Genomic DNA, 142,299 nt, shown 5'->3' with positions numbered 1-142,299 from the left:
GGTTTATTTATTTCAGAGGTAGGGGCTCAAGTTTCTCTCTACCTTTTCCTACTGGAATATCCACTTCACCCAGCATCATTCATGGAGGATAAGTGCTTTCACCGGTGAAAGCACTTATCCTCCATGAATGATGTTGGAAAAGGTAGAGAGAAACTTGAGCCCCTACCTCACATCACCTCATGCACAAATATGCACTCCATGTCAATTGTAAAGTGTTAAAGATAAAATGAAACTTCTGGAAAATGAAATAGGGGTACATCTTCATGACCTTGGGATCACTAAACCATTGAAAGATGTGTGCAGTGAGTGTGAAAAGGCTCGTGCAAAAAAGTTTCTAGTAGCATTAGCTGTAAAAGCTAGGAACAACTCAAACACCCATCAGCATTGCAATGCATAAATGCCTTTTACAGTAATATTATATACAACCTTCCTTTCAATCATGCTACCATGAAAATTGCTGGAAATGAAGACTTGGAGGCCAGGCAGGTCTTACTTGCCCTTGTTCCCTTCTCCCAGGAGGGACAGAGCTCTCCCTGTGAGTCCGTGCTGAGTGAGGCTTCTGCCAGAGTGGGGGTAACTGGGGACAGGGCCTTAGCGGGGTTCTGAGACTCAGAGTGTCTTCATTTGCTCAATGATGGGAATGATTGCAAGTGAGTCTGCTCAAAAGGTGTGGGGGTAAGGTGGTAAGGGACATTTTGGCACTCTTTATTACTGTCCTTAGCACAGAAATTAGGGGCCCATGATGACATTCATTCAGAACTATTTTAACCTCCATTTGAGACACCAGAGGGCAGGTTTCTTAATATTCCTTTATAGAAATAAGAAAAGAAAGCAAATGGAATATGCAAGTAGAAAGGCACTTTATTTGTTTGTTTGTTTGTTTGTTTGTTTATACAAGCACTGGGTAAAGTCAGAAGCACGGGAGGGTGAGAGAATTCACCAGAGCCAGAGCGGGGAGCAGAGCAGGCAGAAGGACCGAAGTACACTGCTGAGGGGAGCAGCGGGCGGCAGGAAAGGTCTGCGTGCCATGTGGGACCCTGGCCGGTGTGGCCGGGGATCGAACCGGCGCTGCAGAGGCTGCAGGCAGCTTTGCAACCCAGCGCTCAACTGCTGTGTCACCAGGGGAGGCCCTAGAAAGGCACTTTTAACAAGGAAGTTTCCAGGTTGTAAAATTCCCTTCTCTTAACCTGTGGCGGCGCAAGGGCTTAAGTCTCAGCTTTATCAAGCTATCGCCAGCCACTTTGACATGAGTTCTGTCTCCAGCCAGGGAGCTACCCACATGGCACAGGAGACCTTTCTTGTCTTGCCCACTGCTCCCCTCAGCAGTGTGTTTCAGTTAATCTGCCTGTTCTGCTCCCCACTCTGTCTCTGGTGAATCCTCTCACCCCACTCTTCCCCTCCCCGCATCTCTGGCCTGCACCCCAGTTCTTATATGCATGAATAAATAAAATAGATCTTAATAATAATAATAATAAAAGATACAGGTATAACACCCACACAAACCTTTTCTCTAAAATAAGCAGAAATTCTGAACGGAACCAAGAACAGTGAACTGCTTATCATATTCTTTAATTTTAAATTCTTCCAGCTGATGGGAGAGTGAGTAAATGATGCGTCAGCTAACTTTATCAGTTTACTTGTTTGGTCATAAACTCAAAGTACACCAACAGCCAACATTTCTGCAGACCAACTGGAGTTTAATGGCCTTTCTAGGAGAAACAAAAAATAAACATCCAATATTTATGCCTGTTTTTATTAAATAAATTCATGAAATTGGCTAGTTTTCTCTCATCACTTACTTAAATAAGTCTTTGCACTTGAACTCCCACTAGGTCTTCTGATCAATAAAAATTTAACATCAGCGGACCTCCCCAGTGGCTCAGCGGTTGAGTGCTGGGTTGTGAAGCTGCCCGCAGCCTCTGCAGCGCTGGTTCGATCCCCAGCTGCTCTCCGGCCTCCGGAGGAGGGTCCCACAGAGCGCGCAGACCTCTCCTGCCGCCCGCTGCTCCCCTCAGCAGTGTACTTCGGTCCCTCTGCCTGCTCTGCTCCCCGCTCTGGCTCTGGTGAATTCTCTCACCCTCCCGCGCTTCTGACTGTACCCAGTGCTTGTATAAATAAATAAAATAAATCTTAAAAAAAAATTTAACATCAGGGCTGATTCATGCTCCTTACTCCCGCTTTCTCTTTCCATTTCTCTTTTTCCTCCTCGTGGCGCCCAGTTGTCTAGCACACCTCCTCCCACCCAGCCCTGACCTGTCACAATCCAGATCTCAGGGAAAGAGTCATTCATTCTGAGTAGAGGGTTGGTGACCCTCTACATTATATATAATGTTCAAAGCACAATAAGCATCGCTGCATATTTTTTCCAAGGTATTTGGTCAAGTCCTAATGAGTTAGTTGATGAACTTAAGAAGGGCAGTTACTGACCTGCCTTGCGCCTTGCTTTCTGCTTTGGTCAAACACATGCCTTGACAACACGGCTGAAGCGTGTGAGATAAAAGTCTCTGAGATAAGTGATAAAAGCGTTGATGCCCTCCAGAGCCTTAGTATCTCCCTTTCAGCTTGGGACTAAATCTCCTAGTAAAAACCACATCTGTATAAAATGTTGAATTGAAAGAGATTTAATACAAAGGAAAATTTTTAAAAAGGTGTATTTTTATTTATTTGTGCATACAAGAACTGGGGCATAGGCAGAGGTGCAGGGGTTGAGAGGATTCACCAGAGACAGAGTGGGGAACAGAACAGGCAGATCTACTGAAATATACTGTTGAGGGGAGCAGCGGGCAAGACAGGAGAGGTCTGCTGTGTCATGTAGGTGAGCTCCCTGGCCTAAAATCGAACTCATGCTGCAGTGTCTGGTGATAGATTGATAGTGCTGAGACTTAACCCCTGCGCCATAAGGGAGGTCCCGGAAACTCTTTTTTTTCTTTTGAATCTTTTTCTAAAAAAAGATTTATTTATCTATACATACAAAAATGGGGGTACAGGCCAGAGGTGCAGGTGGTGAGAGGATCCACCAGACAGTGGGGAACAGGACAGGCAGATCGACTGAAATACACTGCTGAGGGGAGCAGCGGGCGAGTCAGGAGAGGTCTGCTGCGCCATGTGGGTTGCTCCCTGACCAGTCGGGGAATCAAAATCAAGCTGCAGAGGCTGTGGACAGCTTCATGGTTTGTGTCTTAACCCCTTGAGCCATCAGGGAGGCCCCTCTTTTGAATCTTAAGTATAGTTTCTTTTTTTTGTGGTTTTGTTTATCTTTTTTATTATTTTATTTTTTAATTATTATTTTTATTTTTTGCATCATTGTTCATTTTTAAACAATATTAGCTTCCCCCCACCCCCTCAGGTGTAGTCCCCATAGAGTTTCCTTCCCCAATGCACCCGTGCACCATCACCTCAGTCCCCTGTGCTCCTCCCTCCCTCTCATCCCTCCCCGCCTCCTCCCCTGCAGGATGTCTCTGGTTTATAATTGTCTGCTTTTGCTTTGTTGTGCATTGTACTTTTTTACTTTTTTTACACTGATGTCTTATTTGGTTCCCCTATGTTCCTGCTATAAGCAAAACCATCTGATATTTTTCTTTTTCCTTCTGGCTTATTTCATTGAGCATAATTCTTTCCAGCTCCATCCACATTGCTGTGAATGACATGAATTTATCCTTTTTTGATTGCTGAATAATATTCCATTGTCTATATATACCACATCTTCTTTTTTTTTTTTTTTTAAAGATTTATTTATTTATTTATACAAGCAGTGGGTACAATCAGAAGTGCAGGAGGGCGAGAGAATTCACCAGAGCCAGAGCGGGGAGCAGAACAGGCAGAAGGACCGAAGCACACTGCTGAGGGGAGCAGCGGGCAGCAGGAGAGGTCTGCGTGCCATGTGGGACCCTCGCCAGTGGCCGGGGATCGAACTGGCGCTGCAGAGGCTGCTGGGAGCCTCGCAGCCCAGCACTCACCCGCTGCGCCACGGGGGAGGCCCAACCACATCTTCTTGATCCTACATTGCTGGTGGGAGTGCAAACTAGTTCAACCATTAGCTGTCTGGAGGTTCCTCAGTCTACTAAAAATGGAGCTACCATACCACCCGGCAATTCCACTCTTAGGGATCTACCTAGAGGACACAAAAACATTGATTCAAAAGAGCAGCTGTACCCCTATGTTTATTGCAGCACTATTTACAATAGGTAAAACCTGAAAACAACCCAAATGCCCCAAAATGGAAACTTTTTTTTAAGCCCAACACCACATTATTCCTGATGCTTCAGTTTCATAACCACTGTTTTTGAAGTGAATATTCAATCTTGCCTTTTAAGTCAGAACTCACAGTACCCACAGTGTGTGCTTGGGTAGCCCTGGGTAAGTGAATGTGTTGGAATGAAGCTGCATGATACATTGTGTTTTTCCTTTGCTTGCTCTCCTCATCCATTTAACATAGTTCTAATGGGTCTTAATATTCTGTGACAGATTTTTGGCAAGTTGTTTCCATTAAAAAGTACTGATTTAGGGCCTCCCTGGTGGCGCAAGGGGTTAAGCACCGCACTATGAAGCAATCTGCACCCTCTGCAGCATGACTTCAATCCCTGGCCCGCCAGGGAGCTACCCACATGGCGCAGCAGACCTCTCCTGTCTCGCCCACTGCTCCCCTCAGCAGTGTATTTCAGTCAGTGTGCCCGTTCTGTTCCCCACTCTGTCTCTGGTGAATTCTCTCACCCCCCGCCCTCCCCACATCTCTGGCCTGTACACCAGCTCTTGTGTGCATAAATAAATAAATCTTTTTTTTTAAAAAAAAAAAAGCACTGATTTAGTAGACGAATAACTAATAACTGGCTTGGTGACTTTGCCAGCTCCAGCTGCCTTCTTGTCCACTGTTCTGATGACATGCACAGTAACTTGCTTCGTTCAATGGACTCTGAGGACATGAGACAGAGGTCTCACTTGAACAAGAGTTTTAGCAGGCACCGCATCTTTTCCTCCGCGCTCCCTCACTCAGCCATGGAGCAGCAAGTCTCAGATGCTGCTGCGCCTTTGATTTGTGCCTGGGAATAAGAAACTACAAGTAGCAAATTGTAGCCCCTGACCCAGAGGCAGGCCATGTTATGTGGCCATGAAAGAAACAGTTGCTATTGTAAATCCCTGGGATTTAGCGTTTGTTTGCTATTGTAGCAAAACCAACTAAACCATCCCCTAGTGACATTTACCTACCTTGAAGATGGAGGAATAAAGGAACCTTCGGATTTTAAGAGTCAGTCCTTCTAATTTTTTCTCTAATATGAAGGTTCATGTGTTCATATAAAGGTCCCAGACCTGGGCCTCCCTGGTGGCACAAGGGGTAGAGCACAGCACTATGAAGCAATCCGCAACCTCTGCAAAACAGGTTCCATCTCCGGTAAGCCAGGGAGCAACCCACCTGGTGCAGCAGACCTCTCCTGACTCACCCGCTGCTCCCCTCAGCAGCGTATTTCAGTCAGTCTGCCTGTTCTGTTCCCCACTCTGTCTCTGGTGAATCCTCTCACCCCCCATCCTGCACCTCTGGCCTTTACCCCAGTTCTTGTATGCATAAATAAATAAAATATTTTCTTAAAAAAATAAAGGTCCCAGATCATGTTTGACATTTCCTCCAGCTTGATGAGGCACAACTAGGAGCTTTAGCCCCTCTCAGTGTTGAGGAAACCAATTGTTTCTGAACAAACTCTGGGCACCATGTATCTGAGATAACTGAAGAGTTTTTACTTTTACATTTTTCATATTGTGCTTTCAAAATGCTCTCTGACTAAGAGATAAGTTCTGTGAAAAACACAAAGGAAACAATTTCTATAGTTCCTGAAACTGATAATTATCACATTCTGAAAATACTATGTCATAGTTTGACTTGATGAAATCTTATTAAAGTATGGCTTGACAACTATAATTTGCTCTAGACAGGTTCCTTTTCAAATTAAAGGCTTAGATAATTATATAGTTGGATATCTAAATAAAATGAAAGGTTTTTGGTAAATTTTATGATTTCTGTGTCAAATGTTCTGTTGCTTAGCTTTATGTCTTAATGTCCACTTCCATTTTTATGTATGCATATCTTAATTAGTTTTTAGTTTTAGTAATGGAGAAAAAAATTCCATGCTCCATTATAAAATTACCTGTAAAAATGTTGTTTCTCACAAGAATGTGAAAACTTTGAATGATTTATGGAACACTGACAATCTAAATCTAATATATATTATGATAAACAAGGAAAACTGAGATTCAAAAACCCTCTAAAAGACAACCCCAAATCACAGAATCAACTTGACCAAAAAAAAAAAAAAAATTAACATATTGCTTTATTAAAGTAAGACTTGGATTGAGGCTTTCCATGAAAAAATACTAGTTTTGGCTATAAAAGTTTACCTCCATCCCTTCAACAACCACACTAAAATGGAAATCAAGGGGCATTTGGGGAAGATATAAACCCACAAGGATGAAGAATGAAGAGAGGAAGGAAACAGTAACAAATTTTTGAGGCTGGAAAGCAGTTGGAAGAATGTAGTCAAGTGAAGCTGAATCTTAAACGGATTAGTAGATGGATACTTTTGGAAATAAAAGTAAGGTGGGACTAAAGACAGAAATATTAGTGAAAGACAGTGAGAGAAGAAGCTTGAGGTCTAGCCTTCTTTCTTTTCATGCCTTTTGTCAAACTTCAGATATTTTGTCTTCCACACCAACAGGCATATCTGAAATTTGCATTAATAGTGGCTTCATATCTTCATGTTTTTGAGCATCCTATTTTAAAATCTTTGTTTTACCTTAAAGAAAGTCAACAGACCACACTTTGTAGGGGATTTTTCTTCTAGAGTTTCACATTATTACAGGTGATGTCCATGCTCAGACCTAAGCACACTGTCCTTTGTGCTCTTTTGAAGACTGTTTCTTTTTAATAAAAGTGTCAGACCAGCTTTGAGATCAAGGGGCCAGTCTGTTCTTTCAATGGTTTCTGTAAAAACAAGTTAAACAAAAACAGTTTATGATTCAGTTATTCAAACTGCAGTCATCTTTTGAGCCATAGAGACTTACTTTAACAGTAATGACCTTTTTCTTTTCCTTTTCCTTTTTAAAAAGATTTCTTATTTTTTCTTTTTTTTAAAGATTTATTTATTTATGCATACAAGAACTGGGGTACAGGCCAGAGGGGTGAGAGGATTCACCAGAGAAAGAATGGGGAGTAGAACAGGCAGACTGACTGAAATACACTGCTGAGGGGAGTAGTGGGTGAGACAAGAGAGGTCTGCTGTGCCATGTGGGTTGCTCCCTGGCAGGGGATGGAACTCGTGCTGCAGAGGCTGTGGATAGCTTCATAGTGCTGTACTTAACCCCTTGCACCACCATGGAGGCCCACGACCTTTTCTTGCATCAATGGTATTTTATTTCCATTATGTAACCAATTAATACTATTCTCTGAAAGTAAAAACAACTATTAAAACAGGTTTTTGAAGGGCTGTGGTAAAATGTACATAACATTGTTTACCATTAGAATCACTTTCAAGTGACATTAAAAACATTCATATTGTTATGCTTCTGCCCCACCCACCTCCACCACCAAAACAGCTCTTTTTTAAATATCTAAAGATAATTGATATGTTTCATATCCATATAAGAATTTGTATTAAGAAATAATACAAATAGTAAAAATTAACAAAAGAATTTATGAGTAGGGTCTCCCCGGTGGTGCAGCGGTTGAGCGCTGGGTTGCGAAGCTGCCTGCGGCCTTGGCGGCGCAGGTTCGATCCCCGGCTGCTCCCCGGCCACCAGAGGAGGGTCCCACATGGCGCGCAGACCTCTCCTGCCGCCCGCTGCTCCCCTCAGCAGTGTACTTCGGTCCTTCTGCCTGCTCTGCTCCCCGCTCTGGCTCTGGTGAATTCTCTCACCCTCCCGCGCTTCTGACTGTACCCAGTGCATGTATAAACAAAACAAACAAACAAACAAACAAACAAATAAATAAATAAATAACATGCCTCTATTAAAAAAAAAAAAAGAATTTATGAGTATCTGAAATATCTCAGTTTTGTCTATTTTCCTACTGCATTCATTTTCTATTGTTGAATAACAAATTACCCCAGAGTTTAGCAACACAACAAATACTGTAAATTTTTAAATCACGTTAAATCTTTGAAATCAAAATACCGGATGGTCTCACTCATAGCAGGAATCTAGAAAACTTAAATAAGGGACCAGGAAAATGAATAACTATAAGAAAGTGAAAATCAAAATCAACAAAAAACTATGAACCAGAGACAATTTTAGGGGGGCGGGGGCGGGAGGGGAGGGATTGGGGTCAGAATGGGGGGGCTGCAATTGTATGGGGAATATAAAAATAAAATTTATTATTTAAAAAAAAATAAATTATAAAAAATTAAAAAAAAAATCTTTGAAATCAAATGAGCGTATTATGCTGACATGACATCACAATCTGGACTAGCCTCATTTCAAGTTCTCAGTACCACAGTTCCTTAGGGACTAAAAAGGTGGAGATATATTGGGAGAAGCATATAGGAATTTCCACTTTTTCTATTTCTTTTTTTTTTTTTTTTTTAAAGATTTATTTATTTATTTATACAAGCACTGGGTACAGTCAGAAGCGCGGGAGGGTGAGAGAATTCACCAGAGCCAGAGCGGGGAGCAGAGCAGGCAGAAGGACCGAAGTACACTGCTGAGGGGAGCAGCGGGCGGCAGGAGAGGTCTGCGCGCCATGTGGGACCCTCCTCTGGTGGCCGGGGAGCAGGCGGGGATCGAACCGGCGCTGCAGAGGCCGCAGGCAGCTTCACAACCCAGAGCCCAACCGCTGCGCCACCAGGGAGGCCCCAATTTTTCTATTTCTTAAATTTGAATGCTGAATGTGCTTTCTCTGCATGGTTCAAGCTATATATAAAATATTATACACTTGAGTATGTATTTACTAAAAATTATTTAAAAAATTATTGCTGAAAATTCGAAGTGACATAATGCTGTATTTCACAGATTTATTTACCTCTTAGGGGTTTAGCAAATGAATCTTGGTTTTATAGGAAAGGGCGCCCTCTTCAGGAACCAGTTCTAATTTGTCAATGTTTTTTGAATAAAAAGTGTGGAGTTTAAAAAATGCCAGAAGCTCTTGGACTCACAAGACTAAGAGACATTTTGTAAGATCTTTCATGTCTATTCCTTTTTTAAAAAAGATTATTTATGCATAGAGGAACTTGGGTGTAGGCCAGAGGTGCAAGGGTGTGTGTGAGAGGATTCAGAGACAGAGTGGGGGGCAGAACAGGCAGATCTACTGAAATACAGTGCTAAGGAGAGCAGCAGGTGAGACAGGAGAGGTCTGCTGCGCCATGCGGTTCAGCTCCTTGGCTAGGGATAGAACTCGTGCTGCACTGGCTGGTGATAACTTGATAGCACTGTCTTTAACCCCTGTGCCACCAGGGAGGCCCATTATATCTATTCTTAATTGGTCCAAAGTATTTTATTTTTAGGAATTTCCAGGAAAACTTTTTTTTTAATTTTCATAGAATAAAATGACTTAGTTTGTTTAGTTTTTAAAAGTCTTCATTTCCTTCATATCTTAATTTCTATTTCTTACGAATATATGAAATACCCCAGATTCCTTTTTTGAAATATGTACAGCCTCAGAAATGTTTGCCATGAGATGCTTCACTTATTTGGAAATAGCACCAATAGGTGCCAAGCATTTGTGAATTTATTATTTTCCTTAGTTTTCAAAACTAAATTTCTGTGAAGAGTTTTATTGACCCTAAAATTGTTTTATAGAAAAGCATGTTAGTTGAGTAAAAAATGGGTTGCACTTCTTTAAAAAAAAAAAACTGTACAATTTGTATGGTATTTGGAAGAACAAAAGTGTATAGTAAAAGTTAGATTCCTAGAATTTTAAAACAGAAAGATTTTACAGATCATTTCATCTGTTGCCCTCCTCATTCCAGTAAACTGAGATCTGAACGTGACTGCTTGATTTGTCCCAAATTGTATAATTTTGGTAATTGAGACAACTCTTTTAATCAGGTTCAAGTAACTTAAGTAGAAGACTGGATTTTATCTTTATGGATAGACTCTTTTGTGGACACTGGTTTGCCCAGCTTTCTATCATTGTGTAGCTGGGAGGCAGTGTTGTGTAGTGAAAAAAAGCTTTCAAGTCAGAGAGGGAGACAGAGCTGGAAGCTGGCTTCCACCACTTGGTGGCAGATCTTGGGCAAATTTCTAAGAATCTAAATGGAAACAATAATATACACACTACAGTGTTGGTATGAGGTTTAAAAGAGAAGCATGCTGCTTGAAACACAATAAATCTTCAATTAACAGCAGCTGCCATTGTAATTGGCTGTATATTTTTATTAGCTTTGCATTTTGTAGATCATTTGCTGTGTACATTTTATTAGTGCTTTTTAATGGATGCATTTTCATTTGAAATCCAGTTCCTTAATTTCTGGTTACATGCTTTAATTCTCCACATTTTCCACAGTACCAGCAGAGTACTTGCACAATACTGAGTTTATTTGTGTCTCAGTTTTCTCATTTGTATTAGAGGGGAGAGACTGAACAAAATAATTTAAAAAGCCCTTTGAAAAAAACTTTCTATATCTTTTCCAGTTGGTTTCTTGACTCAAAAACTCTTGCTTTTCAAGTCTGAATGATCGACATTCTCTTCCTATAATAATGCACTGCTCTGTACAATGGAAAATATTGAATTGAAAATCATTGTCAATTTTAAATAACACGGATGGTGGTGTTGGGGGATAAATCACTGAGAAATGTTAGGAGAGCAGAACAGAGGGGAAAAAAATCAACTTGGATCTCTGCTTCATATTATATATTGATGTAAACTTCAAATGAGTCAAGGAGTAAAATATTTAATACCAATCTATAAAGAAAAGGTCTTTTGGACAATGGAATGCCAAATTTAATCCAGTTGTGGAGAGATAAATCTTGGATACTTAAGAACTGTAGCCTACAACTAGAGGCATATGATCAAATACATGAAGTCAAACTAGGATTGGTATAAATACAATGCTTTCATATAAATATTAAAACAAAACAACAGAATAAAGGAAACATCTAATAAAAGCTTTATTTTTTCAAATATTGCAAGATATGACTATGGAAACCAACAGGTAGAATTTGTTTAGTAGGCAATTAAAAGAAATCCAAAATGAGAGAGAGTGCAGGGTCTTATAGAAAAAGAGACCATGAACCAACAGAAAAAGGTCTATAAAATAAGGCAACAAAAAAGTAACTACTCTGGAGAATGAGAAAAGAAGTATTCTTAGAAGGACGACAGTTGAGGCTATAGATTGTATACTTAGGAGTTTGTTCCACTCTAAAGGATGATGTCTTTTCTGGCACTGATCCAAAGTCAGAATGGGAGCAAATATTGCAGATTGCATCAAGAAGCAGAAGTTTAAGTTTGTAGAGAAGTGATAAAGCATGGCAAAGGGAGAAGTGAATTCATATATTGGTAGATACATCAGTCACTTGGTGGAAAGTAATAGAAATGAGCCATTAACGCAAGTAGGTAATGAGTAGTTCACAGATCAAAAGGAAATTTAGAGAACCAGCCTTAAAAACACAGATGGAAACTAAGAGAGATCAGATAGCCAACAAATGTATGAACAACCAGCACAGTCTGCCTGAATGGCTACCACCATTTCCAAGGAGGCCCCACACCCCTACATCTAGACCCGCCTTGCCTGGCCTCTGCCATGATGATTGTACACTAAGCCATCCACTTGTCCCTCATGGTCAAGTGTTCAGGCATCGGCAGCCATGCCTAATTGGTTAACCCCTGGTCATGTGTCTGATCTCTACCTCCAGGAGGAAGTGAAAAATATCTGGCTTCTTTAACTTTCATACCATAGGGATTTCCCCCCAATTAGCAAGAGGGTTAGGACACTGATAGGAAAACATGCATTGACAAAACCTTATTATTCATGGCATTAAGAGAGTGGTTGAGTGTTAGAATGTTGGGTCTGGAATTGTAGGAAAATTTGTGGGAAAATGTGACAGTTGAAACATTTGGAGAGAGAGGAGAGATAATGAGACTTGAAACATTTATAAAAGTATTTTAAGAATGAGAATACTGGCAAGATAGGAGATTGTGAGAAAGAAGAGTTTGAAATTTCAAAGGTGGCTCTTCCAGTCAGATATTAGAGCAACAGAGGAGAGTGTGGAATGACAGCGATGGAAAGAGGCAGTGTCTGATCTTTTTTTTTTCTTTTAAGATTTATTTATTTGTGCCTACAAGAGCTGGGGTGTAGGCCAGAGGTGCTGGGGGAGGGGGGAGTGAGAGGATTCACCAGAGACTGAGTGGGGAGCAGAACATGTAGAGCTACTGAAATTGAGGGAGCAGCAGGCAAGACAGGGGAGGTCCGCAGCGCCATGTGGGTCACCTCCCAGGCAGGCTGGGAATCAAACTCTTGCTACAGTGGCTGATGATCGCCTGATAGTACTGTCATTAACCCCTGCACCACCCGGGAGGCCTCTGATGTCTTACACCAATTCCAGCTCATAGCAGAGACGGTGGCCCTTACTAAGTGAATGAATGTTTTTTCCTTCTGTAGCACTTTTGCACATTTTTAGCTTATAAAAAAGGTGGAGAATTATACCTAATATTTGCCCTGATAATGACGTCATCTGATTTATTTGCATGACTTTGAGTTATCACACAGCAGTCATCAAAGACCAAAAATGCTTGTCTCTTTAGCTTCTTTTTTTTTTTTAAAGATGTATTTATTTATACAAGAATTGGGGTACAGGCCAGATGCGCAGGAGGGTGAGAGGATTCACTGGAGACAGAGCGGGGAACAGAACAGGCAGACTGACGAAATACACTGCTGAGGGGAGCAGTGGGCACGACAGGAGAGGTCTGCCTCGCCGGTCAGGCAGGATCGAACCTGCGCTGCAGAGGCTTCACAGCATGGCACTCAACCACCTGCGCCACCAGGGGAGGCCCCTCTTTAGCTATATGTTTCTTTAATTAGGTGTTTCCATTGCGTTTTTTGAACAGACATAAGCTAAGCAATTTTAGGACATTTTCTGCTATTTGGTTCAAAGGGTAAATGTAGAGGGACTTAGATATTATTGCTGATTACTTGCCTGTTTGGTTTAGATTTTGTCCTTTCTCTGCTATGGTCTGTATTATGGGAACTACATTTCTTAGAGGTCCTTGTTGACTGGTTTCTTGTAAGTTTAGCTAAAGGGAGGCACTAAAGAAAACATGGGGCAAGGGGAGGAGAGAACCTGGAGTATTTCTCTCTGTCTGTCCTTCCCCTCTCTCTCTCTCTCTCTCTCTCTCTCTCTCTCTTTCCTCCCCCTTCCTTTTATTTTCTCTCTCCTAGACCCTAGACATCCCCTATGGAAAGCCCCGGCTTTGAGATTCTCATAACACCACCACCCCATCCTACTGACGTGATCCTGGGGATGGTTTCCTGTATTTCAACTCTCCGGGGGGGAATCATTGTCCCCATTTTGGCTTCTCAAGTCCTTCTATAAATTTATTGTATCAAATTCTCATTGTTTGAAAGACGTGTTTTTTTCTGTTTTCCTGACTCATCCAATACTCATTGTAAAACTAATTATTGTAGAATTCACTTGACCTTTAGCTGGATTCTAAAGTTCTGAGAGACAGACAGGACTTCTGGTCACCTGAGAACACTTCTATACAAGTGAGGAGTTATTCTTGAGCAGAATGTCCATATCCATCCATCTAATCCTTTCTTTTTTCTTCCAGACACTCAATTGAACTCCATTTCCCAGCCAAATGGATTTCTGGCAAAGGGAAGACAGAAAAAAAAATTATGCCTGGGATTTCTGGACCTGATACACAAAACCAGCCCTCTCTTCCTTTTGCTGCTGGCTGGACTTCAGCATTCAGAGAAGTCTTAGAAATAAATGTTGACGATGTCAGAGCCTCCATCTTTTTGTGTCCTCGACTACACGAAGCAGACCCTTCTCACACAAACCACTGTCATTGTCATTGGATTTGAGAGAAGTGGAAGATGAGGGTGAGATAAACCTCTAGCATGGATAGTCACTGAGATTGTTATAGTACATAATGCTAGTCTAATAATATGCAATCTGATAAAATTTATATTTGGGAGCATAGTGGTTAAGAATGGAGGTAGGAAGGCTTGGAATCCCCGCTCTGCCACTTGCCACTTGTTTGAGCTTGAGTCACTAACATTCTATAAGCCTCAGTTTCTTCTGCTATAAAATGGGAATAATAATAGTACCATTCTACGGTGATGTAGTAAGGCATTATTATATATAATATCTATAACATATGCATAATTCCACATGTAATTGCTATATTAGATGTAATTGGTGAGAACACAATAACTGTGAGCCATTTTTACTATTCGAAAATAGATCAGATATTAAAAATATCTTCCTTTGTTCTTTGTGTATCTCATATAATCTTAAGATACATCAATGTAGATTGAGTACAATACTATTTTTAGATAAATGGAATCACATGGCCATTGAGCTTTCTTCTAAGTGTTGTTATAGTTGCTAGAAAATAACATGATTGATTCCATCTTCCTGGGGAAATCACAGCTTTGCCTGACCTTCCTGGTTAGGGCTGATGACTCCCTCCTCTGTGCCCTCACTGCACATTTGACATTATAGGACTTTTAGTTCCTGCCCAGCTTGCTTCCCAGTATCACTATAGAGGAAACAAATGAATGAAAGTTTAATGAAAGGGCCATTTGCAGGCCAAGGAGAACCAGGAAGGGGGTAATGAAGCAGTCCCAGGCTATCTCAGAAGCAAGCCGCTGTTGTGTTGGCCTGGACCGGAAGGAGCAGTCACAGGAGTAGTCACTGGAATCTGGTTTGACCAGAGCCTTTGGGAGGAGGAGGGGAATTCAGCCACTTTCTTGTCTCAGCAGGGCAGTGAGGGACCGAGGATAATGCAGAGTTTCACCATTCTTTCCTCCTGCCTTTCATCTGCTGTGCCTCCCATCAGCTGAGGCTGATCAGTCACCAGTGGCAAGGGCACCCATAAATGCCAGCTTCCAAGGGCACCAAGCAAGGTGGAAAAAGATGGAGACAGATTCAGACTGAAGGAGACTATCCAGTACTCTTTAACTATGGGGCAGTGGGATTCTTATAAGTAAAGTCTTTTTCTTATAGCCTCTCAGCACTCAGCAAAGCATACTTAAGAGATGTTATTTTAGCACATGAATTTATAGCACATAAAGACAAATATATTTCCCTAACCTTAGTTTGCTTGGAGAATCGTGAAGCTCATGCTGGAAACGGGGACTGTAATTGAATGAGGACAATCAATGCACCACAAGCCCCTGACATCTGTCCTTGACATCCATTCTTCATCATGCATTGATAATTGCTCTTTTCCCCTGGGGACCGTAGACACTGTGTCCTCCAATGTAGGTCAGCCTTGTGGGCTGTAGGGCTGTTCCTGAAGCCCTTCCACCAATGACCAGCTGCCTCTTACTCCTTATTGTCTATTTCCTTGACTTCTCCCTTGTTAGATCTTCTGCTGCACCAAAATCTGCTTTTTTAACATTGAGACTGATATCCTTCCTTTTGCTACAGGTCCAGCACTATCAATTGTTCAGGTGTTAACCGATGGACGAAAACTGTACCTAGTAATGCGGGAAAGAGGGGAAAATAGAGGAGCAATGTTTATTTCAGATTATCTCAATTCCAGGCAGGACAGTTAACTCTCATTGGTTGCAACTGGGATGTACTGTAAAGTCTGTTACATGTTTTCCTTTCCTTTACAGGAAAAACAATGAAGTATTTCTTTGTTGGGGGTTCAGAAAAATATTCTATTGATAAGTAGTATATTATAAATTTGTTCTACTCCATTGTGGCTGTACATAGCATATATATTTACTGGCAAAGGAGAAAATTTTTTCAAAATTACATTCGTCCATATAAATCATACACATAGTTTTAGTATGCAGCTTCAGAGAAATGGGGTTTCCATGTATTTTAAATCAATTTATTTTGGGACAAGTCTTTTGTCCAAGGATCGAGGATGTCTCTAAAAGGAAAGTAGATGATAGGTGTATTGAAAATGTGTTTCCTGTCATTTTTCTGGGTTTTAGTTACTCTGTTTGCTCTGAAGACCATTGACAGGAAAATATTAGAATGAGAAATTTGGTTGGAATGCTACCACCTACTTCCAGTTATGTGCAGCCTTAGTATTCAAATAAATAAAATATTTAAAGCCTTAATTTTTAACAACTATCACTAATCATTAAACTCATACACATTTCCAACATTGAGTGTGTTACTAAAGGTCATGGATCAAGATTCTTTTTGGTCATGAATTACTCATGTGAACTTTTTTTTTTTTAAGATTTATTTATTTTACTCATGTGAACTTTGGCCAAGCTTTCCTATGACTTTAATGATAGGAAAGATTTTCTCAGTGAGTGAAGATACTTTTCCTGTAGCTCATGATGGTCATACTAGGAGCCTGAGGACATAAAATAGTACATCTGCATGATATATACACACTTATGATTTATATTTTATTCAAATTTACTATTTATTGGGTAGCTTTTTATTCAAGTCCCATACTTGGAACTCTAGGGATTTAGTGAAAACTGAGACATGATCTGTACCCAAAAAGATCTTCTCTTGTGGGAGAGAAAGTGTTCAACAACTATTTGGACCAAAATGTGAGAGCCATCAAGGTGTATTTGATTAAACACCATTTGAATGGAAGCGAGAATTTAGAATTCTGGAGGGAGAAAACTGATGAAGACAATTCAGAGTTTTTGCTAAAAAGATAGAGGGAAAGAGATTGGTAGAATTTGAAATAACAAGGGTCAGTGGAGGAAATTATGTGAGCAATGGCTTCCCATTGATTTGTCATATGGCTCCTTGAATTTCTCTACCAAGCATGGAATTCATAAATATGTAAGAACAGTGGGGGTTCCTTTCACGGCTGTGAGCCAGATAATTGTGTGCACCAGTGAATATGTTTGTATTCTTTCCTAGGTAAGATGGTCCAACTGTATTGGGAGACAAAACCTGGATAAATGATTCTACTCTGGAAAGAATGATAAAGAATTATTTTGTTTTAAGACTAACAACAACAACAACAACCCAAAATATGATAGAAAATAAGGCAGGCAAGAAAATCAAGATTGGCAAGTGATTCTAAACATCAAATTACTGTTGCTGGATTGTAAAATTTTATTTATTATATATACGATAGGAGATTAATGTCTAAAATATATAAAGAGCTCATACAATTCAATAACAACCCCTCTCCCCCAAAAAAATCTGTTTTAAAAATGGGCAGAAGATCAGAGCAGATATGCTTCTAAAGAAGATAGACAGATTATTCATCTAAGAATTAAACATGACTCTAGGAAGATTCACAATGTGCCCCCCCCCACTCAATTTTTACCCATCTTTGGGTTTGTCAGTCACTGTCATTATTTTGGGTAGGATAATGTTTGGGGATGACCCATATATTGCAAATTGTTTAGCAGCTTCCCTCTTTCCACTTCCTAAATGCCAGTGCCTCCCACCCCCAATTGTGAGAACCAAAAATGTCTCCACATATTGCCAAGTGTTCCTTGAGATAATAGAGGTCAGCCTGGTGCTGACTCAGCATTTGGTGGCCAATTAACCTCAGGGCAGGATCTTAGGTAAAGTTGGTTGAGATAGATGACTTGTTCCCAGGGTTTGCAATGTGCAAGATACTGGCAGCATATTTACTTAAGCCCTATGGAAATGACTTCCCTCTCCCTGGAGAGAGTAGCCAAAACTGCTCAGCTTTTATGGGCAGTGCTGCCCAGTCTGATGGAGTCAACTCTGTCTTGATTCTCCTCACTATGCATAATTACCTCATCAATACTGACAATGTAGTTCTCTCTCAATCCCTAGGGCTGTGAGCACCGGTATCCTTTTAAGAAATGCTTATGTCTTATGCATAAAAGTAGAAGATATTTTTATCTGAACACCTGGCATCAGAATTCCTTTTAGGAAAAGAGCTGACTTTATTGAAAAAAATATATCTGGTGAATGCTTGGAATTGAGGAAGACCTGTCTAGGTTACATTTGAGCAAAAAAAAAAAAAAAAAAAGGTCATTATGATTGCAAATGCTTTATGTGAAACCATGAAACAAAGGGATAATTCTGCTTTGCCTGGAGGAGATGGAGGAAATTAAAGAGGAAAGAGATACAAAAGGTGAGAATAATTAAGATGGAAAAAGTTTGTGTAATCTTTATCCTCTCCGGGACCCGCCAAAATATCACCATAAGATCTTTTTGATCTGTTAGGGACACGTTGGGCTGCAAGTAATAGAACATCAGACGGCTGGTGGCTTAAGTAAGTGGCAGTTTCTTTAACATCAGAGGTGTGTAGTTGTTGGCGTAGCTGCTGGTGCTCAGTGACATCATCTGGGACACAGGTACTTTCAATTATTGCACTTTATCACCCTTACCCTGCTGACTTTGTGTCACACAATGGGCTTAGCAGTTATGGGCTCATACAATATGTCCATGTAGGGTAAGGTAAAAGGTATCAAGCTTTTCTGCCCTCCTGCCATCAGGATAGATGAGGGAACCCTGCGGTCCTGAATGCATGCCTGGTGGCGGGTGCCTGGAGCGGGGTGTGGGCATAGGTAGATGGGATTCCCCTGGGCTGAGACTGGGCTTTTAAGGGCGGTGTCACGGGGACGCCAGCAGCAGCAGAAGCCGAAAGAGAAGCCGAGAGAGAAGCAGAGAACGCCAGAGAGTCCAGATAGAGTGAGGATTTGCTGGGGGCTGGGAGGACTGCCAGCCTCCCAGCCCCCCAGCACCCCTACCTGCCACGTACCAGCTGAATCCCAATAAAAGACCTACAAAAACCACTGAGGATTCTGACTCCTCCTTTACCCGGTCTGCTGGATCATAGAAAACCTGCACTGTGGCCTGTCCTGCCCTTACAGTCCACATTTAAAGAAACATGGGGAACGCTACCTATAAGGGCCATGTTTCTTCAAAGAAAGCCAAATCGTTTCCATAAACACCTCTAGCAAGGTTCTACTTTATCACATGGCCTTCCTGAACTCAAGAGGCACAAGGAATAATTAGCTATTACACTCTCTCTTTCTCTCTCTCTCTCTCTCCCCCCACCCCTCCCCACTAAAACAACTCAGTACGACCTTCTCAGTAGCTTGAGGGTAGACCCTGTTACAAAATCTGCCAGAGGATTATGGAGGCTAACCTGAGTCAGCTCCAGGCCCCACAGGTCTGCTACCTTTCTTTCTTTCTTTTTCTTTTCTTTTCTTTCTTTTTTTTTTTTTTTGCAATAATTGGTTTCTTTTTCGAAGTATTTTATTTATTTTTTATTGTGGTAATGTTGGTTTACAACACTGTATATGATTTGGGGATATAGGCTCATATGTCTTCAGATGAGATCTGCTATTTTTCACAACCAGGCAGGTTTTAGAAAGGGCCTTCCAATGAGATTATTTCCAGTTGAGGATAAAGCAACCCAATTGTATTTAGACACCAATCAATCAACTCACTAATCAGAAGGGCTATGATGCCAGGTTACAAACTCTCAGGTCACCTTGGAGTCATGACCCCCTTTTGGATGATCAGCTTTATGCTTTCTCTGCGTGTGGTCTTACATTTGCTAACCACAGTGTATTGCTTCTGTCACAGATGTTAGAATTCTGAATTTTCCCATGCTTAATTGATTAAGAGAGACTACTTTGTGCAATAGGAGAATTTGGTTTAGATTTATCATGCTGAGCATTTAATAAGACAAATTAGTAACGCCACCTTTTAAAAAGTAATTAGAAACTCAACCAGCTTAGCTACATTTATGCTGTTCAGCTAGTATGCAAATCTGTCTTGTGTTCCCAGATTTTTCAATCTTTTCCCCAGACCTTTAGCTGTAGAGCTAGGGTGTTCTTTCTCTGTGCTGGCAAAGTCCTTTCATCTTGGCGCATATGCTCAGAAACTGAATAAAGACATATATACAAAACATCCTCTCAAACAAACCTTTGTTGTACCACTCTATTTGAGGTTGAGAAGCCTGTTTGTCTGGCTGGAGGGTAGAGAGATCAATGCCAGTCTAGTCTCTTTTTGTTCTTTACCTGTCTCAGCCCAGGCAGCTCTGGAATTCTAGAAACAGCCATAAAAGAACGAAAAAAGGACACTTCCAGATTCCACTGAGAGATATGGTAAAAAAAAATAGGTCACTTGGGGGACCTCCCTGGTGGCACAGGAGGTTGAACACAGCGCTGTGAAGCTGTCTGCAGCCTCTGCAGTGCCGGTTCGATCCCTGCCAGCCTCAGAGCAACCCACATGGTGAGCAGACCTCTCCTGTCTCGCCCGGCTGCTCCCCTCAGCACTGTATTTTGTTAGTCTGCCTGTTCTGTTCCCCACTGTGAATCTTCTCACCCCACCTCCCCGCATATCTAGCCTGTACCCCTGCTCTTGTATTAAAAAAAAAAAAAAAAAAAAATGTGTGTGCAAAATCACACAATGTGCACACAAATAAAAAAAAAAATAGGTCACTAATTTTCATACGTTTCTTTTCCTGTTTCTTTCCTTTGCTGGTTCTCCCGGTGAGCCAGTCCAAAATCGTAGGGAGGAGCAAAAGCTCATCCCTTTAAGATTCACCTGGATGGGAAATGATGGAAGGGTGCAGCTAGTCCTTTTTTCTTTCAGAAGAATGTAAAGATGAAGAGGATAACTCAGGTCCGTAAAGTAGATACACATCGAAGGGAACATAAAGACACAGAATTTGAATTAGTGTCTAAATGCATGAACATCAGTGAAGAGTCTTGTTTTGTTGAAGCTCAGCCCGCCAGTCTTCCCGTCCTAAGAACTGCCTTTACACAGTACAACTCTTCTGAGCAAGAGCTTCTTCTCCATTGCCGGGGTCGCTGTGGGGGAGACCACAAGGACAGGGCGGTTCTTGTGAGCCCAGTAGATGGTATAGACAACACGCTTTAGACGGTTACAAATGCAGCTCACAAAGAACAACTGCCCTGGCTTGAAGCAACCTTGCTTCCATACTTGAATCCCCGATTGTGGTTTCTATGAGGCTTCCATTTACCCTGAACCCTTGTAAAGGCAGGAATGACACAGGGCATAGTGCAGGGTCTCTATGATCCCATGCAGACCCAGTAAAGGCGGAGTCGGAGTCCTGGAGCCCTCGGTGGCTTTTGCAGGCTTTCATTGGGATTTACCAGGCACACGGCAGGCCGGGGCACAAGGCAGGCCTCCCAGCCCCCAGCAAGTCTTCACTCTTTCTGGGCTCTCCGGCCTTCTCTGATGGCCTTGTTCTCTGCTCCTCTCGTTCGTTCTGCTTCTCCCTCTCTGCTTCCCTTGGATTCTGCTTCTACTGGCGTCCCCGTGATGCCACCATTAAAAGCCCAGTCTCAGCCCAGGGGAATCCCATCTACCTATGCCCACACCCTACTGCAGGTGCCTGCCATCAGGCATGCATTCAGGACCGCAGGGTTCCTTCATCTATCCTGATGGCGGGAGGGCAGAAAAACCTGATACTTTCTACCTTACCCTACAACCCTCCATGGGATTTGCTTTGAGAAAGGGTAGGAGAGAAGATTTTCTCAGGGTAGGTCTCTTTTCTGGCGTCAGCAATTGTTTGGTTTGTCCTTGCAGTTGTTGAGACTGTTCTTATTGACATATTTGTAGATGAATGAAACTTTTTCATGGTGGTCACTCATTGTTGTCTTTAGGAGCCTTGTACTCCAGTACAATTCTAGCTTTTTGTTATTGAGATTAATGTCATTTAAAATAGTTATTATGGGGGCTTCCCCGGTGGCACAGTGGTTGAGCGCTGGGTTGCGAAGCTGCCTGCAGCCTCTGCAGTGCCAGTTCGATCCCTGGCCGCTCCCGGGCCACCATAGGAGGATCCCACATGGCGCGCAGACCTCTCCTGCCGCCCGCTGCTCCCTCAGCAGTGTACTTCGGTCCTTCTGCCTGCTCTGCCTCTGGTGAATTCTCTCAACCCTCCCGCGCTTCTGACTGTACCCAGTGCTTGTAAAAATAAATAAATAAATCTTTAAAAAATAAATAAATAAAATAGTTATTATGGGGCCTCCCCAGTGGCCTAGGGGTAAGTCTCAGTGCTACCACCACTATAGCCAGAGTTTGATCCCTGGCCAGGGAGCTGACCCACAAGGTGCAACAGACCTCTCCTGTTTCCCTAGCTGCTCCCCTGAGCAGTGTATTTCAGTAGATCCACCTGTTCTGCTCTGTCTCTGGTGAATCCTTTCACCCCCACCCCCCAACACCTCTGACCTACCCCAGTTCTTCTACAAAGATCAAAAAAGTAGTTATTATGAGCATGTGCTTTCCAGTTTGGTCAGAGCTCCTTCTAGCTGCTCACCCAGCCTCCAGGTAGGATGATTACCAAGACTTTCCAAATCTCATTATATGGATGAGTGAATCCCCACCCTGGGTTGAGGCACTTCTATAGGGCCTAATGGCTGGGGGCAATCAAGTACCATTCAACCAACCAATGTAATTTCATCACTGAGCCAAGTACTGTGCTCACCAGCCTGGGGGGCAAACAGAGAGCTACTGTCATTGTGAGTACTCTGAGGAGAAAGAGGGGAGGGATTCATAGTTAATAAATGCTCACCATACACTTGGCACTGTGCTAGCCTTTACAGAATGAAGAAAAGAGACACAGGCATTAACGGCCACTCCCAGGGAGCATGCAAGCTAATTGAAGAATGAAATGCACACAGACATGCCACTTACATCCTTACATTCTTTTTTTTGAAAGATTTATTTATTTATGTATACAAGAGCTGGGGTACAGGCCAGAGGTGTGGAGGGTGAGAGGATTCACCAGAGACAGCGTGGGGACCAGAACAGGCAGACTGACGAAATACACTGCTGAGGGGAGCAGTGGGTGAGACAGGAGAGTCCTGCTGCGCCATGTGGGTTGTTCCCTGGCCGGCCGGGGATCGAACTCATGCTGCAGTGGCTGCGGAGATCTTCATAGGTTGTGTCTTAACCCCTTGCACTACCAGGGAGGCCCTCCTTACATTCTTTTTAAAGCAAACACACAAAACTCATTTAATCTTCACGCTGTTATTATTATTCCTATTATACAGTTACAGAAAGTGAGGATAAGAGTTAGAGTTCAGCTGTCAAGCTTGTCAAACTGTCTTGCTGTAGACTCTGGGCTGTTAACCCTATAGATTACAGATGTGCACATAAAAAGTAAGCAATGAAACATAGCTATAACCTTCTATAAACTAACCATAACTCTAATCAAGTGACCTTCACTTTCTGAATTCTTGTTATCCCAAATCAGGAATTGATTAGGTGTGCGTGGGCATGCCCAGATTGTATTTATGTAAATTAACACACTGTTCAGACTACTCAGAGCACTCACTTTCTACAACTCTTGTTACAACACTATTTGGGAAACACAAACTAGGGAACACAATCTTCTTAGGTAATATGGTGTCCCTTGCTATCTAAAGTTGCTATCTATATTCTCACCAGTCAATACTGGTGAATAATTTGGTGAGGAAGTTGTACTTGCATAAATGTGAAATAATTGGAGCAAATAACAAATGCAACAGGAGGTGGAAGTTGAGATAAAATTCTCAAGAGTAAATAGATGTTAACCCAAAGATGAAGGAAAAAGAAGGCCAGATGGCTGAGGCACACAGGCAAGGGGGAATGACAACTTGCCCTCAGAACCAGAAGACTGGAGAATGGCATATGGAGAGGGTCCAGAGATGAAACTACACAGGGAGCAGGGGCTACATTGTCAGGAAACTGATGTCCATTGTCCCTAATAGGACGTCACTGATGATTTTAAGCAGGCAATTTGCATGATCAGATATATGAATTTAGAAAAAATCACTATAGTTTTGGTATTTCAAAGGTTCAGTGCTAAATGACTTCTGCATGCTGGCTGGTAGGAAAAGTACCTATGCTGGCAAACTAATTGTGGATTTTTTTTTTTTTTCCAGGTAGACACACTGGTGTCGAAACCCTTAGAGCAGTTACTGGGAATGATTGGCCCCCACATGGGCGCATGCACAAGTATACAGATATGTGGTTAGCATGAAATAATTTGTTGATGCAGCCATTAGGACAAAATAGATCAGAAAGCTACATTTTGTTTGTAAATGGTGAGGCATTGCCTGCATTTATAAAGGGCTTTGAATTCTTCAAATCAACATGTCAGTTTACTTCTTCAAGGCCAACAGAAGAGTATTTTTTGCTGCACTGAATTTCTCTAACTTCTGTGTCTGACCTCTAGACTTTTTTCATGGTTTCATTTGATTAGGTTGGGTTCACTCAGGATAATCTCCCTTTAAATAATAAGCCAACTGATTAGGGACTCTAATAAAATATGCACAATAATTTCACTTACGTCATATAAGATAACCCAGGGCCTCCCTGGTGGTGCAAGGGCTTAAGCAATGCACTATGAAGCAATCTGTAGCCTCTGCAGCATGAGTTCAATCCTCAGCTGGCCAGAGAGAAACCCACATGGCGAGGCAGACCTCTCCTGTCTTGCCTGTTGCTTCCCTCAGCAGTGTATTTCAGTCAGTCTGCCTGTTCTGTTCCCCACTCTGTCTCAGGTCTCTGGTGAATTCTCTCCTCTGCCCCCTGCATCTCTGGCCTGTACCCCAGCTCTTGTATATATAAAAATAAATCTTTTTAAAAAATCTTAAAAAAAAAAATAAGATAACCCAGTGCCAGAGCTGACATCTTACATGTAGTGGTAATCTTGGAGTCCATCTTAAAATTCTGCCCACTGTCGGCTCCCTTACAAAGGGAAGCCAAACTTCACAGAAAGAATTTACCCTTGCATGCTGTTTACCTCTGCTAAATGCTGTCCTCCTGCCAGGCACCAGCATTTTGGGACCCAAATTCAGGATTCTGTGACTTCAATCTGAATGCGTGACTTAAATTTGCATTTCTTTTTAATAAGGGGAAAACACTCAGCTGGAAAAAACGAGAAAAAAGAAAGCAGTCAGTGATGAACTTATCCTTGGCTCTGAGCAAATGAGAAATTTTGAACAGAGAGGACCTATTTTTTGAGGTCTTTAGGGAAAAGTCTGACGAATACTGGAAAACTCGCCTTTCTATCAGATATCACAGTGGAGTAATGTCTAAAAGCGGTGACTTAAATTTGCATTTCTTTTTAATAAGGGGAAAACACTCAGCTGGAAAAAGTGAGAAAAAGAAAGCAGTCAATGCTGAATTGCAGAGGGCCTTGGATTAAGAACCTGCAGAGGGCCTCCCTGGTGGCGCAGGGGTTAAAGACAGCGTTATCAAGCTACAGCCAGCCACTGCAGCATGAGTTCCATCCCCGGTTGGCCAGGGAGCTAACCCACATGGCGCAGCAGACCTCTCCTGTCTTGCCTGTTGCTCCTCTCAGCAGTGTATTTCAGTAGACCTGCCTGTTCTGCTCCCCACTCTCTCTGGTTAATCCTCTCACACACCTCCACCCCCGTACCTGTAGCTTACACCCCAGTTCTTGTATACATAACTAAATAAATCTTTAAAAAAAAAAAAAGACCCTGCAGAACTCCCTCCAAAATATAAGCATATTTCCTTGAAGGAACTACAGTAATTCATCCTGGTCCCCAGTCAACAAAGATTATGCTAGAAAAGAAGTGCTATCTGATTTGTGCGGCATGTCATAAAAAATATTAGTATAATAATTAAATAACACCTCTACGTAGAGGAAAACATTTCAAGCAATGCAGGCTAGTGTTAGATGAACAGTAATCTTTTCTCACCAACTGTGGCCTCCACTGGAAAACACTGACAAAAGTTTCTATGTACATCTTTTCTGAATTAGATACAATTTCATTTTTAAAAACAGGAAAAGGGCTATAATAAAAGACTTCTAATACTGCTGGGTGTTTCCATGTAACAATCTATCTTAAGGGATTTTCTTTATCTGTTCAGGTGAATATGCCTCTTTCCTTTCAGCAGCTTTCCAGGCAGATTTCTTTGAGATGTTGCTAAGAGATGGAATGAGGAAGAGCAGTTGTTTTTGGTTTCAGATTCTCCCTCGATCCCCAGGAAAACAAGGAAACAACATTTACTTGTCTCCTTTCAATGCTAAAGTGGGTAAAGGCTTAGAAAAAATATTTAAGGGGCTTCCCTGGTGGCACAGGGGTTGAGTCTCAGCTTTATCAAGCTATCACCAGTCACTGTGGCATGAGTTCGATCCCCAGGCAGGGAGCAACCCACATGGCACATCAGACCTCTCCTGACTCGCCCGCTGCTCCCCATAGCAGTGTATTTCAGTAGATCTGCCTGTTCTGTTCCTTACTCTGTCTCTGGTGAATCCTCTCACCCCTGCACCTCTGGCCTACATCCCAGTTCTTATATGCATAAATAAATAAAAATATCTTTAATTAAAAAAAACCTTTAAGGTGGCATTCAGGGGTGAATGTTAGAGGAGGGCTGGTGAGGGCAATTGGTCAGAGACACAGATTCATCTAAAAGAAAAGCAATAATTTAAATGTAATTACAATGATGATGACAAGTCTTCCAAACTATTTTTAAAGCATCATTTTATGTATGGTTTAGTTTTGTCTGAGGACATCTCAATTTTGCCTTAACTCCAGATGTACAAGTCATGAAATGGGCCACTAATTGTGTAATTATTTGCACTTCCAGGCCTGCTCCCCTGTGGAAATGTTAGTAAATGGTAACATTTTGTAAACGAATTATTGTTTACTTTGGCTGGAGTGGCAGTGATTGCTCTGTGCTTCTCTGATTCTATTTCCTTTTCTTTTAGGGTAGAGAGTAGACTTTACTTTCTAAGCTCTCCTTGGGGTTTGGGTCTTTTTAAAAAAAAAAAAAAAGATTTATTTATTTATGCATATAAAGAGCAGGGGTGTAGGCCAGAGGTGTGTTTGGGGGCTGTGAGAGGATTTACCAGAGACAGAGTGGGGAGCAGAACAGGCAGATCTACTGAAATACACTGCTGAGGGGAGTAGCAGGTGAGTCAGGAGAGGTCTGCTGTGCCATGTGGGTCAGCTCCCTGGCTGGGGATCAAACTCGTGCTGTAGTGGCTGCTGATAGGTTCATAGTGCAGAGACGTAACCCCTTGTGCCACCAGGGAGGCCCAAGGGTTTGTGTCTTAACTGCCAGCCCAGACAATCCTCCACTCTCCTACCTATGAAGGTGCAAACCTGGGGGCCGCATGCCCTGGCAAATCTAGGTTGAAGGAGCTGGTGCTGAGTCATTGGAAGAGACCTGCAGAGGAGGCAACACCCACACTGGGTTATCTCATGAGAGAAAATGAACTTTTTGGTCAAGTCCTGACATGCTGGAGCTGACTGTAGGCTAGTTAGCCGCCCCTGTCAAGTTGAACGGGATTTTACAAGCCTATGGCCCCAGAGCTCATTCACACATGCTTCTTAATCCCACAAGTAACACTCACATCATTTACCATGCTGCTCTTCCTTTCTTTTCTTTTCTTTTCTTTTCTTTTCTTTTCTTTTCTTTTCTTTTCTTTTCTTTTCTTTTCTTTTCTTTTCTTTTCTTTTCTTTTCTTTTCTTTTCTTTTCTTTTCTTTTCTTTCTTTCTTTCTTTTATGCATACAAGAATTGGGGTACAGGCCAGAGGTGGGGGTGTGTGTGAGAGGACTCACCAGAGACAGAGTAGGGAGCAGAACAGGCAGCCATGTGGGTAGCTCCCGAGCCGGGGATCTAACTCATGCTGCAGTGGCTGCAGGAAGCTTCATAGTGGGGAGGCCCCCATTGCTTCTTAATTTTCTGAAACAAAAAGCATAATCCATCTCCTATGACCACTAAAACACCAAATATTTGGACAATGCCTGCTTAGATCTCCTCGGAACAGGAAATTCAGTTTAAAATGTCTCTTATTAGTTAACATGATTTTTTGAAATTAGTAAGAAAACGCATTTAATTTTCCCTTTATTAGTCTATTATAATTAATTTATGTAAAGCATGTTCACCAGACTAAGAGCCCAGGCAGAGAGCCGAGTGAGAGCAGCGGGCAGAGCAGGCAGATAAAAACAGGAGAGATCGAAGCTAACTGCGGGCAGCTTCGCAACCCAGCGCTCAACCGCTGCGCCACCAGGGAGGCCCTGGCCCTATGATTTCATGGTAATCTTTCTTCTTTGGTTTACAACACCATATGATTTAGAAGTATAGGATCACATCCTCTATGTTACCTCATCACACCCACCACCAAGGCCTCCATAGTCCTCCACCATAGTCCATTGTGCCCCCTCCCCTCTCAGTCCCCACCCCCTCTTCCTCTGGTAACCTCAATTCTACAATCAGATTTCTAAGGTTTTTTAATAGGCTTGTTTTTTCTCTTTATTTTGTGTCTCTATATTTCAGATGTAAGTGAGACCATCTGGTATTTATCTTTCTTCTGACTTGTTTCACTTAGTATAACCTCCTCCAGTTCCATCCATGTTTTCACAAATGGCAAGTGTTTATATATATTTATTAAATAGCTAAGTAAGATTCCACTGGCTTTGGGAGTGATTGGGCAGGTAGACAGTGGGAGGTGAGAGTAGGAGCTGGTAAGGATGTGGATTCTGGATTGATTGATTTGTACCTGAACAGCACTCTAGCAAGTGAGTTGAAGTGAGTTGTTTATTATCTCTTGGAATTGACTAAGCCTGGGAAGCAGTTACTCTAGGCTCAGAAAAGCCCCAGTTGTCAAAGCATCAGGATTCCAACCAAAAAAAAAAAAAAAAAAAAAAAGATTAGATTCTTACTTCCACAGCACTGAAAATCTTTTTGACTAGAAAATGCTCAGTTCTTAATAAATGCTAAATAACCCCTGTAAATGCATGCAAATTACACCTTAACCACAGAAATATGAAAGATTCTTCCTATCCTTGAACATTTCAGAAGAAAGCGATCATAGATAAAATATAATACAAGTAAACACAGCCCTGATAAATGTAAACTCATACAGTATACACAGCAAAATCATAATATAAACAGTGAGAGACAGGAAGATTCTGTAGACACTGGATTGAGTCTGGGGTGGGATGCTTTGAGTAAAGTTAGGAAGAGCTTAACTGGAGCTCTTGAAGGAGGAAGATCTGATATGGAGAGATAAAAACAGAGGATTGTTGCCCCAGAATGTAGCTTCAGGACACTGTGTCGGCCTTGTCCATCACTACTGCTGTCAGTACCTGCTGAGATGCTGTCAGTGCCTAGTCCAAGATGGGCAGGAACTAAATATTGCTTGAATAAAAATGAGTTTTGGGTGTGGAAGGAGGATAGATGCATGATTGAGGAATTCTAATCAGTGTAATTTGAATAATGTGTTCGAAAATACAGGTTGGAACTTAGTGTTAATTTGGGTCTTCCAAGAAACAGATACCAAGAGGGAATTAAATATGCAAGGATTTTATTAAGGGAAACACCTGACATAAAATGAGGAGGGGCTCAGGGGATCCAGGGAACCAGCCAGGTAGAAGAAACATCAGATGCCGAATGCAGTGGGGAGATAAAGGTAGATAGACACATCCTAGATTGCTGTGTGGTTTCAGAAAGGCCACCAGAAAGTCCTTGAGTCAAAGCAGCTGTCTGAAGTGTGGAAAACAAGGTCAAATATCAAGTCAGAACTAGAACCCAAATGTCCTTTATTTTCAGGTCAGTGGCTTTCCTTTTTCTGATGAGCAAATAAAACCATTAGGAGGTCAAGAACTGAAGGAGAACCTTGGATCAACCTATTCTGAGTTCAGAGATAGCACATAAAACTTCCTGGAATATTATGTAAAACGATAACCTGTTTGCCATATGGTTTGCCGGGAATAGGCCCAGGTTGGCACCTAGAAAACTGCCTGAAGGGTGCCAGTGCCAATTTCCTACCTCACATTTACAAATACCCTTCGCCAGGAGAAGCCATGCAATGTAAAGGAACAAGTACTGGGAAAGGTTATTGACCAGAGGTAAAACCTCCCTGGGATCAGTTTCCTTAAGGATGAGGATGTTTGGAGTAAATGTATGCAAAAGTCCACCCAACCGGTGCCTGAGCATTCCAGGACCCTAAATAGGTGTAAACACAGTGACTTCAGTAATGGAGGGCCAGGCAAATGACTTCTCCTATAGGTGAGGGTGGATGGTACTGGAAAGGTCTCTCTCAGCATTGTGCTGAAGGTGTGAGGAAAAAAAGGGATTTTGTTTCCAATACTTTTTTTTTTAAGAGATGTCTCTTTTATTTTTTTAAGATTTATTTATTTATTTATACAAGCACTGGGTACAGTCAGAAGCGCGGGAGGGTGAGAGGATCCACCAGAGCCAGAACGGGGAGCAGAGCAGGCAGAAAGACCGAAGTACACTGCTGAGGGGAGCAGCGGGTGGCAGGAGAGGTCTGCGCACCATGTGGGACCCTCCTCTGGTGGGCGGGGAGCAGTCAGGGATCGAACTGGTGCTGCAGAAGCTGCGGGCAGCTTCTCAACCCAGCGGTCAACCGCTGTGCCACCGGGGAGGCCCAAATACTTTTTATGTGCTCAGCTCCACGCCAGGCTCTGGGTATAAAATGGTGACTTGACATTACAGAAATCATAGTTCAGAGGGGGTCATCCTGAAGAGGCTTGGGCACACCTCATAATCGATGAGTTGCTTTCTTCAAATGAAACTCCTAACTCTCAGGATTGCTGGGAAGCTTGGAAATAACATAAACAAGCTGATCAAAACATCTGGAACAAAGACGGCGGTGCTCACAAACTGACTTGTGTTATCCCAAGTGTGACAGGTGTATGATTGTGAGCAAAATTGTTTCCAGGCTGTCTGATGTGGGTGGCGAGACCACCTTCTCAGGCTGTTCACCGGTGGGTCTCTCCTGGCACAAACACTCTCTGACTTGAGGCAAAAGACTGGAGTGCAGAATAAGCAATAGCTGATGGCAGAAGGTGAAAGATTTAAAGAGGCAAAATAGATCAAATATAGGGACTTTGGAGAGAGAGGGAAACTGAAAAGAAAATGTCTCTTGGGGCTAGGAGGGGAGAGAATGAGGAGGGCGTTGATGACTGAGGCTCTGTGGGGTGAGGGAGTTGGGGGGGAAGGGGTCATCACCATGGAAGTGGAGATTTGGAACGGGATCTCCGCTTCATTTTGAGAGATGAAAGAACAAATATTTCCCTTTGAATGTTTTTGGCTGTTTACCTCTTCGATTATGACATCGCAGGAAGACAACCAGCGGGTTTGACGCCCTAAAGGCTGACATTACGTGGACACATAATTGGAATGCACTGTGGTCATAGAAGTATTTACAAAGTCCTGTGGGGTTCAAGGGAGGAACCATTCTTTCTCATGAATGGGTCAGAGATGAATGAATCATTTGATCTGCTCGAGGGCTGGCTTTGACTCACTGGATGAAAGCTCTTGGTAAAATCACTTAAACTCTCTGAAACTTGACATCTACAAATGGAAGAGTCCAAAAAATTGCATAAGGATCAAAAGAGATCTTGAATATGGAATATAAAGTGAAGAGGCAGTTGAGAGTTCTGGTTGAGCACATGGGTTGTGAGGTTAGTCATACGTAGGTTTAAATCTCCACTCACTCCACTGTGGACAAGTAATAGGATATTTGTGGGCACCAACAGTCAATGCATGTAAAACACTAACCCAATGCTCAGCACAGGATAAATGCCCAGGCTTTGTTAAATTCTCTTTGCAACCTTGAAGCACCTTGCAAGTGGCTATGATTTTTGTAAATCTGATTAAGGATTAACAGTACCAAGCTGTTGAGATAAAAATGCACAAGGGTGGGGGCCAGCCAAATTTGTTGCTGCTGTAACGATTTTCCACAAACAATAAAAATTTATGCTCTAGCAGTTCTAGAGTTCTGGAAGTCTGAAATTTATCTCACTGGGCTAACATAAAGGTGTCAGCAAGGGTAGTACTTAGTAGGAACCCTGGGGAAGATTCTGTTCCTTTTTCTGCTTTCTAGAGTCTGACTCTATTTCTTGTGTCATAGTCCTTTTATCAATCAACCTTCAAAGCCAGCAACTTCTCTCCTGTCTGGTCTCTGCTTCCATCCTTGCAACTTCTCTCTCCGACCCTAACACTACTGCCTTCCTCCTGGGATTACATTGGGCTCACCGGGATAATGCAGAGACCTGTCTTCATTCCACTTTAGGAAAATCCCAAATGCAGGGTACAATATCCTCCCAGTAAATGGATGTGTCCCCCAATCCATAAACTCTCTGAATCCCATAGCGAGGGAATTTCATGGAGGCTTCATCTACAGGCATGACTGATTGATTTATTAAATAATCTCCATCCTCTCTTCCCTCCCTGGAGGATAATGAGGAAAGGTGGAAATTTCCAAGCTTCTAATCATGGGCTTATTCTTTCTGGTGGCCGTTCCGAAGTTATCCGGGGCCCACCAAGGGTCAGCTCGTGACAACAGAAGATACCCCAAACACTCAGGAAATTCCGAGGGATTTAGGAGCTCTGTGTAAGATACTCCCATCACACTCATTGCTCAAGAATGACAAGGGATTTAGTAGCTCTAGGTCAGGCCACGGTCAAAGAGTAAATATTAGGAAAAAAAAGATGTGTGCGGTATTTTATCACTCAGGTGACAGGAGCTCTGTGTCAGGAACCTGGAGCAGAGGCCAAGTAGATTTCATATTATGTCACCCAGGGGCATAGAGAGATGGAGAGTTGAGGCAATTTGCCAAGTCCCTGCAGTCAGAGCTGTGGCTGAGCTGTCACCCTGGCCTCCTCCTCAGTCCACACCTGGCCATGGCATAGAACCATGGTGTACATTCTGTGGTTGCTAGATACAAGTTTTCATCTTCTTGCAATTTATTTTCCAAAGTAGAATAGTCAGGCTGATTAACCATTTCCTTATAAAGCAAGAGCACAGACCTTCTCTGGTGGAAGGCTAAACTTTGGGTATAGTCTTGGATTTTGCTGAGTGGCCAAAGCCATCCCCGAGACCCCTGGTTCCTGCAGTACACAGCCCAGTAGGTCCAGAAATTTCTGCTTTCTGCACCCTGAGGGCTGGCATGTGGCCAGCCCAAGCTACTGAGTTCCTGCTCATTGGAGTTCATTTCTGCTGGGCTGGTGCTGTGCAGGGAAGTGAGGGATGAGAAGCAAAAGCCATAATGAGTAGAAGTGGGAGTGAAAGTTACAATTGTAGCTTTATTGGCATGCACACCAGCAGATGCCCCACCCTTAGGGTGGGAACTGCCCTAAGCGCTAACCTATACCAGGAGGAGGGTGTGCAGGTGGCTGCCAGGCTCTGCCTCACCTACATGAGAACAGAAAAAAGTGTCCTCCCGGACAAATGGTTTCTTTGAGCCAGTTAGAAAGAGATAGCCCTTCCTCTGTGCAGGCACCCTGCCAGGCCGAGGCGGGACGCTGGTGGAATTTCAATCCCCACCTGCCCTAGCTGAGCAGCCTAGCAGAATGGGTAAGCGTCTGACTTCTACATTTGGATCACAGCTTTGGCACTCACTATGTGACCTTGGGACTAACTTCACCTCTCCATGACTTGGGTTCATCATCTGTAAATTGAGCCTAACTATACCTGTTTCAAAGGTTCTCATGAGGATGCAACGATTTAACACACATACAAGGTAGAATCGCTCCAGTCATAGTAAGTAGCCTCTGATCACGAGCTGGCATTTTTCTTTATTACAGCGACAACCCAGTTACTAAGAGGAAATAGAATTTCCAATTCTCTCGCTGGTCCAATCCCAGGACCCAGATATCTTTTTACCCTCTTTTTCCTCCACCATTCTAGATATATCCATTCTGATACTTCACTCTCATTGACCCGCTCGGTGAATTATCTTAGAACTAAGCCTGCCTGCATCATTCAACATATATTTGATTAAGAATTTAATCCATCTTGAGTGCATTTGTTCAGATAAATGCTAAACTTTTGAAACAGCAAAGCCTAGCATGGTAGTGCTTCAAAGATGATAGATGGTTTACAAATTAGAATGGCCACAAGCCACTGTTTTGCACGGATGAGTAGAATCTGTTCTCACACTATTTTGCCAAGAAGGTAGTCTGTGCCTTCTCTGATTAAGGGAGTCCTGAGTCAGCAACTTTTTCATGCACAAGAAATTGGCCCCTTTATAGAGCTCTGAACCTCACATAATATTCAGGCCTAGTCTAGGCTCTAAGAAGTCTAGAGCCTGTGAACAGTTCTCATTGGTATCTTACACCTTATGACACCTTCCCTCTGCTGGCTCCCTTACCCCTTCATCTTAACAGTCAAGGTATTCTTCCCAAACGCCCACCACTCATATGGTCAAGATAAGACTGTTTTTACCCTGAGACAAGATTTGCTTGTGCTCTGCAACAATTTTATTTTTTGTGTGTTAGACTTGACAAGTTTGTGTGAAAAAGGTGAGAGGAACAGAATGTCAATAATTATGCTTGTTGATTGTTATTAGCTGTAAATGGAGCTGGCAAATGAACTCGTTATCCATAAGAAGTGGCAAGTGCTGACTGCACACAGTGTGATGTGCATACAGACAATGCAGACTTCACATCTGTGAAGTCTTTATTTTGCCATCTGTGCTTTCATTTTTCACTCAAAAATCTCTGACACGTGAACATTTGTGCTAGGAGTTGGCAGTGCTGTTGTATTCATTTCCTGGAGCACCTGGAGTCCAGAGTTTCTGCCCTAGTTTCTCAACAGCCAGCCCGCAGCTGCACAATGCAGATGTGAAGGTCACCCCCTCACAACGGACACATCCATTTGGGCACAGCGTGACTCATGTGACCCACTCAGGTCTGAGCGGTCTTTGGAGACACGCTGTCCAGAAACAGATAAAATGAAACAATACAGGATACTCTATTATTGTAGAAGAGGAAATATGTTTTCCCTTACACTTCATTCACACATTCATTCATTTAATGGGCATATTTAAAGGTTTATTTTTTATTTATGCACTCAAGAACTGGGGTGTAGGCCAGAGGTGTGGGGGGTGGTGGTGAGGGGATTCACCAGAGACAGAGTGGGGAACCAAAGAGGTGGATCTACTGAAATACACTGCTGAGGGGAGCAGTGGGCTAGACAGGAGAGGTCTGCTGTGCCATGTGGGTAAGCACCTTGGCCAGAGATCGAACTCAGGCCATAGAGGCCATAGTGTTGAGACTTACCCCTTACACCACCAGGGAGGCTCCCATTTAATCAGCAAATGTTAATTGCCTGCTTATTCTGTCTTTTTCAGTATATTCGACAGGATAAATGTTAAACAATTATAACCAAAGAGATTTAAAAAATGCAGTAACTTAAAAAAGAGCTTGGCTCTTCCCAATTACAGTGCAGCTGGCCAGGTGGGCAGGATAGAGAGCCCAGCTACTGTGGTCACGATGTGCCCACATTGCTCCTCCGTCCCTCCCATGGCCTATGTCCTTGGGGAGTGTGGCTTGTGTAAGTACATAAAGGATACCTTGCTCCCCTTTTCCACAAAAAGGGAACCTATTTGATAGTGTTTACACCCAATGTTGACAAATTATAAACACGTTGAACTTAAGAGATGTCATAAAAATATTTATATGAAATTTGTTCTTGCATACGTTGATTTTGAGAAAAGTTTACAAAAGCAAAGGAAAACATGTTTATGCTCCAAAAGCCAGCAGTTTAAACAAGCTGCATTGGCAAGAAAGGCTATGGACACAGCAGAGAGTATCCAAGCTCCTCACTGCTGGAATCCCAGGCCCCTAGTGAAAAGTTTTGCATTTTTTATGACTGTATGTCCAGCCGTCACTTTGGAGAATGGTGAACTGTGTTTTGCAGACTGAGGCATGTAGTTTGCAGGATATACACACAGGAGGAAGAACACCTGGGGGTCAGCACTAGAGGAAGCAGAGAAAGACAGATGGAGCCAATCAATGATTGTGCTTGCCTACGACCAGCTTTCTCCTCAATGCTCTGTCTCTGCTTGCCTCGTTGATGGAAATGAATGGAAACGTTGCATGTTGCCTTACTGTGATGTGTGTGTATGAGAGAGAGAGGGAGGAAGAGAGAGAGAGAGAAGGAAAGAGAGAAACAGTAGCTTGTCTACTCTGACATTCTAAAGTTCTGTGTTTTGTACTAGGAAGGAGCCGACTTTTCTATTTTTTTCTTGGAATAAAACAGCCCTCTTCTGTGTGGTCAGAGTTGAGTCAAGAGAAGGTCTAGCTTCCAGGAAGGGGAAAAGAAATAGTCCAAGGCAGCAATTTCCTTCAAACAAAAGAGGTGCTGTGGCACATCACCCTGCACTGATGAGGGTATGGCCATACCAAGCTGTAAGGGATGCTGGGAGATGTAATTTCTAGCTAGGAATCTTGTGCCAGAGCTGAAACCTTTTTATGAGAGAAAATGAGAAAAGACATTGGTGAGCAGTTTCTCAATATGTTGTAGTTTTTAGTGCTCCATCAAAATTCTTTCTTGTTTTTCTCCTACCATTTACAAGAGATATAGTTATGTTTTAAAGCTTCCACTAGGAAACTTATTTTTAAATTCTATTTATTTGTGCATACAAGAACTGGGGTGCAGGCTGAGGTGTGTGTGTGTGGGCAGGGAGAGGATTCACCAGAGGCAGAGTGTGGATCAGAACAGGTGCATCTACTGAGAAACACTGCTGAGGGGAGCAGCAGGCAAGACAGGAGAGGTCTGCTGCACCATGTGGGTCAGCTCCCTGGCCAGGGATTGAAGTCATGCCGCAGTGACTGGCGATAAATAGCTTGATAGTGCTGAGAATATAACCCCTGTGCCAGTAGGGAGGCCCTTCCACTAGGAAACTGTAAGAGACCATGAATACAAAGCGGATCTACGGGCTTCCTTTCCCTCTGCAGGGAAGTGTGTGCTCACTGTTCATAGAACAAGTCCAGTCCTGCCTACACCTTCTTCCTTCCATGGCGCACTGATTCATTGTTGCCAGGAATCAAACATCGTTACTAAGGGTTTCAAAAGTGCCAGCTGGCCCCAACCACTGTATATTATTTTCAGCACATGCTGAAAATAAGCACATCATTGAGTGATTTACACTAGGGAACCATCCGTTCCAGCACATGTAACCCTCAAGTTTTACCTGGCTTGGGATAACTCTGTGTTAAATCAGTTACATCATTCATTACATCTAATGACCATTGTGATATATTAGCACGTGCTGTGACCAGGACTTTCAGCTTGGGGCTCCACATACATTTTCTTTAATCTCTTAAACTGTTTCTAGGCAGTATCTGCGATTACCTCCCAAAATCCTGTTCCTTACTTTGGAGGGAATCCAACTATAATAGTCATCTTAGATTAATCATTATTTCTGCCCCAGGGCCAGGAGAGAGCCACGTAGCATTGCCCTGTAATAGGTCTGCTGCCTTATAGACTGTGCCACAGTATGAATTTGTATCCTTGTTTCCTCTGGTGCCGCTTACCTTGTACCAGGTTATTTCTTGAAGCTGGACAGTAGGTTCAGAGGTTTGACAGGACTCAGGTAACACATCTGTCTCATGAACACTGCACAGGTAACCCTGTGTAATTGGCATCAAATCCCATTAGAAGGCACATAAGGTCAGGGAGTCCAATGATATCTGACACTAAATGTGACCACTCGTTTAAGATGGTAACTGCTAGAACTTTTCATGGCCATTTTTTCTCCTTTGCAATCAGAAGCCAATGGGGAGTTAATGTTGCACCCTGAACATATCCTTGGCTTTAGCAGTCTTTCACGGAATGGTGTAGTCCTTAAAGGCAAATAATTATCCATCTTGCATACTTGCGAGCAACTCGTGACGTCCTCATAAAACATTTTCTAAAATACCTTCAATGCATCTTTTCTTTGGTACATTTTATGAATCCCATGTTACAAGTTGAAGTTCATTTGGCTGTTCTTCAAAAACAGCAAAATCTTGCTCAGCGCTGATAGAGGAGTTCTGCAAACATGTGTAAACATTTCTTGTCAGGGGCAACTGGAAACTTTTACCGTTAAACATCCCCGCTGGGTCGTGAAGGAATCAGCTTTGCTCATTTACTAGCAACCAGAGTTTTCAAAATGATTCCCAAAATAGACTGGCTCCCAGAACAGTACTCCTCGTGTTCTCGTAAGAATGGGGGAAGGGGCTCAATCTTGACCTTATCCTAATCATCTGGGGGAGCTTGAAACTATTTCCTGGTTCTGCTCCAGATCACTTTGACCAGAATCTGTGAGGGTGAGGTCAAGCGGACTCCTTAGGTGAGTCTATTGGACAACCTAGGTGAGAACCACTGAAAAAGAAGAAACTTCAAAAGGGGAAAGTAATTGTAATTTCATCACTTAAGAAGACACTATATATCCTTCTCCAGATTGGTGGTTGCCAAATTTATACACAGTAGAATTTTCTGGGGATTAAAAGCATCTGCTGGCCAGGTCACACCCTATCCCAATTAAGTGGTATTGTCTGGGCATGGGAAGAAGGTGTCAGAATAGCTTAAGATCCCGGGTGAATTTCACAATCTCTGTCTATCGAACCATTATGCTGACCATTTTAAACATATACATTATGTATGTCAATTATTTCTCAATAAAAATGGGAAAAAATGCAAAGGTGATTCCATGGCATAGCTATGTTTTGAACCACTGCTCCAGAGGTTGTCTTCTGACGAGGCAGCTGTGGTTGCTTGAAAGAACACGGACCCAGGAATCAATCAGTTCCTCTACTTGGTAGCTGAGATTTCCTAATTAGGAAAAGAGGGATAATTATGTTAACTCATAGTATTGTCTGGATTGAAAGAGAATTATGTGTTACCACATGAACATTAGTAACCTTCCCACCCCATGTTTTAGTTTCTGCTTGTGCCAAATCACCCCAGACTTAGTGGTTTGAAACAATGTTATCTGAAATTTCCAGGAGCCAGAAATCCAAAAAGAGTGCCACCCACTTAAAATCAAGGTATTGGCAGAGTTGCATTCCTTCCTGGAGGCTCTAGAGAAGGCTCTGTTTTCTTGCCTTTTCTGGCTTCTAGAGTCACCTGCACTCCTCATGTGACCCTCCCATCCTCAAAGTCAGCTATGATCCCTGACCTTTCTCACAGGGCACCCCTCTAACTCTTGCCCCTCTTTCTTCCTCATCGAAAGGCCTGGTGGTTACACTGGACCTACCCTGATAATCAGAATAGCTGAGTAGCTGATTAGAACCTTCTTGCTGTCTACTACTGTAATTCACCTTTGCTGGGTAAGGTAATCTATTCACAGATGGAAACATTTGGGGAGGCCATTCTTTTGTCTACCACATTTTCTTTTTTTGCTTTTCTTTTTTTTAAGATTTATTTATTTATACAAGAACGGGGGTACAGGTCAGAGGTGTGGGAGGGTGAGAGAATTCACCAGAGAGAGCAGGGAGCAGAGCAGGCAGACAGACCGAAGACACTGCTGAGGGGAGCTGTGGGCGAGACAGGAGAGGTCTGCCACGCCATGTGGGTATCTCCCTGGCTGGCCAGGAATTGAGCCCGTGCTACCAAGGCTGCAGACAGCTTCACAGCACTATGCTCAACCGCCTGCACCACCGGGGAGGCCCTGTCTACCACATTTTCAACACCTTTCCCTCTGATCAGGACACAATTGTAATTGGAGGTTTATGCCAATTGATCTCCTCTAGATCACACAAGAATCTTGTTGATGCTTTATTAGCATGAGACTAACTAAATGAGACATAATGCAGGCCTGTTTTATGATTTTCCCCATTGCTATACCTCTTTTCTGCTGCTCTGTTGAAAGCTTAGGTAGTCATGTTTATATCACGTGATCCTTTTGCTTAGTCACAGGTGATGGACTGACGAGGGAGGTCAGCTGATATGGGGAGCCAATGATTTGACTTGTCAGCATCCCATTAGAATTTTTCTTATGAAGTCAAGGGACACACAGATAAATGTAGGAAATAGTTGACGTACTCTGGAGCCAAAAAGGACTGTAGAATTAGAACTGGAATTGGCAATATGGTAATTCAATACCATGTGCAAGTCACAATTTCAATGGAGCAGGAGGCAGGAGAGTACTTGCAGAGAGGAAGAGAGTCTGAGAGAGGACAGTGGAACCAATTTATAAGGAGAAAGTGAGATGTGAGACTTTTCTTATAGTTTTGGCTTTATTTTGGAAAACAATGTTTTGAATAAATATTAGGAACTAGAACTTGTGACAGCTAAGAGAATTTAAAAGCTAGATTACTGGTTTCTTCAGATTTTTTATAAAGTTATCGCATAATTGTCATTTAAGCAGCTTTCAATTTTTCACCCTTGAATGTATGTTTTGTGCTCTTCGATAAGACTGTCTACAGCACAGGTGCCTTAGTGAGCATGCTGGGAGCACAGGGTGTCTTATATTTTCAAATGTCCTTTGGAAGTGTTAAACCATATTTGTCTATTGTATACCATACTATTATATACCATTAAATAAAGCATTTTTAAATAAAATAATCACCACAGCCTTCTTTTATTCATATAACAGGGAAAATGGAGAAAAGAAAATAAAAAAATAATCTTAAAATCTCATTATCATGTTCCTGATTTTCATCTTTTTAAAAAAAGATTTATTTATTTATGTATACAAGAACTGGGATGCAGGCCAGAGATACAGGGTGGGGTGAGAGGATTCACCAGAGACAGAGTGGGGAGCAGAACAGACAGAATCACTGACATACGCTGCTGAGGGGAGCAGTGAGTGAGACAGGAGAGGTGTGCTGTGCTTTGTGGGTTCACCTCCCTGGTTGGGGATCAAACTCGTGCTGCAGAGGCTGCAGATGGCTTCATAGTGCTGTATCTTATCCTCTTTGTGCCACCAGGGAGGGCCCTGATCTTCCATCTTTTACAATTAAGAATGTAGATAATTCCATAGGGAAAGCAAGCCAAACCAGTTAATATCAGTTAACCTCAAAGGACAATTAATTTTACTGAACGGCATGCCTGGAGGCTACTCCAGGGTCTGTTCTGAGGCTCTACAATGTCTTCATGGGCCTCTGCCTGGACCAAAGAAGGGCTCTGCCAGTTACTAGCTTCTCACTCCTGCTTTCCTTGCCTCGTGACCACAGGGCGCCTGCCTCAGCTTTGTGTATTTTGACTCTATAGCAACTGTCCTTGGTGGAATGAAGACAGGGTGGGCCCCGAGGACTTTCTCTCTTGAGGTTCTATCTTTTCATCTGAGATGGGGACTCCCCCATTTGGCTTCCCTTATACTCTGGCCTGAACTGGTGCCCATGTGACCTGCTAATCCCAAACTACCAAAACTGTAGGGCAACAGGATGGTTAAAACCAAACACAATTAACTTCCTGTCACTGGAATAGATGGCTCCCTCTTTCCCTAAGATGAATGGATTTCCACCAGTTGATGTTCTGGTAACAGGGAAAAGTGGGTTGACTGTTGGGTAGTCAATAGACTGCTAGCAGCAACCAGCAAAATGACTGAAAGGAGGAAGAAGAGAATAGGACTTGAGAAACCACAAACTTCTTGTTTTTGCAAGAATGGAGCTCTAGCTCATGGCAGCTCTGACTGAGGTTGCTGGAACCACATCAGAAATGCATTTTTCCTTTAATCTGAAGGAATATCCCAGGTTCGGGATTGAAAGCCTTGCCTGGGATTCACTCTCAGCATTTTATCTTCACATGTCATTAGAGAAATTCCTCTTGATCACAGAGGAAAGGGCCAGTTCACAACATAATTCCCAAACACTAAACAGATCTTGGGACCTCTTTTTCTCCTCATTCCACCTGAAGATAATTCAAAATAAACACAAAGTCTAACCCATTACTACCACAGATTCTACCATGCCTACTACCAACTCTCTAAGATGAATGTTTTGGTTGTTTTTTTTTTTTTTAATAATGATATCAACTTAAAAAAAAACCAACTTATTTTGGGGGATTGCATTTTTTCAATGCCTTAAAGAATGTGCTTAATCTCTATTTTGGGTTAAATAGCATTTCTCGTGGGAGTTCTCCAGTCTTGTATGTCACCACTGAAACCCAAGATAGCATGAAAGATATAGTTTGTCTTCTTAATGCTGTGAGCATTATTTCAGATCAAGGCATAGCACTCCAAGGGCACAGCTCTACTCAACTTCAGTAACTAAGTCAACAAATGTAAAGCCCATAATGTAATGCTTGAAATACAGTGAGCTCTGTGTGTATTGTTGTTTGTAGATCTCAAACCCTTTGGAAATAAAAAGAGACCACACAATTTACACAAAGATAGCATGTTAATGACAGAGTTGGGGAGAGAAAGCAGGGCACAGAAAGGATGAGAGAACTAAAACTTGTTGATGATCTGCCCTATTGTGGGTATAGAAAAGACAATATCCCTGCAAGAGTTATTATATCTAATCCTTACCAACAACCCCACGGGGTAAATACAATTATAGTCACTTGACTAATGAGGAAACTGAAGCTTAGAAATTTGGAGTGGCTTATGCAAGATATCTTGTGCAAGCTAGTGAGAAGCAAAGCTAACTCGGGTGTGTCTCAACTGAGTCAAGCTTTCTTGGGTGACAGATTCATAGGACAAACTACTTGGCATGCAGATAAAAGTCTTAGCTGTTCATTAAACTCCATTTAAATTGGATTGCTGTTGATGTCCCTAGACATAAGTGTGGCGTAGTTGTTGCATAACTGGTGTTGATTATTTGTAGCCTTAGCGTTGCAAAGAAAAAAAAAGTGTCTTAAAGTATTTACAGACTAGTGGAGAAAAAACACAAACTAATGATAACTATTCACCATGACAACTGCTATGATGGTCACATATTCAGAATAAAGGTAGATCATGAAGAAAGAATCCCTACCTGGAAGAGTATTGGAGAAAAGGACAGTAGTTTTGGTATAAGACACTGGTTTGAGGACAAGTAGGAGAGTGCCAGGTCTTTAGCCTTGCAGGGCATTCCAGCCTAGATGACAGTCTGTGAAAAGGCAGGTAGGTTTAAGAGAGCTCTGGAAATTACAAGTGGTTCATGAGATTCAAAGATAAGAGTGGCAGGAAGTGAGTCCCTAAGGGAAAGCAAGTCCCAGACATATCTTAAAAGTTTTTAGCTTTCAGGTTTTTCAGGAAAAAAGTAATTATGTAGCAACATAATGTCACCAAATAAGAGATGATAGGAAAAGACAGCAACCCCCAGTAGTGAGTATTGTAATTATTCATGCCTTCAAAAGATTGGAGGTGACCTAAATGTCCATCTCCAGAGGACTAGTTAAATAATTTTGTCTATACATAAATCAAAAATGATGCGGCCATTTTAAAAAAATGAAGCAGATTTATAATGCCTGTGATTGGATTCTCTAGAAAGCAAAGGCTATCATTTATCTGGGAGGGGATGGGGTGGATCAGCCCAGGATCGGTGACTCCAGAGAAGGTGCTAGCAGTGCCAAAGACTATCACGAAGGCAACATCAACAGACTGTAAAGAGACAGCATTTTGTTCAGCAAAAGGTTTGCAAGTAGGAAACATCTCTTTTATGCACAGAGAAGAGAAAGGAGGAAGAAGTTACCTGCTTGGCTCTTTCTGCCTCTTGTTTGCAACTGGTAGAAGTTTACTCTTTCCAGTCATGTCAGGATGACGTTTTGTTCTGGTCCCAAAGTACAACCTGATATAGGAGCAGCACCAACAGAGAAAAAAGAAAGCTGTGAGGGAATATAAAAAGACACATAAAACTTTTTATCCTGATACACACTGCCTTATCAAGTCTGAAAACAGACACGTTACTTTATTATAAATTATATATCAATAAGATATGCTTTTATAAAACATATTCTTTATATTTCTAGACCTGGTGGCTACTCTATTTTGGTATAAAACAAGCTCCACATTGTGCTTTGAGATGAAAAAACAAGGCACAGAACAGAAAGTTCAATATGCTGATTTGGGGTCAACGTATTTATTCTACATGGAATTCCTCTGGAAGGAGACACAAGAAATCACCAGCATTATTTGGCGTTGGGAGGGGGAATTGGGTGGTTGAAAAACTGTGTAAAAAGGAGACTCACTTTTCCCCATATACCTCTGCCTGCTTTTCTAATTTTGCACCATGTCAAATCACCATTTATGAATGTAAACACTTGCAGTATACTGAGAAAATCATCCCACGTGTCAGGAAGATCACCTGGCCAGAGTAAAGATGATTTTTTATTTTATTTTTTTAAAGAATTATTCCTTTTATTGTAAGTTTTTTTTTTTATTTCATGTAGAAGAACTGAGGTATAGGCCAGAGGTGTGGAGGGTGAGCGGATTCACCAGAGACAGAGTGGGGAGCAGAACAGGCAGATCTACTGAAATATACTGCTGAGGGGAGCAGCAGGAGAGACAGAAGTCTGCTGTGCCATGTGGGTCAGCTCCCTGGCCTGGGATCAAACTCAGGCTGCAGTGGTGATAGTGCTGAGACTTAACCCTTAGGCCATCAGGGAGGCCCAAGAATAAAGAGGATTTTGCAGGAGACCATTTAACTTAACAAATATGCATGACCAGGATACTGGATGGATATCTAAGTGAATGTGACAGACCCACTCCTGTGGGTTCTGCCACCCCAACCAAGTGGCCCTGCATATATAATCCTTAGTGCTGAAGAAGTTAAACTCACATAATCTAGATGGCCTGTTTCCCTTTTTTTTTTTTTCTGTAAAGGTCAGATAGCAGATATTTCAGCTTGCATGCCACACTGTCTTTGACACATCTTCTAAACTTGGCTGCTATCAGACAAAAGCAACCGTAGACAATAATGAGCTTGGCCATGGTCTAAGAGAACTAGTGAAGTTCTGGAAGTCTACTGGAAGTTCTGATAGAACTTGGAATGTCATATCATCTTTAGGTGTTGTGAAATTTTATTCTTCTTTCAATTTTCACCCTACCTTTTAAAAACATAAGATCCCTGCTTAATTGCAGTCTGCAAAAAAACCAGGCAGTAGGGCCTATTTCCTCGGGGCTGTGGTACATTAACCCCTAAGTTAGAATATTTCTGCCTTGTTAAAAAGTTAACTCGGTTCATGTAAAATTTCAACGCTCCTCCAAACAGTAGTGGGCACTACACACTAGCCCCATTGGCCTACTATTGATTGCTTGCTTTGCATTCAGTTTGGTTTAACTTTGCATGAGCTCTCTCCACCTCTGCCACACTCTGTATGAAAGTCACGAAGGAAGATTGAATTCTGCTGTGACTACTGGTTAATTCATTTCTGGACATTAGAATCACTTCTGTGAGCCCCACACCATATGCCATATGGAATATTGTTATGTGCTCCCTAGAGCTTCTGTTAGTGCCATCTGTCTGTGACTTCCTGTGTGGTTTCTCTGGCATTTTGTATCCAAAATGCTTCTATAAAGTAAGTTTAAAAAAAAACCCAATTCTAAGCAACATCTGCCTTTGAGTTAGACATATATTTTCAAGGCTTAAACATTTGAGGCACATTCATAATGACTGCTATTGTGAAGCCATAGTTGAAATTATAAGAGTGTATTGTAGTCCATCCCCAGGGTAACACTCAGATACAAGCCCTGCCAACTCTGCCAAACCCCCACAAGTCATTCTCTAAAATCTCCCATTTTGAGGGCTCTGACATGAGAGTCAGAGTCTTGGCTTTCTGCCGAAACCAGGGTTCTGTTCTCAAACACACTGAGAATTTTCTAGCCTTATGTCAGGGACTGTATTTGTTCATTATTTTTTTGTGTCCCTGGTATCTAATATAATACTTAGCACTTAGTAGTAGTTCAAGGAGGGTGTGCTGACTTAAGCTGAAATGTTCAATGACACCCTGTGAATTTCTAGGTCATCTCTCTAAGCCTATCGATGACAGGTTATTCACACAATGTGACACTGGGGATTGGCAGCCAAGAACATGAATTGTTTGTTATGTTGTTTTGCTGGTTTATTAAGAATGTCTATAAAATACATATTACTATTGTAAGGTGATGATATACTCAGAAAAAAAGCATTTGTAGTTCTTCAGATGAATGAAGTCTAGATTGCTTAGGTGAGGATGACGATCTTGGTTTAAAATCAGCTATTTACAAGCTCTAAAATAGTTTTAAAAAGGGATCACTTGACATCTTGGATCTATTTTGGTCTTGAGATGTAAACAATAATCTCTGTCCTGCTACCTCAAAGAACTGATCTAAAAGTTAACCAAGAATATAGTTTTGTAAATGAATGGCAGATCAATACAATTTGATGAAGAAAAACAAAATAATTGACCAAGATAACATATATGGAAAAAACTTAGAGGTGAAAATTCAAAGCATGAGTTAGGATTTATTCATTCATAAGCATATATGTGGCCTACCAATAGCAAAGCATTGGATTCATTGGATTATAGATGAGATAACAAGGCAATCATTTTAAAAGGCAAACAGAGGGGTCACCCACAGGAAGAGCATGACAGTAGTCCTTCCCTTAAATAGGCTTTGGATCCAGTGGAGGGCATGTCAAATATGCAGATTTTTTGCCTCCTTCCCTCTAGAGAGATTGTGGTATGACAGATCTGGGTTCAATCTCCCCAGGAGATTCTGGTCTATGGCCCAGACTTGGAGAACACCAGCATATGGGTCAGCAGGGAAGAGAGAGAAGAAAATCAATAATTAATTTCAGCTCCCCCAAATAGGTCTGCAATAGCTTGTTAAAGTGTAGGTCACAGGCTGTGAGGAAGTGGGACACTAGTGAACGAAGAAATCAAGAAGGGTACAACAAGTGTACAATCAGCACATTCTCCCTGGATTTTATACCCTTTCCCCTGGTGACTCTGATCTCAGGCTTCTTAAAGAGTTGTCAGGATTCTATTGGGTTCAAAGGAAAAATAAAGCAATTATTTGTATAAGGCAGAAGCTGTTTTGTTTTTTTTTTAACTTGAAAATAAAGTCCAGAATTATGTGGTCCAGGGCTAGAATGGTGGGCCCAGAAAGTTTCTAGGGATCTTCCAGGTGGCTTTCAGTTCTCTGTTATTCCTAGAGTGTAGTCCCCTCAACCTCATGGTCCAAGATTGCAGCTATAGTGCCACCACTCACAGCACCTCCCCAGGCAATAAAGTAGAGAGGAGATAGGGAGAACCAGCTGTCTTTTAAAGAGGTTTCCTAAAAGTTGTCATGCCTTTCTGCTGTATCTCAACTGGCCTCAGTCATATTGGCTCACCTAGCTGCAATAACAAAAATGTATTAGTTATTTCCCAGCTAACCATATGCCATACTAAAAATTAGGATTTCTATTCATAAGAAATAAGAGGAGAGTGGATCATGAAGTAGGAAACCAGTAGTCTCAGGCCCAGATGTGATTCTTGGGGTTGAACTTTTTTGTTGGTCCTGGGCACGAGGCCACAATGACTGCAGCCCCTGCAGAACAGGCCTGAAGGAGGAAACCCAGCGCTGCTGATGGACTGCTAGGAGAAGGCTACATTCAGGGGTTTTCTCAGTTTGTGGCACGTAAGTGCTCTCTGACTTCTGTCTACTAAAGCTCATTTCCCTCACAGTACCTGCATCTATAACAGACAGACGACTCTTCCAACAGAATTCACATCCAGATTTGAGACTAAATAGCTCTGTGACTCTTACTTGGTAGCTGGGCTGCGAGAGAGTTTTGTTTTTATTTCTCTACAATTGAGATAATATCTGATCTAGTTTTACCTCCCCTTTTGGGTTACTTTGCTCATCAAATATGTCTGTGAAATGCTTTTAAGCTTCAGAGTCAGTTTCATATGTGTATTAATATTTTTTCTCATTCTTTTAAAGATTTATTTTTATTTATTTATGCATATGAGAACTGGGGTGCAGGCCAGATGTGCAGTGTGTGTGAGAGGATTCACCAGAGACAAAGTGGGTTGCAGAACAGGTAGATCTACTGAAATAAACTGCTGAGGGGAGCAGCGGGTAAGACAGGAGAGGTCTGCTGTGCCATGTGGGTCAGCGCCCTGGCTGGGGATCGAACTCAGGTCATAGTGTCTGGTGATAGCTTGATAGCGTTGAGACTTAACCACTGTGCCACCAGGGAGGCTCTCACATATGCATCATTTTGGGAAAAAAAAATGCACATCAAATATATGTTAAGGATTAATGAAAGTAGTTTGAATTATTTAAATTGGGTTCTTACACTATAACTTTCATTTAAAATTTCCTATTAGTAGGTGATATGAATAATTAAAATTTCTCATTTAATCTGAAGGAAATTCCTCCTACTGATATTTTCAATAAAACATTTGAACTATAAATATCTCGGCTTCTACCTCCAGTTTTTCCTGTTTAATATAGTTCATTAGCATGAGACGTCATAGCTCTTAAAACCAATCATTTTTCTTGAGAATCTTGTCATTTCTCATCAAATTTGGGTATTTTTTCTTTTATCAATGACACCTTTTCTTTTAGGTGCTGCTGAGGAAGAGGGGAGCACATATCACTGCAGTGGAACCTGACCCCATGTGGTCCCCAAGCTGCCATGCTGCGATTTCTGGGTGAAAATTAAATATCATGAATCAGTTATTAATGACTGTAAAAAAAAAATCTGTGACCGCAGACCCCTGCAATATGGCATTCTGTCTGGAGATTTTGCCCACCAATCATGGCCACTTGGGAGCAAGACAAGGGTTAGAGCACAAGCCCAGGTGGGTGCAGAGTTAAGTGCTTAGCAAACAGCAGTTGCTACAGGGACTTACCAATGAGTGGTGAGCCACACCTGCACTGAGGGTGTGAAACAGCCGCCTTTTCATCATACTCACAGATGCTGCAGACCAGGAGTTCAGAAGGGCCCAACAGGGACAGCTCTTCTCTGCTCCTCAATGTCTGGGTCTCGGCTGGAGGAACTGAAATGTCTGGGATAAATCCAATGACTGGAAGTGGAACAGCAGCAGTTGGAGAATTCTCTTCCAAGATGGCTTCTCCACTCGTGCATCCGGTGCCCAGGCTGGGCAGGCCGAAGAGAGGCCCTGGTGGTACTGCTGACGGGTGCTTGTTGCATAGCCTCCCCGTGTGGACTGGGCATGTGTGCATTTGGGATTTAAAGATTTTTAGGTCCTGGTCCTGAATTCTACTTTGTTCATAGTGATCTTGGGTTGGTCTTTTCCAACTGTCTCTCTGCCTCTTCCTGCAACATAGCTTCTGTCTCCTGGGGCACTTTCTGCCCTCGCTCTGACCATGACATCACTGACAAGAGCCCCTCCAGCTCCAGATGGCTCTCTGACTTCCTGACCTATGCATTTTCTTGGCTCATGGTCTGATTCCTCTCCGCCTTTCGTCAGGCTTTGTGTTTTCTTCTGAGATCACAATAATGGGAGACAGGAAATACAGAGAAGCTGTAGAGATTTATGTTCAAATGCAAGAATAGTGGTGAGGGTACAGACTGTCCAGTCTAAGGTTAGTACAAAATTAAGTTGTGTACTTGTTTCCTAAAACAAAAATATGTCGAAGACACGAGCATTTTAAAAGTAGAATGTTACCATTTTGCATATGCACACTCATATACATTTATATATCATGGTTCTTTTAAGAAGAATGTCATTGCTCTATAATTTTTCATTTTATGCCAGGCCTCCCTGCTTATCCCACTAGTTAGTTATCTACTAAAAGGCTTTCCAGTGGAGCTTCATTTAAAGATCCAATAGCTTCAAAGAGTTATATATTTTTCTCTCTGTCTGCTGAACTGTGTGTGGATAGAGGATAATGACATTGTGGTCAAGGTCATGGGCTTTTGACCCTGCTACCTCCTGGTCACTCTAGACACTCCTAGCTGTCTGGCTCTTTTGAGATGATGATCTGTTTACCCAGAACATTTAGGAGGCTGAGTGGGTGAGTCTGTACAAACCAGCACTATAGCTGAGGATGAACTCAGCCCCCTTGTAGCCAGCATCAATCATCGGGAGACTAATTGGGTAATGCAGAGCCTACAATTCTATGGGAACTTTTTCTCTTAGCTTTGTTTTTTCTGTGTTCTCCTGGCATGCCATCAGTTTTACCTCTCAGCTTATTAAGTGCCTATACTCTGAGTCCTGTTTTTACCTTGCAATTTTTAATGGCAATTATAATTGAGCATCATAAAATTTCTAAATCCGGAAGGGTTTAGGATGTTGTCTGTTTGAGGTTGGGTTTAGGAGCTTCTACATAAAATTTTTTTAGCTTAGGTGTTTGTATTGGAATTTTTCTAGAACCCATACACTGAGTCAGAATGACACCCAACATTGAATATGATAGGAGAGTCCTTGGCTGGATTAGCCATATTTGATTTAAGGAGACATTCTAAATTATTCAGCTAAATATGGGGATTTATTCTGCTGAGTGGACTCTGCAGGCTGAAGACAAAAACCAAAGTGCTTTTTTTTAGAAATTGCATACATTGGACTAGGAGTAGAGCATTGATGTAAAGTGAAAACAGAGAACAGAGACCTGGTTGGAAGGACAGAGAAGGATGAGAGTCTGGAGAGAGAACAGAGTTAATGGGAAAACATGCTTAAGTTTAACTGTATACCCCATAAAATCTCTAGAATTGATTTTAAAAGCAAAGTAAGCTTTTTGCTTTGGATCAGTTTGAAATTTATAAAAAGTCTATAAAAATAGTATAGAACTCATATTTACCTTACCCCATACCTGGTTTGCCTTATTATTAATATCATACATTAATATAATACATTCATCACAATTAATGAACTAACATTGACACATCATTATTAACTAAAGTCCATACTTTATTGGTACATTAAGGATCACTCTTCATGTGGTAAAGTTGTATGGATTTTTGCAAATGTATATTGTCACATATCCACCATGACAGTGTCATAGAGAATATTTTCACTGTCATAAAAATAGGACAAACTTGTGCTTCATCTATCCCTGACTCATGCAAACCATCACCTGTTTTATTGTAGCTGGAGTTTTGCCTTTGAAGTTAGATTTGTGGATGGAAATTACAAGAGGAAATGAATCAAAATGCTGACTCTGACCTCAAGATGGGCCGGGAGAGAAATGATGGGCACCAATGGGACTTTTAATTCCCACTGCGCAGCAATCATGCTTATGGGCAGAACCAGAATAGAAGCCACTTATTCCTGGATAGTCATTTTATTGCACATTAATTAGAATTTTTTTAATTGAATATTTGTGGTATGGTAGGCGGTAAAAAGACAAAGAAGAATAAGACAGATTTCTCGTCCTTGTAGAAGCTACACTTTAATCACTGAGTTGGTGGGAAGGAAAAGAGAAGTATTTGGGTTTTTTTTTTACATCATTAAACATGTTCCACCATCTCCCACTGAAGTTTCAAGATGCATTTTCTGCTTAGGATGATGAAAGAAGTTAAGCAGGGTTTTATAGAGATCATCATAAATGAATAGGGACTCAAAATTGGAGACTCAGTATTTAAAAAGCACTGACCAGGCTCTGTTTGTCCAGTGAGACCAGGCTTCAAGGCACAGCCCCTGACAGTCAGCCCTGGCCTGGCTCCCCTGTGGCTGCCCTGCATTCCCTCCTCAGCAACCCATTTTAGCCAGACTCACCTGCCCTGAAGCCAGTCCATTACTGAGTAGAATCCAGGGCTTTTTGCTAGTCATCGCTCCCTCCCAGGAGAGGGAAAATACTCCCCTCAACCTCCAGGGGCCCTTACACCCTGGGGAACCCCCTGTACCCCTTGTTCCAGTGCAGCTTTGAAGGGATACCCAGGAAGTAGAAAAATGAAAGGATCGCTTCAAGTAAAAGAAAAACCGTTGCTAGGAATCAACTGACAGCCAGGTTGGTTTTCCAGCTCAATCTCTGCTGAATCCCACAGCCAGCCAGCCCTGCTGCCTCTTGAACGCCTGATGACTCAGGGGGCAGGCACAGGCTGTGACCTTGGCTGTGGCACTGACAGGGGTTTCACTAAGGGAAACTTTTTAACATTTCTTAACTATGGGTATTTCCATTGCCTGGAACTTGGGCTCTTTCTTAGCATTTGTTTTTTTTAAAAGGCTAAAGACCCCAGGGTGCCAGCCAATTTTAATAAAGTCACATGATCCTATTTTAATAAACTCTGAAATTGCTGGTCCTTGTAGAGATTTGTGTGAACTCCTCAAAGATCAGCCCAGGTGGGACTGGATAATGAGTATTTCATTCATTTGTTGAACATTTACCTAATTTAAATCATAATGTTGTTGGGTTATATTACCATGAATCAGACACAGACCCACCTCCTTCCCACCCTCTCCTACCCCCAACACAGTCTCCCTTAAGAGCTCTTAGAATCAGTTCTGTGAATGGTTTTATTTCCAGCTGCTCACTCAGGCAGGGCAACAGCATAGCACAGAGATGAAGAACATGAATTCGGCAGCCTGGCTCTGCTAGTTAGCAACAAGGTGACTCTGACGAGTTTCATCCCTCTTGTGCCTTAGTTTCCTTATCTGAAATGTGGGGATCATAGTAGTGATGATATGATTTGGGGGACAATTAAGTAAATGTGGCTAAAAAGCCTTTAGAACACAATTACAATGCATCTGGCACATAGTAAGCACGCACAAGGATTCCATAGTTATCATTATGATATATTTGTTATGTACCAGGTTAAGTGTTTTATGCTCATTATATAATTTGATGATGGCTTTCAATTCACAGATGAGCAGAGACTCAGAGAGGTTAAGTGACTTGCCCAAGGACACAGGAAGTGGCAGGGCCAGTGGGTGATTCTAGATTCCTTCTCAACTATTCTAGACAAGTAGATACTGATATTTCATGGAAACTCGAAACTCTTTCTGGCATTTCTATCAGAAAATATCAATGGAAGGTTTTAACACAAATTTCATCTAACTTAAGAACAATTTTAAGACACTACTGATTTATGAGGCATTCTAAATTGGAGCGCTCCCAATGTGAAAAACAAATGTGTATTTATAATTGATCCAATAAGTAAACTTTTTGTGAGTCTATAGTCAAGTGTGGAAGCTCTTTGCATATCTCAGTGTATTTAGTCATCATAACAAACCTAGAGGTAAGAATTATTGTTATTATTATTTTCTAGGCATGAAAACAGAGGCAAATAGCAGTTAAGTGTCACACTAAGATCCCAAAAGCATTCTGAACATTGCCAGAAGCAGGTTCAGAATTTGATCCCAAAACTTGTGCTCTTTACTGCCATAACTTTGTGGTTTGGCCTTAAAAAATTCAAATATGTAGAGGGCCTCCCCTGTGGCGAAGCGGTTGAGCGCTGGGTTGCGAAGCTGCCCAAAGCCTCTGCAGCGCCAGTTCGATCCCCGGCTGCTCCCCCAGCCACCGGTCCCACATGGTGTGCAGACCTCTTCCACCGCCCACTGCTCCCCTCAGCAGTTTACTTCGGTCCTTCTGCCTGTTCTGCTCCCTACTCTGGCTCTGGTGAATTCTCTCACCCTCCCGCGCTTCTGACTGTACCCAGTGCTTGTATAAACAAATAAATAAATCTTAAAAAAAAAAATTCAAATATGTAGAGATGCAGAGTGCCTTGCAGTTGGAGGGAACCACAAAGTGTAGGATGAATTAAAAAGTGTTTTAGTTTGATTGAAGGGGTAATGGGAGAAAAATAACAGAAGAATAGGGACTCAAATGTCAAGTCAAGGCAGATTTTTGAAGAAGGTTCATAGACTTTGGTGCATATTTATATGAATATGTATATATTCACATATATGTACATATACACCTGTGTGTATATATAACATGGGTTTGTATTTGCATTATATATGTACATATGGATGAATGTTGTATTATATGTAATTTACATTTAGCCTGTATATGAACTATATATAATTTATGTCAGTGTGCAATATTTGTATATCTATCAACCTTTCTATAGCAATATTCTCCAAGGTACTTGGTACATTTCTCATGGATAGAGGGAAAAAAAAAACACCCATCACTATTTATATGAGTGCATTTAATCAATGATTATGTTTGTTCAACAGCCCATGCATTATTATGAGTATTATTCTCACAAGGGAAAAAGACAATCAATCTTAAACTTTCCTTATATTTTCAACTTTCTTAGTGCAGATTTATTATAGTAGGCATTTTTATTATCTTCTTCATATTTCTTTATCTTTTCCAAACCTAATGTTCATTACTTTTACAACCAGAAAAGAGATGCTGTTCTGAATATTTAACCTTTATTTAGGCAATTATAGTGCTTTTTTGCAATACTTTCCTAGGATTTTCAGTTATATCATAATAAGTGCATTATATCTTTTTGACACAGCATCTTTTGTTTGAGTAGCTTCAACACCATCTATTCAGACCTTATAAGAATCCTTGGAGATGATATTTTTGCCTAGCACTGAGAGCTGTGTAGGACAGAAGATGGAAAGGCTGGCAGATTTTCATGCCATTTGATAGAAAAATGTGGCTCTGGGGATTGACAGTGATTCTTTCAGGGCTAAGCAGAGAGTACAAAAACTGGAATGAGTCCCAAGAAACCCCAAGTTCTAGCTGAATAAGCAGCTTGTTTAGACACAGTGTCCAGAACGTCTGTGTCAGTGTTAAGTAATATTAAGAGAAGGTCAATCAACAAATATGGACCCATTTGCAATATATGTGGCCTTTTACAGGAAATGGTTGATGCTGAAGTGCAAGCAGAAAGAGTTGCTCAAAAATATTTTATTGACTCCTAGGCCATGATTGCATTTATTTATTGAAAAAGTTACCAATTTCTTTGTGGCTACATCAGCGTAATCTATGATTATCATTAATAGAGTTCTATATTAAAATTTCCTTAAAATTTTAGGATATAAATAGATTCAATCTTGATTTCTAGATAGCAAAGAAACAGGATTATTCATTCAAGTCCTTGACTATAGAGTTTTTTACTTGATGGTCATTATATTTGTTGTTACACTCTAAGTCCTTGGAGAACCTTTATTTTCCTGAATTGAAGAGCCTGTGTTAGAAGTTACCAAGAACAACTATAGGAATTATAGACTATAAGTAAAAATAATTCCCCACGTTGTTTAATTTGAGAAGCTAATATTCAAACATAGATAGATTCATCTGAACTTGAATAGATCTTCAGCACACACCAAAACTACTTTTTCTTATTTATGCAGTGGGTCACTGGTTATCTGCAAAATGAAATGTTTGGTGTGATCATATACAGATTTTGATGGGAGTCTGAAATTTTGTGCATAGCCTCATATAATGCACTAGGGAGCATATGTAAGAATATTCTTGTTAATAATACTAAGACGTGCTCACAGCCAGGCACTGGGGAGAATTGCCCCAGGCAATTCTAAATCATGTGTATTTTTCTGATTCAAGTAGAATACATTCAGCAACTCAGGATTTCCCCATTGATATTGACTGTATTCTCTCTATTTGTGTGTCCTTGTTCCTAAGGACCTCTCATCAATAATTGACACTAGAAAGGGGATGGGATTGGTCAAGGAAGCATGCATGATCCTGTTACATCAATTTTATGATGTAGTTGTAGATAACAGAACCAGAGTTCCCCTTGGTAACATCTGAATACCAAATTTTTAAGGTGTACACATTCTTAAAATGGAGTGTGCCTTGTTAAAATGGAGAGCATTAGGACCTGGCAGGTGTTGTGACTTACTCAGCTTATCTGCCCTCAGGAACTTTCGCAAATCTATGGATGTTGACACAGCTACCAATTAGGTCTGATAGAAGGTTTATTATTCATCATGGTGCTGAATAATCACCCTAATTGTGCTCTGTCACAAAGATAGGCCAAACATACTATCTGTATATCCTCTCTTTATGCCTTTCACTAGCTGGGATGTCCTGTTATGGATTCAGCATTAGAAAGGGGATTGAATGCCCTTCATACTGCATTGTTTGCATCCACATTCCCCATACTAAAGGTTTAGTTTCTTGGATTATAACTGAAAGCTGCTGATTAAACAATTTTGAGTCTTATCTACGGCTGTGATCAATACTAAATTTCTCTGACATGGACTAAAACCTTAAATATGAAGCTTTCTCTAAGAGACAAAGTTTATTTATTTATTTATTTTTAAAGATTTATTTATTTTTATACAAGAGCTGGGGTACAGGCCAGAGACAGAACAGACAGACCACTGAAATACACTGCTGAGGTGAGCAGCTGGCACGACAGGAGAGGACTGCCACGCCATGTGGGAATCTCCCTGGCCGGCCAGGAATTGAACCCGCACTGTAGAGGATTCGGACAGCCTCACAGCACTGCACTCAACTTGCTGTGCCACCGGGGAGGCCTGGTACAAAGTTTATTTCCTAGTAAAATAAAGTGGCTTCCATACAGGTGAGAACAATTTGTCTCAGAAACTAAGAGTCACTCGAAGAAGTCATTCAGGTAATCTTATCAGCAATACCTCACCCACCATTGCTCCAGATGCCTTACAAGCACAAAGCATCTTTTATCTCAGGATTAAGCAGAAATTTTGCAAGCAAAGTTTAACCTATTGATATAAGAGTATTAGTGAAATTTGATCTTAATTTAGTCATATAGCTATTAGGGCCAACATCTCCAAATTTCCCTTGGGTCTCGCTATACTAAAGTTGTTCATCTTATTTTTTAAATATTGAATGTTAAGAATATTTTAAAATGTTTGAAATGCTTTTTAATCTTTAAAAATTTAAGAATATTTTATTTATTTATTTTTAAAAAGATTTATTTATTTATGCATACAAGAGCTGGGGTGTAGGCCAGAGGGGGGAAGGGGTGAGAGGATTCACCAGACAGAAAACAGACAGATCTACTGAAATACACTGCTGAGGGGAGCAGTGGGCGAGTCAAGAGATATCTGCTGTGCCATGTGGGTACAGGGATCCCTGGCCAGGGATCGAACTCTTGCTGCACTTGCTGCATTTAGCTTCATAGTGCTGAGACTTAACCTCTTGTGCCACTAAGGAGGCCCAAAAAATATTTTAAAAGGAAAAATACTCTTCCTTTATGTAGCTATCTCAGACTTCTCCCAACTTTTCAGCTCCTTTCTTCACTCTCTGTCTAGATGATCTCACCTCTGAAATGGATTGTTGGCTTTCATTTCCCTTAGTCTATGCTCTTTCGTCTTTGACACCAGGAATTGCTCACTGGGTCTGTATACTGAGCATCCTGAGTCTGAGACCATTACAATAAACAGAGTCAGATGCCAGGTTAGGAAAATGGCAGCTGGTCACAGCTCATTCAGGATGACCTCTCTCTCACCAGGATGAGGAACAGAACAAGGTGTCATTACAGGGTATTTTTACTAAGTGACTCCCTTCACAGTCTATTATAGTCTTCTCACAAGGCACTGCTGTACTGGATGAACTGCTGCATCCTGAGTTTCAGTCAGGGCTTTTCAGAGTATGGACACAGTCACTGCTTTTTGGCTGATGAGTTGGGAGTCATGTATTTTCCTCCATTCCTTTACTGTTAACACAGCATCAGAGAAGCTCAAAATCCAGCTTAAAACTGGGTGGGGTTTTGCAACTGCCTTGAGTAATAATGCACGGCATCAGTGATGCTATGGAACTACTGAGGTTAGACTGGTAAAGGTTGATTCTACTTCTGTCTGGTTCATTCTTCTGGAACATAAGTGCCTTTTAGAACTCTCAGCCACCATGGAAGAAATCCAGATATTCGGAAACCCTACATTACTTTGAAATGTCATTTAGTAACTCTTGCATTTACTCATTTAACAAATATTTATTGAGTCCCTTCATGTGCCAGCCACTAAGCCAGAAAACCACATCATCTCTGTCCTCAAGAGCTAGCCATCTATTGTATTCAATTGGCCATAATCAAATAATCAAATAAGGGCCTCCCTGGTGGCTCAAGGGGTTAAGACACAACCTATGAAGCTATCTGCAGCCACCGCAGCAAGAGTTTGATCCCTAGCCAGGGAGCAACCCACAAGGCGCAGCAGATTTCTCCTGACTTGCCCTGCTGCTCCCCTCAGCAGTGTGTTTCAGTCAGTCTGCCTGTTTTGTTCCCCACTCTGTCTCTGGTGAGTCCTCTCGCCCCCCAAAACTCAGGCCTGTACCCCAGTTCTTGTATGCATGAATGAATAAATCTTTTTTACAAAAATCAAATAATCAAATAAGGGCAAATTTTCTTTCTTTTTTTTTTTTTTAAAATAGAGGCATGCTTTATTTATTTATTTGTTTGTTTGTTTATACATGCACTGGGTACAGTCAGAAGCGCGCGGGAGGGTGAGAGAATTCACCAGAGCCAGAGCGGGGAGCAGAGCAGGCAGAAGGACCGAAGTGCACTGCTGAGGGGAGCAGCGGGCGGCAGGAGAGGTCTGCGCGCCATGTGGGACCCTCCTCCGGTGGCCGGGGAGCAGCCGGGGATCGAACCGGCTCCGCAGAGGCTGCAGGCAGCTTCTCAACCCAGCGCTCAACCGCTGCGCCACCGGGGAGGCCCTGAAAAATAATTGTATCTTCTTGTTGTTGAGAAAATGTTGGTTTACAACCCTGCATTATGATGTAGGGGTTTTGGTTTACATTGTTTCAGATGTATGTTACCACAGCATAGATAACACCAAAGCACCTGTATTCCTCCACCACAGTCCACTGAGTCCCTTCCCTCTTTGTACTCCACCCCCAACCCTCCCTTCTCTGGTAACCTTAATTCTACAGTCAGATTTCTAGGGTTTGTTTGTTTTAGTTTTGTCTATTCTCTTTGTTTTGTCTTTTTATGTTCGATATATGAGTGAAATCATCCAGTATTTGTCTTTTCCTTCTGACTTATTTCACTTAGTATAATCCCCTGGAGTTCCAACCACATTGTTGAAAATTGCAGAATTTCATCTTTACATAGCTGAATAATATTCCATTGTGCAGACACCACATTTTCTTAATCCACTCCTATATTGTTGGGCACTTACACTGGTTCCACAACTTGGCTACTGTAAATAGTGTTGCACTGAACAAAGGAGGGCATTTATCCCTTCGAATTAGTGTTTTGCATTCTTCAGTTACATACCTAGGAGTGCAATTGCTGGATCCTAGGGTAGGCTTATTTTTAATATTTTGAGAAACGTCAGTACTGTTTCCTATAGGGGTTGGACAAAACTACCTTCAGATGGAAATTTTCTAACTATGGTAGGTGCTAAGAGATTAGGGGAACATTCCCTGATAATGATGGAGATGAAACTTGAAGAAAGAAAGGATAGAATTTGACTAGATGGAGGGAGTGGTTAATAATTTTCTAGACAGTGACAACCGTATGTTTCAAAGACTGTATTGAGAGAAAGCAAGGTATGGCCTGAGTGTGGCTAGTGGCTGGGTGTTGGGGGGCTGAGCTTAGTGTATGGGGATAAATATTGAGAAAAAGGGTGGATGCCAGGTATATTTAAGATTCAGGGACTCCCCAGTGGTGCAGCGGGTTGAGCGCTGTGCTGTGAAGCTGTCTGTAGCCTCCTCAGCGCAGGTTCGATTCCCGGCCGGCCAGGGAGATTCCCACATGGTGCGGCAGACCTCTTCTGCCTCGCTCACTGCTCCCCTCAGCAGTGCCTTTGGTCCGTCTGCCTGTTCTGCTCCCTGCTCTGTCTCTGGTGAATCCTCTCACCCTCTCACGACTCTGGCCTGTACCCCAGCTCTTGTATAAATAAAAATAAGTCTTTAAAAAAAAAGATTCAGTAATATCTGAACACTAGAAATGGGCAAGTAAAGGGTTTCAAGAATGAACACAGAGAGACCATTTGTAGGTATCAAAGTTATTTCTATGAATATATTGTGTTCATCTTGTCAAATCCCTTTCTATTATAATTTTTTGATAGACTGCTCCAGTCTTAAAAAATCAGGAAACTGGACTTTGCTGGGGAGAATTTAACCTATAGTCATTTGCCCATTTTTTAATGTCTTTGTCTTACTGATTTGTAGGAATTCTGGCTTGCTGCATCAGTAATCTTTAATATATAACAAGCCACCCCAAACCTAATGTCTCCAACAACAGCAATCACTTTAAAATTCCCTCCCACGATTCTGGAAGTTTACTTGGCTCAGTTAGGCAGTCCCCACTTTGGGGCTTTTGTGAGGTTGCATTCAGATGGTGGCCAGTACTAGTATTAACTGAAATCTCATTCATTCAGTTGTCAGATGCCTGCATTCAAATAGTTGCAGCCTAAGAGCTGGGGCTCCTTACGAGTCTCTATGACTTGGTGTAACCTTTCCTCAGGCTTATCTCTAGTGTAGGGTTTCCGAATATCTGGATTTCCTCCATGGTGGCTGAGAGTTCTAAAAGGCACTTGTGTTCCAGAAGAATGAACCAGACAGAAGTAGAATCAACCTTTTACCAGTCTAACCTCAGTAGTTCCGTAGCATCACTGATGCCATGCGTTATTACTGAAGGCAGTTGCAAAACCCCACCCAGTTTTAAGAAGGAAAACATAGACTCCACCTCTTCTTTTCCAATAAATTTTGATTAAGGTAACATTGGTTTACAGCATCAAAGTTGCAGGTTAACAGCTATGGAATTTGATATCTGTATGTACTGCATCATGAGCATCACCAAAAGCCTAATTTCCACCCAAGACTCCACCCCTGGAAGGCCTGGAAGGGGGAGTGGCAATTATTTGGAAGAGCATGTGACAAAAAATATCACTGTGGCTGTTTTTGGAAAATAAAATCTATCAAAGAATACCCTCTGGCCACAATTCACATTCCTCTCATGTGCAAAATATACTTACTCCTTCCCCAAAACACCCCAGTGTCCCATCTCATTACACCAATATTTGAAGCTTGAGAACCTTATGCTCAACATATACAGGTTCAGATGGGGGTGGGGGGAGACAAGGCTCCTCAGGTACAGCACTTTCATCTGAATACCAGTAAATTAAAGCTATCACCCCACATATTCACAGCATAAATAATGGAACAGTCGAAGTCTAGTTACAGTGGACACCCCTGTTCAAAATGGGGGTCAGGGGAGCCAGAGGGCAGTCCCTGGTCTGAAATCCAGCTAGGCACCTGAGGACTCAGTCCTTCCCACGGATGAATTTCTGCAGCTTTAATTCTGTTCTTTGGCTCTAGGTTCTACCTTCTGGATTCTCCTTCTAAAGAGTATAGCCTGTATTTGCATCTGAGTTTTCTCTGCCTTCTTCCTGTCGATAGATGTTTGAAGTTTCTCCAAACCTCTTATCATTGTGTACTGATTTAGTGCACTTTATTCCCAAGCTGCTACAATTACTTTAAATAGCTATCGGTTTCTTATATATGGATTTAGCATACAAGCATTCTGTATAACCATCTGTCCAAATCATTTCAAGACAAGCCCTTAGCTAGCATGGTCTCCTTGTGAGGTTGCAGTAAAACCCAGGTTTCCTGTGACACTGAATTCCTCTAAGCAAGCTGGCATTCTGAGCAGCCTTATTGCTATAGTGGAAAGGATTTAAAGAGACAGAGGATCCTATCCATTTCCTACCATTAAGACTTTGTCAGTTTGAAAGGATCTATAAAATACCACCATAAGGTCTTAATAAAGGATTTTACTGGCTCACCCTTTATTTCATCTTTAAATGATGTTTACATGTTCATGCCCTGGATTTGATCCTTGCCTGAAGTCATTTCTTAATTGTCGCATGTTTGCCATGTAGAAAGGTTGGGAATGAAAAACCATTTCATTTCTTCCCAATTATGCTTATTGTATTTTTTAGGGATTACAGGGGTCAAATCTCTATAAATGTATGTTTTCACACCATGCCTACCACCAAAGTCCTAGTAATCTTCCATCATGATCCATTAGGCCTCTCCCTGCCCCACCCCTACCTCAACAACTTCATTTTGAACCCAGTAAGTCTCATATCCTTTATAGCTAACAATTTGACTCTGTCCTCATCTGTTTTATCATCGGCAGGAAGAAGTAGCCAGGCGCCATCTGGAACACTCTGAAGGGCTTCCATCGCCTACTTCAGGTACATTTTAGATACATTTTAATTTTCTTTCTTTTTTTTTAAAAAAGATTTATTGGGCCTCCCCTGGTGGCGCAGCGGTTGAGCGCTGGGCTGCGTGCGAGGCTGTGCCTCTGCAGCACCGGTTCATTCCCGGGCTGCCAGTGAGGGTCCCACAAAACAAACAAACAAACAAACAAACAAATAAATAAATAAAGCAATTCTAAACATTAATAAATAAATAAATAAATAAATAAATAAAGATTTATTTATTTATACAAGAACCGGGGTGCAGGCCAGATGTGCGGGAGGGTGAGAGGATTCACCGGAGACAGAGTGGGGAACAGAACAGGCAGACTGACGAAATACACTGCTGAGGGGAGTAGCGGGAGAGACAGGAGAGGTCTGCCGCACCATGTGGGATTCTCACGGGCCGGCCGGGATCGAACCCATGCTGCAGAGGCTGTGGATAGCTTCACAGGGAGGCCCTACATTTTAATTTTCTATGCAGCTACAGGACAGTGTGTTAGTGTACTTTCCACCGCTACATAACAAGGTTCCTCTCCCCTCCCCTGCCAAGTTTTCTCACACATTTTCCACACTTATTTAAGCTCTCACAACAGCATACTCAAGGCCCTTTGGAGTTTCCTAATAGCTTCAAGACCCATCCAGCTTCAGCCCAACTGCTTGCCCCAAAGCCACGGTTACGTGATTTAGGTTTTGTCCTTTCTGTGTGCTAGACTTTCCTTTATGAGGCTGTATTGCAGAAGACCCAAGCCTTTAGAGATTAAAACAACACTAACTTATTTTGTTGATACATCTGCAATTGGGGTAAGGCTCAGAGGGGAGGGCTCTGCTCCACATGGCATCAGCTGGGGTGACTCACCTGTGGGACTCACCTTGCTCCCAAGAAGGCTCACTCCCCTGACTGGCAAGTTGATGCAGATGGCCAGGTGGGCTGAGGGTGGAGGCCTTGGCGCCTACCTCTGTTGATTTCTCCATTCCCTCACAAGATGGTGGTTGCTTTCCAAGGTGAATGTCCCTGGAGAGATGGAAAGTGCATGGCTTTTTATGATCCAACCTCAGAATTCCCACAGCATTGTTTCTGCCATGTTATGTTAGTCAAAGTCCTGACAGAGATCACCCAGGCCCAAGGAAGAGACAGAAGTTGGGCCTTTTGATGAAATGGTGGCAAAATTCTGAATGAGCATATCAGATGGGAAATATGATCACAGACATTTCTGGAAGATATAATCTGCCACACATTCCTTTCCCCCCTGTGAATGAGATCTTATAGTTAATGAAAGTTCTAGATTTTAATGAAACCCAATTTTTCAATCTTTTAAAAATTTTATTTATTTATTTATTTATTTATTAAAATTGACGTATCCTTGGTTTCCATCATTATTAGTGTTTTGCATAGGCTCCTCCCCTTCAGGTGCAGTCACTGCGGTGCTCCCCCCACCAAAGCACCTGTAGTCCACAGTCATAGTCCATTGTGCTCTCTCTCACCCTTTCTCAACCCCGCCCTCCCTTCTGGATTCTGTGGTCAACATTAAAGGGTTAGTTTTTAAGTTTGACTTTATCTGACCCTTTGGTTTCTTCACGTTCCATGTAAGCGATAATGTGTTATTCGTCTTTCTCCTTCCGGGTTATTTCACTTAACATAATTCCCTCCTGCTCCATCTATGTTGCCGCAAGTGGCATGAGCTTATCTTTTTATAGCAACTGCTTGAGGGTGCTATTCAAGAAAGCTTGGCCTGCTTTGTACTCAGTCCTCACCACGATCCTGTGAGGTGGGTTCTCACGCATGACGGGCTGCAGTTCCTACAGGAGAGAAATGTAGCACAGAGAAGTCAAATCCCTGCTCCAGGCCTGACGCCAATGCTCTCTTGTCTCTTCTTTCACCCTAACACTTGACATGAACCTTGTTCCTGCCACACCTGTTCTGATGAGCCCAGCATTCCAGGGGCATCTCAGAGCTGAGTCTTCCTCAGGAAGCTTGTTTTTCTATCTATATGCTCCCTGCATTCCTCTAGAACAAATTCTTCTTGGGAAGCCAACTTTCTCATATTCTTTGATAATCTTATAAGAAGTCAAAGGAGAAGTAGCCTCTTAGATACATCTGACTGAAACTAGGCACACAATCAAAGGGTTTTGTTTCAGTTAATGTTTTTGCTGTTATTATTGCTGTTTGGTTTGGCATGGTCTCCTGGCAGAAAAAATAGAGTAAGGAAAAGAGAACTGCATGTTTCCACCCCAAATGGCCCTAAACGTGGGTCTATTTTTAGGTTGTAACTAGCTAAACGGTCTTAACCCTAACAATGAGCAGGTCTGTGAGATAAGACTACAAAGCTACCTGTTTCGCGTGTTTTACCAGATGGTTGTGAGGACAAAATGAAGACAGAAGTCCATTCTGAGGGCAGTGCCTATCCCGCTTCTCACAGTCAAAGCAGCAAAGCCCTGGCAAGAGGCCAGCCTGTGACAGAGCAGGAGCCATTTGCTGTCCAGAGGGGATCTTACGAAGACTTCGTGATTCCAATGTTACCATGATACATAAACATGTATATTTTTATCTCTGCTATGTTACCAGGCATCTGGAAATCTGCCAGCTTTTCACAGTTGTTCCTTTCTCACATGAACCGCCAGGTAAGTTCAGTTCAGTGATTTACATGTGGAGGGATGAGGCACTCGCCTGTGCTAGTTCATTTTGCAGGTTTCCTGTTTCATGGGCCAGAGGGGAGAGGTAGCTGATGCTTCATAAGCTAATCACTCTCAGTTTTAGTTCTGAATTAGTTGTGGCACATGACAAAGCAAGTCAGGGATTTCCTTTAACTTCTCACTTTACTCAAAGTGACAACATAATAGGATAATTGTATTTACTCAAGTTGTTAAACAGCAGGTTAAAAAAATCTTGACATCAAAGAAAGTATAAGCTCTGATCAGAACTAGATTGAAAAGTGTGTAATATTTACTGAGTATGAACCACATGACAGGCAGTTTTCTGAAACGCCCCACAGTGTTAACCTACTCGGCTCCCGTGACAGCTCTGTGAAAGGCGATGGTGTCCTCCACTCTGTACTCATTGAAAATGATGCACTGGGAAAGGCGAGGAACCAGAATTTCCACCAATGGAGTTGGACGCTGGAGTGTGCTCCCAGAATCTTTTTTTTAAAAAAAGATTTATTTATTTATAAGAACTGGAGTACAGTCAGAGGCACAGGAGGGTAAGAGAATTCACCAGAGACAGAGCAGGGAGCAGAACAGGCAGACGGACCAAAGACACTGCTGAGGGGAGCAGCGGGCGAGGCAGGAGAGGTCTGCTGTGCCATATGGGTTGCTCCCTGGCTGGCCAGGAATCGAACCAGCACTGCAGAGGCTGCAGACAGCTTCACAGCGTGGTGCTCAACCTGCTGCGCCTCTGGGTGTGCACCCCAGAATCTTATGCTATACCATCTCTCTATAAAATGTAGGATTAATTGCTAAAACTGATATAAAAATATCATCATAGAGAGTTAACTCACAGTTAAGAGCACAAAAGAGTTAATTGGGAGAGAAAAAAAAAAAAACAACCACCAAAAAACCCGGGTTCTATCTATAGTGGGTTGGGGGGATGGATGGTTATTTGCATCCAAGTAGGAGGGTCCAAGAGTCAGTCACTCTGCAAAGAGCAAGGAGTCAGCTTTGTCTGACATATCCAGAAGCTGCTCTTTCCCCAAGGTCCCCTAAGAACTTTCCTGTTGTTTCCACACAAGAACAACTACAGTAAAATGATGGTGGGCAAAATGGCAACTGTTCAGGCATTTCAGAGAGAATGTTCATGGAGGAAAACATCCCTCCTAATGCATTCAGTGAGTGAAGATGTTGAGAAACTGCAGATGGAGGGAAATTTCACACAGTAACATTATCAGACTGATACAATGTGGTACTGCCCCTAGGCCAACAAACTGGTACCCAAATGGTACCAGTAAATGACGTAGCACCAGGTTTCTAAAGGCAAATGAAGATGAGCCTTCAGCCACATCTGGGTTCCTTAATAATGAGAGCATGGAATGAAGATCAGAAGTGAACAGTAGTTACGGTTGGATGTAGCCCCACACAACTTCCCTTGGACCACATAATTCTCACCAGACTTTCAACTACCACATCTTCCAAATCTTTAAGTCCTAGGGATGTTCTTGAGCATCCAAAGATTCTAAAGAATTAGCCACCATCACCAGCCACACTCCTACATCAAACCCCCCATCCTGCCCTCATACTCCATTGCTCAGTAAGCTCCACCCAAGTGCCAATGAGAAATGGTAGCTACTCGCCCAGCGACATGGTCTCCCAGGAGACTCAAACTTCTGTCTTCCACTGTCCCTGGCTGGACCCAGCTCCAGCTACAGACAGTGGACACTTGCCCGGAAACACCATTTCTTAACTTCCTTTCTCACTTCCCTATTCCCGTTACGAGTAGTCTTTGAAAGATAGCATGGGATTTGGTGTGAGGTGGGCTTGGGTTCATGTCACTTACCAGCTGTTTCCTGTGATGAGCTCCCAATTAAACCAGTTGTCTCAGAGTCTGTGTCTAGGGAAACCCAAACCATATTATGTTGACACATAATTAAATTAGAGCTTGGTAAATTGTATGTAATTTTTATTCCATAGTATGCAGTTAGTTCTAATTAAATAGCCCAGGTATTCTTCCTGCTCTGTCTAATGCCTGAATTATTTAATCAGTTTGACTGTCAGCTTGACGACAGCAAGAATATTGTCCATCTTGCCCACAGTTACAATGGCCCACATTTCCCAGAAAAATGTCAAGATCATAGGAAATATTTAACAGGTACCATTGAATGAATTTTTTAAAAAGAATACATAATTTAAATAATTTTTAAAGGTTGCACTAATACCTCATTTGATATAAATTGTTAATCTGAGCTTCTTATTAAAGATGTATGTTTATCACATATTCAATGTATATCATCAGACTAGATAATCACTCTGAAAGTTATTAGCAAGGCAGTTGACAATCATATTGTTGGAATTAAAAATGAATGAGTATGTGCTTGTAAATTATAGCATAATAATATCTGAAACACTATAGCAAATATATATAACATAAAATATGGAAGGCTTATATAGAAGGCAATTAATAAATATCAATTCATTTCCTCCTCTCATTAACCTCCTTAGTTAAAAATTTAGATGTTTGGAAAACACTAATTCCATGCTATTATATTCACTCAGGCAGACAAAAGGAAGTGTGAGAATATTAAGAAAACTTATTGTTTGAGAGCTAAAAGCTGTGCAAACAATTGAACCTTGATCCATTTAGTGATGAGGCAAAACCACGGGAGAGAAGAACACTAAACTCCTAAGTCTAATCAGTTTAGAGAACAATTGATGAGAATTAGACAAGTAACTATGCTTTGTAATTGTAAAAACACCGAAAAAATCAGCACATTGTTTCACAGTGACATTTTACAGTTGAGTTTGCTGTGAATTTTTCAAGGTTCTGAGCCGACCCATTGGAGCAGTGATATATAAAAAAAAAAAAATACAAGAATATTAAAGGGAAAAAATAATGCTGTAATCATTTGCAGATTACATGGTTATCTGCACAGAAACAAACAAACAAAAAAACCCCACAAAATACCTTATGAAGAACAATACAAAAATCAGTTATATTTCCACATACTAGCAACAACTAAAGAAGCATACTTTAAAAAAAGGACATAACCACAGAAAGAAAATTAAGGTGACGATGACTAACCCTAACAAAGTTGGGAAAAAGGTTTAGAATGAAAATTATAAAAATATATTGAAAACCATAAGAGAGGGCCCTGATAAAAGTAGAGATACTATCTGTCTGTCTGCCCATCTATCTGTCTATCAAGAATCCACTCTTTTGAAACATTACAAAAGGTAAAGAGCCAGTGTTGGAAGCAGGCCTCTAGGTCCACACCATTTTTGTTGGGTGTACAGAGAAGAACCCAGGTGATTCTCACTGACACCGTCCTTCCTTGATATCCTCACCATGGACAGATGAGAGCTCTAGGCTATGTTTCCTGCTGGTTTTTTCCCCCCAAAACAACAGTTTCCAGAATATTTCATTTTGCTATTTTAAGCACATGACCTTTCATTGTGACTCTCTATGACGTTTTCCAAGCACATGAGCAGTGAACTGCTTCCTGCATTCACACTGATGTGGAAAAGCAGATGATTATTAACTACCTGGGAGAAGGAATATCAAGAGACAACATGCATCAGACACAGGAGAGCCATCATTCTCTAACTATAATCACGTTTTTTCCTGATGTAAGAGAGGCTAGGGTTGTTTGTTTAATGTAATCAGTTGATACCTGTTGATAGGAAATCACAGCCTTGACTTGTGCTAGATGATTAGGGTACAAAACAGTTAAGTATATCCCTGAGAGAATTGAAAATTTATATCCATACAAAAACACATAAGAATGTTCATAGTGGTATTACTCATACTAGCTAAAAAATGGACCTTGGGAAAGGGAAATTTTCAGATTGGAAAGAGCATGGTTACTCACTGTGAATGAGAAGAGCTTTTGCTTATAGAGATGGCTCCATTCTTGCGTTGATCTTTTTTTGTGGCAGCAGCTATTTTCATTGCTGTCCTGTGGTATTTAAAATTGCCATAAAGCTATGAAGTTGTCTAGGTTTTTGCATATCATTTTTTATTACCATTTATCAAAGTCTGTTAGTAAACTAAACACAGGGCAAGGGAGAGCTGTTGTAGTATACTAAGAAAAAAATCAACTAGAGTTTCCAATGCCAGTAATTACAGAGAATGTAGATTTTTCAGTTGAAGCAACATTTTAAAAATATTTCTTGTTAAACTCCAGGTACTACCAGGTCTGCTTTTGCCATCATGCTGTCCTACAGGGTGCATGTAAGCTACATGAGATATTAAATTTAAATTAATTAAAACAAGATACAATTTAACATTCATGTCCTCATTGGCACTAAACCTATTTCAAGTATTCAATAGCCACATGTGGGTAGTGGATACATATTACCAAAAATTCTTTGGGACAAGGCTGTCTTAGGAAATCTAGTCAGTAAAACTCCCATAAGTCTGGATGAAATGGGTTTTCTTTATTCCTGTGGCTACAGGGACATTAAGGATCTTTAAAGTTACTGCTATAAATACATGGATACACACAGCTAATGGTTAATGAATAAGATTGTTTTGTGGCATTAGGATAGGAGTTAACATAGAGGGCCACAGTAAGAGAATAGTTAATGGTTTGTAGTCACAGAAATCATGTTTTTAGAGACTATTTGATGACATGAGACAATGATCATGATTCTAGTTGTAAAAGACAAATCTACCAATAAAATATGATACCAAAATGTACTCAACATGGTAACTACTCAGCAATTACTTTATGGTAGTTTTTATTTTTTTCTATGAGCATGAACAATTTAGTTGTTAGAGAAAAATTATTTTTTAAAAAGTACAAATATTTGAGGTTTAGGGCAGATGGGGGAGTAAAATCCAAAGCACTAAGTGAATTGTTGGTGGATTCCTTTTCTGTCTCAAAGGGTAACAAAAGGTTGGTGGCATTGAAAGCATTTCGATTGCAATCTCCAGGTTAGTATCTGTTTTCAGTCTGCGTTCATTCTTGTTACCCACAAGGGACTTAATAATTGTGATTCATAAGAGAAGTTTGTGGCTGGCCTTGTGAGGAAGATGATATTAAAGCCAATGGCAACAGACCAGTCCATCTGCAGACAGCAATAAGGAAACATTTCATATTCGGAGGAATCAAAATGTCATCGCATGTAAAGCAAGTTAATTCAAAACCTCACCTTTCTCCAGTTAAAAATGCAGCCATTTAAAAATAATTTTCTTTACATGATTTTGATGATTTTAAAGTTCTCTATTTCATTTTTTAACATACTTTTGATAGTTTTCCCAAACCTTTTCTCAATGCTCCAGCAGTCCTTACCTACCATTTTGTATATGAATCAAGCTAACTGAAATCTTAGTAATTTCATCAATGAAAATAACCCCAAACATTCTGTTTTAAACATATTTGTAATATACTGCATTTATATTAAAACAAATGAACTGTATACTTAAATGTCAGCTACTATATCAAACCTTACATAACGTTGCCCAGTCTTTTCAATGACTGTGTCATGCGCATGTACATTTTTGCACATTTTATAGTTATCTAGTGAATGTGAAAAAGTAATCAATTGAGAAGACTATGAAGGGACTTACATATAGGTCAAAGTCCTAGTGAAAATAAGAATTTTTATTGGGAGACATATCATTGAATTACTTTTTCTCTCGATGAGACCAAAGGGATAATGATGGTGAGCAGGGCAAAGACTGGAAGTGAGTGAATAAACAATGTGGGGAACGCGCTAAAACGCAAATGTCATCTGTTTTGCCATGTTGCCCAGAACTATGAGGGAGACAATTCTCTGTCATGAGCTTGCCTTGCAGCATCTGTGCCTGCCAGGCTGCTTGGAGGGTGCCCTCGACCCGTCAAGGACTCACCATCAGTTGAGAGCTTACTAAGTCCAGTTCAGCTCATGTGATGATCACATAATTTAAATTTTTATTTTAATGCCCTTGTGGAGACATATGTTATATCCCATTGTATTGTGCATCTGAAACAGCCTTTCACTATTTCCCCCCACATTTAACTGCCAACTGCTTAAGCAGAGTCCAGGAACAGATTTCTCCAAGTGTGTCATTTCAGTCTACTATGTTGCTCCTTCATGGCCACCACCAGATTGCATATAACTTCTGACAGCCCTCCCCTATAAGACAAGGAAAATAAACCAAACTGCACTGTTTGCAAATAACAGTTTTGCACAGAAAGCCTTCATTCAGTAAAATGCAGGTGTTAGAACGTTGGAATAATCTTTTCATTCTGCTTCCAACTTAGAAATTATGATAAGCCTCATTAGAGAAAAAGCATCATTCATCTGTTCTTTAATTCCCTGGAACTAGGCATAATGATCTTGGCTGAGATTGTCATCTAAAATTCACATAGCCTATCAAAGAACTGTTGAATTTATTCTCATCACAAAGAAAGCCCAAGGTACTATATCAATACATTTATCCAGTATGTAATGAATGCACGGCACTGTGTTCAACACCAGGAGACAGAACCAGCTTCACTGTTTGTCACCTTCTGTTAGTTTTCCAATAATTAGGAGATTGTTCTTATTCCCTGGGAGAGGGAGGAAGAGTAAGAGAGGGTCTTTTGCATGCATTTGTATCTTTATTTCAGTCCCTGTGTCAGTACTGATGACGGAACTTTTTGAAAACTATGAATGTTTTCTAAGACTCTTGTGAGCCGGGGGGGGGGGTCTAGACTCTCATCACTACATTAGTCTTCTTCAAAGGTTATAACGCTTCATGTGTGCATGCATCCCAAAGTAGGACCCCTACCTCTACTTTGTCTCTCTCTCTTAAACATCCAAGAGCCCCTGCATGCAGGCTGAGTTACCAAGCTGTATTAGTTTCTTGTTGCTGCTTTAACAAATCCCCACAAATTCATCAACTTCCATAACACAGACTTATTATCACAGTGAAACACTTTTGCAGGGTAGAAGCTGCAAGTGGGTCCACAGAGCTAAATTCAAAGTGTTAGCAGGACCCTGTTCCTTCCTGGAGGCTCTAGGAGGAAACCCAACTCCTCACCCTTTCTAGCTTGGAGAGAGCTCCCACCTCCTTTGGCTCGTGGGCTCCCCCTTCTATTCTCAAAGCCAGCAACAGTGCATCTGTGTCTTTCTTCCACAGTCACATGTTCCTGTGATTGTTCAGCTTGTTCTTGTTCAGCTTCCCTCTTCTGCTTCTCAGTACCGTTCTGACTCTACTGGGCCCACCCAGATAATCCTGAATCATCTCCCTATTTTTAAGTCAGTTGGTTAGCAATCTGAATTCTACAAATTCCCCTTTGCCACGTTACCTAACATATTCACTGGAGGGAAGGAAGGAAGATTACAGCAGGTACAGATTGCTGGTTTGGTGATGGCATTAGGATATAAAGACACCGTATTCCAAAGTGAGGTGTGGGTTGCTGAGACAGTCAAACACCATGACTGAGTGAAACAAGACTGAATTTCTCACCCACACTGGAGGAATAAAAGAGTTGGAAATAATTAAAGAAGAGAAGGGAGGAATTTTAGAAAGAATAGTTGCTGTGCTCTGGGCATTGACTTCACCGCCACAAAGTTGGAGAGGAAGGTGTGATTCCTCCTTAACTCCAAGGCCAGGCAGTGGGCTAGGGAGGCCTTTGGCTACACCACTCAGCTTAACGTATGTCCCTTCCTGGAAAATATCTGCCACCAGAAGAGTCTAAATGGTGAGGAACGGTTCTGCTTTGTTAGTGGAGCAAAGAAGTGGCTTCACTGGGGCCTGGAGTCTTTTAGAGCAAAGACTGTTCCTGGTGTGCAGCCCATGAGAAGGCCTTAGGTGCTGTGGTCAGGTGGTCTGGAGAGGGAGCAGCCCTGAGAGTGGGGGGTGGTGGGGATGAAGCTAGAGGGGCCACCAGGTACCTGGAGCCTGATGAAGACGTGAAGAGACAGAAAGATCTTCTCCCTCTCTGATAAGAATTAAGAAAGAGGGATTCCCAGGGGTGGGAGGCAGTCAGGGAAGAGATGGGATGACTGGAGGTATCTCCAAAGAACCCATGAAAATTCACACAAGAGAAAGTCCACTATAAACACCTGCCATTACTATTTAGCTCTGAGGAAAGCATCAAAGCAGGACTTCCTTGCTCTTCCTTCCTCCTCCTGTTCCTCATAGTCCAAGCCTGTGAAAGACAAGTGGTCAGCAAGATGGGGAGTGAGGAGCAGACGAACCTAGCAGGGGGAGGAGAAGACAGAGTTTTCCATGGGGTTCCCCAGATTACAGACATTGAGATGGAGGTTTCAGGAGGGCGAACCCCCGCATCGACACTGGAGGGTGGGGTAGGAATGAGACAAGAAAGACACTGATCTGAGGGGTAGTTGCTCCAGAGGCCTCAGCCTTTCCAGTGGGGGATTCTAGAGCTGGGTGTTCCTTCTGACATCCCTACTTGGAAGAGTGATCTCTCAACCACCCTGCTTCCACCAACCTGTCACTGGTGAGGGGTTCTACCTGGGGAGGAGGCAGCTGGGTTTTGCTGAGAGCAGTTTCCAGAAAGCCATTCAGCTAGGATGTGAAGGGCCAACCCTGCAGCCACCCGACCTATGATCAGGCCTTGGGCGGCCATTTTCTGAGTCCCTGCACTGCCCACACCACATACCCAGGGCAGGCATCCTGTCTGCAGGGGCACAAGGTAGGGAGGGGGCGGCTCATTTTTTTTTAAGGTCCATTTATTAAATTCAATGATGGAAACTATCAGAAGAGTATTCTTCTGAAAATTATTTTTTCTTGGAAAAAAAGAATGGAAACCCTACAGTCTCTCAGCTGAGCCCTGGTGCCGTGTCCATGAAACCTCTCTGCAGACGAGGCTGGTCCATTCCTCAGACTGCTCTGTGGGTTGGTAGCATCATCTCCTGCATCTTCCTGGGAGGGTGGGGGGGACTTAATCCCAGAGGATGTTGCTGTTAGTGTCCAGAGCAGCTTTGTGCAGCACTATATTGTGCAGCACTATAGCAGCACTATATTGCGTTAGTGGTACCATGAAAATCAGGGAGATTGCTCTAAATTTCATCCATGGACAAGAAAAATCTGTCCTTACAGGGCCTCCCTGGTGGCGCAAGGGGTTAAGCACCACACTATGAAGCAATCCACAGCCTGTGCAGCACGAGTTCAATCCCTGGCCGGCCAGGGAGAAACCCACATGGTGAGGCAGACCTCTCCTGACTCGCTCGCTGCTCCCCCCAGCAGTGTATTTCAGTCAGTCTGCCTGTTCTGTTCCCCACTCTGTCTCTGGTGGTTCCTCTCACCCCCCAGCATCTCTGGCCTGTACCCCAGCTCTTGCATGCATAAATAAATTAATCTTAAAAAAAAGCCCTTACAGAATAAACAAATTTACAGAGATGTGTAGCTAGCTAGATAAGTTGATCACACCTCTCAAACTGTGGTATATGTGGTATAAGTGCAGGAGAAACTATGCAGGAGAAGCAGAATATGAAACTTTCTCAATGGGTGTGATTTTACAAAGGCAGCCCCAGAGTGGGGGTTCTAGACCTGTGGTGTGTGTGTGTGCGTATGTGTGTGTGTGTATGCACACACATGCCTTGGACATCTTTGGGAATCTTGAGCAGCCTATAGAACCCTTCTTCAGAATCATATTTTCAAACACACACGGAAAATAAAATACATGGTATTACAAAGAAAACCAATTATATTGAAATATTATTATTAGAATGTTTAAAAAATTGTGATTGAATGGCAGTGATATGTGTGACATTACACATTAAATAACAAGATTTTGAATGTAAAAGTAATTGCAAAAATAATAATGAACAATGTTTTGAGATATCTGCATAATATTAATATGAAAATATCTGTGTTTTTCTACTGGTGCCTTTGTTATGGGCTCTATATTTTGTTGCCTATATTCATAATTAAGAAAATGCTAGATTTTAATTTAAGATTATTGAAAAAATGATATAATTTTCCTCTAAACCCAAGTCTACAACCTCCTCTGAATTATTCTTTTTATATACCCCTATGGGCTCATGGATCCCAGGTTAGAACATTTACAAACTGGAATAGGATCTGCTGGTCCCCCACATCATAATAAAGTAATGACAACTTTTAGGGTCTTTTTTTGGCAGGAGGTGGGGGGGTGAGAGGCGGGGAATGGGCGAGTTATAGAGCACTTTAAATTTCTTGGAATCCTAGGAAAGAGAAGGGCTAGCCTCTGTTCTAATTTTAAGAGCACAGCAGTGAGATGGGACCCTGTTATGGTGAAGCTGCAGTGAGGAATTTTCCATGGCTGTGATGACTGAGGAGATTATGAGAACTGCCTGGTTTCCTGTTCTGTCTGTACTGGATCCACAGATGATATTGGCTAAACCTTCCGGAAAAGCCAGTCATATGCACCTTTGTGTTAGTATACTGCTGTGTGGTTGGGGAGGGATAGGCAGCATATATATGTGGGCAGGGACAACAAAAAGAATTGTGGTAACCACATGAGATCCAAGAGGCCACACTGTATTGGACCCAGACAGTAGTTAGGAGCCAGTAGACCATGAATAAGCAATTGGCGGTGTGGACTGGGTCAGGATGACCAAGAGACCAATCTTCTTCAACTGAAATATGTCAGAGTAAGTGATCCTTGACTGAGAGGCAGAAGCTGGATCCTGCCTGGGTAGGAACTACCCAGATGGTAGATGTGTAAGTACATCAGGCTAGAGAGTTGAACATGACCCTGTTGGCAGTAAAGGGCTGAGTTCCAGAAAGCAGTGAGCAGAGGATATCCATAATGGATGGGGTTTTAGAAGGAGCACCCTGGCAGCAGTTGTGGGGTAGCCACATTTAAATAAATAGTAGCTGCATTTTTGAAGAAAAAGTCAAGTTAATTTCAATAATATATTTCATTGGTGAAGGAAACTCGATGGGTCTACACCTGAGGGGGTGGGGGGAAGCAAATATTGTTTAAAAATGAACAATGATGTAAAAAATATAAAAATTAATTTAAAAATTAATTTAAAAATTAATTTAAAAAATGAAAAAAGAAATTAAAGATTCAGGATGAAATTAAAAAATAATAATAAATTTCATTTAACCTACTGTATCCAAAATACAGTATTCCTCCTTTATTCTCAGTTTTGATTTCAGCAGTTTCAATTATCCAAGGTCAACCATGGTCCAAAAACAGCACAGCCTGGAGACAGGCTCCACGTCAGAGGTAATAGCATGACTTGGAACTACCAGAAACACAAAGGGAATAAGAGACCTTTGGACTCAGAGCTTTTTCCGAGAAGCAGTTGTGGACCTGTTTGTGCCTTCCCAAAGTCAAACCCAAAATCATACTGCTCTTTCAGCAAGAAAAAACAAAAACTGGTGTGATTACTTTGAAATAGGGGTAACTGGCTTTTTAAGCTCCTTCATCTCAGTGTGTGGGTTACCATAGAAAAGATCAATTAGAATCTCAGTGCCAAAAGTTCCTCATTAAGTTTCACCATGGGGCCTGGGTAGGGTGAGGTGCTGGGTGGGGAGGGATATTAACTGCAGACTTTTGCCCTACCAGGTTTCTGGTAAAAAGTTCCACTTGATTGTGGGTCTCTGGACCAGAACCCTAAAGCTCTGCTTAGTCTATTCCTTATCTGAAATACCATTATTGTTGCTTCTTCATTGCATCTGCAGACATAGAGAGGCACAAAAGCATGATGGGAGGTGAATGTCCCCAGGGACTCTCATGGGGTGGAAATATCCTGATAAACATGAGGATAGAAGTCCAGTTACCACCTCAGAAAGGATTTAGGGACTAAAGCCCAGGCCTAGAATTGGTAGCCAATAAAATGGAAAATACTCACCAGATTTGGAAGACATAGTATTGTTAAAAAAAAAAAAAAAAGTAAAATATTTCATTAGCAATTTTTAGAATTTGAATACATGTTGAAATGATAATACAGTTGAAATGATAATATAATAATACCTCACAGACACATACACATTATCTGTAAGTATACTTCAAGACCTGGGATTTGTAAAACTGGGGGAAACTTCAGATAAAACCAAGTCCTATGTGTACACTCTGTTTTTTTCCCCTCTACATAGAGATCCATGATCAGGTTTAATTTATAATTTAGGCAGAGTAAGAGATGAACAACAATAACTAATAACAAAACAATATACTGCAATAAAATTTATATGAAAGTGATCTCTCGCTCTCAAAATATGTTATTTTATAAACATGTTTTTGGACCGTCGATGACCTTGGATGACTGAACTGCTGAAATAAAAACTGTGGATAAGGGAGGACTCCTGTTTTTGGATAAAGTAGGTTAAATGAAATACATTATTAGAATTAACTTCACTTTGGTTGTTTTTTTTTAAAGATTTATTTATTTATGCCTACAAGAGGTGGGGTACAGGCCAGTGATGTGGGGCGGGGGCGCGAGAGGATTCACCAGAGACAGAGTGGGAACAGAACAGGCAGACTGAGTGAAACACACTGCTGACGGGAGCAGCGGGAGAGACAGGAGAGGTCTGCTGCGCAATGTGGGCTGCTCCCTGGCTGGCCGGTGATCGAACTCGTGCTGCAGAGGCTGTGTATAGCTTCACAGTGCTGTACTTAACCCCGTGAACCACCAAGGAGGCCCCTGTTTTTGTTTTAAATGTGGCTACTAGAAAATATGAAACTACATAAGGGACTTGCATTCCATTTCTATTAGGATAAGTAGCACGTAGTCATTTCACCCAGTTAGAGACAATCATGGAATTACTCACACAGCTTGAATAGTCAGTCTGGCTTCGGTTCTGCTGGTAGTATGTAAGGTTCTGTAATCTTTTGGGCCTTCCCAATATTTCCCTTTTTCTTACCTTCTTTCTGATTCTGTGTTGCCATTTCAGGAAAATCGCTAACATAAAAAGAGCCGACATGTTGTGTTCCTGGGAATTATGGAGGGAGAGCTGTCTGGGGGCGGATGGTCCATGCCGAATCCAGGAGGGGATGAGCGGATCAATCCCAAGAGAAGGCAGAGTTCCTGGCAGCATGTTCTAAGAGGAAGCCAAAAAGACTTTTTACCCTGTTAAGAGGAAGAAAAGGAGAATCTGTTATTGACTGGTCTTGGCAGCAGAACAGCTCCCATCTGCAGCCCTCTCTTACTTCCATCCTCTGCCTGATCAGACACCTCATGTATCACCAGACCCCTCAAGTTTTCTCCATAGATCTGTTCCTTTATGGTCTAAGTAGCCTATGCTGACGCTTATCACTTGAATCCCTATTCCTTCCAAACTTCCAGCTCCTTCCAGAAAAACCTTAATTAACCCTGATTCCATCTCCTAGACTGCCTTCTTCATTTCTACCTCTGGACTGCTGGGCACAGCTAAAGAACATCATTTAGTCCTGCAGATTGGTCCATGAAAAATTCATGGGCTCCATCCCTCAGGGATGCTCAGCCAAACAAACACTGAGCAGCTCTCCTATTCTCTCCCATGACCACCCAAATCTTTACCACTCTGAGAATCTCTGGGAATTGGCCAAAGTGCTCCTTCCTTCAGTTACTTTATTCTGATAGTATTGTGCAATCTTACCAACTCTGCTCTGTGGTTGGGGAAATGAGATTTCCAGGGTCCCCATGTGGAAGCATTTTTGGATGTACAGACACATATGCCCAAATTCTTATAGCCTCTGACCCTCTCATAGATGTTGGGTCCCACAGTCACAAGCCTGCACATGCAGTACTATCTCTGCCATCCATTCCCAGGAGAAACAAAGTACAGCTGGAGTCCAGTTGACACAAATCAGCCTTCTGTAGACAGGAGAAGAAACCTCAAGGAGTTCTCAGAGTATGACTGACACAGGACATGGTCAAGCAAAAGTGTGTGTGTGTGTAAGCAGGTGTAAAACGGAGCACAAGTGCACCCTTGTAAGCAGGGTCAGTTTAGATGCAAGAAGCTCTCCTCTGCTTTTTCAAGCCTTGATCAGGAGGCCAGAATCTCTTGCCTTCACATTCTGTGATAAGTTAATTAGTGCTGCCCTTGTGCAGTACACAACACAGACGCATGTACTTAGTATAGGCCTTGACCATGGTTTTCCTCAAACCTTGACATTATTTCTACCCCTTGCATCATCAGACGATCCTTTTCCTTGATTAATATGAACCCCTTCAACTTCTATTTCCCACTTGCAAATATATTGCCTTTTCCTTCCTATTTCAGAGCATGAGATGTCTACCTTTTGTCCAAGGCCAGCAACTCTGGTGCCTCTGATCCCATCAGAGTCTCCTTGAACCTTGCTACATTGGCTACCCCTCTCTTCACATCTTCCTTTTTGTGTATTTTCTAGTTGTCTCAAAAAATCAATTCCATTCATAAAGATTTCTCTCGACTGCCAAGGCCCTCCTCTTCCTCCTTTCTTCTCTCTTAGCCATGCTTCTGGAAAAAGAACTCGTTGTGACTATTTTCACTTTTTCAGCCACTGCTCTCTGGCCTTCACTTCTATCACCCCCTTTCAGTGATTTCCTAAGGGCCCCCAGTAAGCCCCATGCTGCCTGATTTGCTGGCTAATGTTTCAGCCCATATTTTACTGGACTGCTCTGTGCATCTGACACTGACAATCACTTCTTTGTTCAGGAAACTCTTGACTCTATTGGCATCCATGAAGCTTCATGACACTGGCCTATACAGAACCTGTCAGTCAGTGTCTCTGTCCAAGATGAGCAGTTACACTCTAAATTTCTGGCCGAGCAGGGCCCATGCTGTCCTGGGACAGAAAACCAATCCACAGCCAACCTGTGCAGGGGTGCTGAACAGGCTTGGGTGCATAGAAGTCATGGGAGAGGCCTTGCCCAAGATACATAGCAATAAATAAACCAAAGAGCAGATGATGAGACAGGGAGAGCGAGCGAGCGAGAGACAGAGAGAAGCTTCATGTGCTACATTTACTATTTACTGTTCCCAGTTCTTATTTGCTTGAAGGCTTAAGATGCAGCCCTTTTTATATCTGTGACAGTGCTTTACAATAATAAGTTTATTGTTTATGGAGTTAGTGTTTAAGTTTCTGTTGGCTGTAATCAAAAGGAAGCTTGTCTAAAACAGACACATCACACAGTATAAAATTTGTCCTCTGAAATGTGCGTTTGTGGGTTTTATGGGGCCTGAACCATGTGGTTCCTCATTTTAATTCTCCCTTGCTGAGCACAAGCATACCAGGTAATCCCCTGGATTTTGTGGATTTGGCAGCAAATGGCCTGTGTCACTTACATGAAGTTTATAGGGGTCCACATGTCCATGAAACAAACCCAATGTGATGGGCCTGGGATTACACAAAGCACTGCCTGCCTAGACACTAGACTCCTCTGACTTCTACTCAACACCCAGCAAAAATAGGATTTCTTTATTCACAGCTTCCTGATTTATGTTGAAAATTCTCTAATTGAACTACGGAAAGTCTCATCATTCCTAAAAAACAAAAATCTGTTTTGGTGATAGAATCATTTATTGTAACTTATGGCAATTGCTGGACATCTGAAGTTCCCCATTATTTTATTGAGTTATGCTCTCCTGCGACCTTCAGTTATTGCCAGCTGTACTCCTTTCCTGCTCTGTCAAATGCATTCTCATCACATGCATCCTACACCAGGCAAATTTTTCCATTTCCCATACACTGGTGCACTTTCCTCCCCTCTCAAATTGATCTTCTCCTTAAAGCCTTGTTTGGAGTCTCCAGTTGCAAACCTTCCTGTCTTCTTCTTAGCACAGAGCTTCCCAAATGGGGGTGATTTTGTCCCCCAGGGGACAACAGTAATATCTGGAGATATATTTCATTGTCACAACTTGGGGAAGAGAGCTACTGGCACTGAGTTGGTAGAGGTCAAGGATGCTGTTAAACATCCTACAATACACAAGACAGTCACCCAAGAAGGAATTATCCAGTCCACAATGTCATTAATGTGGAGAAACCCTTAGTCTAGTACCTTATCATTTGATGACTTGCTATAATCTTTTTCAGATTGGATGAGAACCTTTAGAAAACATCCGGTTACCCCCTGAAATTTATGGGTAAGGGAAATTGCTGAAAGTCTCAGAGTGAGCGAGTCATTGGCAAGGCTTTATCCTCTCACCTCTGGGTCTTTGAGCATTGCTACTTCATTATGCTGCTGTTTCCATTTTCCCAAATAGGTAAAAAATTTATATAATCAAGGTTAAGATTTTATTATTAAATGTGCACTCACACTCCCCTCTAGCCTCCTACCTTTTGCCAGGATCTAGGTACACAGTATGTACTTTTTGTCAGATTAAAGATTTTGTGAGATATTTTATTTTAAAAACAACTATAATTTTCTCTCCTGGATATAACCTTCCATGATGTAGATGAGTATGTCTAAGTCACAGAAAGAAGAAATTCTATAGAGACCTTCTGCGGAAGTATTTTCAACATTAATTAGAGTAAATACCAGCCAAGTGAGTCTTACACATTTAAATGATGGTGGTGAAAATTACCACCTTCAAAGCACATAAGAAAACAGGAAAGGTTTCTACTAAGGGGAATGATTAACTGAATCTTACAGAGAAACTGAAAAACAAACAAACTAAAACTCAACAAATACCAGAAAGGACATATGAATGCTTATGTATAACTTATTCTCATAAATAAATTATTTTCCTTGGAAAAAATGCAAGTATGTAATTGTTGATACAGAATTCAAAAAAGCTAAGTTAAGCAAACAATGACACAACAAGACTTTATATTGGAAAAGGAATGCTGATTGGCTCATATTCTGCCTTTCAGAGACAGAGCTATATAAGCATAAGTTCAAAAGCAGGCCTAGATGCAGCTGATCCTGGATTTGAGTTCTGGCAGGACCATGAAGCAGCTGTGTGACTTGGGAAAATGCATTAGTTCCTCAAACCCATGTCTCCTCAGCTTTGAAGTGAGGATCCAAAACAATACTTTCCAAAATATAAAATTATGAAGATTTGATGAAGGAATACAGGCAAAGTGCTCACCATAGGACTGGGCTAAATCTAAGGGCTGAATAAAGGTGGCTATTGTTACAACTACTTCCAGTTACTATCCTTTAGTTTTATTTCTGAAAAAAAAAAAAAAAAAAAAAAAAAAAGCAATAAATAAAAGAAATTTCGTTTTCTTAGAAGTGTGATGTCCACCACTTCATAGTATGGAAGAGAATTTCTGTCACATTGGAGTCCTCGCATTTAAAATAAAACAATAAGCAATGACTTTAAGATATGCCTTCAGGCTAAAGTTGGCTTAGGTCAAACCTTCCACCCTCCCTCCTCTTCTTCTTCCCTCCCTTTAACAAGGTGGGCAAACACACATATATATAACAGTAAGCAAGTAAACTACTCTTCCTAGTATTTGTTGAGTTTTTTGGGTTTGTTTTTTTTTGAGTGTGCCAAGCAGCCAGAGTTATAGAAAAGTCCGAGAAGAAAAATTTCATAGTGTGGGGCTCTAGCCCTGCTTCATTACTAAGGTAAAAGATAGCAAGGAAGTCATTTAACTATTATCTGTCAAATAAGGGGCTTAGCAGATGATTACTAAGGTTTCTTCCAGTTTTAATTACTGGATTGCATTTTTATTTCTGGAGAGCCAAATTGGAACTCAACTCAAATATGTTGTTAAAAGATGATCAACTTGTGAAAAGAGTGGAACACTGTTTTAAAAGGATATTTTACATGTAGATAGGTAACTTATTCAAGCATTACACCACATTATAAGTTTCCAAACCAGAACTGACATTTTGGAGGTGTGGCTTGTGCAGCTGGACACTTAGGAGGGATCTAGGCTTGATTTAATGCTCGCTATTGTCTCGCTATGCTTAATAATTTTTTAACAAAAGCCCTGCATTTTCATTATACATTAGGCTCTGCAAATTATGTAGCTGGTTCAGGAAGCGACTAATGATTTACCATTTAAAGGCTCTCCTTTTTGTAGCTAGAAACCCACACAAACGTCTTGTCTTTGCATCCAACCTCAGGATTTATGTTGGTTCTAGAACTGCTCTGTCTGCCAGACTGCAGGATGTGCCCAACCACCTACAGGACACAGGGCTGGCCCTTGGCTTCAAAGGGCAGACTGCATTCTTCAGGCCCTGCCACAGGTAGTGGCCCAGCTTGTCAGTGGGAATTCCCACCTGGATGCAAGTGCTAAGAAACTAGTAGACTAGGGGAAGTATTCAATTAGAAAATAAATAGTCCTTTTGATGCCGGAATTGTCAGGCCTAGTCTCCCAGCCGGGATCGGATTTCAGGCTGCAGGGCAGCGCTGAGCCCCAGCCGCTAGACCCCCACGGGTTGGTGTCTCACGAAGCCGCAGCAGGAACTTCCGCAGACGCTCAGGCAAGCAAGCGAGAAGAGACAGGTTTGTTTAGAAGAAAAAGTTTATTGAGGAGAAAAAGAGCAGAAATAAAGTGGGACTCCCAGGCCAGGGAACCAGGACTGGGAGGGGCAAGGAAGCCAAAGTAGAGTCTTGTCTTAGGGAATATATACCTTTTTTCCCTCATTATTCTAAAGCTGCCCCAGTCTCTTTGTGATTGGTCAGTTCTCGGCTGTCTCACTCAATTTGCTACTGAGTGGGGATCTTCACATTCCTTATCTAACAGCTTTCTCTTTCCCCATTTGTTGCATCTTTAAATTTATGGCCCAGTCTCCTGGATGGGATCCCTGCATTGAAGTTAAACAGCTGCCCTTCTAATGTGTCCATAAATTAAACCACTCTCCATTTCTCCAATCTCCGCCTCCCTTTACCACCTGAAGGAAACCAGGACCAGCATTAACAATGTTGTCCTTGGTCCTGGCATGTTTGTTTTTCCTAATGGAATGGGTTACTTTCCCTTGCTTGTCCTTATCTCTGAAGCCTCCCTAAATTTTTCAGAGGTCCCCTCCTGCACTATCCCTAAAACTGCCTAATAACCCTAGCTTGCCCTGTCTCACTTTGAAATTTGGAACCTCTCAGTCAGCCCCCAAAAGAGTCCCATTCTGTGGAAACCCTCAGCCTCTACCTTCTCACCCTCGCCAGGGCTGAGGGCTCAGGCCTCCTGACTACCCTGACTCAGGAGTCTCAATAGAGAGATTCCGAGCGTAAACAATTCTTGCCATGACCATTCAATTTCAAAACCCACCCTGACCTCTTCGTGTGTGCCAGACACAGAGGGCACAGCAGTGAACCAACACAATGGAGACGGGCTAATCCCAATTTATCACGGCGGCCTGACGGGTCGTGGGTTTCCTCCCTGGCCTGTGACATGGAGATACTCTTCACCTCACAGAGCTGATGTGAGGCTATAAGGAGATAATACGTCACTGGGCACTTGGGGAGAGACTTAGTGAAAGTATGTGGGCACACGATAAAAGAAAAAGGGACCAGTTGCTCCTGCAGGTATGCTGTCGTATTTTCCCTAAAAGGAGCAACTTAAAGATAGGAAGAGGAGCTCGGCAGAAGTTTAAATGATGTTCTCCTTAGTTTTCAGACGGTGGAACTTGAGGTCTAAGGCTGCGTTCCTCCTGCACTAGCACCGAGCATGCCAGCTGGATATGCCCAAGAAAAAAAAGATCATGCTCACTCTCCTGCTGTCCAAGTGGGCCGGTGCAGCGCTCCCTGCCCTGCTCTCCCTCGCGTTCTTCCCACACTCGCCGGAACCCAAGGCCCAAGGCGGGGGAGGACACGCCGCTGCCACCCGCCCTGGCCCGGGGCTCCCGCGCATCCGAGCGGCGGAGGAGGAGCCGGGTCGGAGAGGAAGCGGGCACGGCGAGAAGGGGCGGGGCGCGGCCCAGGTGGGCGGGGCCCCGAGGGGGCGGGGCCACGGGCCAACCCCGCCACCACTCTAGGAAAGGAAGTGGGCGTGGGCGGGAGAGGCGGAGCCAGATGAGGGGGCGGGGCCACGGGCCAATCCCGCCACCGCACTGGGAAAGGAAGTGGGCGTGGGCGGGAGAGGCGGAGCCAGATGAGGGGGCGGGGCCACGGGCCCACGCCGCCAGCGGATTAGGAAGGAAGTGGGCGTGGCCGTGGAGGCGGGGCGGGGCCAGGGCGGGGCGCGCGCCTGTGCGGGCTGAGCCCGGGGCTCCGCGGGGAGCAGCCCGGCCGAGCCCGGGTGGGTGGGGCCAGCGGGTCCGGTCCGTGGCGGGGCGGGACTCGCGGCGCGCAGAGGCCAAACCCGGCCACTGGGTCTGCCCGCCAGATCGAGCTGCACCGCCTGTCGGAACCCGGGACGCCGCGCCACTGGGGAGGAGGCGCAGGGACGCGGCGATGGCTCCGCGGGGACTCCCGGGGTCCGCCGCGCTCGCCGCTGCTGTCTTCGTGGGAGGCGCCGCGAGCTCGCCGCTGGTGGCCCCGGGTGAGTGGCCCCGCGGGCTGGGGCGCGCGGGAGGAGGCGCGGAGCCGGGCGGCCGTCCCGCTGCGCACCGGGGGGCCCTCGTCCTGGCGCGGCCGCGGGGTCCCCGCGCGCACCTCGGGCCGTCCGGGGGCGGCGGGGCGCGGCGCGGGGCTCCCCCCCTCCACCTCTCGCCGATTCCTCCGAGGACCGGTTCCCCTCCTCCCGCACCCCTGAGCTGTCAGGGGTGTAGGGATCCGGCCTGGTCTTGTCTTCGTGGGGTGCGCTTCCGCCCGGGGGGTGGGGGAGCCCCTGGGACCCCCGGGGAGCCCCGCAAACCCCTTTCCAGTCCTCAAAGGCCCCGCGAGCGGAAGACCGTGTGTGGCACCGGGGACCGGGTGCGCTGTCACCGCCGCCCGCCCTTTTAAAAATACGTATCCTAAAACCTTGGGGAGTTTCAATTTCTTTCCTTTCCAAGTTTCCATTTATTTTAATGGTTGATGGAGCCTTGGAACAGGTTGGGGACTTCAGATTTCTTCCCGCGTATTGTGGATCAGTCAGGCTAGGAAGAAGGGGAGACGTGTTTGTAAACTTAGGTGTTTTTTTTTTTTCCTTCTTTGAGTCACCACAAAAGGAACTCTTTGGCCACTTTTTGTGGTCGACGCAGGAAGCCACCCTAGAGATGATGTTGTCTCCAGCGCTGAAGTTGGAGCAGGAGTTTGCAGTGAAATCTAAGAGGAGGTGTAACTTTCAAAGTTCCTATCTCACGCTTGTTTTTATAACAATAGACACCAGGGATTCTTACCACTGTTCCCCCTTTTAATTGCCATCTTACTGTAGCAGTTTAAAAAAATAATAAACGTATACCCTCTTGGCCAATTGGGGTTACCACAGCCCGGAGTCTTACGTCAGCAAGAGCTTCTTGAGCAGCTCTGCTTTAGGTTCAAATAATAAGCTACTGGAAGCCTTCCAAGGGGACTGTCTCCTCCATAAAAGCCCACGCTGTTCTTCACTTGCAAGAAGGTTCCAGTAGTTTGCAGCTTTTAAATGGCCTTTTCATGTTGGCCCTCACTTTTTCATAGAAACCAGAACGTGTTAGGAAGGGATGGAATGGGGTGGATAATGTCTCCTGAGTCGTTATTAAACAGAACGGTATTTCCTTCAGCTGCCTGGGGAAATAGCAACTGGTGACATGTTTTATGGAAGGGAGATTTTGGTTTTCATCCTGTTTCACAACTGAGACAGGTAGGCGCATCATCAGTTTCAAATTGGACCTGAGGTTTAGGCAGTACTTATAGGGCTAGAGTCAGTTGAAGATTTTGAAGAGCTTAACCTGGGAATAAAATAGTTAAAACATTCAGCATATAATATATGTCATTTGTGGGAGAAATCCATCCCTCCAGCAAGTTTGTGTTCCAGTGGATCTCTGAGCCACTCACAGCTCTCAGGACTGGAATGCCATGAGGAAAGCGCTCATCTTATACACAGTAACCTTTTTGATGAAAGGTAACAGGTTAGAGGGAACTGTCTAAAAAGCAAAGGTTACAGAGTACACATGTGCCAGTGTGACTTGGGGCCTGTATGGAGAAAGGTGCCTTGATCAGCCAACATTTGATCCCCTTAGACCTTAAATAAGAGGGTGTTAATGTTTGCAAGGAGTCTTTTAGGGAATTGGAAAGATGGGATGTAATGTTGAGTGCCTACTATGTGCCAAGCTTTGAGTTGAGCATGTCACATGTATTTTTACACTTACTTGTCATAACCCTAAGAAGTTCTTCCCAGAGGCAGATGAGGCGCAGAGAGGTTAACGACCTATTCAACCTCATATAGTGTGAGAGTCAGCATTCAGTCTGAGAAGCAGAACCTTTAAGAGGTATGTGTATCTTTATCTTTGATAACCAGTCTGCTTGATTCCAAAGTTCACCTTCTTCCCGCTGTACCCCACTGCTTTCCAGAGAGAAGACAGAATAGAAATCCGGCTCAGCATTCTTGATGAGATTCTTAGATAGGGAGTGGGTTGGGACATCATAAAATAGCATGTGGTTATCAAAAGTTGGGAAGACAGAGGAAAGCACAGATGACTTCACAGTGGGTAGTGGTGATGTCTCTTTACTTCTTGCTCAGTAGAAGAATCTCATTAAGCTTATCTTTTTGCAGTGGCATTTGAAACTGGATTCCACAAGTACCAGAAAGGATGATTTTCCACGTCTTGGTTTACTGATGTCCTCAAGTTCTCTGGTTATTCAACCCTTAGGCTTATTAGTTTTATTTATTTTCTAGACAGTGGGTGTGGCCCTTTTAGTAAGGAGTGGGAGGGAAAGTATAAGAAGTGCACTTACTCTTCTTGGGCTCTGTGGGCTTCCAGCCAGGCTTCTGACTCCTCATTTCCACGTTAAAGATAGACTTCATTAAATCCTGTGTCCTCCTGTTGGCCAGGTGGCTGCCTAGGTGAGCATCCACAGAATGCAGGGTGGAGAGGATGTTTCGAGAGAGCATCGCAGGGGCTTGGGTTTCTATGCCTACATTAAATTTAAAGAGGAAATGAAAAATTTGAAAAGTGCCCTGTTTCCCTCCCTCCTTCCACCCAAAAGAAAGGAATCAAATAAACTATTTTAGTTTCAGCTGTTGGATGTTTTTTTTAAAGATTTATTTATTTATACAAGCACTGGGTACAGTCAGAAGCGTGGGAGGGTGAGAGGATTCACCAGAGCCAGAGCGGGGAACAGAACAGGCAGACTTGATGAAGTGCACTGCGGAGGGAGCAGCGGGCAGCAGGAGAGGTCTGTGCGCCATGTGGGACCCTCCTCCAGTGGCCGGGGATGGAACTGGCACTGCAGAGGCTGTGGGCACCTTTGCAACCCAGTGCTCAACCGCTGCGCCACAGGGGAGGCCCTCAGCTGTTGGATTTGAAGGAGGCCCAAGTCCCAGGTGCAGAAACAAAAAATTTCATTGTCTGTTTTTATAGACTTGTTTGGCTCTGATACTGGTTTTGTTACATCTTGGGGCAAAAGAGAAAATATTTAAATGACTCAAAATGATTTAAATTGTAAATGGTTACAAAACTATTATTTTGAGTGGTTTCTAATAATTTTAGGAGAGTTACTTGAGGAGTTGCTAAAGATTTGGTGGGCTGCTGAAAGCAGGTAGGAATAGTAAGTCTTGTGTGGCTACCAAGGACTTGAATCAAAATTTGGAATTAGTACATTGTCAGCATCTTAGTCTTTTTTGGAGGAATGAATGCAGTGTTCATTAGACCTGTTTTGGGGGCAGGTTCTGCCTTATGTTCTCAGATCATTTCACTCTTATAACACTTGGTCAGTTATATAATTTTATTCCTGTATTTATAGATGGGAAAACTGTCTGTGAGAAGTTAACTTGAAAAAGTCTCTCAAATATGTAAGTTGGATTTTGACTTTGTGTTCAATCTGTTCATTTCTCAAGCCTATCATTATTATAAAATCATTTTGTTTTTCTTTCAAGTGAAAATTTTCTTTTTATTCTATGGCATTATAAAGAATCATTAAAGTAATGGCACTTAGTAATCACTAAGGAAAGGGCACCAAGCTTTATGTAAGAGCTCTGGACTTAACCTCAAAAGTCACCAGCAGCCCCCACCATTTCTGGAGGGTGCTCTCTCTGATCCCCTACCCTCACCTGTAAAATGGGCCTGTGCCATCTCCTGTCCTTATCTGCCTGGCTGGCTGCTAGTGATCAAATAAACTCTGAAAAGTCTTGGCAAATGGCAAAGTGGTATATATCCTTTGTCCTGTATATCTTTTTCTGTAGTTCCTCTCCAACGTGTCCATTAGACTTGACTTATAGTGTCAACCAAACTACCTAGTACTTGTAGACCACATGTACTATAAGGTTTTCATTCTGAAGATGGTGCTGCTTTTGTAATGAGGGCTGCCTGGTGGCCTACAGGATTAAGTCTCAGCCCTATCAACACTGTGACCTAAGTTCGATCCCCAGCCAGGGAGCTGACCCACATATGGTGCAGCAGACCTCTCCTGTCTCGCCCACTGCTCCCCTCAGCAGTGTATTTCAGTACATCTGCCTGTTCGGCTCCCCACTCTGGTGTCTGATGAATCTTCTCACCCCTGTACCTCTGCCTACACCCAAGTTCTATGTAAAAATAAAATTTAAAAAATAAAAAAAAAGCGTCATTGTGAATTTATACATGAAAGCCCTGAGTGACAGCTCAGATACACGAGTTTCTTGCTGCTGTTGGGAGTTCAGGAGGCAAGCCTTCTCTTCCTATGTTCCCTCAGTTAAAAGACAGTGCACTTGATATTTATAGACAATTCCCTCCAAATTTAAAGTTTGAAGGAATGAGAATTACCGTTGATCTCATTGTTCCAAATCACTTGCCCCTATTAGCATATTTCATTCTGGTTTTCTCTATATGCATTTTTTTTTTTAACTTGGATAGGCTCATAATACAAATATAACGTTGGATCCTGCCTTTTCACCTAGTGTTATACATAAAGCTTTCTCCAGGGCCTCCCCGGTGGCGCAGCGGTTGAGCGCTGGGTTGCGAGGCTGCCTGCAGCCTCTGCAGCACCGTTTGATTCCCGGCTGCTCCCTGGCCACCGGAGGAGGGTCCCACATGGCGCGCAGACCTCTCCTGCCGCCCGCTGCTCCCCTCAGCAGTGTATTTCTACGTCAGTCTGCCTGTTCTGTTCCCTGCTCTGGCTCTGGTGAATTCTCTCACCCTCCCGCGCTTCTGACTTACCCAGTGCATGTATAAATAAATAAAAAATAATAAAAAAATAAATCTTTAAAAAAAAAAAAGCTTTCTCCATTTCCCTACACACTCAAAAAATATGGCTGCATAATAACACCCCATGATATGGATTGAATGTACTACCTCACTGTGTCTCCAATCTAAGTGATTTCGGTTGTTGCTAATTATGTTTAAATGGTTTTAAAACTGCTTCAGTACTTAGCTTGGTTTTCTGTTCTGTCTGGATATTCATGACTTCCACAGAAAATGGATTCTTGAAAAGGCAATTTTGGGATCAAAAAAAATTTTTTTTTTGAGGCCAGTGGTGACACCAGTGTTGATAATCTTCTTGTTCAACAGTCACAGCAATGATCGAAACAATGTTTTCTCTGGAAAACATTTTTGTTAATTTGTAAGGCAAAACTTGGTTGTTTGACTTTGTATGTCTTTCATTACTACTAGGTTAATTATTACTAGGTTACTATTGTTTCTAGTATTTGTCTCTAATTCTTTATGGTCAATTCTGAAATTCTCAAAACTCTAAATACCAATTTTTTTTTTCCCCAGCCTTTGGACATACTCCGGTGATGGTAAAACCTAACCTGAACCAATCCGAGAATCTGTAGTATATATTTATTTCACTTGGTTGGAATAATGCTAAGTTTTGCTGCTGTAATGTTAATGAGCTTGATTTCTCAGTGTTATATGATGTGTACTAAATGCATTGAATGACCTTCTAGAATCCAAAGTCTGACCTCCAAAGCACATTTGACCTCCAGGTTTTCAGATGAGGGATTATGGTTTTACACTTGTTTTTCTGTGACTCATGTGTTGGAAGCCAAATGTAAAACTGTTGACATATTAAAATATCCTATGGAGGAAATGACTTCTCAGTGAGTGGCACTTTATGAAAGGAAGTACTACATCGGCATTGTTGTGTGGAATCTAATAAAATACAGCTACCTGGGAAAAGCCGGGATTTTGTTTATCCTCAGTGGCTTTGGGGATTGGTGCCTGTAATAATGGAGACCTAATGAAGGAGTTGGGTGTAATTTCTCCTCAGCTTTCCTCTGCCAGTTATTGACACAGCTCTCTTTGTGAGGGAGAAGAGAAATGGAATCCACCCAGGGGACTTTTTGGGGGGAGCGGGTAGAAGGAAAACTGAGTTCCTGTGTCCCGTCACCTCACCTTGAGGATCCTTTTGCCAAATTAGTGGAACTCAGGAGAACTGGTTTTCTGTTTTCCTTTGCAATCCTCCAAGGTCCCCACCTTATCTTTGCTCATCCCAGGATCCCAAATAGCTTCCAGCCCTACCCCATTCCTTCTCCCACCCTCGTTTTGTTTGCATACCCCTGTTTATAGCTCCATTCCAGCCACTAATAAAGTGCCTATTGTTTAGAGGGGAAAAAAGTCTTTAAACAATTTTCCTCATCTGTTTTATGGAAAAGATATGAGAGTTGCCTCATGGGCTAGTTGTGACAATTACATGAGATAAACTGTGGGAGTGCCTGGCACATAGTAAGTGCTAAAAAAAAGTATATTATTATTATTCTTTGTCCTTAACCAAATATAACTCATATAACTCATCTCTGTCATCAGATGGGACAAAGCTCCCAGCTGTGTCAAAATTTTCCTTTCAGCTTCTCTGCCATTTGCCAGGGGTGATCCTAGTATGTTTTGCTTCTGAGCCCTGGATGCTGAAGCTGGTTGTGTAATGGGCAGGGGACAATGAGGAAGCCATGCTGGGCAGTACCCTAGGTCCCCAGGAAGGACGAATAGGGATCATAGAGTTGGCAGGGCATTCAGGTGATAGATGTTGCTGATCCGTTAACTACCAAATGAGCAAGGAAAGAGAGGAAGAAAATGAAAGAAACTATCACCTTTACAAGAAAATTAAAAGAAAGCAACCTCCAGTTTCTGTTGCTAGGGTAGAGTGACACATTTACTTCTGGACAAATTTTGCAAGATTTGCCAATTGGCTTCCCTCCAGCTATCTGTCTACAGGTACAGTCTGATAGTTTCCTCCCAAGATTTGATATAATTACCACATTGACAAGCTTTTTGATTATCCACAGTTGGGCTGGTCGTTGTTCCTCTGCTCATTGGTGAATGGTGAAGGTTTTGTTGAACATTGTGATGAGTGTGGTACAGTGAGAAATCTATTTAGTCTTTGTCCTTGGTTCCTAGCAAAAAGTTCCTCAAACCCTTGGAATTTCCTAAAGAATAGGAAATTCCCAAAGAATAGGGGGAGTTTTGTCATTCTTAGGCAGCCCCTTTTGAGCCTATGCTCTTCGGGTGACTTAGGGTGGTGTGTTTAGAGAGTCTGGCTTGGGCTGATCCCTGGAAAGGCCAGTGATTAGAGTGTTGAGACCTTTAGCTCTGCCCACCAGCCATCTGGGGTGGGGAGGAGGTACAGGGAGAGCTGCATGTGAACTAGAAGTTTTTTGGAACAAGACTCAATGGGCATCCGTTTGTGAGCCTCTGGGGATGCACAGAGCACCCCCTGAGAGCTCGGAGCTCTGCGCCCTTTATCACATGTCTCCTCTCTGCACCTCTGTCATGTGGCTATACCATTGTTTCATGGGTTAATTCTTTGAATTATTTATTCATTCAGCAACTACTAGCAAAGTGCCTTATTGTGTGCAAGGCACTGGGGATAAAGTGACGTAACATGGGTGTCTTCCTGGAGCTAGGAGATTATCAGGGGATACCACTAAACAGCAATAATGATATGCTAGCCTCAGAAATGTTAAAAAAGAAAATGATAGGCCTAATATGGAGGTGCTTATGCTAAGCCCACACAGACTTAATATCAAACCTAACTAGGGCCTCCCTAGTGGCGCAGCAGTTGAGCGCTGCGTTGCGAAGCTGCCCACAGCCTCTGCAGCGCCGGTTTGATCCCCGGCTGCTCCCCGGCCACCCAGCGAGGGTCCCACATGGCGCACAGACCTCTCCTGCCGCCCGCTGCTCCCCTCAGCAGTGTACTTCGTCAGTCTGCCTGTTCTGCTCCCCACTCTGGCTCTGGTGAATTCTCTCACCCTCCTGTGCTTCTGACTGTACCCAGTGCTTGGATAAATAAATAAATCTTTTTTTTTAAAAAATTATCAAACCTAACTACCACATCACCTGGCCCCCCTGCAGTTCAACTTTCCCCAGCCCTAACTGGTCAGTAGGGAATTTTCTACCTCAGTAAAGAAAGTATGGCATGGGACCCCAATATGTAACCTGGGGCTGAGGGCGGGAACCCCACAAGTACCAGTTGAGTGAGACTTTATGGAGGAAATGAAGTTTCAGCTAACACTTGTAAAAAAGTCTGTGTTAGCCAAGTGAAGAGGAGAGGTCACTCTGCAGCAGCGCTTCCCAGGCGTGAGGGGCATCAGCATTTATGAGAGGGCTCGTCCAAACACGGATCCCTGGGCCGCACTCCAGAGAGTCTGAGTCAGTAATTCTGGGAAGGGGCCGGAGGAATTGCTTCCCAGACACATTCCCAGGTGATGCTACCTAAGTAGGAGTGTGAGGGGGGGAGAGAAGAGGTGGAAGGCGCGGTGGGTTGTGTTTCTTTTACCCTGGAAACCCATCCCCGCATCTTGCACCATGCATATCCTGAGCTCCACTCATCCTGCAAGTTGAGATCAAGGATGACACTTGCAGGAAACCTTTTCTCAGTGTTTTCACTGATTTTTATCTCCTCCTGTGAACATACTTGTCCACGCCATCTTCTTGAACATGCCATATATGCGGTTGCTTCCCCTGTGTTTATTTTCTCAAACTCGTGCTCCTTTGAGGCAGCGGAGCATGTCAGCCGCTCGGAAATATTTGATTGCTTGATCAGATTTATTCTTGCAATCACTTTGAGAAACTGAGACAGGAATAACCAAGATGAAGTGAAATGTTTTGCTCAAGCCAAGGGAAATCCAAAGCTGAATGAACTTCGTTGTTCTCATATGTCTTTTACATTAGTCCATGCTTAGCACCACTGGGAAAGAAAGGTTTTACACACACACATACACACACACACATCTTAAAATTTTTACATTTTCATTATAGGTCTGTCTACTGCAAAAGAATACCAGGACATAAATTTTTGTTTCTAATGTAAAATGGGCAAGGAAGGAATTCTTCAGCAATTGTCCATTTGCTTTTAGGGTAAATATTTGAAAGGGGTAATTGGGTTGATATGTCTTTAGGTTTATAAATGATTTTTATTAAATTTTGACATAAGGGAAATATTAAGGAAAAATTTCAGTTTTCTGAAAAGGCATAAATTAGTCAGTTATACCATTACCTTCTTAATTGGCCAGGCAAGTCTAGCTGGATGGTTGGAACCTATATGTAAAATGTCACATCACAGGTAGGGTTAAAAACAAACAAAAACTTCCTTTCAATATCAGCCACATGCCAAGTCTTCCTCCCCCATACATAGAAAGAAGCATAATGTGGTTTTCAGAGATTCCTGTAAGAAGCAGAAGTTTTGAGACTCCACTGGGGTTTCTGTCCCACAATAGAACACAGGAACACTAATTTCCAAATGTTCTAGCAGCTCTACATAGCTGAAAATCTCCAACACAATCATGTGAATTATCCACATTATAAAAAACAGCAGCCCGGAATTTCCTGGCATTGGTGAGGTGACAGATGTCTTGTGAACAGGATTTCTTCATTTTTCTTTGCGTGTTTGTGTTATATATATATTTGTATGGCCTCAATGCTTTTGCCGCTTCCTCAATTCTTTCCAACCTCCTCCTCTACTAAGGATATAACACGAAACAACTACCACAATAAAAAAAAAAAAAGAGGAGTGGACTTTGCTTAAAGTTAGGTGAGAGAGCCCAGAAACTGAGTTTTGCAGGTAAAACTCTCTTCACAGCCATGATTGCCAAGTAACACTTAGAGAGATTCTTTACACATTGTGCAATCCATTAAAAAATGAGAACTTTCCTTATCTCAGACACTGTTGGTGTCATATAGGTGTGTAAAATGAACCGGACAAACCTGGTTCCTGTTGTCCACTAGCTTGTGTATGAGAAGAGGGGAATAAGCTGTGAATACAAATCATTACAGAATAATGGAGAACGCGTTTGGCATCATCAGAGAACAGTAGATAAAGTGCTGTGTGGGACCCCAAAGAGAGACTTCCCTCTGATAAGGGGATGAAAGACATGATGGTCTGAAACTTGGCATTTTTAAGTGGACCTTGCGTGGGGACGGCATGCTGAGTGGAAGATGCGGTGTGGCAGAGAAAGTCCCTGCAGAGCTGGGGTGGACACAGGCTTCCTCAGTGAATATTTCATGAGATGAGACTGCAGAGAGGAGGCTGAGGCTGAGGCTGGGAGCTCCTGAAATTGTACTTGATTGTGTTGGCATGGCAGGCTGAGGATGGGATGGGATGGAGCTTGGGGGACCAGAAAGGGCCCCGGGGCATTATGAATTAGAACCCTAGCTGCTGAACTAAAGAAGACATAAAGAATGCATGGCCCCAATATTTTCAGCAAAGCAGTTGAGATTCCTGTTTTGTTTCCTCACGGGGGGTGGGAGGGTGGAGAGAGAACCTATTTTTACATATTTCTCTTGAGTTAGAGGAAATCTTCTGAAATCGTACGAATCAGCTTGGCTCATGAATTCATAGTTGTTAAACATTTATTTTCAGAAGACTTCTATAGTTCCACTTTTTTGCACTATTGTTGGTCAAGTTCTTGTTTTCCTCTCTCCGGGTCAGGCAGGCAGTGCTGGCCATCAATGTTTAGGACAGTGTCTTTAAATAAAACATGCAGTTCAGCTCCGGGGTGATTTATAAAGCCTTATGTGGTGTTGGTCACCATCTCTCTGCCATTTAAGGCAAGCCCATTTTCTTAGTCCCTTGATTTCTTGTAATGTGAACAGATAGATTTTGGGGAGAGAAAATAACCCACCTGAAGGTAATTTACTACTCACTGGTAGTACCGAAATATATGGACAGAAGGATGGGTGTGCCTTAGGAAAGGGGAACCATTAAAGAAGGGAAGGAGAATTCTTCTGCCTGAATCATAGGCTATAATAGTTGAAACTTTTCCATGCTATTCAGTGCTGCATCTTGATAAATGAGTAAGGACTCTTGACTTTGAGTCAATGTGTTATTATATATATATATATATATATACACACACACACACACACACACACACATATATATGTCTATAACATGTATCTATAAAATACAGATATTAGATGTAATATCTATGTTTGGTTTTGTCCTAAAACACTTGGGATCTCCTAAGTGATAGGAGGATTTCTAGTTATTTGTACTGACCCTTTAGACCATATCTGAGTTCATGCTAAGGAGATGACTTTTGGTTGGTGCTTAGACACCATCAGGATGGGGCTGGTTGCCAGAGGAACCAACTACAAGATCAGAGGCTACAACTCTCAGTCCTACCCGCTTGAGCCCAGGGGAGGAAGAAGAGCTAGAGATTGAATGACTCACTGATGGCCAATGACATCATCAATCTTGCCTACGTAATAAAATGTGGATTAAAAACTGAAACAAGGAGGCCAAGGCAGCTTCTGGATTATTGAATCCATGGAACTGTTGGGAGGCTGGCTTGCCTGGAGAGAGCACAGAAGCTCTGCAGTCTCTCCTCTATCCATCCTTTGCTCTGTGCATCTCTTCTCTGGCCGCTGAGTGGTTTCCTTCAGAATAAAACTGTGATAGTAAGTATGGCACTGCCCTGAGTTTTGTGAGTCATTCTAGGAAATTGTCAAAGCTGAGGGGGATGGTGGACAAGCCCTGAGTTTGTAGTAGGTTTGCCTGAACCATTTGCAGCTGGCATCTGTAGTTGGGGTAGTGGTGTGGCATTGAACCCTGAAACCTGGGCTTTTGCACTGACTCCAGATAGTGTCAGAACTGAATTGAATTGCAGGACATCCAGATGGTGATAGAGAATTGTTTATTGGTATAAACCAGCTCATAATATTAAAACATTGCACCTGGCACAGTCTCTTTGACATTATGGTGGTTTACAATCAGATAAAGACTCATAAGTCTCTTTAAAAAGTATAGTGGGAAAGAAAAGAAGTGATCGGGCTAGAGTCTTATTGTTTATGTGTTTACGTTGTGTTTTATAGTGCAATAAAGTAGAAGTTACAGCTCTACATGATGATGTTCTCCTGTGGTGTACACCAAAGATTTCATAGCACCATCTCTGCCTCTACTCAGTGGAAATGTCTAGTGTGTAAAGAGTATGGATTGTAGGTATAAGTGGTCTCCTTACTCAGGAATATCCAGTATTCTAGTTTACCTCTATTAGATTGAGCCATATAAAATTACCAATACTCGACTATTTTTGACCTATCGTGATAGTAAAAACAGTTTTATATGGTTCAACATAATACTGATGAAGTTTATTGACAGTTTATCTGTATTTAAAAAAAATGGTAGTGGTTGCCATCAAGACATTTTGGAAAATGCAAAAAGTAGAAAAAGAATACCCCCAGATATCACCATCATAAGATGCAAAATATTAAAGTGAAAATAAAAAATTATAAACTTACCACTCAGAGATAACTGTTGTAAACATTTTGGTATCTTATTTTATTTTTTTAAAATAAAACTGAGATCATGTTAGCTCAGAATACTGCTTTGTGTTTGTTTCTTCCCTAAACATTTTTCAATAACAGTTGAGATCATTGGACAAAGGGATATGGCAAATCTCATCCCTTTCTACAAATTGTTTCTATTGTTTTAAAAGTCAAGGGGAAGTTTAGGACTTCTGAGAAGGAATCAACAATTTCAAGAGTGCTACTGTATATCAGGATGGCTTTTTTATTTTGCTACTTATAAATGGTTACAGGATTTAAAAAAAATTACCACTTAAAGCTAGAAATAGACATAATGACTTAGAATAAAATTTAAATGTTCCTTCCTTTCCCAGTAATTGAAAAAAGTTCTGTCATTTTGGATTTACTATTATATTAGATGAATAATGATTACCCATAGATTTTCTGCTTGAGAATCTAGCTCCGATAGAGATGAACTAGGGATAATCCCATTTGGTGAAACTTTATTATATGTCAAAACTGTTAAGTCAAATTTCAGAGGCAATAGAGCACAGAGGAGCATGGTGTTCTGGAGTTAGGCTGCCTGGATTAAAATTGCACTTCTGCTACATGCTAGCTGTGTGGTCTGATGTAAGTTACTTGGCCTCTCTGTGCTCTAGTTTTCATATCTGTAAAATGGAATTGGAAGCACTAGTATCTACCTCAGTGTTAATACAAGTTTTACATGAGTAAATTGCTGTCAAGTGTTAGCATTATAACTATCAAAGTACGCATCAATACGTGGTTATCTGAGTTTCATGCTCCTGACTTTGACCCTCACTTCTTCCTCTTAAAATCAGCTCATTGATCTCTAGAGCTTCCTAATTACTTCTGTTTATCTTCCCTTTGTTTGTTTTTTTCTGAACTGATTTTCATTTTCTTTCCCAAACCCTCTTTCTCTGACAACACTAATGGAGACTTCAGCTGTGAGGGCTTTGACCTAGAGCGACACTGGGCGCGCCACATTTATTCATCTTCACAGTAGTTCCCGTATTCCCAGAAGGCAGGCCACGTGCCTGCCTTGCAGGAACACTGGACTTAACCTGTGACTAATGAGGAAACCCTGCATTTTGGACATTTGTCATTTTCTGTTTAATCATTATCTGCTTCCTGTTCCTGGAAGGAAGAGACTTGCTGGGGTGATGTCAGTGCTGCAGGAGCCCCTGAGGGCCTGGTGCCGGCTATGGTGGCGACTCCCTCACCTCAGGCTTATGTGGTTATTCTGTCTCACCCAGTGGCTCACGTCTTTTGTCCTTCTTTCCTGCGTGTCAGTTTTGTGTCCCCAATTGAGCTGTAAGCTTTGTGAGGCTAGTGGTGTTTGCACTTATTACCAAAATAATTATCACAGTGATAATGGGCAGCATCTACTGAGTGCTTGTGCTGTGCTAGTGCCCAGGGAGACCCAAGTTCATCTCATTTAATGCTCAGAGACCTGTTATTATCTTCACTTTATAGTGGAGGAAACTGAGGCTCCGGGAAATTCGTTGTTTGGCCTGCAGTCTCACAGCTGAGAAACCAGTAGGATGAAGTCAGTACAGCCGAGAAAAAGCTGGCTTCTTGCCTATCAGGGTGCAGCTTTGCTTCAGAGCTTGGGCCCTGCTTGCTCAGGCCTCGGTTCACATATTGGCCCTTCCAGAGCTGAGTGATGCTGACTTCAGTGCTTTGCTCTCTACTGTCTCCATTGCTCAGCTGGCTTTAATACTAAAAAAACTTTATACCTTAATACTTTATCCATTAATACCTTTCTAAAACTTGTGAACATTGGAAAAATAATGTGAGTAAAAGAGCCAGGCCCATAAACACTCAGAGTTTCAGCATTATCAGTAGGGAAACTCCCGGCGACCTTGGCTATGGGTGGGTTGTAATCAGAATGAGGGACCTAGCGTCCCAAGGCCTGGCCCTCTGACCAGCTCCCTCTCTGTGAAGATCCAGGACAGTCACTGGTTCCTACAGGAAGCCCCTTCACCCAGCACTTGCTCTTTCTGCCCAGATCAGGTCATCTGGACATGTCCTCTGCTTCCCCCTTGGTTCTGTTCTGCCAGTTTTCCATTTAGTTTCCTCCCATGGTTTAAGTAATTTCTAACCTAGTACTTGCTTGGCCTCTTATGAGGAATGTGCATGAATGGATCTGTGAGGAATCACAGTCCTGTGGCTTCTGGGCAGTGGTTTTCGTGAGTACGCGTCAGCTCCGTGCCCAGTTAGCAACCCCTTCTGGGTCGGGCAGTGTGGAATGTGATGGAGCTCCGTGAAGTCTAGTGCGGGGCCAGTTCCCAGAGTGGGTTTAGGAACGTGCTGCTGCTGTGTGGCCTTCTTTGAGTCTTTGCTAACCAGAAACTTGTGTTGATTATGAAGAACAGAGGGGGCGTGCTGGTATACAGCAGGCCCCCATTATCTGTGGTTTGGCTTTTAGTGGTTTCAATTTAACTGCGATTAACCACAGTCTGAAAATATTATGCATAATAAGATATTTTCAGAGACCACATGCACATAACTTGTATTATAGCATAATTTTATGCTTGTTCCAATATTTATTATTGTTAATCTCTTACTATCCCTAATTTACAGATTAAACTTTATCATATATGTATATGCATGTATATGCATGTCTGAAGATACATTGTAAATAGTTGGGTCTATCCATGGTCTAGGAATCCACTGGGTGACATGGAACATACCCTCTGCAGATACCCAGCAAGTGTGTATCAGTTGTTGAGCCCTAAAAAAAAATCTGTGTTCTTAAAAACTTGGTATTTGGCAAAGGAGCATAAGTTCACTGGACATTCTATCCTACCAAATAGTAACACAACTGCGTATAATGTTATGGTGAACACAGGCATTGGATCGATGACCTGGTGCTCTGGAACCTTCCAGGAAGATGGGATCTGCTTTCACGAGTCCCAGGTAGCAAGTGTTTGAGATACTTCCACCAGGTTCCAGAAACTGTGATGGGCTTATAAATACAGAGACGAGGTGGCCTCCCCTCCACTTGGGCAAATAAATCAGTTGGGCTTAAATCAGGTTGTTCCTAAGAGTTCTGTGTTGAATTTGGGTTTCCTAACCGGGGCCAACCCCAGCACACCGCAAGTGATATGTGTTTTGCTGAGGTGGGTGGGAAGACGTGAGCAGCTTTGAGTTTTGGTTCTTTGTGGTGCGTTACCCAGTGATGTCATGGTAGGTCACTGATTTATTTGTAAAATGAGGATCTCACCCACCATCTAAACTACCTTCCTGTGACTAGAGGTTTCAGAAAAAACAATACATGCAAAAGCTTCAAGTGTCATTTGGGCGGGAACGTTATATCTTGTATCATGTCTCCAACTAACATGTATGAGTGAAGAATTTCTTCCTTTTTTTAATCCAATAGCCATTTTATTATCCTGTGAAGTCTAGAGTATAAACATTTGAAATTCCTCTAAGTGTTTACTCACTTCACAATAAATCTTTTTAAATGAATATAAGTTCCCCAGACATTTAAATGTTGATTGCAATTTTAGTTGTTCACAAGTCTTACATATCAGATTCCTTAAATATCTTAAAGCCTTTTAAGGCTCTCCCTCTGTCCCTTCTTTCTTTGTACAAGATTTTTAGAGGCCATGAAACCGACATTGTTAATACAAATTATGTTCATGGCTACTATTGAATTGCTTTGAAGTACAGTAGCTTGCGGGCAATAATGTGAAAACTTATGTGAATTAAGGTGCTTTTCAATAGATAGGAAAAGTCTTATTTTCATAACAGTTATGGAGGTTGGTAAAATAGAATTACACTTTAGAGTGACCTTTGGTTTTTTGCAATTAAAATTAATACTGGGATATTTTATGCTACTATGAGTTAAATTTTTCCTTTAAATTTTGCTTGGATTATTTTTTATTGAGATAACGGTGTACAACACTGTATAGGATGTAGGAATGCAGGTTCACACCTCCTCATCTGTTACTCCCACATCCACCAGCAGAGCACTCTACTGGGTTTTTTTTGGTTTTTTTTTTTTAATGAAGTCAGTAGGAATTTCATCCTCCTGTAGCTGATGATTGCAATATATTTTTTTAAAGATTTATTTATTTATACATACAAGAACTGGGGTACAGGCCAGAGTTTTGGGGTGTGGAGGATTCACCAGAGACAGAGTGGGGAACAGAACAGGCAGATAGACTGAAATACACTGTTGATGGGCGCAGCGGGTGAGTCAGGAGAGGTCTGCTGCGCCATGTGGGTTACCTCCCTGGCCGGGGATCAAACTTGTGCTGTAGTGGCTGTGGTGAGCTTCATAGGTTGTGTCTTAACCCCTTGTGCCACCAGGGAGGCCCCCGATTTTAATTATTTTTCATGAAGATGACTTTGATATTTGAATAAGATGCCTGCAGATTCCAGAATTTATCATGCATAATAGAGTCATTTGGAGAGAGGCAGCTTTTTTGCATTTAAGGCCAAGTGGGTGTGGGTGCACCTGGGCTCCAGCCCAGCTCTGTGGTCAGCTGGTGATGGTTTCGTCCTCCTTATTTACTGAGAGGTGTGTGTCACAAGACAAAACCCAAGGCCAGTTTCCACTCATAGACATTGTTAAACAGCATGGCTAAGAGTTTGGGTCACGTTGCCAGATATGATCCTATCCCACCACACACTATGGCTTGTTACCAAACCCCCTGTGCTCATTTTCCTCATGTGCAAAAGGGCCTAATGAGAGAAACTATAGTTCTTATAGAAATGCAATAAAATTGTTCAAGAAGCATCTAGAACATTGCCTGCCTCGCTGCAGACACTGGGTAAATGCTTCCATTGCAATGATTTTAATGTAGCAACTCACTCTTCACCTTTTGAAGAGAATCTGAAGTGAATTTTGAAGAGAATCTGAAGAGAATACCACCTTTTGAAGAGAATCTGAAGTGAATCTTGAGTCTCTGAAGTTCCTTTGCTTTAAGGTCACTTCAGAAAAATGACTTTAAAAATTCTGCTTCTTTCTTGAAAGTTCATAATTTATAAGTTGAAGGTGCTGAAGGGCCCTGAGGGCAGTCTCTCTCAGGTCCTGTCCTTCGGCCACCCAGCCCCTCCGCAGGAGGCAACCATTGCTGTCAGCAACCAAAGACAAAAAAAAAAAATCCCCAAGCTGACAACACTGAAAATAAAATCGCCAAGGAAGAAGGAGAAGCAGGAGAATTTGAGGAAAGCAGGAAGACAGGACGGGGGACAGTCAGCTGCGGCAGAACAGCTGAGCTCTTCTTGTCCCTGGGGCTGGCTGACACTAATCTTGCTCACACCCCTTTGTCCCGACCCCACTGTGTGCCCTGCCCCATTTGGGTTCCTTGGGAGTTCTTACACCTTCTTTGCGTGGTTATTGGCTTCTAGGCCTGTTGCAGTATAGACACTGGCGAGCTGACCTTGCTTCCTCCTCGGGTGAGGCCAGGTCAGATGAACCTCTGTAGTCTTCTGAATGCACACTATTGTTTGGGGGTACTCTGGATGATTCTGCAGTCAAATGCTCTACCCCTGAGCTATACCCCCTATCTCTGGATGATTCTGGAAGAGTCCAGTTGAGATCCTTGGCTTCTCAAAACACTGGGACCCTAAAGTTAGTCCCTCCCAGAGCAGCTGTGGAGCTGTAGCAGTTCTGTTGCTTGTTAAATCTTTTGGGATCTTTGGGAAATTGTGTTTGGTTGGGGAGTTCCATGGCCTTAAGAAGTAACTTCAGGGCCTCCCCAGTGGCGCAGCGGTTGAGCGCTGGGTTGCGAAGTTGCCCGCAGCCTCTGCAGCGCCGGTTCCACCGGAGGAGGGTCCCACATGGTGCACAGACCTCTCCTGCTGCCCGCTGCTCCCCTCAGCAGTGTACTTCGGTCCTTCTGCCTGCTCTGCTCCCAGCTCTGGCTCTGGTGAATTCTCTCACCCTCTGGCGCTTCTGACTGTACCCAGTGCTTGCATAAATAAATAAATAAATCTTTTAAAAAAAAAAAAAAAGAAGTAACTTCAAATGGTAAATCCAAAGCAGTTGTGGAGATTGCTGGGGACTTTCTTGGACTTTGCAGTTCACTTCTTCTCCTCCCTCCGATTTATATTGGAACCAGTGATGGTAAATATTTACAGTTCGTGTCATTATTGTTAAGTTTCTTTAACTGAGGTAACCTTAGGATCATTCCTTAGCTACTTGGGGTTCAGGAATGGTTCAGTTTTTTTCCTCCAACCTGGCCTACCAAGAATGTTTGTACCCTTTTTTCTAGCCAAATTCAGTGGCTCTGTGTGTGAGTGTGTGAGTGTGTGAGACAGTGTGTGTGTGTTTTCTTGAAACCTAATATAAAGTCTGTCTTTCTTCCTGGATCACGTGCTTACTTCCCTTCTCATCTCCTGCTATAGACACACAGGGAAGTGGGGACATAAGGCTGGGTTGTTCCCCAGACATTCCTTTTTGAGAAACTGGTTGGAAATTGGAATGTATTTTCCCATTAAAAAATCATTAGAATCCCCAAAAGGGTATTAAACAATGATAAAATGGGACTTCATAAACTTTCATTACAGAAAACTTGAATAGTAGTGAAATGGCCCCATATGCAAACCACTTAGATGCAACATTTTTCCATATTTACCCTTTCTGTGTATTTACCTATTTTTTTTTTTTTTTGCTAAGCTATTTGAATTCAAGTTGCAGATGTTGTTACATTTCACCCCCAAATACCTCTGACAGAAATCTCGTAGGATTAAGGATTTCCCTCTACATAGCCACAATATCCTTATTATACCTAAAAAAATAAACAATGAATCTCTGATGCTGTCTAACCCATTTCCTCCATTGTCCTCCAAATATCCTTTATAGCTGTTTAAAAATTTTTAGTGTTTAAAATTTTGAACTAGGCTCGAAGCGAGGTTTACCTACTGCATTTGGTCATATAAGTTCTAACAAGAGTTAGCTGAACCCACATTTAAATCAAGTTCAGAGGAGGGAAGAAACTTTCTTGGGTACAGGCAATGTTTTGAAATCTTTGGCTAGTCAGTCCCCCCCCTATTTCTTTCTCCTGCACTCAACTCCTGCCTACAGGGGTGCTCTTGTTAAAGTGAGCCCTCGATTTTGGTACCCCTCAAGGTACGGCTGAGTGCATATAGCTATTCATAGAAACTTCAAAGACAGCTGCATTTTTCTAAAGGAACTCTTAGCTAAACGCATCTGTAAATCAGTGTTTGACAGTGGTCTTGGCTGATTTATGCACACTTTGCTGGGGAGCTGTCTGGGTCTCCATCTGCTTCCAGAGTGGCCTAGCTGCCCAGAATTAGCGTCCCTGCTCCTGTGTCTTGGTAGCATTTCAAGGACATTGACGAGGGAAAGGTTACTGAGTCACTATATGCAGTGGGAGGGCTTTTGTGCCATGGGTGGGTGGACTCCGGGCAGCCTGGTTCTGTCTGGATGTCCACTCCCTCCCTGCCCAGTCACAGCTGCGGAGTGGGGGAGGGTGGGGTTTTAGCAGCTGTTTATCTGGGAATTGTTGGGAAGTTGGCAGCTGCCTGAAGTTTCACAACAAAATTTAGTCCTTATTCATATACTGACTTGCATTATTTTCCAATTTCCACATAAGTTCATTTACTCCCTCCTTACATTTTAAGCTTTTTAAATTTGTCTGGACAAAGGCTGTATCTCTATCCTAGCAGTGTGAGGGATGGACTTAAAAATTCTGTAATTTTAGAGTTATCGAGATAGCCAGAAATGGAAATAATTTTGGGGGTGATTGTGTTTGGTGGAATTTGTTTTGCTTTCTCCCCTTTTATTAGCATCGGTAATTGATTTAAACTGTGTTGAAACAATGAATAAAGGAAGTCGTTTTGCAGGAGCCAGTAAATCTTAGCTCTACCCAAGCAGGCTTGGGAGGCAGTGTGTAGACTGGCTTTGAGGGCTGCCCTGAAACAGAATCTGCTTGTATTTTCTTCCAGGCTGTTACCAGTTTTTAATCATGTGGTTGTGGGCAAGTGACATACCCTCCCAGGGGCTCTGAACCTCTGCTTCCTGTTCTCTAAAATAATAGCATCATCACGTGACCCCATCTCATAGTGCTGTGGTCTCTGAAGCTCTTGGGAGCTGCAGCACAAACCCTGAAGGGTCAAGTCAAACATCTTAATCTATATGCAATGAACTCAGTGTTGTAAATAAACTCAGATTGGAAATAGCCTCTCATCAGATCAGGACAGGTTTTGCTACCAATGAATTTGTCAGATTTGGTTTTACAATGAAATGAGTTATAAAAATTTTTTATTTTGGAGCATTTTTGGTTTTGTCTTTGTGGATATGGGCAGGTGGGCTTGTGTTTTTTCTCCAGCGGCATCCACCCAGAGTGAATTTTGGATGGTGCTGGAGAAGGTTGGGGAGTTATGGAATTTGGAGGACCACAACTGAGACCCAGAGAAGTGATATGACTTGTTTGGTATCGCAGAGGGACCCAGTAACAAAACTCTGTGGAGAAAAACTGGTTTGAAGAAATTTATGTCTAGTGAACTTAGTATTCTAAACCATAAATAGACTGCTCTTGGCTACAGTGATGTGAATATTTGCAAAATAAAAAATAAAATAGAAAAAGGCCATGTATGTGTGTGTAAAAACCACTTCCCAACCAAGCTTGGTTTGGGTGATCCACTTACCAGCAAGGTCCTTTTTTTCCCATCACAGAGTTGTGGGTATTGCTGAGAAAACGTAGCTTTGAGAATGCACACCATTTCCTGAAAAAGAAGAATAGCCATCAGAACCTTCAAAATGCTCTTGACCTGGGTTGAAACAAAACTGCTTGGGAAAATCACTAGAGCTTCCTTTTCTGGAGTCTCTGGTTATTACCATCATCTTCCCAATTACTTTAACAACGCTCCAGCTATGCCCAATGGGTTTGAGGAATGCCATTTCTGTGCCATCCCATGTCAGCAACTCTGACCATTGGGATCAGTGGGAAATACAAGTATTCCTTGGAAATGAACTAGAAAATGACTTCTGATTTCTGGGGTTGACTTCTGGCTGTTTCTTATGCCTCTTCCTCAGTTTCTTGCTATCTTCAATCTTGTTTATCTCATGTCTTCTTTTGTGATTTTCTCAACGGGATCTTGGCAAAATACAATATACACTAGGTTGTCATAATACAATGAATTGAACAAACATAGCTGTGCCTAGGAAAATCTCAAAGGATTTTGATGAATGCTGACTTTTGTTGGACTTTTTTTCCTACTAACGTTGTGGACAGGAATCTTATTTATCAGCAAGAAGGGTGAACCTCCTGTGTGCAAGGGATACTTGAGATGAGATGATGGACTTGTTTTTGAAGAGGCTAAAGGGACCTAGGTTACTTCCTGCATAAAGGGAGCTGTGGTCTGGGATCTGGAAGGCCCATATGAGGTTGGGACAAATAGTAGAATTTTTGATTGTTCGAAGATAAGCTGCTCGTGTGGGTATATTTGGATATTTTCAAAACATACCCTACTCCTTACTAAGCTAATTGGAACCCAATTGCTATGCTAGTAGTTCTGACATTTGGGGACCCGTTAATCTACATTTTGAAGTATGAGAGCCAACTGACATTTAACGTTTTGACAGAAAAGTAGAAAAGGGATAAAAATTGTTGAAAGAAAAACAATTTAAATACACTTTAAGCGGGCATTTGTACTTGGATGGTGCTCTTGTTCCCAGCCCCATTTTACAGATGCAGACAAGGCTTCTGGAAGATTGTGGGGTCTGCATCCAGGCACTACCACTGAACAGCAGTGGGATTTTGGGAGTTCCTTAGCCTTTCCCCATCTGAGAGTAACATCACCAACTATGCCACAGTTTTATCGTGAAGATTCAATACTTAGCATAGTTCTGGCTCAAAAAATGCATCACAAATGTGGTTGTTGATATTATTAATAGTGATAGGGAAATAACAAGTCTGGGGCTTAGTTCCACCACTTCTGCAACCAGTGCCTTGATTGTTGGTCCCTTGTGATGGGCTTCCAGCTTACATGGCCCCCCTGTTTATTGGGGTGTACATCTCAGCTATTCCCTAAATGCCTTTTCCATGACCCTTCACTGACCTCTACCACTCCTTGAATCTCTCCGCCAAGCCTCTGGCTTCCTAGTTCTTAACAGACACAATTGCTTTTGTTAAGAGAAGACGGAGACTCTCCGGCACCTGTTCCCTCAAGCTCCTTCTGCCCACAGCAAGGGACTAACCCACCCACCTGCCCCTGCCTCAGGAAGAAGTGTCTTTTCCCCTTGCAAGGGTTTCATCTCTGCCCCCATCAAAGAAGATCATCTCCAGCTTCCCCGAGGTCATCACTCTGTATTCCCTCCCAAGTCTCTCCCTTTTGCTTGGTTCCAGTTACTTAAAAACAACAACAACAAACAAAAGTCTAAATAAAAATTTCATCCTCCCACCCAAGGGTGAACTGCTCTGTTCTAGTTGCTAAGTGGCTTCTGGAAAGGGAAAACCAAGCTCAGCATCTCAATTCAACCCAGGATATCTGGTCTTACCTCCTTCAGCTATTGAGAAGGTACTCCTGCCAAGGCCACAATTATCTCCTGTGGATCGCTTTTTCCCTTTTTATTTTATTTTTACAACTCTGGCTTGCAGATCTTGGGGGCAATATTTTAGAATAGGAACCATGGCATCTAGTAGGCTTACAAAGGGGTCTGTGACTCCCAAGTGGTGGACAACCTCTGCTCTATATTTTTTTCTCTTTTTTTAAGTGTCCTTTCCTTGGTATAAAAACAATATATACTAATTTTAGAAAATTATAGCATAAGTTTAAAAATAAAATGTAAAATTATCCTGCTCCTTAGAATCACTTAATATTTTGGTGATTTCTTTGTACATTTTATATCTTTATGAATTTTTTTTACTAGCTGGATCATATTATAAATAAGATTTTCAATCCAATTTTTAAATTTGAACACTGGAGCATGTTTTCCCATATTGTCATAAAATCTTCATAGAAGCTTTGTAGGTACATATTAGTCAATCAAGTGGTTATTAGACAGTTGACTTAGACATTTTCTTATCCCATCATCAAATGGGCAGGTGATTGGCATTTTTTGACTTTATAAATAATGCTTTAATAACCTTTGCTAGTACTTTAGACTCAAAATAAATAATTTCTTCCTACTTTATATGTGATTCATGTGGGGGTGAGCGGAAAATGTGGGTACAGGATCCTTAAGCAAATTATTAATGTAAGTAAAAGCCAAACAGAACCGACTTAAGCTAAATGTTTTAGGTCTTATTTGTGAAGAGTTTCTTTGTATTTTAAAAGTTATTCTTCAGTGAATTGTTAAGGTACAGCATGCTCCATTCCAGATAACATTTTGCTTGTTAGCAAGTCTTTATAGTTCTAACAGGGCTGTTCAATAATTCTCTTTGAGTTGTTGAAAATGTTCTCCAACTGATCTGTCCAATATGGTAGCAATTAGCCACATGTGATACTGAACCCTTGAAATGTAGTTGAAGTGAGGAATTTCAAAGCTTTATTTAATTTCAATTGACTTCAGATTTAAATTTAAGTAGCAACTTGTGGCCAGTGGCTACCATATTGGATAGTTCAGTTTAGGGACACACACACCCTTCTTAAACATATGCACTATATCACCTAAATTAGGGTGTGACCTCAAGCTTTACTTTCAGTAAAACCCGGAAGCAACATTTCTTTAACTCCCTTTTCAATTCTAAATGAAATGTATATTGTATATAGACTATATATTTGATATGTATTATTTGATATATACATTATTCACTCATATATGGATATATTATTAATGTAGGTCGCTGATACATATAATTCATTTATTAATTGAAAGAAGAATTAGGAAAAAATAGGTTCTCCTAAATGCTAGAGGTCACCTGATAAAATAATGAAAGCAATTTTTTTACAAACTTACAGTAGCAGTTTCCTTTCTTGGTCAAAGTTAATGGATATTTCCATGTGGGTTCCTTCCTTAGACCATGGTGGTGGCCGCTCATCGCACTCAGGATCTGAGACAACGACGGCACCCACGAGCAACACAGGGAACGGGCACCCCGAATACATTGCCTATGCACTTGTCCCCGTGTTCTTTCTCATGGGTCTCTTCGGCGTCCTTATCTGCCACCTGCTGAAGAAGAAAGGCTATCGTTGCACAACCGAAGCTGAGCAAGAGGTGGAGGAGGAGAAGGTTGAAAAGATAGGTAAATAACCTGGACTCTTCTATGGGGTGTGAAAGGGGACAGGTATTCAGTAAGAAAGCAGCTGTGTGTGTTTTCCATTTCTATGAGACAAAACAGTCCATCCTAATAGCAGTGGTGAGGTTTGGAACTTTGCTTTCACTTATGAAATACCTGCCAGGTCCCTCTCTGTTCTTGCCTAGTGGCTTCTGGCAGGTTATGGATGCTTGGGGTCTCCCCTATGCATAAATGAACTGAGATTTATTCTTAATTTTTCAACTTCAATTGGACGATAACTTTAACTTAAATGAGAATGATAATCTCCACTTTGAGGATTATTGTAAAAATATGATGCATTTGGTGTTTGGCATATTTGGTCATTCAGTAAATATTAACCCTCGTGAGTATGATTGAATTTAATAAAAATAATGGGAAAATGAAATAGGTCTCATCACTTTTGTGCTGTTACTTTTGCTGGGGGAGTTCTAGCTTAAATCAGTGAGACTGGAATCGATGCTTATTAAGGAAATGATTGGGTGGCAGGGTGCTACAAGGACAGGAAGAATAGGCATCCAAGCAGTAACCTCATGGTGTTCCACCTTTGCCCTTAACATGGAGTTGTTAGGTAGAACAATGAAATTCTGTTTTGTCCACAGCTATTCTTTCCAATCTTCCTTTGGGGAGATTTCCTGACTTGGGCTGTGGGATAATAGGTAACTGTCCCTTATACCCTTGCAGTCCCTGAAAGGGCAGGTCTTGCAGAAAGGTGACATTTGGAATAGGTCAGTCTTCAAGCCAGCCCCAAGGGTGGAGTGGGGGAGCTTCTCATTCCTTGCCAGCTTGCTGGGCTGTTGGTTTTTCCCACCCCCACTGACCTTTGAGGCAGCAAAGAACAAGGTTGCATGATGAGTCATGTGTAAGCTAATGAGCAAGTGAAAGCTGAGAGTTTGTCAACAGAAAGCTGAGCTTCCTCCTCTTCTCCTTCCTAGACACCTCCAGGGTGGTATGGCAGTCAGCATTTGCACCAGTCAGACAAATGTCTTTTCAGAAGGAGGAAGTCCATTGGGGATGGAGAAGATACTTCCAGAGCCACCTGCCTCTTTCTCCTTATTTTGTTGAAACAAGTGATGCAGATGAGTTTCAGTGTAGAGACTGAGTTTTTTCAAAGACTATCACTTATACAATCTCCCAAAAGTAAATGAGTCTGACAAATAGCTATGGTCAAAATTTGGGTCATCTGAGAGGGAGAGTCTTACAAACTTGGATGAAGATACAATTTAAAAAGGAAATTAATACTCTAAATGTATATAGTCTATTTGCAATTAGATTAAAATCCAAGGAGAATTTCTTTCTTTTAATCAGCTTTCTTGCCATTTCCCCGGAAGGTTTAAGGAAATGATGAGAGAGAAGTAATGGTAGGAAGAACTGCTATAAATGCACGAGAACGTTGTCTGGGAAAGTTGAGTGGGTGTTTGAACTTGAGAAGAGATTGATGAACAACTCTGATCCTTGTATGCCAGTAATATAAAGGAAGTCTTAATCTATTACTCACCAGGCAATTTGAGTTGAAGTAAGAAGTTCTAGATGTCCAACACCATGGTTGATTGGCTGAGACCATTCTCTTCTGAGACTGTTTGTTGAGGTCTTTAGCTCTAAGACCAAAGGTCTCAATGACTTGATGCAGGTGACTAACTGTAACCCATCCCTCTTCCTCTCTCCCCTCTCTTTCAGAGTTGAATGACAGTGTAAATGAAAATAGTGACACCGTTGGGCAAATTGTCCACTACATCATGAAAAATGAAGGTATGGAAGTTTTAGTGTTCTGGAACAATTCAATATTCATATATTGTATTAAAAACCTTTTTTGAAGAGTCAGCATGTGTATGGATCCTCCAGTGGATTTTTTTTTTTAAATTACTGGTAGCTCCTTTTACCAGCTCACAAATAACTCAGCTTCCAGCATTACATAACCATGAGAGTTTCATATAAGCAAATTTTCTATGAGTCAGTTGGTCTGAATGTTGTAAGAACAGGCCCTGGGGGTGACCTGCACATTCAAATCCTGCCCTCACCTGAATTTGGGAATATTGCATTATCTCATGAAGCCTCATCCTCTGTACAGAGCCTCTTCTCTGTAAAAGGAAGGTAATAGTAATATTTGCCCATAGCATTGTTCTGATATCTGCATGTTTAGTGCTCAGTATTCTAAGGACTCAAATATGATTGATTCCTTTCTTTGTACTTAAAAAGAAAGTTGTGGTATAATGCATACAACAAAATTGACCATTACAACCATTTAAAAATGTACAGTCAGTGAGTGGTATTAGATACAATCACGATGTTATACCGCCATCACTACCACCTAGTTCCATAAATTTCACCGTCTCAACTGTAGCTCTATCACCATCCTCCATCCCCATTCCACCCCCATCAGCTGGCAGCTGCTCTTCTGTTTTCTGTCTCTATGAATTTTCCTGTTATGTGATCTATTCTTAAATGTAAAAGATTTTGTGGATTTAAGCATGTCTCCCCCTCAGAAATGTATTTTAGACCCCCATCTTCTTGAACAAAGGATTCATTTAATGTTGATTAGATGAATTAGGATGATCTGAAGGCTGATTATCATCTTGATAGGAGACCATGACTTCCTGAGGCTTTGGAGTCTGCAGCTTCTTGATCACATGCTTAACAGCTGCAGGTTTACTTGGAATTTGCATGAGAATTTAAAAGAAACATTTTCCTGAGTCCCTGTCTATGCTGACTCGTGCAGTGGGCTCTGATGTGCTCAGCCGTTGGTCCTGATGCTGACATAGCACTGTGCTGCTCCATAAATTCCTGCTCTTTTGCACCAGTCCCCCCCTGGAAACCCTACCCAGTGAGAACACCTGCCTGGCTCAGCTGTGGGGCTGTGGCTTTACTTAGAGAGACAGTCATTCTGCATTGGTTTAGCACAATTTTCATTGTTCTTTGCTGGGTGTGCTTTCTGCATTTGGCATAGATTGAGGTCTTTATGTGAGGAAGTTCACTTCATTCTCTGAGGTTGGTCTCATACCATCTTGCAGATGAAGTAATAAAGGCTTGGTTGTTCAGCTTATCTGGCTAGCTGCAGCAGAGCTTAGTCTGGTTGCTCAGCGATGCACCGTTGCCTTTCCTCTCCCCTAATTTGCAGCTTTCCGTTTCTACAGGACTTAAAACTAGATAACCCCACTCAATAGAATGATATTTAAAATAAAACTAAAAAGACCACAACTCATGGATTTCGGTACTGTCTTCCAGAAGCCTTTTTTCAGGGGACAGTATGTGGTGATACATTATACAACCAAGAGGCATGTTTCTGTTACATTAAAAAGTGCTTTTTAACTTACACAAGAAATTTACAGATATGTTCTGGGCATGGAAGTTTTGACCCTCTTAAGAGGTGTATGGGGTAAGACTTAATTAATTGCCCTTAATTGCTCCTTCACCTTGTGCATTTGAAGCTGCACCCAGGCTTTGCAGGACTCACAGGCCTTCAGGACCCGGGCTTCTGAGAGCTGAGGCAGCTGCTAAATTAGTGAATGCAGAATGCAGCTGTTTCCTGACAGCTGATGGTTGAAAGAAGTCAACTGTGGAAACTTCGCCTGGGGCTGAAGTTCTTACGTATAACTTCTTAGCAGGCACTGAGCGTTCCCTGTGTGCCAGGCCTGTCCTAAGGGCCTTCCAGGGACTAACAACCGGGTGATTCAGATGCTTTATTCCCACATTAGATTTGAGAAACTGGTGCCGACAGTGCTTAACTAACTTGCTGACATCACACTGTGGGCAAGTGGCAGGGTTGGGATTTGAACTTCTGCATCTCTATTTAACTGTGCTCTTGCCCTCGGCTATTGGGAGAGAGGGATAGTAACCTTCCTCCTGCCAAAGAGATAAACCTACAGCTGGGTACTTTAAGGATAAGATTATTCTTAAACATTAACTCATTACACCCTCCCAACTACCTTATTGAGAGGTAGTTTATCACCCCTTTATGCAGATAAGGACACTTGCCCAAAGTCACACGACCCATGTGTGGCTCCTTCTTGTAATGACAGCAGTGGACAAGCCTTTGGGTCCCTGGAGCAAGCCAATATGTAATTTCCTCACCTCCCACATTCCTGGGCAAATAAAGCTCTTTCCTTTTTTAATTACATCCTTCTCCTTTTGGAAGGCAGTCTTTTTGGCTGGCAGGTATGTTACAGCGATTCCCAAGACACTTTGTTCTTTCTCCTTTGCTCCCTATTTCTTTTCCTTCTGTCTGATTCTTAACCTCCTCCTGTACCTGGTCAGTGACTTCCATCTGTCTCCTGTGATTCCCCAGTAACTTTGAGGACAGGTGGTGGCTCTGATCCCTGGGTGGCCTCTGGTTCTCCTTGGCTGCAGAGAGACATCTGATCTCTCCGGACACCCCTCCTCTGGCCACAGCCCCTGCTTGCTCCCAGCCTGTGTTAAGCTACAGCTGGTGACCTACTTGGGTCTCTTACCAGTTTAGAACATCGCCTTTTAAGTTTGCCTTTCACATGTAAATCCTCTGAGAACAAATGCATTTGTATCTTTTCTTTGTTTCTGTCAGAAATTCAGCAGACTCTGAATTTCCTAGCCAGCCAAATCTCCCTGTTGCTGTTAACTTAGCTATTTAAAAAATAATTATAAGTATGCCACCACATGACTTTTCTTTAAAAATTAAAATAGAGAATAACATTAAGTATGATCTGTCCATGTTTACTTAGGTTTTCTTTGCCCATGCTTACATACTTTAAATCATTTGCAGCCTTGATAGATGAATAGTCTTCTGCTCTGCATTTTTAATTTGGTTGATGGAGTGATATTTCACCTGTACTCATGGTGACATTCTTGTTTATGGTTTAAACTTTTCATGTCTTGAATGTTGCAAATCAGGTTTCGTTTAGATAAGTATCTCTTGAAGGATGAATTTTTCAGCAGAGCTGCACACTGATTGGTTTCCTTCTAATCTTGAGGCTTGCATTAAACAGAGTGCTGCCTTTATTTTTTCTAAGCAGAGCTGAATTGAAGAGAATTTGGGGGGCCATTGGGGTTTTCTTGCCTTGTATGGGAGTTTGGAAAGTAACTGCGACTCCAGAGTTGAGCTTCTCTGTGAGGCCCTTCAACCATCTGATATTATTTTGACTACTCCCCCAGACCCCCTAATTAGTCATACAGAGAAATAATTTTGTGAAATTCTTACCTGGGGGCTCAATTTATATGACAAAAAGGATCTCTTTATAAACTACTGTCTTACCAAGGAGGTTTCTGAATCTTACTTTCCTGGTTCTGCAAACATCCTATGAGCTGGTAAGATGGGAATTAGGTGGACAGAGACTTAGACATTGAAGGAGTAGAAAGGAGAGCTTGGAGGTTGAAAGTACCCAGGCTAGAATCAGAGAGACCAGGGCTTGTCTCCAGATCCGTCTCTGACTGTGTAACCTTGGCAATCAGTTCCATCTTTATCTCATTCTGCATATCTGTGAAATGGGGATATTTCTACCTGTTGTGGGGTTGTTGGGAGACCCAAGTTTGGAGGGTCTGTGATGCCGTTGGTCCTTGACGTAGCAGGCAATCTGGCTTTGATGATAATAGTCTTAGTTCTTACTTGTGAAATCTGTCTTGAGTGTCAGGGAAAACTTCAAAAAGAATTGTGGTAGAAAGCAAGACATTTTTCTGCTTTATATGTATTACCAGGCAGAAGAAATTCAGGAAAGAAGAGAGGAAGTAGTTCCTGGAAATTATTGCCTGCTGGCAATTTTCCCTTGTCCCTATAACTGACTCCTCCCACTATCTGGAATCCCATGAAGGAAATATAGTTGACAGAATGTTGACAAGTATAGGGAAAACCAACTGGAAGCGATATGTAGTCTATGGAATTTAATTATTGTTCCTTTAAAGTAATTTTATACCTGAATTAAAACATGGGTATAAGTCCTAGTGGTGGTGTTATGTGAGCGTTTTCTTATCACAAGAAACCAAAATGTTCCCAAGGGACAGTTTATGAGATTTATTCTCCGGTGTAGACTGGAAGTTAGACCAGGGACAGCTGTGTGTGTGTGTATGTGTGTGTGTGGTGGTCCCACATGCTGAACCTTGAGTGTGAGTGAGTGTGAATGATGTATAGAAATTTAATAGTAAAGAGGCTGTTTGAGAATTATTTCTCAAAGATAAGGGTGAGGTACAGGAATCCACAAATACCTAACAAATAACACAAGTCTATAAAAGCAAGTTGAAGTAATAATCTTAATGTATTTTAATAATCTTCCTGGAATCTTATAATTGGATGTTTCTAAAAGAGGTCAGCACTTTATAGGTGATAATTTTGTGTGGCAACTACTTAAACTTTTGGTTTTCAACAGCTTAGCCTATGAGTGTCTTTGTTTTCATACTTTAAAAAAAGGTGCTGTTATAGTTTTGAAGTTTGATAGATGATGGCATCTGCATAAGTGTCCACTGGCAAATTATTTTAGTTCATGCCTGAACCCATTATCTGAGAGAAAATTATTTTTCTGAATCCTTGTTCAAAAGGGAAAATGACTGGCAGTACTAGATTATACTTAAATTTGTCCACAGAGGCTAAGGTGTCTTTGTCATGTGGGAGAAGATATTGCCAATTCATTCAGTACTTTTTTTGTAATGACAAAACTGTTCTTGAGATAAAAACTGTGCTTGGAAATGCATTTTGGTATCTTCACAGTGATGAAGGGCAAAAAAAGTGTTTCTTGTAGAAAAGAATGGTATGATGAGCTAGTATTTCTTTATAGCCCCATGTGTGCGCAAGGGTTGTGATAGGGTAAAAATTGAATTGTGGAGGCGAAAAACCCCTTATTTTATATATAAATCACACGCACACTTGTAGTACATAAACAGATATAGCATATTTTTTCATTATTACAATTTCATGGGAGGGCGATTTGGAAATAATTAAAGTTAATTGTAAATGGTTAAGAAATACTTTAATTATAGGTCACACTTAATGGTTAGACTTAACTAAATAACTAAAGCATCAATGTTGGAAGCAGAGTTAGTTTTCCTCCTCTAGGGCTGTCGTTTGAGATAATAAATGTTAAATATTGGTGTTGGCTCACATGGTAGTGATTTTATTCTTTCATCCCTAGAGAATTTGTTGTGGTTCATCATAAACTTTAGAAATCAATGGACAGTTTAGGAGTCAGTAATAACATTTGGCTTCACCAATGAAATATCCAAGGGCTATTTAACATTAAATTTTTCGTCCTTGAAATTTGACTGTACTACAAGAGGTAAAAAGAACATGTATATCTCTCCGGGTGGGGTGGGGGCTCAAGAAACTTAGATTCAACTTGGTTTTGTTATGGCCAAACACCCCACCTGCCAGTTGGGATTAAAAAAAAAAAAAGTAACCTTAGAAGTTTAATTTAACTCAGTCCAACACTTGAAATTTCAAGATATCTGGCCAGAAGTAAGGCCTTGTATGACCCTGCATTGCAGCAGAGCTAAGCTGAAGGGCCCATCTGGAAAATGAACTCTCTCCCATCCCTGATCATATGTGGGAGAGACACCACACGGGTGTAAGGGCTGATTATTTGAGGGCATACATGTTACTAGAATACAAGTCTCTTAAGACATACATTTTCTACTACATCATTTAAATTAAATTGATTAAAAAGTAAGTTAAATGCAATAGAATACAGCTTGTCAATTTCCCTTTGGTTGCGGGGTGGGAGTGAGGAGAGGAAGAAATGTTTTCTGTGTTCCAGTGTGATGGTGTGTAGGAAGCAAACCCTGCAGTAGATCTGCGTCCTTTGCACAGAGTCTCTGCACTCTTGCTGAATCCCCGGGTGATGGAAGTTATTGGCACCTGGGGCCATGTTGTGGGGTTACCTTGGGAAAGACTCCCTTCTCCAGGGCCCTAGGACCTCATCTGTGAATTGAAGGAACTCAAGGAGGGGTTTTCCAACAGCTTCTCTCATGTGGTGATTTTCTGTGACTACTCATCTTATTCTTTCCATTTTAATTCTTTATATATTTTTTTCTTTAGCCAATGCCGATGTTTTAAAGGCAATGGTAGCAGACAATAGCCTGTATGATCCTGAAAGGTGAGTGTGTCTCCCATTTAATGGGTCTTTTTTTCCCCAGTTACCTGCTAGATCAGTTTTCCTCAGTTTGACACTTTTGACACTGGGGTCAGAGAATTCTTTGCTATGAGAAACTACCCTGTGCTTTGTAGGATGTCTGGCAGCATTCCTGAGTGAGGTTCAGTCTGTGACACCTGGCTCTCTGTGTGAAGGCCCAGAGTATCTCCTGTCTCCTGGGGGGCACTTCACTCCTGGTGGACAGCCGTGGTGTTAGGGGGTAGTGATGGAAAAAGTAGCAGCATCAGCATTGGGACCTCCCCTACTTGGGCAAGTTTCCTGACTGCTTTGAGCTCAACTTCCATCATCTATAAAATGGAGATAACCCCTATACTAGCTTCACCAGGCTACTATAGGGAATACAAGATACCCTGGGGATTGAAAACCCTCCTTGAACAATGATGCTTAAGGGGAAAACCAGGCACTTGGGGGCACTTGCTGTGTTCTATTGTGGAGGTACCAGTTATAGGGTATGGCTGTTGAGCACCGTAGGCCCGCAGGATTAGTTACAGGTAGCCAAAGTCTATAAATGTCCCTTTCTTCAACAGGGAGTATTTGTTGCGGCCCAACGTGTGCTGGTGTATGGCGCTGCTCACAGGGCCTTGCAGGGAGGAGCTCGGTCTGTGGGGAGTGGAGATGTGTAGTGGAGAGAGGGTGCGGGGTGCTGTTAGAAGACTAGGGACCGGATGCTCAGCGGAAGGTCAGGGAACGTTCACTGAATGTGAGTCAGGCATGTGAAGGGCAGAGAGGAGGCCGGGGCTGCTGGTAGGCAGAGCGTCAGGAGAAAAGGCACAGGAGCATGAAGTGTGGATGCACCAGGGAAGCTTCAGCCAGGGGAGGCCCAAGGACGTGCGTGGAGAGTGGCAGGAAGGGCCAGGTAGGCGAGTGGAAACCGAGTGACAGACAGGGCAAGGAGTCAGACCCTTTTTTGCTTACATTGTATGTGGTATCCCCAAAACATCACAGATGTTTAAGGTGTGTCTGTCAAACTGGCCATGGGAGATTGGCATTTTAGAGCCAAAAAGCAAAGTGCAGGAAGGTCAGTTTCAGAAGCTCCACTGTTCATACCTATGAACAGCAGAGCTTATGCTCCATGACCCGCCTCCCCCCGCCCCTCCCTGACCACAGACTCCTGGCATTAACATCACGTTCCTCACGCTGTCTTAGCTGAGGTCACCTCTGGGCGTTGTCTGCCATTGGGTTCTGGGTACAGCAGCTACTTGATAATAAGCATTTGTTGAGTGAATGTCGGTTAGAGTCTTGAATTCAGCTTTCTAATTGAGGTGTTCATTTAACATTGCTACCCGCCCCCCACCCCGAAAACTGATGCTGTGTTTTAATTTTAATAATCTAAAGAGCATCCCTAAGGAGCACCAGAAAATTTTTGACTCTGTGTGTATGTAGAAATACTCCTGGACCACGGGTTTCACTTCTTTTTATCGGGCCAGTGGGCCAGCACTCAGCAGCATAAAAGACTGGTTTGTATTATCCCCTTTGGCACAGGCTCAGGTGTCAGGCTGCGTGTGATGCTGCCTCACCCATGCCACATTGGAGGGCTGCTTCCTGGGCAGGCCGGCCCTGACCTTTTTTAGTTCCTCCTTTTCTAGCTGATTGGAGGTTTAACATGTTGCTTTTGAAATAGTCGACTCCTGGTCTATATGCATTTTATATTTTGGGTGGTCTGGCTAGATTACTTTGAGGTTATCAAAGTGGTCTCTCCTGTTTCTGAAGCACTGTAGAATGAACATGATTTCTAAAATTAAACTCTCTACATTAGATGCCAACTCCATCATTCATTAGCTGTGTGACCTTGGGCAAGTTAGTTAACTTCTCTGACGCTTAGTGTTTCTTTAAAACAAGGAAATTCATAATGCCTGCCTTGTAAGATGTTGTAAAGATTGAGTTAAAATATATCAAATGCAATTATGCTTAGTGAAATAAGCCAGAAGGAAAAAGAAAAGTATCGGATGGTTTCGGATGGTTTCACTTATAACAGGAATATAGGGGAACCCAATAAGACATCAATGTAAAAAAAAATAATAACAGTACAAACCACAACAAAGCAAAAACAGACAATTGTAAACCAGAGACATCCTGCAGGGGAGGAGGAGGGAGAGGGATCAGAGGGAGGGAGGAGGAGCACAGGGGACTGTGGTGATGGTGCATGGCTTGCCTTGGGGAAGGAAATTCTATGGGGACTCAATCTGAGGGGGTGGGGGGAAGCAAATATTGTCTTAAAAATGTAAAAAATGATAAATGTTAAAATAAAAATAATAAAATAAATCAAATGCTTAGAATATGGTATTATCTATTTTTATTACTACTTTTTAAATTATTACTATTATCAACATTAAAGTACCTCTTCTGAGTAGTACTTTTGATATCTTGTCCTAAACATTTTCTTTCTTTGATGCAGTAGTCACATTGAATCAAATTCTAGCTTAAGTCTCCTGATAATTTGGTGGGATTTATGTTTTCTTTCTCCTCCAGAAGTGATGCATATAGATTTGGGTTCTAATTCTTAGACATCTAGGCAGACACTTGCCATGGGTGAGAAATTGGCATGATTGCCTGAGAAAGGCTATCAGTCATTTAGAGAGAAACAATACTTTTAAAGTCAAATGGAGCAGCTTCCTTAGCAGTAGTGTTTATTTCCAGCCAGTTAATTCCATTCTAGAAGGGATAAATCACAGCATTGCCTTTTGAAGCAAACTGTCATGGCACAGCCTTAAAGCTGTGGACTGGCTGCCCTAATCAGTCCACAAATTCTCTCTGTATATGGGAAGAGGCAGTGTTTTCTTTTGATTTAAACTTGCTCCTTGCATTTCAGGAAAGTAGATTGTCTTCGCTGGTGTCTCTTTTAAGTAATAAATTCCACATTTTCCTTTCTCCCACATTAGCCCTGTGACTCCCAGCACACCTGGGAGCCCACCTGTGAGTCCTGGGCCTTTGTCTCCAGGGGGCACTCCAGGGAAGCACATTTGCGGCCACCATCTGCACACAGTGGGCGGCGCTGTGGAGAGGGATGTGTGCCATCGGTGTAGGCACAAGCGTTGGCACTTCATAAAACCCGCTGTCAAGTCCAAAGATGGCCGCCCGAGGCGCCAAGGAGAGGTCACCGTCCTCTCTGTTGGCAGGTAAGATCCCTGTGGGTGCTTTGGGTTTGAGTGTGGTGTGATTGCTGTGAGGTGTAGATTTGTACTGACCCATTACGTATAGAGTACGTTCTCCTAAGTGTGGCTCAGGCCAGATCTCTGGCCCTTTTTGGTGTTTTCTGGACTGGACCTGCAATTTCCCAATAGCAGAAGAAATCCAAGAATGGCTATTACTAGCTCAGATGTCATGTGTATAAATTAAGGTAAAAATTGATTACTTACTGTAGTAGGGTTCTCCAAAGAGGCAGAAACAGTATCATAGAGAGAGAACTGTGTAGAAGCAGAGCTTCATTATAGGGCTCAGTTCAAAAGCGTTTGGAGGCTGAGCAGTCCATGATCTGCCTCTGCAAGCTGGAGAAACAGGCAAGTGATGGTGTGTTTCAGTCCAAGTCTGATATCTGGGGGCAGGAAAAGACAGTTGTCTCAGCTCAAGCAAACAGATCACGTTAATCTTCCTCTGCTTTTTTGTCCTCAAGAGATTAGAAGATGCTCACGCGCCTGGGGGAGGCAATCTTCTGTACCCACTCTACCAATTCAAATGTGAATCTTTTGGAAACACTCTCACCAAAACAGAAATAGTTGAATCAACTATCTGGGCATTCCGTATCCCAGTCAAATAGACACATAAAATTAACCATCAAGTTTGTGCTGATAGATAAAGCCCAGGTCTCAACTGTACAGAGCGAAAGTTTAAATGTCTTTCCATGCCTCAGTTTCCCCCTCTATAAAATGAGGATGATAATAACATTTGCCTCATTGGGTTGCTGTGAAGACTGAGTATGGCAACTCACATGAAGATCTTAGGCCAGTTTGGGGCACTTACGCATTTGAGAATTCTTGGCTGTTGTCATTATTGGCATTTTAATTTGGTTGCATTTCATCATCTGTTGCACAAGCAGTGAGGAGAAGACTACAGGGCTGTTTGCCACTTACAGCAAAACAGCACAACCCATGACTACACTGTTTTATTAAGAAGCAGAGTCACGGGAATTTATGAATGTTGAATGTAATGAGAATTCATAGCTTGTTTGGACAAAGCGTATTTTGTTTGCTTTAAAAAAATGTGCTGAAATTTTCAACTCAGATTCAACGTGGCTTTTTTAAGTGCACAAATCCAGCTCTCTCTCTTTGAATGTGAATACTATGAGCATTGACTCACTACAGGCAATTGTTCAGTGTGTGTTGCTTACAGAGAGTCTTACCCGTTGGGCAGAATAGATTTGCCTGATCCTTCTCTCGCTTCCTCAGGTTGGTGATCTCATGTTGGACAAAGGAAGAGAATCTATTTTAGAGAGTTTTAAGGGATATTAAGACCAGAGCTGGAGAAAAGCTATTACAAAAGACTTCAGGGATTTGATGATGTACTAGAAAAACAATCAAATGGATATAAATTGCTTTAACTTCCCTCTTAATTCTTAATGAAAAATTCTTCCTTAACATTTTTCTTAATCCTTCATGAAAATGAACCCAGTTTTGCTTTTGCAAAAATAAAACAGACAAAAACCAGACACAAAAAAACAACTGCCAACTGATACTGATAAATGTGTCCTGGGGCTCGTGTGTGTGTGTTTATACATAAGACTCCTGAGAGTGAACTATAGTTAAGTCCTTTCCCTGGTTATGTCAGCCTAATTTGCAAACTTGTCATGCTTTTATCCAGCTATCTGTGGTTAACAAACTGAAGATAAATCCCAGTCATCATTAGAAACCACAATGATACAACCGTTTACTATGTGAATGCCCATGTTTTTTTTAATGTGTTTCTCATGTCTGTGATGTGCCGGGCAGGATCAGCTGGAAAGCTCGGCAGGGGATGTTTGCTGGGTGGGACGTCCCTCCTGGGGAACATGGTATTTTCATGGCTGTTGTAATTTTTGGCAGATTTCATTTGGGATCCTCTAGATGGATGATTTTTGATTTACTCATCATTTTTGTTTACTGGAAAAGTAAAACTTCCTAAACCTCCTCTTACCTCCCCAGGTTTAGAGTTACAAAAGTAGAACACAAGTCAAATCAGAAGGAGCGGAGAAGTTTGATGTCTGTGAGTGGAACTGAGGGCATCAATGGGGAGCTGCCTGTGACGCCTGTGAAGAGAGAACGAAGTGACACAGAGTAGCAGGTGAGTTGGAGTTTTGGTGGCCTTGTGGGTGAGATGGCGCCTGGTGTGGAGAAGGTACTGTGAGTTCCCTGGTTCTTGTGGTAGGATAGCAGTAATATTTGGCAGGGAAATAGAATGCTTTCTGGCATCTGATAGTACTGTAGGTGATTGAGCAAGATATATTGTTTGTGCAGAGCTTCTTGTCAAGAGGCCACATACTTGGGTGTCTCCAGAAACACAGCCTGTGTGAAAATGAGGAGAAAGGATTGCTTATAACATTGTGGAGTGGTGGGGATTGTGGCAAACTAGAAATCACTTTATCCATCTATTGGGCTTGCATTACTACAAGGCAGGAAGTAGTTAGTATTGCTAGATCTTATGCCAAAAAATGTAGATATCTATGTCCTCCCTGGTGGCACAAGGGGTTAAGCACAGCACTATGAAGCTACCCGAAGCCGCTGCAGCATGAGTTTGATCCCTGTCAGCCAGGGAGCTACCCACGTGGCGCAGCAGACCTCTCCTGATTCACCCGCTGCTCCCCTCAGCAGTGTACTTTGGTCTATCTGCCTGTTCTTATCCCACTCTGTCTCTGGTGAATCCTCTCACCCCCTGCAACTCTGGCCTGTACCCCAGTTCTTGCATGTATGAATAAATCTTTTTAAAAAATGTAGATATCTCTACTTTTTTATGTGAAGTCACTACAAGTTTAAAAACGTTGGCAGCTTTTAAAATTTCTTTTAAAAAAGCCATGCAGGCCAAATGAAATATAATTTTGTTGTCATTTCTAGATAAACTGTTTTGAAAAAGGCTAAAGCAAGCAGACCAGTCAGTGCTTTTTCCTATAATTGAGTTGGAAACCAGTTCTCTTTGATGTGCCACTGTTCTAAAACACCTCCTGTAGGGAAAGTCCTCTTTCTGACAGATGTTTCGAAGGGATTTAAAAAGCAAAAATGAATGCTCCTTGTTTGGCAATTTTAATTTGGAAGATAATGCTTTAAAGAAATGTCTATGATAGCTTGATCTTAACTTCGCTTTCATCTTTTTTTCTTTTTGTTTGGGCTCAAGTAGCGCTTATCCCTTTCAAGTTCCTTATTGTGTATAAAATGGTGAGTGTCAGGACCCAGGAGTGGTCATGCTTCTAATTCCAGTGGAACCATCAGAGGAGGTTCCACTCAGAAAGGGGCCTGGGGCCTGGGGGATGGATGCTGGTGTCCTTGGAGGTCCAGGGAAAGGGTGAGCCCTGGAGTCATGTGGCCAGGTTCAAATCAGTTTGTACTCACTAGCATTGGATATGGAAAATACTTTAGCTTCTTGATAATCTTCCAGCTCGGAGAGGTTGAGAATATTCAGGAAGGGCTGTGCTCCTGAATTCTACAAGACATATGGGCTGTGCTGGCTTCCTGGAGCTAATTCTTATAGTCTTGTCTTTAGGGAGATCTGGCCCTTTTCCCGTAATGTAGTTGCTGAGAGGTGCTTTCTTTAAAGAAGAGAACCAGAGGGTCTCCCTGGTGGCACAGGGGTTGAGACCAGCCTGTGAGGCTGTCCGCAGCCACTGCAGCACGAGTTTGATCCCTGTCCAAGGAGGTGCTCGCATGGTGCAGCAGACCTCTCCTGGCTCACCCGCTGCTCCCCTCAGCAGTGTGTTTCGGTTGATCTGCCTGTTCTGTTCCTCATTCTGTCTCTGGTGGGTCCTCTTACTGCCCTCCCCTCCCCAGCACCTCTGGCCTGTGCCCCGGTTCTTGTATGCGTAAATAAATAAATCTTTGGAAATAAAAAAAGAAGAGAACCAGACCAGGCAAGTCTGTCTTTGGCTTCTCAGCCACTGGTGCATTGGGGAAGGGGATTGAGAGGAATATAGGAAAGGGAAGGTGCTGACGATAATAGTAAAAGCAGCTCATGTTAATTCAGTGTGCTAGTCTCCTGCACATTGTTCTGATCTGCATCTCTTAAGTCACCATTTATAAGTACCTCCTACCAGGGTTGCAGCTGTTATCCCAGTTCTATAGATGAGGAAACTAATGAATGGAAAGGTAAGTTACATGTTGAGAGTCATATAACTGGAAAAGGGAGCTGATTTGAATCTAAGTCTTTTCCAGCAATGTTCTAGTACCTTATAGTCTTTTATACGGTAGCTCTCACTAGTCTATGGCTAATAAATTTAAATTAATTAAATATTTAGTTTTGCAGCTGCCCTGGTCACACTTCAAGTGTTCAGTAGCCTCAGATGCAAGGTCTGCAATATGGATATCATAGATGCAGAATATTTCCATGCTTCCAGAAAGTTATCAAACAATGCAGAGGATACTTTAGATGTTAGAACTGGAGTCCTGAGTGATTTTGGTAAATTAGAGAAGGATTCTGTTGAAAGTCATGAGGACCTGCCTGTCTGGGAAGAGGAGTATCAGACTACTCAACTAAGGAGCGGAAAGCTGTAGAGAGTTCAGCTGCAAAGAGCATGGGTTATAGAAACAAAGTGAATGAATGAAAACAAGACAAAACAAAAGCAAACTCTTGGTTGCAGAAAGCAGATTGGTGGCTATCAGTGGGGGAGGAGGCTGGGGCGGTGGGTGAAAAGGGTAAGTGGGGTTAATTATGCAATGGTGGCTGGAAACTAGATTTTTGTTGGTGATCATGATGTAGTGTTTACCTATATTGAATGACAGTGATGTACACCTGTAATTATATATAATGTTATAAGCCAGTGTTCCCCAAATAAAACATTAAAAAAAACCCTGAAAGCAAGGTTGGGTTGTAATGATGGCCTGATGTGAGCCGTCAGCCTGACGGTGTGCTGAGAGATGGCTCGCCCCTGGGTGGGACATACAAGATGATCTTGATTAGAGTTCACCTTGATTAGAGCCTGGCTAATGTGCCATGGTGGATTTTGGCCACTGTTGCTCAAACAGGATCTCAAGATTTGGGAAAGTTCAAAGAATTAGGATTGCTCAACTAGTTTTGTGACTATAAGAATTTGATCTAGTCATCTGATGTTCCTGCCACATTTCACTGGTTTACAACTTGATATTCCTTGCAAAGCACACCACTATCAACATGGATTTTATAAAAGAACGCTGGATTTGGTCAGAAGACGTGGCTCACACATAGCTTCACCAATGGGAAATTGTACTCTACCACCATCACTCCCTGTTTCCTTGAGTGTGAAATGGGATATTAAGTTCATTGATTTAAGGAACATGGCACGAGAATGCCCAGCATGAGGCGGGTCTCAAAAGAGGTTAGTTCTAGTGCATTGTGCTGTTTAAATCAGCGCTGAGCAGGAGTGACCTTAGAAAGGAATGTGTTTTGCAAGCCTTCAACTTGTAATTATATTTGAAATTAAAATTTTTACTATGGAAATTTTTAAACAGATTTCAAAATAGGGAGAATAATATCTTGAATGCCCATGCCATGATGTCATTTAATTATAGCTACTGCAAATGGAGTACTTACTCTGTACCTGGTATGCTTTGAAAGACACATTCTGGATTATTAATGTATTTAACCCTCACAACTGCAATAAGAAGGTGCTAGAAAGGACCCCATTTTGCAGGTGAAGTTCTTAAACCCAGAGTTTAAGCATCTTATTTAGAGTTACCATAACAATGTGAGGGAGTTTAAAGTCCGACCCAGGTAGTCTGGAGTCACAGACCACCCAGCTGGGTAGAGGAAATCAGGGCCCTTGATCAGAATCAGTTTGAGTTGAGGCCTGTTGCGTAGTGATGTCCGATTACCCCAACATAGGATGGTAAAAGGAGGGAAGGGAATATTCGCTGACATTGTAAAAAAAATGTATGCATTCACTGAAAATTTTCTTGCTACACTTCTTATATGACTCCTCCCCAAAAAAGAATACATGCCTTTAACATGTTTAGGGTATTTTCCACCTAGAGAAAAATCCTAAAATTTCTCCTTTTGGGTCTAAATTGCTGGCTCAGGATTGAATTGGAAGATTTGCCCTAGACTGTAGCTAGTAAAGTGGAATAGGAATATCATGCATTGTTTAGACAATCTCGTACAATCTTTTAGTTTTGCATCTTTTCCTAAAAAATGTGTTTAGGTTTGGATGTTTAAGTATTTTATTAGAGTGCCTCATTTTACTGTAGAATATATTCAAATATTCAAATGCATATGTACTCTGTGGCTAGGTTTCTTTATTTTTAATTAGTTGGTAGATACTAAAAGTAGGCTAGTCTAAATAGAGTGTTATCAAGACTGCTTCAGAATTTCTCACTCTTGCTTTCTCTCTCTATTTAAAAAAGCAAAACCTGCTCTTTGGCATCTCCTCCCCTTTTTCTTTTCACCCTTTCCTTTGGCCTGAGTTCTTTTCTGTAGCTCGATCTAACTTGCTCTCTCCCTGATTTATTTTGGCAATGCAGTTAAAATGGATTCTTTTTTTCCACAGAAAATGTGTTTTGATTTCTTCTTAGAAGAATAAGCTTTTGTTCTTCAAAGTTAAATAAATCAAATTGCTTTCAGCCTTCAAATGCCACTGCTTTGTCTTCATTATCACTGGTCTTTTGCTTTTTAAAAATGATACAGCTACAGGGCCTCCCCGGTGGCGCAGCGGTTGAGCGCTGGGTTGTGAAGCTGCCCGCGGCCTCTGTGGCGCTGGTTCAATCCCCGGCTGCTCCCTGGCCACTGGAGGAGGGTCCCACATGGCGCGCAGACCTCTCCTGCCGCCCGCTGCTCCCCTCAGCAGTGTACTTTGGTCCTTCTGCCTGCTCTGCTCCCTGCTCTGGCTCTGGTGAATTCTCTCACCCTCCCGCGCTTCTGACTGACTGTACCCAGTGCATGTATAAACAAACAAACAAACAAATAAATAAATGAATAAAATATATGCCTCTTTTAAAAAAAAATGATACAGCTACAGACATACAGTATCACACATCTCTGAAGTCTGCATTCCTTTTTTACACTTTATAGTAGTATCTTCTCAAACATTGATTTGGTGAGCTCACATAACAATATTTTTATCAAAGGGAACATCTTTTTATTTTAAATTGTTTTATTATTGACACTTGATTTTTATTCTTCTTTTAGTAATTGGTTTTAGCGATTAAAAGCTAAGCTTTAAACTGCTTAGGTTTAATTTTAACTGTGCCACTAACTGCCAATAATTTTAGGCAAGTTACTTTGCCCTTTCTAGCCTCATATTCTTTGCTGTGAAAACAGTGTTGTTACTGGGCTTAGGCGATGTAATGAATGTGTAGGTATAGTTCTTAAATCGCGCTCAGCACAGAGTTAGTATTCACTATTCAGGGGTCTTTGTTATTTTTTTTCTGAAGTTTTATTTATTTATGCATACAAGAGCTGGGGTACAGGCCAGAGATGGGTGGGATGAGGGGATTCACCAGAGACATGAGTGGGGAACAGAACAGGCCAATCCACTGAATACACTGCTGAGGGGAGCAGTGGGCAAGACAAGAGAGGTCTGCTGCGCCATGTGGGTTGCTCCCTGGCCGGCCGGGATTGAACTCATGCTGCCGAGGCTGTGGATTGCTTCATAGTGCAGTGCTTAATCCCTTGCGCCACGAGGGAGGCCCTTGGGCTTTGTTATTGATTAGCCCATTTCTCAATTATCAATTGTAGGCTCTGTGAATCTCTTTTTACTTAAGAACATCAGAGCTTTGCCAGGCAAAGACAAACACGGTATGATTTCACTCAGGTGTGGTATATAGAGAAAACAAACCAACAGATGAACTAAATAGAGAAAAATTAGTTTTCTACTGTAAGATCAATTAGTGGTTACCAGAAGGGAAGGGGAGAGGTGGGTAAGTCCGGGGCAGTGATATGGCATGGGATACAATTGGATGTTTGGTGGCGAAGTTAATGTCGATGCCCACGTTCATTCTCAATCACATGCACATGATGTTAAAATGCAGTTACTTCAATTAAAAAAAATAACATTAGAGGGTGTAAAGGCAGGACTGGACATGGTGCAGGTTTTCTGATCCCATGCAGACCGGGTAAAGGAGGAATCAGAGTCCTCAGTAGTTTTGCAGGTTTTTTATTTGGGGTTCACCAGGCATATGGCAGGCAGGGGTGCTGGCTGGGGGGCTGGGAAGCTGGCAGGCCTCCCAGCCCCCAGCAAGTCTTCACTCTATCTGGGCTCTCTGGCGTTCTTTCTGCTGCTTCTCTGCTTCCGCTTCAGCTTCTACTGCTGCTGCTGCTGCTGCTGGCGTCCCCGTGACGCCGCCCTTAAAAGCACAGTCTTAGCTCAGCTGAATCCCATCTACCTATGCCCACACCCTATTCCAGGTGCCCGCCATCAGGCATGCATTCAGGACAAGGATCCATCATCTATCCTGATGGCGGAAGGGCAGAGAAGCCTGACATTTTCTTTACCCTACAGAGGGCCTCCCTGGTGGTGCAAGGGGTTGAACACAGCACTATGAAGAGATCTGCAGCCTCTGCATCATGAGTTCCATCCCTGGCTGGCCAGGGAGCTACCCACACGGTGCAGCAGATTTCTCCTGACTCGCCTACTGCTCCCCTCAGTAGTGTATTTCAGTCAGTCTGCCTGTTCTGTTCCTCACTATGTCTCTGGTGAATCTTCTCATCCCCCGCATCTCTGACCTGTGCCCCAGCACTTGTATGTATAAATAAATAAATCTTAAAAAAAAAAAATAACATTAGAGCTTTGGGCTCTCGTGACATCTCAGAGAGCTCTCTTAGGAATTTGGGCCATTTTCTTGTTTCTGTTCAGATGACCTTAGAAAAAACCATTTCCTTTTACTGGAGGCGGACTCAGAATTAGTAGGAAGGCAATTGAAAACTTTTGCTGAATTAAGTTCTTTTCATTATGAAGAGTATGAGATGGGATAGATTCAGAGGTTGTGTGGTTGGAATTTTCTGCACTGGACTGTGCTACTCTCTGCAGGGAGTGGGGACTCAGAGTTCCCTCTTTGCCAAGACTGTTTCTCAGCTCCCACCCTCCTTGCTGTGCACCTGTGATCAACCCCAAGTTGACTGTCCTGACCTTCATCTCTTCCTCCAAAAGTGAGCAAAGGAAAGCTTTAGGCCTTTTTTTTCCAAATCAAAAGTTTTATTAATTTTTTTAGCACCGTAATACTGGTTACAACACTGTATGTGATTTAGAGGAAATGAGTCCATACCTCCTCAGATGTATGTCACCACACCTCCCCACCATCAGAGAACCCACATAATTCTCATAGTCCTTTATGATAGACCATTGGGCCCCCTCCTCCTCAGTGTTGCCCCCTCAACCCCCCCCTTCTCTCCCTTCCCCCCTCCACCCCCAGACTCAATTCGCAGTCATATTTCTAAGGTTTGTTTTGGTTTAGTCTGACCCTTTGTTTTGTTATCTGTATTCCACATATGAGTGAATTCATTCAGTATTTCACTTAGCATAATCCCCTCTGGTTCTATAAGCAATTTCTCCCTTCTTTCAAGCCCCGTGACAGGCAGTGTGGCCACAGGTCCCATAGCGGCCCTTGATTGCTGAGCTCCACTGCATCAGGGCTCCTTGTGTCAACTCTCTGCGGGAGGAGATGGTGCTGAAAGCTTCAGTTACCACTAATTAGTTGATATTTTTTTCCTCTACAGTTTATATATTTTTTTCAGGGCAAAATATATACTTATTTAAAAAGCAAGAGGATCTTAAATTTGATGAAAGCCCCTTCATTTGATTCACTGGTCTTAAAAGGGGGATGATGTATGCATTTGTAAAAAAATACAAGGGCCTCCCTGGTGGCGCAAGGGGTTAAGCACAGCACTATGAAGCAATCCCAGCCTCTGCAGCACGAGTTTGATCGCTGGCCAGCCAGGGAGCAGCCCACAAGGCGCAGTAGACCTCTCCTGTCTCTCCCGCTGCTCCCCTCAGCAGTGTGTTTCACTCAGTCTGCCTGTTCTGTTCCCTCCTCTGTCTCTGGTGAATCCTCTCACCCTCCCTCCCCTGCATCTCTGGCCTCTACCCCAACTCTTGTATGCATAAATAAATAAATCTTTTATATATATACACACACACACACAACTACACCTCAAACAACCATGGCTGGGGTCACCTGGCTGAATTTTCAGTTGCCAAACACATTTTTAAGGGGTCAAAGCGCCACTTTATCTGTAATGTTTTTTTTGTGGAAAACTAATTGCATTGAATCCACCTTAAATATGGAAGTGGAAGGGGGAGGTTAACATCTGTCTGGGACTCTTCAGTGATTGTGTAAAGAATAGGCATGTAGTACTGGCCAGATGAGAAAAGCTGAGGGAGGGACAGATATTTAAATGTGCCTTCATGAATTACAGGTAATAATATCTTCACTTTACATATGAAGAACTAGGCTCAGAGGGATTAATTGTCCACAGATCCGTGGTTTAGGTATTAAGACAGCCTGGCTGGAAAGAAATCCACACTGTGAGGCTAACATGCTCAGTGGTTTTGACATTCAAGGGGGCTTTGCTTTCTCCAACAAAGAAGAAAAATCTCATTCAGTTGAACTCAGCAGCTCATAGATCATTTCAACATTATCAGACTTCCCTAGGTATGGCCTCCTGTGTTCTCCTAAAGGGACTTCTATTGTCATTTGCTGTTAGAACTGCCTGGATCAGGTTCAAGTCTGTGGGTTCTTCTGTTTTCTTACAGGTAGACTAAGATCATAGACCTGAAGATCTCAGAGCAGCTGTGATTGCTAGTTCAGGGCAATTTAGATAGTGACATCTCGTAAGAATATTGATTGAGCCCCTTCCTGGTATCAGTTCCCAGGCTGCAGGGACACACAAGAGTGGCCCTGCTCGCTTTTGCATATTCTGCTCTATTGTTTTTTATAGACTTTTCTCCCTTGTGCCTCTGGTTCCCTTGTTTCAGTGTAAGGCAGCCCTAAGAGGTTATAGAGCTTGTTCAAGGTCACGCTGACAGTTAATTCTGGAGCCTGGACTTGGGCTACCTGATTGTTTAGTTCCTTCCTTGCTTTCAAGGTATTGGATGTTGCAGGTATTTGAAACTGAATCATTTTTTAAGACATATGTACAATAAAATATTCAAGCAGCAGAATAGACTCTGTGGTGAAAATAATTCTTAAAAAAAAAGCAAGTCTTCCCCCTGTTCATCTCCTTCTTCCCCACCCCTTGTATCTTCCCGACCCCTTCCAGGGGAGGATCATGGTTGCCAATGTCCTCTGTATCCTTGGGAAGACCCCACGTGTCCATGCTTATACAACATAATTATATACGTGCAGCCCCTCTTTCAGCCCTTGCACCCGTGAGAGTGCAAAGTGCACTTTGCTTTTGTTGAAGGTGATGACAGGTGATTCTGTGCACTGTTTTGTTGTAATTCTCCCATGTTGATTGAGCCACAAGGAATGAAAATGCTGGATACATGTTAAAAGTTATAAGCTCTTTTGTTCTTTGTTGTTGGGAGTAACTCTAAAACACTTATAGACATCATTGGAGCGCTTTGAGGGGACTACAAACTTAATTCCTTCTCATCAACTACATTATTCTATCTAAGCCATCCTTTACCTTCTTGTTCTGTGTACATGAGGCTAGAACATGTTTGCTAGTATTCCCAGAGTTTAGACAACACAGGAACCAGAGGTTTGCCCTGCCTCCCAGCTCCTTGACATAGTTCTCCAGGCAGGTTTTGCATAAGCATTGCTTCACTCCCAGGAGTTGACTCCTGACCCTCAAAGTTCTACCCCACTTTAGCCATTCCAGCCTTTTGGCAAGAGGACTAGAACTTGGGCCTTTTCACCCAGAAACTATAGCATCAGAGGTAGGAGGAGACTTTGGAAGACTTGAGAACAGACTTGGGGGGACTTTAGAGACATGTTTGCCTGTAACTAAAAAGGAGAGAGAATGCTGATAAGCAGACTGTCATTTTTCTTTGTTACTTGAGACATTGATCTCTGCTAACATTGAGTAGCTTAAGTATATAATAGTGTCTGTTTTGTATAAGTAGTGGGACTGGGGTGCTACCTTGTCCACAGTCTAGGCTCTGAATCACGCTCTGTGATCAAGTCCTGGTGTGCCACTTTGAAACTGTGTCATCTTGGATGCTTTACTTAACCTCTGAAGCCTCTATGTCGCCATCTGTAAAGTGTGGATAACAATAACAATACCACTATCTCATGGAAATGTTGTTCATTGGCACTTACTAATAAGTGCTAAATAGACCAATGTTAGGTGTTCTAACTATTACATTTTATCAGGCAAGCACTATTTACACATGTAGCAAATAAATGTGTGAAAAGTTAATGTTCTTGATTTTAAAAAATTTTCCTGAGGTTCAGGGAGGCCAGATTAGGTATAACCTGTAAATTGTTAATTTGATACTGATGTTTATTTGATACTGATGATGGGTTAGCTAGCTCCAGCTCATGAGTCAATGGAGAGGCCGTGTCTAACTTGTTGGATTTTCTTCTTAGAAAGAGGTGGTACCATTCAGAGTCATAAGATATTCTAGCTGTAGCTTAGCTACAGACAGTGAATTATACTATATTGAAATGAATAGGAAAGTGCTGAATTGTATTTAAATCATTCCCATGCAATTCTTTGTTTTTCTAAGTACAAAATAACTTTTGACGTCATTTACATTTTACTTGGAATAAAGTACTCTGAACCTCACATTCCCAAGGGCTGGCAAGTCACAAGGGTTCAGTACTGTCACTTGGGGAACCACTGTTGCTAAATATATGAGCCCATTTAAATTGCTACAAGGATATAAATCAGTGAAGAGCAACCTCAGACTTCTCAGAAAGCTCCAAATAATGTGAGAAGATTCAAAACTACAAGAAGTGCAAAATTTGTCATTGGCATTATTCAATAAAGAAGATAAGATAATTTGCAGGACTATATATTTTCTCTTTACACTGCTTAGAAAAGCTACTTCCATTTTGATTGGAAAAGAATACCTAGGAGAGTCCTCTTTTTTCTATTATGACCCACCTACCTAAAAAGCTGGCCACTATTGATGTTAAAAAGTTAAAATTTTAATGACTAGACCCTCCCAAAATAGGGGTGGAAGTGGCAATTCATGGAAGATGCAGTGGCCAGTGAGCATGGAAAATCAAATGACATCAAAAGACTCCACTGTGATAATGAAATCACATTTTGCTCTGAATTGGCTGAATATTAACACCAGCAGGACAACATCACAAATGGGACTCTTCTGAGGGTGTGAGGAAACACCCTGAATTATCATTCATAGACTAAGCGTGCATGTCTTGTGAAGTCCCCTGCAAACTGGCGCCTCCAATTCACCCTGGTTAGCATACTGGGGTGAAGAGGGCGAGGGAGTAGGGGTTCTAGATGGGTGGCAGATTGGAAATGTCAAAAACTTAAGCTTATACCCTTTGACCGAATGATTCCAATGATCTCACAGGGGACTGGAAAGATAATATTCAAAGCTGTTCACTTTAGCTTTGTTTGTAGAGTAAATAACCGGAAACAACTTTAAATATCTATCAATGGTGGGCCATTTAAATGAATTATGCCCTATTCATTTAACAGAATGGCCTGCAACTGCCGAGGGGGAAGTAGAGCTTTATGTGTGGACACAGCATAGCTATTATACATTATCAGATGAAAAGACAAATTGTAAAACATACCAGTTCTTTTTAGGAAATGATATGCCACATCTCTCATTTTGTCTGGAGTTGAAGTGGATTGTTTCAACTTCCTTTCTACAAGTGCCAGCTTGTGTGAGGACTGCCTTCTTACTGCCTCCCGTGCCTTCAGGCGGTACTTTGTGCACAGTTGGCCCTTAGTAATTCCTGTTAAGGGTCTGATAATACCTCACTCATTTGGTTGTAAATCTCTGCAGTGGGCTGTGGTGGAGGACAGTGGGTGTTTGGGTGGTGGGTGTGGTGTGGTCATAAGACCTGAGGAGGACCGTCTATACCTCTAAGATACAGACAACATTGCAAACCAGTGTTACCTCAATAAAAAAAAAAAAAAAAACTTTGCTCTGCTTCCCGCTCTGGCTCTGGTGAATTCTCTCACCCTCCCACGCTTCTGACTGTACCCAGTGCATGTATAAACAAAACAAACAAACAAATAAATAAAAACATGCCTCTATTAAAAAAAAAATTTAAAAAAAAAAACTGTGAAGATTAGCTGAATTCTACTTGCACACTGTTTTGAAGTTGATTTGAAAAATGATTCCCTTAATTCAAGGTGTATAGTTCAGAATCGAGTTATGAATATATTAGTCTAATATTTCTGCACTCCAAAGTTTTGTAGTTTGAGTTACTGAGATTTTATAAAGTAATAATCCAGCTTTTAAAGGACTCTGTCATGCCTGTTTCTACTTCCCTTTCTTTGACTGCTGACCTCAGCTGACTTTGTAGTGTTGTGTTTGCAGGGTTTGTTCTTTGGAAGTTGTAACAGGGTGGTCCCCAGGAAAGGGGGAGGTTCCCTGCCCCACCCAAGGGAGGGTGGAGCTGAGCAGGAAGAGGAGAAGCTGCAGAAGAGACTGAGGAAGGAAGCAGGATGGAGCCAGGAGACCTGGAGGAGGTGCATGGAGCAGAGAGACACATGAAGAAACTGCGCTTGTCTTTTGGTCCTGGACTGGGTGACACAGATGTGGGTGAGACCCATGGGGAGGTGACAATGGCAGCTTTTATCTTGACGTTGATTTTGCTCTTTTCCTTCCGGGCTTGTCTGGTTGTTTCTGACCCTTTTCTGTGGGTCCCCACTGGAAGATGCTTTAGACTTGTGGCAGGCTTTGGGGCCTTGCTCTGGGCCAATCCCATATGGATGGACTTTTACCCACGAGGGGACGGGTAACTTTGGGTGCTTCATTTAGAAACTAGACTCTTTGCCTTACCTGTATTGTTTCCTAGTTTTATTAAAGTTCCTTCCCATTAAAGTCTCATATGTTTTGTGTTGATGCGGCGGATGGCAGAACCCATTTAGAATAGGCAGGTTTGCGGGGTTTGGGCTGCCCCTCTCCCTGTCCTATAACAAAGTGAATTCAGTTCTATGGTTATTATCAGTTAATTAACATTCGTGTTGGTTTTTCCTCATGGCTTAAATTCCTAGATGTTCTTTAATCTATCAGGCACCTTGTCAGAAAGCAGAGGCTTGGGCTTCAACCCTGTAGGTTCTGTTTTAGTAGATAGTGGGTACAGCCCAAAGAATCTGCAATTTTAGTAAAATTTGAGTCAATTCAGAGGCATATGGTAGAAACTTTGACTTAAAGAGATTGCTTGGAATTGCCTAGATTAGCACGAATCTCTTGTGACTTTGAAATAAAAATAGAACCTTTCTTTTTAAATAGGAAGGTCTTCTCCATTTCTAAAATTTAACACAGTTTCAATCACAGCACCACCTCCTTTCCTCAGGACTGCAAACACAGGGCTCCTGGATCACTTCCTGCTACACCCACCTGCCCATCTGCCAGCCTGGGCTTCTGGGCTGTCCCAGTACCATAGTGTCAGGTTTCAGCCACTGGAAATTGCTGGCAGGTAGCCAGAGTGGGGAGTAGAGTCTGATACAGGATAGTACCCCCCCACTAAGTGGGACTCAAGACTTCAAGGACTCAGCTTGAGTCTTGAAGGATCATATTGTTGGTGAGGTATCTGACTACAGGAAGCTTTGGGACTCAAGTATGAATCTTATTGCTGCAGTAACTGTTCCTGTGAACAACTTTTCCCTATTTGTTTTGTTTAAATGTATCTAGAAAATTTTTTTTCAAAATTTTTTCAAAATTTTTTTCCAAAGATTCAACATCAAAAATTTATCAAGTGTAAAAATCCAGTCTGTTTGATCCTGTTAAAATAATTTCACAAGTAGCTACCAGAAACAAGGTATATACAACAACCTGAAGAATTAGAAGAAGGAGCAAACATTTTCCTTTCTAAACAAAGAAGAGTGAGCCCCATCATTTGCATTTTTCCTCTCCTGTATAATTTTAGTGTCTTTGACACATTTCTTTTTTTTTTCTGGAAAATTCTTAATCCAGCTTGGTGATTCTGTAGCCTTGTTCAATGTCCTATAAGTGCTCTTTTGATCCTTATTAGAATTTAGGTTTTTAACATCATTTAACTTTTCCTCTGTAGCTACAATGACTTCCTTAGGGAGTGGCCCTGCCAGCATTTCTGGTTTCTGAGTTTACTTTATTGTTCCCCATGAAGGTGGGGAGCAGAAAAGTGAGGGGACCAGAAGATCCCCATGGACGACTCTGTGGTGATTGGTATGACAGCACAGCCTGAGGACGTGGGCTTCTGGGTCTGGCTGTCTGAGCAGAATTACTGTTTCACCATTATGATCCATTATGCCTCATTGTGATTGTGTAGCCTTGGGTGAGTTATTAACTTCCTTCTATGAAAATGGGAATCCTGGTTGACTCATGGATCCTTGGTAAGGTTGGGTTCATGATCTAGAGTGTTTAACCTGGCAGTGCTTGATGCGTCGAACGCCTCTGTAAATGTCAGCTGTTCTTCTTGGTTAGCCTTTTCCTTCCTTAACACACTTGTCCTTTGAGGTCTTAGTAGTCACTGTCCATGAATCTGCGTAGGCTTCTGGTATCATCAGACATGTCCCAATTTTTAAAGGGACCAGATTCTTTTTCCTAGAGAGTCTTTTTTAACAAGATGTCCAAATTGAAGACAGCGCCTAACTTTTGTGGAACCATGACATCATAATGGAACTACAGTTTTGTGATTACAATTGTGTAGTGAGCAATAAGCTTTAAGGAAAAAAGTGACTTCTTTCCAGATAGTCACCTTTTGTTTTTTGAGGTTCTCAATGTCTCTCCATCTGTGTTGTTTTGTGAGGGAAACGATCACAGTGGGGATTTCTTAATTGTTTTTTTCCATGTAAGGAAGTTTTGTTTACCTTTTTTACCTTAAGCTTACACATGTGTAAGACTATCATCAGCAAACTTCCCAGAAGAGAGAGGTGAGGCTTGGTAGATAACGTGGGGTTCTTAATGGTGGGAATGGAGAACCAATGGAGTGTTTTCTCCCCTCTAGCTATTCCCGCTAGTGTTTCTTAGCAGATTTGCCAGCTCACAGATGGTTTTTACCTTAAGGTTCTGTTGTAAAGAAAGACTATTTTAAAGACTGTGTTTATGGACATGGGTACATTCCAACTGTAGGGTGAAATTGGAAGAAAATTAATTAGCAAGGTAAAAATGCACCAGGACACAGTCCCAGAAATAGGGTCACAGTTGGAAATTTACAAGGCTAGTGCATGCGGCGTCTTCTTTCCCCTTAGATTGTCACTTCGATTAGACAGATATATACCTAGAAGTTGATAGTGGCTGGGCTGGTTAAGTGGTGCATTTCAATAAGTGTGTGTTGATGGTGAAAAGGGAGAGGCCAGAACTGCAAATCAGTGCTGGTAGCTTTTAATAGAACTTTAAAAAAGATTAGCTGTAGTTTCTCTGCTCAGTTTCTGGCATCAGTAGTGAGTTAAGCAACAATTTGTATTTTTACTTCCTCTCTCAAAGATACAGTATACTGTGCAGGTTTTGTTAGCTACAGACAGCAGTTATTGCAGAAAGCCAATATGATCGTTTAGGGCAGAAATTGGATAAGGACCATCATAGCCTGCCCATGCGTGTATACAAAGTGCTTGGCCTTACATTAGGCAATGAATGGGGCTCATCTTGTGGAAAACCCCAACAACCCCATGGGGGAGTGAGAGCTACAGAAAGGGCCAAGATTCAACAGCTGACAAGTAGGGGTCTGGACTTGAAGACAGGTCTCTGGCCGCAGACCCCTCATTTGTAGCGCAGCCAGCCATCCGTCTTGTGGGCCTACTCCATAAAATTGGTCAAGTGTGTGCAAAGGACTGTAAGTGGAAAGTCCCCTTATGTTGAGATGAAAATGCTTACTGTGGCGAAAGATTACATTCTGGACCTGACATCCTATGCCCTTGATCCTTAAAAGAACAAGCAGTATTTTCCTTGATATAAAAATGTCTAGTCTAAGGGAGTAGGTAACATAAAGAAGAGACAAAAATAGTTGAGTACCTGTTTTTGAGATGGCCTACTTTGAAGTTTCACTGGAAACATTCTTTTACTTTTTTTTCTCCAATTAGGACCATTTTGGTATTTCTCCACCTATGACCTTTCTTCCTTTATCCCTCCTAGTATCTTCTATATCAATCAACTTTCAAATGAAAGTATTCCTGACTTCCAAATATGTCACAAGTTACATGCTGAATATTTTCAACACATGTGCTTTTTACCGGTTCATGTTACCTAATATGAATTCTTCAGTGTCCCCAAAGCAACTGGGCTTGACTTTGATCGGTTTTATAGATCAAATCCATAGTTCAGCCATGCTAGATTATAGCAATGCAGTGCAGGGAATTACTCATTTCATAATTAATAATTCTATGCGTTGTTTTAGGGACCAATGTTTTATTTTCTCTTTAACTAGGGATAAGGGCCCTTTATTCCATCTTATAATCACTATGAATATGATAAATGACAGAGACAGAAAAGGGTGATATGAATAACATTAGACTATATATCTTGAAGGATGAGCTGTAAAATGAGTAAAATATAAATATATAAAATAGAAGGACACAGCAAAAAGTCAATACAAATTGACATCTATTGACTTTCTGCTGTTTCCTTATATTTCTGCAAATTGGTTTCATCTCTTAGTTTTGTTCAGCGGCATAAGCAAACACAATTTTGGCAGACAAGAGAAGGTTCTGTTCCTAAACCTGGAGCAGGTAGGCCTGCCTGGTGTGTTTGCTTTAGCATACACCCGCGTCTCTAGAATGTCCTGAGTTATCCCAGTCTTTAAAACAGGAATGCAAAGGGTGCTGACTGTCACTTCGATGAGACAATTGTTAAAAAATGAAAAAACAACCTCATGCTTTGAAATGTAGACAATGTAGATCATAAGTTTGAAAGGAGCTTTCTACAAGGAGCTATGGTGATGGTTCATGGGTGATGCGATGGTAGGAGATTCATAGGGACTACACCTGAGGTGAGAAATCAAAGAGTGTACAAAAACAAACAACAATATAAGAAAATAAAGTTTCATCAATAAAATAAATAAATAAATAAAAGGAGCTTCCTTTGTAACGTAAGCATAGACTTTGGCTGGACCTCGGTAACTCAGGGTACAGTGAGGACCTGAGACCAAGGGTTTCATCATCCTGTCCTTAGTTGCCCAGTGAATTCCCAGACAAGCTGTGCTTGTGCTATAAAGAAGCAGAGTTAACTCTATTAGGTGTGACTTTAAAAGACACCTCACCTGACACATAATGGGGTTCCTGTGGCCAAGCATGTCCGCCCTGCTGCTCGTTGATTGCAGAATGTGGTAGAGTAGTCAGAGAACACGTTCCTGAGCATGAGTGGCTCCTGAGTGGTGGCAGAAGGCCTGCCAGGCCCCTTAGAATCCTGTGTGCAAACAGAACAATACACTCAGCCTGCTGGGGTCCACAAATGCTACTCTTACTGGTTTTGTGGAACCTTAATAAGGGGACCTTGTGGAATTGTGGGACTAGCGTTTCTTAAGACTGAATTCTAGAAGGATGCATAACAGGCAAGGAGCGTGGTGGGGTGGGTAGGACTTGTGGGGTGAGGACAGATTACGGTTCCTCTGTGCTGGTAAATCTTCAGGCAGGTTCATAGGTGAGATGTTTACCATCTGTAAAGCATCACCTTTTTTGTTTTCTCTTGCAGGAGTGACTTTATTTGAAGAGTTCTAAGAGACTGAAAACTTACGAGATATGAAGTTGCCTAGGGAATATTTTTTTATCTTTTGTATAGTTTCTATCGTGGAATCTGCAGTCACGTGAATAAAAGCTGAAAGGGAATAAATACTGTGCTCTGCTAGCTACAGAATGCATTTTGCTTTGAAACAGTTTTGATTTCAAAAGTCTGATGAAAAAATTACGTTTCCAGGGAAGAAAAGAGCTCGGTGTTTTAAATCTCCCCCCGGCCCCAGGCCAACTCCTCATCCCTGGCCTTGGTGTCCACACTGCAGTGTCTTCCATGTGCTCACTATGTACAGTGAAACTATTTGTGTACAGCCTGTGTTGATGTCATGTGCGTTCACATGTGTGGTGTGTGGCACGTGTGCACACACTTCTTTCTCCCCAAACCTTACATTCCATTTTGCTACTGGTTGTAAGAAGTTCCCTTATGGTTTAACTGTTACAAAAGATAAAGATGACTCTTCCATAAAATCCTCCAAAAGGCAGATAACTCTTCAGTGGTGAAATCCCCATGAAGATAATCTGAACTGGACCTGAGAGATTATTCCCTGGGACCCCTAAGATCATGGAATCCGATGGAACCAGGTACTAGACTTTGGATCCAAGACCAAGAATTCAGTGTTAACTCTTGCTACTATTATCCCATCCCCTGGTCAGTTAAAAATTTTGAGATTTTTTTTTAACCCAAACTAAGCAATTCTCATTTAGTTCAATGAAGGGGAAAATGTATTAAAATAAAATGTTTTGTTTTGACAACCCAAGGACAAGACAAAGCCAAAAACTCCCCTTCTTGGTGCAATATGGGAAAGTAGTTCTGGCATTTTCTTTGGGGAACTTCCTGTTTTCTATCTGGTAACTAATGCTGTTATTTACACAATTCTTGGTGGTTTCTTTCTCCTGTCCACCTGGAAAACCTTTTTTTTTTTTTGCGTTACAGTTTATGAAACAAACACCTGTAAGAACCCACAGGCAAAGATAAATTTCTGTAGGTCTGGGCTGAGGAATGGGGCATCCAGATCCAGGGAAATCTCAAGGCCTCTGTGTCAGTGTTGGCTGTTGCCTGGAGCACTTCTAGTTGAGAGAGAAAAAGCACATTTTTCATATGAATCCCTAAAGGTGATTTTTATAAATATGTACTGCAAAGTATTCACTGTAAATACACTCATTCCATTCTGTTTCTGTCATCAAACTGAACATTTCTAACCTTTTAAATGAATGGTAGGTTTAATTTCATGTGAATTTTTACTGATAACAAATTAAAAGATGTGTATGTCTATGTATGCATATATGTGTATATATACATACACATACATACACACTAGACTAGAGGAAGTCAGTATGGAAACCAATTTTCAGGTCCAGAAAGTAGCAACTTAGGAATTTTGGGGTATGTATTAGTGTAAATAATATATGTGTGGTTTAGGCCAATAACTTTTCTTTTTTAAAAAGCATTTTTGCTTTAAAGATACTATACCTTCAAAATGGTGAGGGGTAAAATGTAAGATATTCTTCAGCTTTAATTATTTTTCCATAGTATTCAGGTTAGAGCACTTTTTTTTTTTTTAAACAGCAATACAACAGGCAAGAGAATACTCAAAAAATATTTAAAATTGTATTGAGACCAAGAGTACATTTTAAATATTTTATAATACTTGAGCAGTTTTTGTCTGGCTGGCTTCCAAATATGCCAAAAGTCAAACATTGAATATTTTCAACACATAAGCTTTTTACTGGTTTATATTATCTAATAAGGATTCTTAAGTGTTCCCAAAGCATCTGATGTTTACACCCCTGGTGTTTTCCTCCTTTTTTGGAAGGACTGGGCAGCCACAGCAAAGTTAGGCTACAAAACACTAACATGGACTAACTTCTGGTGTAATCAATGAGTTGGCTACCACCTTGATGTAAAAATTTGTAAAGGAGATTTTTCACCATTTCGAGTGTCAAATGTATTTTTAACTGTCTGGTTTGTACTTTTATGACTTTTGTACTACCAAAGCAGAGTTAAAAATAAAAATGTTAAGCACAGAATGCTGTTTTGAAATGATCTGTTGGTTGGTGCCCTGTACACAGTGAGAGCTCAGAGTTTGCTTGTTCCTCTTGTTTTTCCCTAATAAGCTCCAGTAAAGCCCTGCTCCCCAGACTTCCTCAGCTCTCCCTGGTCCCCACGTTCGGGGTGCTCATGGGATACCCTTCTGACAACAGTCACTGGTCTGAGTTCCTTCTTTCCT

General features: G+C 42.1%; 1 protein-coding gene and 1 long non-coding RNA gene across 2 annotated transcripts; one reads left to right on the top strand and one right to left on the bottom strand.

The window, feature by feature from the left end:
- Nucleotides 1-38,466: 38,466 nt before the first annotated feature.
- On the bottom strand, nucleotides 38,467-44,647 carry LOC129144739 (uncharacterized). The gene is made up of 3 exons (XR_008549241.1): nucleotides 44,511-44,647; nucleotides 43,425-43,557; nucleotides 38,467-38,637 (listed from the first exon to the last, which is right to left on the bottom strand). It is a non-coding gene; the product is annotated as an uncharacterized LOC129144739 (long non-coding RNA).
- Nucleotides 44,648-84,459: 39,812 nt separating this feature from the next.
- On the top strand, nucleotides 84,460-142,093 carry RELL1 (RELT like 1). Its single transcript, XM_037529286.2, has 7 exons — nucleotides 84,460-84,638; nucleotides 108,834-109,058; nucleotides 110,766-110,837; nucleotides 117,076-117,133; nucleotides 120,070-120,306; nucleotides 122,305-122,443; nucleotides 140,034-142,093. Exons 1-6 carry the CDS (start codon nucleotides 84,551-84,553, stop codon nucleotides 122,438-122,440), a joined length of 816 nt encoding a protein of 271 aa, XP_037385183.1. The 5' UTR covers nucleotides 84,460-84,550; the 3' UTR covers nucleotides 122,441-122,443; nucleotides 140,034-142,093.
- The last annotated feature ends 206 nt before the right edge of the window (nucleotides 142,094-142,299 follow it).

This window comes from Talpa occidentalis, unplaced genomic scaffold (genome assembly GCF_014898055.3).
Source record: "Talpa occidentalis isolate TD23 unplaced genomic scaffold, MPIMG_talOcc4v2.1 talOcc4.6, whole genome shotgun sequence".
In the NCBI taxonomy this organism is placed as follows: Eukaryota; Metazoa; Chordata; class Mammalia; order Eulipotyphla; family Talpidae; genus Talpa; species Talpa occidentalis.
The sequence above is the reverse complement of the archived record's forward strand: the minus strand, read 5'-3'. Positions and strand labels throughout refer to the sequence as shown.

Coding starts and splice junctions, on each gene's coding strand:
- RELL1 (XM_037529286.2), top strand. CDS start 84,551: ATGGCTCCGCGGGGACTCCCGGGGTCCGCCGCGCTCGCCGCTGCTGTC. Junction 84,639..108,833: donor CTCGCCGCTGGTGGCCCCGG/GTGAGTGGCCCC, acceptor TTCCTTCCTTAG/ACCATGGTGGTGGCCGCTCA. Junction 120,307..122,304: donor ACCGTCCTCTCTGTTGGCAG/GTAAGATCCCTG, acceptor TTACCTCCCCAG/GTTTAGAGTTACAAAAGTAG.